A 144,179-nucleotide genomic window follows, 5' to 3' on the forward strand; every position below is an offset into this window, starting at 1 on the left:
AAAGAACATACCCAGTTAACATACGTTTCATGGGATCAGCACTTTATCAGTGATCACAACTAAAGAACATACCCAGTTAACATACGTTTCATGGGATCAGCACTTTATCAGTGATCACAACTAAAGAACATACCCAGTTAACATACGTTTCATGGGATCAGCACTTTATCAGTGATCACAGCTAAAGAACATACCCAGTTAACATACGTTTCATGGGATCAGCACTTTATCAGTGATCACAGCTAAAGAACATACCCAGTTAACATACGTTTCATGGGATCAGCACTTTATCAGTGATCACAACTAAAGAACATACCCAGTTAACATACGTTTCATGGGATCAGCACTTTATCAGTGATCACAGCTAAAGAACATACCCAGTTAACATACGTTTCATGGGATCAGCACTTTATCAGTAATCACAACTAAAGAACATACCCAGTTAACATACGTTTCATGGGATCAGCACTTTATCAGTGATCACTGAATTTTACTCATTTTGAGCAACTGATCACTAATCTATGGTACATAATGTTAATAACTGTGGCATTTTCAAGACATTGAAATACAGCCTTCAGAAATCCCCTATGTACCAACAGTATCATTTTGGCAATATCAGGTGTAACTTTTGCTAAATGCAATAACATGATTGAACACTCACTGTCCCCTCACAAACTGTATCTAGCGTGTATTTGACGTTGAGGACGTCGAGTCATTCTTGCACTTGCTCCAATAGAAGCGTTTGTACTGGATTCTCTCTCACGTATTCTGGTACAACAACCCTGTCTAGGATGCCGACGATGTACCGTTGTCCACATGTTGTCTGATCGTCACAGGATCTAGTTGTTTACAGTCACGTCAGATGCATCCCCGCATCATCAATGAATCGGATCCAGCTGTGTAGTTTGGTTTACGAAAAGTTGATCACTAACACTGGTTGCTCATCTTTTGATCGCAACCCCAGTTAATACACGGTGGGTGCACCCGTAGAGTCAAACTAATCATACAAACAAGCATGATGGTGATGATGATGGTGATGATGATGGTGATGATGATGGTGATGATGATACCTGAACATGAATAACTATGAACATCTTTAATATGTGTTACCATATTTTTATTCAATATACATAGTATGTTAGTTATTCCATTGTGTGAAATGTAATATGAATAGCATGATCATTCATGACGTTGTACGTTTTCTACGATAAGGATTGCATCCATTTTGCTTAAATATCAAATATTATCCCTACTGCGCAGATGGATGCTCTTGCTGTTGGTGACTAGATTTTCTGGTGCAAACTCGATTATTTACAGCCATATAGCTGGAATATCGCTGACTGTGGTGTAAAACTAAACTCACTCACAAACTTGTTTTATATAGATGAGCGCTTGCGTAGGCACTGATTTACTCCGCTGCAACATTCAAGCTATATCATGTACACCCAGTGACTGATAGCATGTTCGAATATATGTCATCATACAAATATTGTTACCAACCAAGCGTAATGTTTTACCTCCATTTCTACAAGCTTTGGGTGCTGGCATATTTTATATTCGTGTTAAGCATTCCATGGGTTTTGGAATAGCTGTGTATTGGAGTCACACAACCTATATGCCTCCTCGGATAGTGATTCTTTGATATACTTTGTGCACACTGACCATATATGCTCTCATCAACAAACTGCCGATATTTGAAACGAAGCATAGCTACCAGAGGTTATCTGATAAAGGTGTGGCCTCGGGTGAAAGGTGAAGGACAAGTGTGGGTCAGATGGGTTCAGCTTAACACTTGCACCCTCCCTTAAACACTACAATCCAGATGATTATGGTCTACGAGGAGCAGTTCCCCACTCAGTAGTGAAGATCCTCACACTTGATGATGAACTTTACTCAAGCATAGAATTTATGTTATGATACTACAACGTATGTTTGGATATCGTCATTCCTTTTGTGCCCAGAATGAACTATGCTTAAGGAATTTTACAACAGATATGAATGCAACGTCTTCTTATGATTTAAACTATGCAGTGAAATAAAAGGTTAAGCGCCACCCATTATATTTTGCTAACATATAGGTTGACACTTAGGAAATCTTTCAGAAAAAAAACGAGCTATCATAATTTGGTTACGTACTTTTAGTTTAATAACAAAACCATAATGGAAGTTATTTTTTACTTCAAACAGGATGCATGAGCTTTTGAAAAACATGCATTTTGTTTTCCTCAAAAAGGTTACCTTCTTTGAAAAGTGAAAATCAGAAATGACTGTTATATGGTCACATGACTGTCAATTTTGACAAATGAAACCTAAATTTAATAGTCTTGTATAAGTCTAACAGTAACAGTTATTTTGGTTTAAAAAGCAGTGTCGTCATATCTGTAACAATATTTCCTTTACTTAGGACAAAATGAGTATGACATCCCTAAAACAGTTACCAGATAAACCTTCTCTAAATATGGATAGTCTCCCAAGTTAGGTCAGCCTAAACTTTCCACAGCTTCACATCTTTGTTTTGAAATAGGCTGGTGCTTAACTTTTGACTTTTTTGTATAGATCATGAACACGTGCTTGTGTGTCACTATTAAATAGTGTTGCTACTAGGTGTGAGCGTAACCACCATTAGCCATTTTGTCAGCCCACTGAAGATTCTTATCACTTCTGTATCAGTTGCAGGTCAGTGGCAGGTAGAAACGCACTCGTATGTGACAATATAAGTATTTGAGATGATCTTCTCCGTCATTTATCGTAAACGCTGGTTGCAAACAGTAACTCTCTGTAACACTGTTATACAATTCACAGTCCTTTCCATCTATTACCGCAAACATAGGTTGTTTTTCATATCGATCGACACTGACTACTATTAAGTCCAGCGTGGAAATGACGGACTGTGTGACTCTAGGTAGTATAAAAGTGAATGTTTACTGTGTATTAGATCATCCTATCGTTGGTGGCTTTCGTCACCATGGACACAGGACCACTGCAACCATGAACGGTTTGAGTCCATGTCAGAAAAAATGAATGTAATTAATTTACATATTTTACTACTTTTGTTCCCATGAATGTCGTGTGTTGCTGCTACCGAAGTGTCGTGAAAGCGGTATGGGGTATGTGTATGTGAGTCACGTGTAGTTACTGGCTATATTTGCCCGCCTTGTACACATCCGGCCTGCATTGGTTCACACCCGTCTGGTTGCGAGATATAGTAGTCATGTGTCTTTCCCTTACAACGTTAATGTCCTCACTCTGACAGATATAATAAATTGTGCATATAGCATGAGTGAAAATATTACAGAATAACATTAAAAAGAAGGTAACTTGAAACTTGTGAATTCAAAGGAATCTTGCTCCTTCGGTATAAAAGCGTATTTGAAGACAGTGGTGATTCACGTTGACCCACCTGTTGAGCGGTTACAGTATGCCGATCGATAGCTACACTTGTGTGCTGCTCCAACAACAAGTTCTGGAATATGTTGTGATTGTTGTGTGGGGAAATAGTTAGAAGGAGCAGAAAGACTAGTTGAAAAATCGTTTCAGTTTACACTGTCATTGTGTGGGTTAATCATTATATAGTAACAGAGTGAGTGAGTGAGTGAGTGAGTGAGTGAGTGATATTTCAAGCGAAATGGGCAGTATTTCTGCCATATATTTACCAGTAACAGAGTGAGGGTAAATGTCTCGATGTAGAGTTGTCAGTGTAGGGCTGCTTCAGTTCAGGCAGTAGAAAATGGGTAACCATTGGGACAGGTCACGTGATATAACCTTCTAGCGCCTTACACTCGGCTTCGGTTATCCGGCATAAAAATAATAATAATCTTTGTGCATGCCTTCACATGGCACGAAATTCAGCGTATTTTAAATTTTTTTTAAATTTATTATTATCGATGTACTTGGAGGAGAGGTTTATGATCCATAGAAACATGAGTATGTCATGCACATTATGCCTGGGAGCAAGGCTTATGCAGGCATTCATTTCTCATGACGAGCCCCATGGCCAATCATTACATCACATGTGTGTTATTAAATTTGTTCACAAAACGGAATAGTCTGCATGTCCTGTTTTACTGATCTGGCCCACTGAAGCGTTATTTTTCAGTATATACCTGACTGAAATACGTATACCCACTCCAAACCGCCCCTGTGTTCACTTTTTGCCGAGCGGCAGACAAGCTGACATACAGCTGAACACCGAAATGATTTGCGTTTAACACCACCTTTCCAATTATTTCGTTGAATTTGGTTTCTCCGAATGAAAACACCATCTGTGCGTGTGTATCTACGAGGGCTACTGTATTCACATCTCACATGTGTATACTCTAAATATCTAGTGATTGTAATTTAATCTCTGATTATTTGTTTCCGTAATTTATTGCTACGCATGACATCGCTTGCATTACCTGGCATCTACACTTAAGCAACACGTGTTGTAACACATTGTGAAGACGTCACAATCCCTGTCTCCCACTGGTATGTGCGTTCTGTCAGAAGTGCAGTACTGTGTATATCCGTAGCTACCTCTACAACCAGCAAACCTCGTCACAAGGTAAATAATGATTATTAATATCTTCCATTCAAAATTGATCGTCTATGTTCTGCTTTAACAATCACAAGGCTGTGATGCAGTCCCCTTCTTTTCACATATTTCCCTGTCAATTATGATTCGTGCGTTTATGATAGTCGTACGTGTTGTAAATCAGCATTAACTGACGACTAGCGTAACACTAAGAGAGTTGAAAAGTCGATGATGGAAAGTGCAACCTTACTAGTATTCCCAGAAATATGAACCAAACGCAGTGCCCTGTGTACAATTCCGTGGTGTTATGACATTGTCGGATCCAGGAGTGGAAGCTGGCTCAGAGGTTCGAACCATACCCCCCCCCCCCCCCCCCCCCACACACACACACCTAACACCACCCCGGCCCACCCCCATCAACCCTTTTGAAAGTTCCTGCATGCATTCCCGCCTATGCATGCACATGCGTCTATAAACAGCCATCAAACAGTATTACTCATGAATGTATTATGCGTTTCGTGAACAACCTCGGATATTCGTAGCAAGCAACGGAGGAGACAAAACTATTGTTCATCTAAAAATATAAATCGGGAACACATATACGAACCGTCATTTAGCCACTGGTTCGTCAAGTTTGAAAATGAACTAACTGCGTCCTCCGTGATATTTTACAAGTCTATCGAGGACGTTAGCTGTTGTCGCCATGATCGGATTGTAACGCCTAATAGCAGTTCAATATGCATAGGCTAGATATGGTCTCAATTACAGCAAACAGTTGTACCATCATTACAACGCATGGGATCGGCTGATTTATCGAATCACTGCACAATGTGGAAGACTGGTGTTAACCAACATAGCTGTCCCTTCAATTACTTTTGATTCTCTTGTTCGTTTCATCGAGACAGGAGATGATTAATACCTGTATTGTTTTGTGGTTTCTTCCAGTAGCACTGCCGTGAAGGAACTTTTGATAAAACGGTATAAATATAACCATGGTGTGATTCTACGCAACTAATGACAGTGGACCAAGTATCGCTCGGTAGTTCCAAGGTGCGGTGCAAGGTTGCATATGTAACACCTGCAGATTGTGTTTAACGCACTTGGTGCGGTCAATGTCTTGTTATCAACATAGTGTGACACGAGTTGTGTTATCACGCCATCTGTAGATAACACACACGGGAACCATGTACAAATAGCACATTCTGTATGTTAAGTAATGAACCACAATCTATGAAGCCTAAGTGGCTACGTTTTAACGCAATAGTTTCAAATTAAGGATTCATTTTTTCATGTGGTTAAAGGTTGTCTATAAATATTAAAGTGACTTTCATGAAACTGTCAGTAGCACTTGGGTCCATTCCTTAGAATCCGGGATGTTTCGTGGATCACGATGCACAATATCGACTTCCTACACGGGGCTGACACCGCCTTGCAGTCATGGAAGAGACTGACACAACAACGTATACCATAGGAATACGCCTATTTTTTTAATATGATATTTCACTTTTTCAGCGAAAATTGTCGTTGCTGCGATTATTTGCTCTTTGCTTTGAGTATTCGCTCGATGCTCCAATTATTTTTCTCTTTCCTTCGAATATTTTCACGTTACCTGAAATAAATTTTTCCTTGCTACAAGTTTTCTTCAACTACTTCTAGTTTTTGAAGGAAATGATATCAGAATATGTTCTAAGAAACGAGAAATGTGGGAGACAAATATCATTGACATAACGAGAAAAGGGGCAGTTTTAGACTATTGACTTTTAGACAGTTTGTCACTTACTCAATAGGCAGATGTAAGCGATACCTGACGCAATGGGTTTGCTTTTCTTAGCGTAATGTTTAAAGGCACTTTCATAACACACTCTACAAATAAATAATGCATTTCTCTCAATAATAACAACTATCAACTCTTAGGGAAGCTATCGTATAATTTATTCCAAGAGGTTCCAATATTTGTTTAAAAGTTGAAATGAATAAATAGAATAAATACCGTATCAAATCGTGCTGTAGAATAATAGTGAGTGAGTGAGTTTAGTTTTAGGGCCTCACTCCGCAGTATTCCAGCTATATGGCGGGGGTCTGTAAATAATCGAGTCTGGACCAGACAATCCAGTGATCGACAACATGAGCATCGATCTGCGCAAATGGAAACCGATGACAAGTCAGCGAGTCTGACCACTCGATCCCGTTAGTCGCCTCTTACGACAAGCATAGGCGCCTTTTATGGCAAGCATGGGTTGCTGAAGGTCTATTCTACCCCGGGACCTTCACGGGTCTCCCGGCAAGCATGGGTTGCTGAAGGTCTATTCTATCCCGGGACCTTCACGGGTCTCCCGGCAAGCATGGGTTGCTGAAGGTCTATTCTATCCCGGGACCTTCACGGGTCTCCCGGCAAGCATGGGTTGCTGAAGGTCTATTCTATCCCGGGACCTTCACGGGTCTCCCGGCAAGCATGGGTTGCTGAAGGTCTATTCTATCCCGGGACCTTCACGGGTCTCCCGGCAAGCATGGGTTGCTGAAGGTCTATTCTATCCCGGGACCTTCACGGGTCTCCCGGCAAGCATGGGTTGCTGAAGGTCTATTCTATCCCGGGACCTTCACGGGTCTCCCGGCAAGCATGGGTTGCTGAAGGTCTATTCTATCCCGGGACCTTCACGGGTCTCCCGGCAAGCATGGGTTGCTGAAGGTCTATTCTACCCCGGGACCTTCACGGGTCTCCCGGCAAGCATGGGTTGCTGAAGGTCTATTCTACCCCGGGACCTTCACGGGTCCATAGAATAATAAGTTATTTATTGCATCAACAGAAAACTAAAGCCAGTGCATACGCCCCAATGTGGATGTGTGTGTGTGTGTGTGTGTGTGTGTGTGTGTGTGTGTGAGTGAGTGAGTGAGTGTGTAGGCCAAAATATTGTCGATAATGCGTAACATTACATAACATACTCATCGAATGCCAAAATGTAGTTGTCCTGTCTGACATGTCACCAATCAAGGACTATAACGCTCGCTAGGAACATGATACTGAGGTCATAATGTGTTTATGGTGATAGGCCAGTATGTTAGAAACCACACCCGAGCAAACTCCATTAAGTTCCATAGAATGCGTGTGAGGTCGGTGCATGCAGAAAAGCGGACGACATTCACAAAGGTGTACCAAGTGGAGATACATTTACTGTCTTCTACAGATGTGTTAGATGACCTTGTGTACCGTCATCTATCACCAGGTCACTGTATCTATATAGTGACAGATGTACGAAATTCATTACTTTTCCATTGTCAGTTGTGTGTCTGTTCACCAAACCAGTAGTATTAAAGTTTGAACCTGTCTGAATACAATGTTGTATGTTTGTATATATAAAACGAACAACAGTACTAGTGATTATGATTTCACCTTTCCAGATTACACGTATCATGTGGTTTATGCTTATAGAATCGACAAGTAATATTTGCAAAGGAAATTTCTGTTCTGAAATATATATGTGATATACTTGTATGTTAGTAATGAACCAATATCTGGCGAGCTGTATCTCAGCATGTACATCCTGGCAACACGAAGAATGCAACATGTGATGGTACCAACTAAGTTTCTGTTGGTGTGTCGTAGACGTTGTTGTGATATATTCCACAGGACATCGAAATATGTCATCGCCCAAAGTGCTCATCTTCTTTTTCAAGAGAGAGTTGGAAAGACTGCTTCAGGAAGAACTGCCTGGTGTCGAGGTGAAACAGTTTACACGAAGGCTATCAGGTGAGCACACCATATTAATTAGATATTAAAGAATCCGTCATGTCACTCAAGTTGTGCTCGTCGGCTAGATACACCGAGTTCTTTTTATAGTCATACAGCATTGTTTTATATCCATACAGCATTGAAAAAAGCTCGACTGTGTAATGCAAAAAAAACTTGAATTACTCACCTTTAAGTTATTGACCATTGCTGTATAACGCGGTACTTCGTTACGCCACATTCACGTGGCCAAGTGAGTTCAGAAGCACACGCAGTAAATATATCGCCATTGAAATGGCCCGCTTGTATCACAGGGACACTGTCCTCGGACTCCGAGAAGTTATCCGTGTGGTAACTCCAGATCTCTCGGGAGTGTGTCAGGGTTCTCCGTCTGACCACCGGGTAGTGCAGGGAACTGCGGCTTTTGAGAGTCTCCGCATTCTCCAACACTTTCTTGGAGGGTTTGACTAATCGGTTCTTCCTGGCAAAAATTCTGGAAGGCAGCATGTACCCAAACGTATCTGAGTTGATGGGGAGCTTAACCAGCCTGACCTTATCAGGGCCTGGCGACCCATCTCTGCCATTTAACTTAATCTGCTAAGAATAAGAATGTTACCTATTAATGAACATTTCTCCAGTTACTGAGGTCAGTTATATCTGCATGATTACGGATTTCCAAGTGATTGGACTTTTGGAGTATTTTCATTGATTGGTTGCGTAAGGTTTTAATCAAACGATTAAGTTCATAAACATGGCGGCTGAAGATAAAAAGAGCACGGTTTTCCTATCCTCATATTTCACCCATATATATATATTTCTGCTTTTAACATGCATGTATTTTATGGGATGTTTGAAGTCAGACTATTGCCATGCAAACTTACTGTATCACCTCAGTTTAGCATACGTTTCTATGTGATATAGCCAACATATGCACAAACAGTGATTGTACTGACATAGCTATTTTGTAGTGGACAAGCTACTGTGTAGAGGACAAGCTACTGTGTAGTGGGCAGATATCACGAACGCACTGCATTCGAGACGGTGTTGTTCTAACACGCGTGCAAACTTGCTCAGTTCGAAACGGGATTCGCGCAATAAGTTCCTGGTAGGCAGAAGAATGGTCGGAGAAATCAGGCTGTCAAGACGACCGCCAGTATGCCTCAGCAAAACCATAGAGCGTGGATACAAACTGTTCCAATGTGCGGGTAATTCAAGCATTGTCTTTTTGTAGAGACTGTGACCTTGCCAGGCAACCCCTCATTACCAGGTGAAACACAAATGATTGTAAATGTAGAACAAATCTGCTGTTAGGCATATTAGTTGATGTCTTGATAGATAGTATTATGTGTACACATCTGACGTCCATATCCGAAACGCATCTGACGCCCCTATCTGGTCAACTATGCGCATCATGTGTGTACACAACCCTCTGTTCTTAAACCTGACAAAACACTCTGGTAAGAACAGGCCAAGGCATTTTGATAATATTCAAAACATAAATCCACAAAATAACAACATAATATTCTAGATGCTGCCTTAGAAGAGAAGTCGGCTTTTCTGTCAGAGGTAGAGGTCATTTTCGGGTCACCATCTTTGATGACAAATGTGATACCACGATGCCCCAACCTCAAGTGGATCCAGTCGGTAACAGCTGGTAACGTTATTTTCTCTCACAAGTGAAAATGTAAATACTTTCCATGTTCACACAAAAAGTAATTGTGTTGTTTATAAAACAGTGCAAATGTTACACAGGCAAAGATAATAATGGATATTTGATCAACCGACTTATCAATATATTATCATAACCCAGTCACTAAAAGAGAGCATATCTGGTAACAGAGAGTCGCTCTGAAAGTGGTCTGAGAGATAGGCGCACCGAGTTTATTGTAGCTGTCTCATCCTAACGAGGTACCCAGTTGACAGCTGGGTGGAATGGGACACACAGTCACGGCACTTTGTCCAAGTTTATTGCTCGCTGCTGTACCCGCAACTAGGTGTATACAAGTGTTCATGTGGCCACCATCTGGTCATTTACCAACGCACCCGTGGGTTCTTCTAAGTGCACAGGGTTGTGTGCTGTACACTAGGGGCTGTGACAACACTGAAAGAGTCTGCACACAAAGTTGACTCCAAGGTTTTCACATCCGGTCCCAGGTGGGCTCGATCCCTAAACCTCAACCTCGCTGGATCATTAGACTGGCGCCTTAGCCAGCTCGCCCCCAAGACCCCCAGATATAGTCTGTGATGAGTGTATGTACTACTTGTGTTACTACAGGCAACTTGCGGATAATTGAGTGAGTAAGTTAAGTTTTACGCCGCTTTTAGCAATATTCCAGCAATATTACGGCGGTCGACACCAGAAAATGGGCTTCACACATTGTACCCATGTGGGGAATCGAACCCGTGTCTTCGGCGTGACGAGCGAACGCCTTAACCACTACGCTACCCCACCGCCCCTTCGGATAATTGAAAAGAAGCAGGGAGATGTTCCAAATGTCAACCATACATTTGGCTTAATGAGCTGGAATAAATCACATCAGATGCAATGAATGTTACATCATAAAGCCTGCTTCATCACCCGCGACGTGCACACGTGGGCAGTGGGTTTTATGATTCAAGTTGACTGCATTACTGCATGTGGACAAAAGGTTAGACCGTGCCCTGGCGTGATGTACGACATTGTAACGAACGTCATTCTCTATTTGTATTCGTGGATAAACCAAGAACGATCAGTCCAGCTGTTCCGAAGACACCTGAACCCACCCGGCAATATTGTTCAGAACCAATGTTAGGAACACCAGCATTTGACGTTATCTACGCCAGAGTAGGTTTGCGTATGAAGGAGTTTGGTAAGCAGGAAAACTACTACGTCAGAGGAAATAGCATCATCAAACGAAGAGGCACCAACTGTAGGATCTCCCATTCTGCCTCCGAAAGTGTGCAGGATTGTTAGCGAAAACAAGTGATAACTCAATTTTTTTTCAGGGAAAATGTGACAAAAAGTAAATCTTATGACATCATATATCTTTGAGATGCAGTCTAAAATTATGATGAAGATATGCAAGTGTAAGGTTCCAAATTGTATGAACGTAACGCAGAGACTATGTAGACTAATACAAGAGTGTAGTTTCTGTAAATTGCAATTATTGTATCATTGATTAAACGATAACTGTTATTTGGATCACAATGTTTAAAGTTTTGAGTGATAATTATGATGGATCACATTTCGTATCATAAATGTTCAGTGTTTTTTTGCACTTTGGCAGCAGGCTTTAATGTAGTGCTTTAGAGTTACCTCCCTTTGAGTGTGTGTTTTGATTAATTGTTGACTTCCGGGCGACTACGCGAAAATTCTACATTAATGGCGATGGTCGCAAAGTGCTCGTATAATCAGGAATCAGTACCTTGGAAATATAGAGACTGGTTATTGTGTTGAAGACACGGACACACACGGATAACTGGAGCACAACATCAACCTGCATGCCTCTGCCAACGCTTGACCTTGTGTTTGCTCAATACAAAACTATTGAAACTTTTAGACTTCTCAGTGTTATGTTTTACTGGTTCTGAGGGGATTTCGTACACCTTTTGTGACGGAAAGTAACAAGACACAAATGCTAGACGAGGTTCCTGCTGAGTTAGTTTTCCGGTAAGAACTGAGCTTGCTAGTGTTTGTAAAACCACAGAATTGGACAAGAGTATTGTGGATATCCTATGGCTAACATTATTAAGTGAAATTGAAGTCATATTGTGTTTACGTTCTTGTTACCCATAGCCCGCGGGAACCTCGCGTGCAGTCGACCCGTGCGTCGGGGATATTTGTATCAACATGATGGTATAATGTGCATTTGCAGCGGTTTTTATTCTCGTTGTGGAGGTCCAATGGATTATATGGAGGGAGTGGACATGTTGAAGTCAAGGTCAGTACTAAATACAATTGATAATCAGTACGGCAACTACTTGATTGATGTTTTATGTGACGTAATGTTTGTATGCTCAACGGAAGTAAACTACCTTCTAGTTCCGTATTGAGTTTTATCATTGTTTACATACTTCAGTGTGTGTCGTATGATTGACGTCGGTAGCACTTGTATCATTCCTGCCCGCGGTGAACACCACTTTAACACAATGGTTAAAGTTTAAACCTTCCAGTATTAGTGTTAAACTGCTTTGAAACAGCAGTACATTCATCAACGGAAAATATGTGATAACCTACTGAGAACGTGCAAGATATCATCTCAACAACTGAAGCAAGGTAAGCGTGTTGACTAGTTTAATAATAATGACGCAAGAGATTTCCGGAAGCAGCTGGGTAAAGCAGGAGTTGCCAGTGATAGAGTCGCCGAGTGCCAATGGAGGTTAAAGATGATGAAAGAATTCTGGAGAAAGATGGAGAGGTGACTGTGAAAATATATACTCTATGAATAATGACACATATGATGATGCTCATCTTCGTGATGTTATGGAATGCCTGGGTGACAACAATGTTTAGTCTGATAGACAAATATCATGTGATTCCCGTAACAGACTTGTTACACACAGAAGTAGAAGAGACATCCATGCATCTAAAATTCAGAATGTATTACGAGGGGTGATGTTCCACATTCTTGGCAACACAACACCATTAACCTTTTTTATATCCAGACTCGGATCCTTATAACTCGTCAACGTAGAGAGGAATCACGCCCATGGCGATCATACGGTCATATAATTAACATTAGGGTCAGTATCTGGTGGGAAAATAATGATATCCTATCCGAAGAACAAAATATAGTTTCAGGCGGAAAAGGAAATGCTCAGAACATATAGTTCAACACGCATTGTTAGAAACAGAAGACATTCTGTTGTTTTATTGATATGCAAAAAGCATTTGACAACGTCAACCGTGACTGTGGTTTAGAAGACTCCAGCCATATGGTATCACCTGTAAACTCTTGGTCGCAGTGAGGCCCTTGTACAGATATGTAAAATACACAGCCATAGTAAATGTTTATCCGTCATCATGGTTTAATGCACTTCAATGGGTAAAACAAGGATGTCTGAATTGTGGCTTTGATATGAATGAAAGAAATTTCAATATTCTCTTGCATGCAGATGATGTTGTTCTAATGGCCCCGGTGAGAAGAAGCTTCAGTGTGTACTAGATCATGTGAACTACTGGTGCCATAAATGGAGACTAAGCGTCAACCCCAAGTAGGCCAAAATCTTGCACTTCAGATCGAAGCCTACAGTGCGTTTACAACAAACATTCGCCATGGGTGATATGAATATTGAATGCAGTGACAATTATAAATATCTTGGACTTTGGTTAAATGAGTTTTTTACATTTTACAGTTGCCATAGATATTCTAGCAAGGTCCTCTATCAGCGGCCATGGGTGTTTATGTTCTAAATATTTAACGCTGGTGGTTTCACCTGTGATATATTTACACGTCTGTATTGTGTTTTTAGCACACGCAATAACTCTATGCTGTAGTGCAATGTAGGGCTATATATGAACAAAATCGTTTAAATATAATTCAAAATAGAGCCTCCAAGTTTCCGGACTTGTTCTATTACTGAGCCGGAACTCCTCTAATATTGCGGCAAAGGATGAAATGGGATGACCCGCCAGTGTAACCGACCAGAAACTAGAAGTATACAGATTTCTGGGATGTCTGAAGGCTACGACAAGTTGTATCTGTGACTAGTCTCTACACAGAAATCCTCGGAAAATGTTTTCAAAATATCTACAAAATCTCAACGTTTCTGGGCACATTAACTTATCTACATTAAACATGACACAACGTCGACGTCAGCTGCATATTATAGATGAATACAGTAGGTTTTATGATCTCTTGAATGACCATGACGGAAGTAAACATCGAACATATCGCCTAACCAAGAAAGACATGAAGCCGCAAGCGTATGGTCTGTGTATCTCTCCCCGATCTTTAAGAAATATATTCGTACTTCTTTTAATTTTCAATTAAACATAGAAAAAAAAACTCGATTACAGTCGTCCCACACTAGAGGGTGTCCCTTCTGTCACATAAAATAGAAAGTGAAATGCATCTCCTTGTAGACGGCACAACGACCTACAATGTAGCATGTTCTCAACAATGTAACAGTCGGATATATCTCCACGCTTCAACAACTCATCTTTAGTTACAACATTTACGCAACTACCAAACATACCAGACATAGTATATCGCCTCTGCGACACTTTGACAACAACCTGTATCTTAATTTTTAAAATGTTAACATTTTACACTTTTACCCTTACATTCATTCATTTGTATGTATGTATGTATGTATGTATGTATGTATGTATGTATGTATGTATGTATGTATGTATGTATGTGTGTGTGTGTGTGTGTGTGTGTGTGTGTGTGTGTGTGTGTGTGTGTGTGTGTGTTTGTGTTTGTGTTTGTGTTTGTGTTTGTGTTTGTGTTTGTGTGTGTGTTTGTGTTTGTGTGTGTTACGTATGTATTTGTTCAGTTAACCTAAATTTCCCTTCGTATGTTTCATTAGTTTGACGGGTATACGTAGTGCCTGTACTTTTAAACTTCACCACAAAGTTTGTATTATATGAACAGAAAATGAGAATAAAATAAGCTTTCTCTCCATTATCTCTCTACTTTCCTGACTGTGGCGTCTAGCCCCAACACAGATGATGAGCCTCAAACCAGGAATTGTAAGACCTCTCAATGCGCTAGAAGGGTACCGGGTACCGATTACATAGATGCACCAACCGAACATTGTCGTGTTGTTGACATGTTACTTTTATCTTAGCATACATGGTGACGCAAACACTGCAAACTGATGCTAACTTTCTGAAGTTGGAATGTCACCACGGTGGTGTCAGTGCGAGGATTGCCCATTCATCTGGAATGTGTTTCTGTTCCAGGTGTGGAATCGGTAATCAAAGAAGTTACAGAACATGAGGTAACACATCAAGTTTTCCATGCACATTGTATTAATTCATCTTGGTACTTAGGAGATAATTATACCGTGTTTGAAAATCAGTGGTGTATAACGAAATTATAACAACTATATCCTTTTTATTTAGAGCTATTAAATTTCGTTACATACATCTGGTGTTCCAAATTCTCATCTCCATTCTACCATAGTCGCTCTATTGTCTCGGGGATTGAAATAACTACATACTGTGTTGTTCATTTAGTGGTATATAATATGATTATATACCTCTGTATGACTTTCATAAGCCAGCCACAATCCAGGATTTACTGCAGTCATGGTAGAATAAGGATCAGCCGAGATCTATCACATTTCACTGTCCTATGTGTTTCTTTAAGCTTCATTGATCTTATTGGAAATGGGATAATCAGAAATGGAGATCAGTATTCAAACATGTCCTTGCAAGCGACATGGATTTTCTGTTTCGAGTCTTTGCCATGAACTTGAAACATAATTGCTGACGGGACAGAGTAATTTCATGCTACGGGGATTTCTTTAAATAGACAATAGTCATCTTTTTTTTCCGGGGAATGAGCGTTTTGTGATGTCACTTGATGGAATCAGTTCATCATATTGGTTTGACGTCGTGACAAATTGAGGTGATCTGCAAGTTTCTGCAACAATGGACCTCAGTGTCATACATGAAGCACCATTGTTGACAGGAAAAGTTATAATTAGATAACGAATTCACCTCTGTGTCCGCTTCTATATATCATCTTCTATCTCCCAGAACACAGATATCATACTGACCCGCAACGGAGAAACATTTGCCCAGCCGATGTCTGAGCACGTCATCACTTTGATACTGGCCTGCAACAAGGGACTCTACAAGTGTCACGACCAGCAGAAGCAGGCGATATTTCAGAGGTGCATTTAGAGTTGAGCTATGGCTACATTATGATAATATATGTATTTACATCACGATGAATCCATATATAATTTTTGCACATAGCGCTACGATATGAAGAACACACACATGATTGAAACACTTTCCAGTGCATGCAAGAATACAGTGGCTTAAGATTTAAAATACGTTTGGTAATATTTTCAGGATTTAACAGGACTGTTTTATACAGTTTCAGTAGATGGAGAACGTCTTTGTTAAATTGGTAGTTTGGAGCTCCATAACTGAAAGATCGAGTTACTGGCTTAAATTAGGCCAGATTCAGAAGACAGTCACACAAGTTGGATGTATTATAACTTCTGATTCAGAAAGTACCCAGGAGAAATACATGACCCTGCCACGTCTGTAAATGTAATCAATGATCGTAACTTACACAGAACAGTGGAACAAAGATTGTAACATATACAGAACAGTGGAACAATTAACCAATGTTATTTCATGTGTTCATTCCAGACGCAACATTCATCCAAAATCACTGGCATTGTCATCAGTCGGAATCTTAGGCCTTGGATGCATTGGTAGAGAGAGTAAGTCTTATAGATATGATTCAGATAATTCATGTACAGTTGCTACGTTGTGAAAGAGACATTCAAACTCTTCACTCTTTCTTTTTCAATAACAGCAGCAAGGATATGCAAGGCCTTTGGTTCGAAGGTGTGGGGCATGACGCGTACTACTGTGTCAGAAGACAGCAAGTGCCCGTATGTAGACCAATATAGGTATGTTAAAGTTATTTATATAATGTAGTGTCCGGCAACTTGGATGTAAGGCTCTTGACAAATGAAGCAAATTCTCAGATATGAACAGAATACAGTCGGCGAGGTCCTCGTGTTCCAGGGGACATTAAGTGCAATATATCCAAACCATGTAAAAGCTTTCAATTTGAAATGCTTCTATTATGTACTCAGATTCAGTCCCACTGTAACGTAGAGTGTGTGACCCATTCTTGTCCCGCTGCCACTGTATTGGTGAAATATGACGGAAATTGGCATCAAACCTCACCTTGACCAATAATTCTCACTAACTGACCTATCTCGTCCCTCATTCAGACCTGGGTTCTTCACCGCTCACTCATAGGGTTTGTATTATTCCCTGGAAATATTTCCACAGGACAATGAGTGACTTACATGAGATCCTATCTGAGTGCGACTATGTCGTGAACATACTTCCGTCAACTGCACAGACACGCGGAATACTGTCAGGAGAAGTGTTTTCCCACTGCAAGAAGGTAAACATATACATGAATTACTCTTGATATACTGACAGCTTTGGTAGAAATGAGCTTACCTCTCCACGAACATGTTTGTGATTCATAAACAAATGTTCATGGTATTCGATCGAAATCTGGCCGGGAATATAAATCATATAAGTATTTCTTATGTTTGTGGAACGGATTGATTGCTTTCTATTGGATATTTTCATGAAACCATTACAAATGCGGCAGCTAATTATAAGATGTGTGCTTCTACTGATCCACTGTACTATTATATTATACTAGGTCTGGGCGTATATCAAGAAAAATATACACCTTTGTGTACAGACACTCATATTCAGAATGTACGCATGAAATGTTTGAAATAAACTGTTCTTCATACTTGATTGAGGATGTATGTGGTAGTTATGTACATTAATGATATTGTTTCCAGGGGGCTACCTTTATTAATGTCGGAAGGGGTGATGTAACGGATGAAGAGAGCGTGATAAAGGCTCTCAGGTAAGAGGACCTCACTCATGAAAGGCGTGCCATGGGTCAAAGTCGATGGTTTAGCTTCAGCTTGTAGTGCCTGGCAACACGGTGATACTCCGTATGCAGGATGTCCTTTGTCTATACGATGCTTGTCTATAATGTGTAGCCGTACAGGATGGGATTCGAAACAGAACTCACTCACTGCCAGCGGCCCGTGCTTGTCATGAGAGACCACTGACGAGATCAGATTGTCCGGCTGACAGAATTAGTTGAAGCACTGAATTAGTAAACCAGTGCGTGTGTGAATGGTCGTAAATGTAATCATACGTTAGGCGTTTCGAGACCGGCATCATATTCAGTTAGTTTAGTTCAGCGTGAGAATCAGGGAAAGTATCCTATCCGGAGCTGCTACTTTCTAAGAACTACATGTAACTTGCTTTATAGGTTTTTCAATCTAAGAGTCTTTACGGACGGTGATACATGCCCAGGTCGTTCGTTCATATACTGCATATATGCCAAGCGCAGGTGAAACAATGAAAAGAGCAAATGCGGTCGGTATTACGGTGATGATATATCACTCGAGAAACCAGTTCTGTATACGAATGCTTCAGATTGGAATGTATGTCAGTATTCGTTTAATATCTCGACGAACCATTACAAGAGTGCTGTGAGAGCCTGTTATCGGATCACTCGCAGACATGCCAGTTCACTGCTAAATATGAACAAATACGCCAGATGTATTCAATCCATTTTAAGTTGACAGCGTTGACTTATGGCGACACCGAACCCATTTAGAGCACGAAGAGTTATCTCCCTTGCCATTTAACCCATCACACCGACACACTCTCTCGGCGATATTCGCTCTTAGCAATATTCCAGCAATATCACAGCGGGGTGACATATCAGGACTCATTGTACCCATATGAGGAATCGAACCCGGGTCTTCAGCGCCACGATCCAACGCTTTGACCTCTACGTTTGTGATCACATGGACTACGTCGTATTCAATCTCTCTCTAGGAACAAGTGGTTACAGTACGCTGCACTGGATGTCCACAACCCCGAGCCGTTGCCTGCCAGTAGTCCCCTGTGGAGCGAGCCAGGGGTCATAATCACACCCCACATATCTGGTGGATATGCAGGGACAGAGAATTACGAGCAATCCGTAAGTGTTCGAATATATATAATGCATCTCAAATTATTTACTTAAATTCATGCAGTCGCGTAGTGGGAATCTTGTGTATGAAACACAACACTCTGTAACAGATGTTGGCTACAAGTCCACAATTCACTAGAGTGTAGTTTTATTTTAATGACGACTGGTACGTTCTTTTTGTAGAGAGCCAAGATGTTTATGGAACAATATCGCCGCTACATTAACAACGAGCCATTGGAATACGTGGTTGATCTGAACAGAGGTTACTGAATCCGGGTCTCATATCCCTTTAACCTGCACCCCGAGAACACATACAACATATATAATATATAGGAGATAATGGATACATGGGAAGATATTCCAACTCTTGAGAAGGTGAAATGTCTGAAACATTCCTCGGTTACCCCCTGGTACCCACAACTAACTTTCTTCTATACGCTGAATTGGTGTGTCCGTCTACAGACCTCGCGTACTCCATACACATAGGGGAAATATTGTCGTCAATCCGTGGAACTTATTGCAATAAATTATCTGTCAAGACATCTGTGGTAAAATATATACTTATGATTCCTTAAGGGAAGCTTCCATTTAAATGTGGTTCCATTGTACATTGTGTAGACAATGTCTGGTCAATAACAAAGTCAATATTCATCCGCCGTTGATGGAACGTACCCGTCTAAAACAATACAATACATAGAGGTAATGCAGATGTATATAAGATAATACTGAATAAACAATGGTACATGCAGGTACATGCATAGATAGGTCAAGTCGTCGTTTATAATAGTCATAAAGATTGTCATATTCGGTTTCAAGGAAGCTATCTTTACGAAATTTTTGCTACTACAATAAATATAATTGTTATCTTTAACACAACTCAGAATTTGATATCATTCAATACTTTGCAATCAGAGAATGTACAAATGATCAAACAATTGCTCCGATATTTTGCTTGTGTGTAAGAAGGAAGGCACTTGGTGTTACTGCATACATTTTGAGAACATTTGGTATCATCACTACTGTGATTCATAAACTCATGTCGTCGTAACAGTGCTAAGTATAGAGTTCACGGTGTGTTTACCTCCGTTGTGAATGTGGACACAGTGAAACAATTTATTGATGTGAAACACGTACTGAAGTTATGCAAAGTCACGACATATACTGGAGACCATTAGCCGTTGACAAATGCATCAGTATCGAGTTGCACTGAAGAGGAAAGCTTTGGCCGAGGTCGACGGACGGGCACAGATGACGTGAAGAAGAGAACGAAAAGTTTCTAATGCGTATAATAACCTTTCACTCCAATTAACTTTTACAAATGAGAATGTTTTGTGTATAGTCGGTGAATTCGTTTCTATAGATCCAAGCAGGACGAAATGAAGAGCGAACCAGGCCAGGGCTCCGTTCCACAAAGAGGTCTTAGTACACAGCTGATCCTAACTCCAACGCTTTAACATGGACTTACACGTAGCACTACCATTGCTTTGATGGACGGGACCCTGGACAGTTGTGAATGTGACAGTGAGCAACTAGGAATTAAATTTGAACATTATTTTGACTTATATAGCAGCACATCCGGTTTTAGTGCGCATAGGCCCGGAAGTAGTACAGGACAGAAAGAGTCACTTTTGGCAATGCTTATAGATATGGTCGGATATAGCTGTCGAGGCTGGATGTAAAAACGCACATTATGATCCTTGGTCTTCTCATCCCATCACTGTCCTCGGTATTTTGACTTCAACAGTCTGTTTAGTGTCATTCTTTTAGAACCACTAAAGACTCCTTATATTACTTCCCTTTCTAGCTACCATACTGCAAGTACGGTTCACGCGTAGCATTAGAAATACTGAAATACACCAGAAATCCACTGTCAATAGATGATATAATGATGAAACTTTGAACAACCGGATCTAAAACTGCTCCGGTAGACACAATCTTGAGAATGTCCCTTCATCTCCAGCCTGACGTATTGACGGTAAATGATACCAACTCCTTATGAAACACGTCAATAGTAGAAGGACGTGGCCACATCTCTGATGATGCCAGGTACCCTAGCTTCTCTGAATCTGTACGTCTTGTAGCAGTAGTAGATGAGACCGCACATGTACAGACACAGCAAGGTTACAGCGACAACACCATCTACAATCTCCATACCTTTCCCAAACGCAGACAATCCACCAAATTTGTCGCTATATTCCATGTTGTCTACAACACCACTACATTTAGATGCTGTGTACTTCAGATCGTGAATACTGTTCAGAAGCGATATCATCGGCAACATCACTAGCAGAGGATACTGGAATTTACAGTTTTTCTTTGGTCCAGTTGACATTTCACAAAACAGTTCCAGTATTTCCTTGAAATGACTTTGGCTCATATCAAAGGACTTTATTTCTCCCAATGACTCTGTAATGGCGCTGTTGTTGTGACGGTGTCGTTCCATGTTGATGATGTAGTTGACAACGCTACTGGCCAGCGAGATGACCGAGCCAGACAGAGTTATGTTCAGGGACTGGGTGTAGCTGACGAAGGTCCACACAAACCCAGTTAATATCAGACCAGATCCGATGACTCCAACCATTAAGCAACCCACCTTGACCAAGTCCAAACAGCGATGCTTCTTATCCAACTCTCTGGCGATGGACCGGAGTCTGTGAACATACTCCACGTTGCCCATGCGCTTCCTGTCTCCAATAGCTTGCATGTCAAGGTCACACATAATGTTGAAGAAGCTAAAAAGAACATCATAATGAATAATTCATAATGCGGTGTGCAATGTGTGATGTATATTTAAGAATGATCTGAAATCGTTATAACTTTGATTTAACTCTGTAATGCATAGGAATCACGTCTCACACCAGGAATCGAGTCTCACACCAGCAGCATTGAAAACTTCGATAAACACATTGCTGGCAAATGGTGGGCATTACCACATTAGAAACGTACAATACCGTGTCAAACACATACACATGTACCTGAAATATAATCAACATCTGTTACAATAATGACATTAACATATAGTTTCAGTATAGACAATGATGTATATGATCATGTTCTAACCAAATTAGGAACATTCATTAGTTGTAGGACATGTATATTATTGCCATTTGAATAAAATCGTACCTGTTATTGCCGATGTGAACGTGAACAGAGCGCTCAAGGCTGTTCATTGGTGAAGCAGGTGTGTTGTATTATCATGAAAGGCATTGAAATATTATCCAAATATGTTTGACCTTCACCGTGTACAATGACATCCTCTTAAGGTCTTATTTCATAGTAACATACATCACAGCAATGTCCCGAGTGTCAGTTGTATCAAATGTATCAAATATGTTCATACATGTCTTTAGCTTCTCATTTCATAACGTTGACTTTGCCGTCGCAGGTGGACCTCCGGAAAAGAGTGCTAGAAATGTATTTTTTCTATCGTGTGTCAAATAGGACAAACCCATCCCGGAGTAGAATAGGCCTTCTTGCTCCATGCTTGCGACAAATGTGACTATGCTCTTCGTAAGAGGCGACTAACGGGATCGGGTGGTCAGGTTCGTTGACTTGGTTCCCAGATGTTCAGATCGATGCTCATGTTGTTGATCACTGGATTGTCTGGTCCAGACTCGATTATTTACAGACCGCCGCCATATAGCTGAGTGCGACGTAAAACTAAACTGACTGACTGACTCACTCACTCAAGTAGGACATGTGCATAGACCCGAGAGGGGGTGCAGGACTGTGTAGCCACGATCCCCACCCAACACACACACACGCATGCACGCACGCACGCACGCACAAATAATTTTGTCCTGAAGGTATATTAAAGGACCATAGAGACTCTCGGCGGGCGAAAACGGCCGGGGTGATTTGATTGTTGTGAGTTTATTAAGATTCTGTGGATGTGTCAAAAGTATTTTGAAAATAGGACAGCATACTATAGCAGTGAAACCAGACGATAAAAAGCTGCTCCGTCTTGAAATGTTGTTTCCTGTAAAAGAAAATGCAGCGAGATTAGTAAACTTTACTGGATTTCGTCACTCAAAAAAAACAAACAAACAAACAAAAAACCCAAAAGCCCCCAGAAATATGAATTGTTAGATGCCAGAATCTTAGCCAAATCAGAAAGTAACATTACGCCAGTTAGAGTTATGAAGGATACAAGTCACTTACATTACACGTATACTTACATTCCTTACATACTGGCAGTAACCATGGTGACTGTGTATCAAGTTTGTCAAAAGAAATGTTGCATTTTTTTATGAAACAACTCCTGTTCAAGATTAAAATGAACCATGGTTATCTACAATTTAGTGTGGTGGTCTTCTGAAAATGAGCGGAATGAAATGACTGATCCATTGGTGAAATAGTCCGATGTTTCTCCTAGAGAATGACATAAGATGTACTGAAATTGATACAGGTGACGGTCATCCCAGGTGCATACCTTGTCATCATTAGCAGTAAGTGAAACACTTGATAGAAAATATGAAAGCACAGGGTATTGTTGATCCTCTTACTAGCCCATGGTCCTCTCCCACTGTAACTGTACACAAAAAGTCAGGCGAAACACGTGACTTTATTGATAAGCATGAATGTTTGCTGTGAAAACGACTGTATGTCAATATCACGTACTGATGATGCTCTTGATAGTTTGCCAGGATGTACTCTCTTTAGCTGAAAGTGTCTCAAGCAACTGTGGAAGTGGATGTAGAGTGACCACAGACCTGACTGGAAGCACGTAGAAGCATTAAAAGCACTGTCGCTTGAATGGAACCTGATAGAGGAGGTAAATAATGTCTTTTACTACAGATGAGAGTCTGGAGAAGAGAGAGGAGAACACTGAAGTTTGGAATTAGTACTTGAAGTGGTGTGACAAGATGCAATGTAACTTTGTCATGATCACCCATTGTCAGGAGACTTTGGCTAGAAAAGAGCCTCGAGGGAATTAGGTGCAGATTCCAATGGGCCAAGAAGAAGCAAAAGGGGGGTGTCTCGGTTGCCTTGAGTGTGTTAAACGGAACTGAACGCATACACAGGAAGGACCGTTACCTGAACCAGAACCATCTGTTGGTGAACCCTATGATTGTGTCCCTATGGACGGTACTGGCCCTCTACCTGCGTCTAGGGGAGGTAATCGCTTTAGTCTGGATATTATGGATTATGTACTATCCAATATCAGATCAGACAGCACAAACAGTATCAAGAAAACTTGTCACTGAATTTGTCAAGAGACATGGTGTGCCTAGAAGTCTATATTTAGATCAAGGTGGTTTACTTTGAGTCAGCCCTCTTTAAAACTATTTGTGGAATATGCTTAGCACAACCAAGACACGTACCATAATCTATCACCCAAAATTCGATGGCATGGTGGAGATGTGCATGAGGACACTAGGTGATATGCTGAGGAAGTTGGTGTCTGAGAATTAGCGAGACTGTGAAGAATAGTCATAGAAGTGTACATATTTCTTCCAAATATACACCAAACGAGTGTACGGAAGAGAAATTACAAATGTCAGTAATTATGTACAGAGTTTACTTTGTCAAGATCGCAGACATCTCATTCAGCCGTGAAGGAAACTCTACAAAGGCCAATACATTATTACGATAGAAAACCACTAGAAGCAGGTGAGCAGGTGTTGCTTGGCTGTCCAGTAATCAGCAGAGACACGTCATGTGACGTCAAGTAACATAATATGGAATGAGATGGACACTTGGAAGCTGTTACCAAACTTTCTGATGTAACATACAAGATCAAGAACTCAATAGAAATCTGCTCTGCACCGGAATCGTTTCAAGTTGTCCATCCACCATTCAATCAGGTATATCTGCTGAAGTCACTAGAGTGTCTACGTCTAACGCAGAAAACGAACAGATTACAAGCAATTCTAGATCTACATATCAGTCTTCAGTGGATAAAAGCAACAAAATCATCATCATATATTCACTGTCTTTCTTGAAGACGAGTTGGGGATTGACGTTATGACTACCAGTCTGCACATAATTCAACACAAGAGGGGGAAGTGTGAGAAGATTACCTTTATGGGTGAATTACTGTGTTTTAAATGTATTTATGAACTGAAAATAAACTCAGTTGATTTCATTCTTCAGTAGATGTTTACAGGAGACTGTTTCTTGATGTGGTGTGAACATAGTGAAGTGGGCTATATATTATGCATTCATAAATGTGCTCCCTTTCAAAGTTATATGATGTCTGAAAGATTTCTTTGAGCTGGAGTTTCCTGATGAATACAAGAAGAGACTGTGTGTATCATTGGTGCATCTTTCTGAGGACATATTATCATCTTATCAGTAAAATGCTGAAATATGCTTAATACGGTATGTACACGTTGTATTATGTATGTACTACAACCATGGTGTTATTTTAATAATAATTGTCTCATGTAAGTCACTTCTCTAAAGGAAGGAGAAGTGTTAGATTGTGGTTTTGAAAGTTTTATACTGCTAGTCTCACGATTTATATCCATCATCTCGTCCCCATAGTAACCAACAAATGCTGAGGCAAGTTAATTTAGTTCTATTTGTGACGTAACAACTATAATCACGTATTGTTATGATGTGTCCACTGTCAGGTATCTAATTAGTTTTCATTGGTCAGTTAGTGTACGTTATTGTAACGGTGTATGCACGTATTTTAGAAATAAACCTGTACAGAATACATAGAAAAAAATGGCATTACAGAATATTGGCTGTCTTCACAGATCTTCCACTCATCTAGGACTTGGAGCACAAATCAGTAAATCTTTGAGGTTTAGATTGCGGTTGACGGGACCAAGTCGAGCCGAACACCTTTGATTGAGGCTATGTTGAGAGTGGAGAGAGAATAGGGCTTAACTTTAACGGTGCATGTGGTATCTTGTCAATTACCATGTGATATCTAGGTAGATGTAAACATATTTCACACTATGGATACATTTCACGATGGACATTTCATGATGGATGGCACGGAGCGCGTGTCCACAAGACTACGGTGTTATTCCAAGACCTCAATACCTGTCCATGGTATTACCACGAGCATCATATCCTCAGCTTCAAGAGGAACCTACATTATTTGCCACAGATGTTCCCGCTAGTATTCATGGAACCATTTAATCGCGTGCCATTGGACATGTGATACATAATTTTAGTGCTAGCTGACATTGAATTCTATACATTTAACAAGTACACCAGCTGAGGAAGTTTCACACAAATCACGTGCCTTGTGAGGCAACCCATGGGTGACTGCCGTGACGAGGATTTCGCATTGTCCATTCGGTCACAGTCTCACAATGAGACGCCGACGATAGCAGGAGTAAATATGCCATCTTGAAATTAACTTTTACTGTGGATCATCTCTATAGAGAAGCAAGTACAGTGAGAGTGCCCCGCCCCACCTTCCCCAAAAAATTATGTACAAAGAAAGTGACCCCTCTCCCCATGTATGCCATGTACAACATCAGTGCCCCATCTACTCCCCTCCCTTCTCTGTGATTTTTAAGCATAAAAGTAACATTACTTGGTGTAAAATGCACACCCTCACCCCTGTTATATGTGTGCTAAACTGATCCCGCCCATCCCCAGAACAAAATGGGTGTCCCGTCCTTAAAATCATTAAGCTGCACGGCGAATTGCTTGTCTCAGAATGCTGGCTCAACTAGTGTCGTCTGCTCAACATATCGAGCACTGTGACATCATCAACTGACTTGTCAACAACTTGTCTTGCTATGTTGCTGTGATGTGTCACGTCTGGACTTTATAGCTCCAAGCAGGTCAGAATCATGTTTCAACAATACTATATCCGTGACGTGTTATCAGTTATCTGATGGTCGCTCATATTCGTACATAGCCGCGACTGTCAGCTGTCACACGTTCCGAGCGTACCACCTCAACACCGTGCCACAAGCGCTTCACACCGTTTAGCAGGCACTTCACACACTAAAGCAGGCGCTAACACAGACACTCCAAGTTCAGGTGTAGGTCACCACGAGGGACAAAGTGACACACGTCAAAGGTTGGTGATCACTTTTAAGGCATTGTTCTACACATGAAACTGCTCACCAGGTGTGTACTGAATACTTACAAGGCAGTGGATGAATCCGTCTTTCCAGGTAAGCACACGTATGTCTGAGCTTTTATAAGGACGGTATGCAGATGACAGGTGTTGGGTGTACTTCCAATCGTTTTATTTATGTCAGTACCTGTCTTGTAGCGATAAAACCCGGATAACGTTCTTGCAACTTTTCATATCAAATGTATCCACACGAGTCGTTTTAGGTAGTAAATCTGATTACTTCTTTTTAAGTAAGAAGGTAACAAAAGACACAACAGTGACAATTCGATTTTCTTCTGGCATGACATCCAAAAAGTGACGATCTTGAGTGACAAATGTTCTAAATCCATAATAGTGCTGAAACATATATCAACTCAAGACATAAACTTAACTCACTCACTCAACACAACTCAAGATGCGTTTCTGCAGCTTTCGGATTTGAAGAAAGCGTGCCACATGTTGTAATATCTCTTTATAATTTCTGTCGACCCGTGAGGATTCGGGATAGAGTAGGTCTTCAGCAACCCATGCTTGCCATAAAAGCTGACTATGTATGTCGTAAAAGGCGACTAACCGGCTCGGGTCGTCAGTCTCGCTGACGTAGTTGACGCATGTGATCGGTTCCCATTTGGGGAGATCACTGGATTGTCTGGTACAGGCTCGAGTATTTACAGACCGCCTCTGTATAGCTGGAATATTGCTGAGTGCGGCACAAAACTAAACTCCTCACCTGACTACTGGCACAGCTGATCATACTTCAGCATTAGACGGTTGTGGATCAGAGAATAGAAACCCTCGTAAAATAGTGACACTTAATGGTCTTTGATGATTGCCCTTCAGCGGTGCAAGTACGGCTAGGGTCGTTAAATACAGTTACCTCTCTTGAGTTTGGCTTGTGTGTGGACAATTACCTCATACGATCCTTTACATCAAAGCAGAGACAATAAATTTCTTGAATCCAGTATATGGTCTCTGATTAAAAGCAAGCTGATGCTGTTGTAGTTGCATCTTACACGAATGTCAATTTGACGTACTTGCAAAATAACCGCACTTCAGAATACTATAGTTCAATGGAAACAGAGCCTATCCTGAAAAAAAGTGAGGCACCTTTCTTGTACGTGCATATTTTGGCACAATGCGCACTTTGGTTGAGTATCTGTTGAAGCATGACAAACACTAGTGTGGTGATAGTCCCTAAGAGCTACATGATGAGACCCATCCGGCAAAGCAAGATCAGTTGAAACAAGCTCTCTTTTTCGACGAGTCGCCGCGGCGTCGTCTGTCGCCATTTTTTTCATAACGATCAAACCTAATAGACCTAAGTAGGTCACGACACATCGCGAGACCCTAGTACTTCCTGTAACAAACAACGTTTTGTACATTTTCGAATGATTTCATGGCTGTCAGTTGACAGGAACCGATAATCCTTTCCAGTCTAATCATCCCCAAATTATCAAGTTGAAACTATTCCAACTGTCAACAGCTCAGACAGCCACGCATGGTTATATATTTGGTCCGGTCTAGTAAAGCCATTTTTGGCGGTGAAGCAATTTGGAACCACAAGTGGTTCTTGAATATGCGTTTGTTACCAGAATCCAGTACCGGAAATAAGCTTATCCCCGTTCCCCATACTGTGTGTGTGATACGTCGGTCACGTATCGCCGTGTACCGGTCACGCATTGGATTGCCAGCAATTTCACTTCATTTAAAGCGAAAATCCATTAGTATGCGTCCTCAAATGTTCATCATATTCACAACACACCTGCGCCATATTGTCAGCAGCCTGTGTAGGTAGGCGATGAGAATGAACAATGATCCAAATAAACAATGATACATTGCATGACGTTGAATGCATGTGCACCATGATATATTTGCTGTAGGTAATATTCCAGACGAAGTGTACCATTGTATCTGCTACAGTTCCAGACGACATGTTCCCGCCAAAGGTTGCCGTGTATAACAACGCCGAAATAGTGGACGTCATTAAACAAGAACTGCCTGATGCTGATATTCAGGTGTTCTCAAGTAAGAGATATTTCACCTATTTTAAATCTCCTACATAAAGTTGTACTCATTTAAGACGCATTGGACTAGTATGGTGAGTACAGTTCGTTTCCTATTTAGTTTGATTGTTGCTCAACACCACACTTAGCAATATTTCAGTTATGTGGAGGCGGTTTGTAAACAATCGAGGCTGGACCAGACAATCTGAGGTCAACAGCATGCGCATCACTCTACACAATATGGATAAGATGTCATGCATCAACCATGTCAGCTAGCCTGACCACCAGATCTCTTCAGTTCCATCTCATGACGAGCATAGGCTTCTCAAGACCGATTCTAACCCTTATCTTTACTGTGTCTCCTCCGTTTTGTAGGCATTTACGAAGTCGGAAAGTATTCGACTGTTTTGATTAATACATATATATTGATTGAACCATTTTTTCCAAGAACGAACTTAAATTCGACACTAAAAAGTATATGTAAATATTTTTATTGTAATGTGCACAAACCATATTAAAGTCATTCGTGAACATTTTAAATGAAAACCTCGAATGATGGTAGTGTGGTATCTGTTCTTCAGTAACCTGGACCAAGTCTCTCAAAGCGATCGTAGAGATACGACAGTCGTAACTCCCATACTTAAACACAGACTTACGACTGTCGTAACTCCCATACTTAAACACAGACTCACGACTGACGTAACTCCCATATGTAAAGACAGCCTTACGACTGTCGTACCTCCAATTCTTATATAATTAAACACAGACCTACGACTGTCGTAGCGCTGCGATCGCTTCGAGGGACGCGGCCGTGGACTCTATGTATGTGCTGGTTGTAGATCCTCCTACGGAAGAGGAGGTGGAGTCGTTCTCTCAGGTCGAGATCATTTTTGGGGCCCCGAGACACCTGACAGATATCATTCCAAGATGTCCCAACCTGAAGTGGATCCAGTCTGTGGCAGCAGGTAATCGACATAATGCCCCAAACGTACCCTGTGTGTTTTGTATTTATAATGCTTCCTACGTACAATTAAGCAATTTAGCTCCAATACGTCTTCAAACGTCATCTCTGGATGACATGTCAAAAACATAATTAAGATATTACCAATAACGTGTCAGTCTGTCTGGTTGTGGCTCTGAAGCATGACACTACGGAATTTTCCGTATTTGCAGGTGTGGACAAGATACTGAAGATTTTATCAAATGAGAAGGTAAAGGTGCGTGTGTGTGTGTGTGTGTGTGTGTGTGTGTTTTCACATATAAAAATCAAATTATGATATATATTGAAACATAATGCGCACGTAAAGTATTGCGTATCACAGTAATTTGTAAACTGTACTGAACAAATATGTATGTTCTACGATTCGTAAGGTCAGTGGTCACAAGCTGGGAACGTACAACACGTTTATACGTTTGCGAAGCTCAGTATTTCAAAACCCTCACAACAGCACTAGCAATTTCTTGAGGGTGGTGTGTTGTTGCACTGGAGAAGATCTGCGTCAACTTCAAGTCACGTGCCTTCGCCATTTCAGCGCTATTTATACACGCTATCAGAATAGAAATAAGAATGGTGACAATATTTTTATGGACATGCAACTTATTTTATTCTGTGACGGCAACGTTTCGTTATCCCTTGCTTCATAGCGTCTATGTCGAAAGGTCACCTTCACAGAGCGAAAGAAGTTGCACATCCATAAAATGTGTCATCTTTCTTCCTCAAATCTGTTAATACGCCTATCAAAGACGAACACAAATGCCCATGTGCAGAACGTCAACACGTCACAACACCAATGCAGAACAGATGGAATCTCCAGTCTACAGCCCGATTTCCAGACCTAGTGACAAATGCCTAGACCATTACAACACCTCAGCGTATGCACGCAATGCATTAACAGCTTACGAGATACGATCACGTCTCCCCACCATACGACCTATCCGCTTTCAAAGGTCGTAGCGAATTCACGTCCGCCAACCCACGGTTGTCTGTCTGATACCTTTGCAGATGATTCGGTGGGAAGGGATGATGGGCGGAATACGTGCACATCAGAGATCCCTGTTAGCTGTCATTCAGGACGGTATGGCTTTAGAGACCAGTGGATCGCACCGTGGACTTTATGCCTCAGGATTGACATTGCAACAGGGTGTGGTCTGTCCTCAAAGTCCTCTAAGTCTGTTGTGTCTTTTCGTCGATAGTACAGCTGTTCAAACAGACGTATCCCAAAAAGAACCACTGCATGTACCATACCCCCAAAATGACGTTTGAAATTGTGTCTGTCTGGAAATAAAAATCCAGATTACTTTCAGAAACTGACATTCCTTAAGTTTCGAAGGAGTTTCAAGGTCAAATCACTAAGTCACGTCTTGACTCTGCGACACTGAACATCGCCATTGAAAGAATCCAAGCTGGGGATTACCAATCTTCTCTTGTCAGGTGTCTGAATGTTAGTTTCAACAAGAAATCGTGGCTTGCTGCTCGTTGCAACCAAACAGTAAACCAAATGGCCGTCACCGTACAGGCAGAGCTCGACTTACCACCGTAGCCCGAGATCGGTACATCCGGGTACTACAGTTGCGTGATCGTACTGCTATAGGTGAGAACACAACAGCCGGTGTACCTGGACTTTATCGGATATCAGGTCAAACTGTACGGAACAGGCTGAAAGAGACTGGTATGTTAACCAGGAAACGCGACGTCGGGGTCGAGCTACGTCGTCACCACCTCGCTCACACCGTTATCTCAAGGTGTCCACTTGGTTGTAGAGGCATTACCTTCTTCTAAACTGGTATAAGTTCCATGCACAGAAGTGTATTTGTGTATGAGTTATACATGTTTGAAAGCACAACATTTTCGCAACAGATTCACCGTCTACGTATTTTTTTCCTTTTTTTTTTTCTTTTTTTTTTTTCGTTCTTTTTCTTTGGGGGTTTTTTTGGTTGTTTGTTTGCTGTTGTTGTTTTTTTGTTTGTTTGTTTTGTTTTTGTCTTTCTTTTTTTGCTTGTTTGTTGGGGGGTTTTTTTGCGGGCGGGGGGGGGGGGGGGGTGCAATTTGTACAACCCAGAGGTTGGTCTAAAAAGTGGAACAAATTCTTACAGATTAATTAATCCATACAAAATTGGTACAGTTAGAGTATTTCTTGTCCAAAGGAATTTACTATCAACCCGTGAAACCGCTCCCTTCTAAAGGGATTGCACTTCTAGAGGCATCGCTGATATTTACCCACCCATCTAACATATTTTCCCAAGAAAACAAAGTTCACGAAAATATTACCTTATTGCCATCATGATGATACAATACACTTCCAAAAGATGCTAGGAGTGAGTGGGCATGATTTTATGCCGCTTCATTATTCCCGCAACACCATGACGGGGACACCAGAAATGGGCGTCCCGCATTGTATCCATGTGGCCAATCGAACCTAGGCCTTCGGCCTCACGCGCAAAATCTTGAACCTCTGGGCTAACCCCCACCCATTCAGAGAACATAGGTCAAAGTAGGTCCATCTTCAGTTTTACTGTTTCTGTGAAGTTTATTCGGTTTTAAGCTGCGTCGAGGACGAGGACAGTGCCTATAAAACTCATCTACGTAATTTCAATGGTATGTGTACCCACACGGATTCATTAATAAGAGTGTTTGAATCATTTAGGTGAACGAAAAGATTATTGTCACTCGCAACGGAGAGACATTCGCTAAGCCACTGGCCGAGCACATCATCTGCCAGATCCTGACCACAAACAAAGGTCACTACAAATGGTATGACCAGCAGAAGAGGGCGGTGTATGAGAGGTATGTTCCTAACAACTGACAACAGTTCCAGTATCTTGCCACAGTCCTGTCTACCGGTTGGCACCCTGAACTGCATCTTGCTTTCGTTCTGTATGTTTCTGGGGCATTCAAAATGTGCAACCACTATAATCTCAATACATCTCGCACATATGTGACAAACCTGATGTTTATTTCACATCTGTATAATGTACCTTTAGCAATATCCCAGCAACATCCCAGCAATATTCCAGCAATATAACGACCATGTACAGGAAAATGGGCTTAGCACAATATACAAATGGGTGACATCAAACCCCAGCGGACGCTTTAATTTCTGAATAACTCAACCACCTCATAAAATATAACATGATGTAGACAGGGAGATTTTTTTAAGAAATGATTGAAACGGAAAGTCCAGTTAGCATTACACACATGAACATGAACATATAAGCTTACTGCACATGAAAACAGTGGCACATGGTGTATTTGGTTCGACATGCCTGCAAAACTAATGCTCGTTTCACATTGCCATTCAGGGAAAGCATTAATTCCAAGCCTCTGTCCCTGACATCAGTTGGGATACTAGGTCTGGGCTATATTGGACGTGAAGGTTGGTATGTGTTAATCATATTGGCACTAGTATAATCATCCTTGGTGTGTACACCAATATCAAACATTGTTCCATTCTGTATGTTTATGTCAGCTGCCAGAACGTGCAAGTTCTTTGGGATGAAGGTGTGGGGCATGACCCGGACTGAAGTACCGGAAGATCAGAAGTCCCCGTATGTTGACGAATACAGGTATATATCTAGATATCACGTTTGGCAGTGTGGACTGACTGTTGTTTTCATGTTTAGCATACTATAAACACTAAGCCAGACATACTTTTATGGCATCCATATATTCTTGTTATATATTAAATAATAACGAAATAATTACGAAATAATTTGGTTTTCTTTCACAGGACAGTGAGTTCATTACATGAAATCCTATCTGAATGTGAATATATTGTCAACATACTACCGTCGACTGAACACACACGAGGCTTGTTGTCGGGAGATGCATTCTCTTACTGCAAAAACAAGGTACAGATGCAAAAATGGACTTCTTAATAATACATATTTTGTGACCTTCTTTTCGCGTTCAACTGTTTGTCTTTAGGCCTTGAATTTTGGTCATCCATTTGTCGTTTTGAATTTATTAACTGACGTGACACTCATCAAATTAAGTACATGTAATTCGTTGTGTATGGAGTACTGTCATAGGTGGTACATATGCTAAATCCGAACCTTGGTGAAAATTGTGAGAGCTGGCTATGAAAACTAAACTGGCATGCAGGCTGTGGAGAGTGGTTCATCAAGAGTGTGTCACAACTCACAAATCACATCTCGTGCACGAGCGTGTCATGGATAGACTAGTTCGTTGTATCAGTTGCACTAGTCCAGAACTATTGGACAAACCGTAAGCGGTCTGAAGACGAAAGTGCAATAGACGGGAATCTTGCAGATCATCCAAGGCTAGAGTGGCATACAAATGGGATCGCGTCATCTCCAGAGCAGATTAGTGACTGTATGCTTTACTAAAACCGAGTTACTGAATTTAGTTTTCCCCTGCTTTTAGCACTATTCGAGCAATATCACGGCTGGGGACACATGAAATGAGCTTCACACGTTGTACCCATGTGGGGAAATGAAACCGGGTCTTCTACGGGACGCGTGAACGCTTTAACCACTAAGCAACCCCATTGCCCCCTTTAACAGAAAACTGATCAGAGTGAGTGTGTCGGCATCGACTATCGTGAACAAGTGTGCACCATTGTGTTCAGAGTTAGACAACTGTACATAGGAAATACACAGTTTCAACGAGTGCAACATTTACAATGGGTCCACAAACGTAGCAGATTCCTCCAATGACAGTATCAGAATTGTCTTCAATGGCGAGACACTCTTCACATGGTTCTTTCCAGGCAGGAAATAGGAGTAAGTTGTGTTCGTGAGGCAGGCCGATTCGGCTGGGAAAGCGTGTTAGCTTTATCGAGAAATAGTTCCAACGGTCTATCTAAACAGAAACCATAATGCCATATTGGGTCTTGGTGTTGGTCTTAGTACTGCCGCCCTTCATGCAACTTCAAATACGCTTCATACTCAGCTGTGTCAGTTGGGTTAAGTATGTATGAGCGCGAACCGCTAGTGTTAACTATTGTTCAATATATACTGGCTCATGTACTCGTGGTAGTCTGCTCACCTGATGCCAGACCATTCTACTCTTGTAGAAGACCACCTTCATCAATGTTGGCCGGGGTGATGTGACGGATGAAGAGAGCATCCTGAAAGCACTCAGGTGAGAACCTTGATGTGTCTTTCATGTGGGATACAGTCAAAACGTCAAATAGTTCTGACCTGAAAAAATGAAAACGTGTCTTATCATATACTAGTATATCTAGCTATGTACACTTGTAGCCATATCTGCTACACCCACGATTTAACCTTGTGAAGCTCGGGAATCGCAAACACGCGTGAGTACGACACCGTTCTATGTATTTAACGTATCCAATGATACAATTAAACATCAACGGTCCCTCCTTTGTCTATATTCGCTTAGCCATGTCAGAAAGTCCTTACCGTTATTCTGGTGACTCTACCCATCCCTAGGAACAAGTGGTTACAGTACGCTGCACTGGATGTCCACAACCCCGAGCCGCTGCCTGCCAGTAGTCCCCTGTGGAGCGAGCCAGGGGTCATAATCACACCCCATATCTCCGGTGGCATCATTCTGTACCCTGGGTACCTCCGTGACGTATGTTATCCTTTAGCAGTATATTCATCACATTTGATACAGTACATTTCTGTAGACACACAGGAACACAAACAATGTTGAGCGACCAACTGTCCCTGACATTCTTGCTTGTATGGTGCATACTTTACCTCGAATTCAAGCTTTCTTTCCATATTAAACTATTAATGCACTATACTCTAAGTGTTACAGTGTGATATTATTGATAATGTGCTATTCATAAAGTTTAAAGTATTTAGAAAGTCTGAGAGTGACGTTTATCGCCTATGTTCACTGGCAGCATATGTTGATTAAGTCATCTGGGTGTGTCGTTGTCATGTTGCAGAGAGCCGAGCTGTTCGTGAAGCAATATCGACGTTATATTAACAACGAACCTTTGGAATACGTGGTTGATTTTGAAAGAGGTTATTGACATCAGAGTGTTGGACGACACTTACAGGACACGAGGAAACAACAAAGCCATGTCATCCGGTTATTGTACTCCTGCATCTGTGGAGTGTATGATAACAACTGTATGATAACAACTGTATGATAACAACTGTATGATAACAAATGCCTGCAGTGAAAAGCGGAGAACTGGCAACACCAAGACAGTGTCCATCATGTCAGATGATGTAAATATACCGGTATATGTGCCAGTAACGTCCCCAATATATCATAAGTACACGACTGCACAATATTCTAGACGCATATGTATCGCAATCAGCCACAAGCATTTTCCCCATGGAGAGTATGGACAGTTATACTTGATGTATTACACACTCAGAACAGCAAACGTGTTAAGACAGGGGACATAGTGTATGGCATGTATATAAAGTCTTTTCAATGTAGTTTCAAGGTATCACAGTGGATAACAATGCAGGGAATACGGGTGATCTACCTAATTCAACGTTCAGAGTTGACCCTCACACACCCACTGGCACACAATACAACTATAAGTTACATGTCCAGCCAGTGCTTTCTATGTCGGAACTAGTTACATGTCTGTTTTATCATCGTTTCTTACACAAGATACAGCAGTACAATAAAAACTGTATCCTTGAACTGCATTTACAAGTCATGCAAATTTGTTGTCATATTACCACATATGAGATGTTGGTTTCCGTTGATTATTAGCATTATTATTGAAGAAACAAAAGCCAATGAAAAGTCAAATATATCATTGGAGAAGGATGTCTCACGCCACAGTTGCATTTTGACATGCAGTCTTATCTTTTTTGACTGCGTCTAAGGGGTTTTCTAAAAAAACACTATGAATCCCAATTGTAGTTACGGATTTCATTTAGTCAATTTTTTTCAAAAAATGAAATGCGTTAAAACGGGATATTTCATATCAAACGTTTTCGTGCATATAAATGAGTCTTTGCCATGGTATTGTCCAAGTCGGGATACAATATTTGTTTCAAACTGTATCTGGCGTTGGTACAGAGTTTACCATGGGGTAACAGATTCGGTTCATCCGTGTGTCCTTGTACGGATGTGATTAATTAGTGGAAACATTCACCGAACTTCAAGAAGATTTTACAGAAATGGCTTTGTGTTTATATCATTTACAATTTTTATGTAAATAAAATATACCTACCTTGGATGTTGATGGTATGTGGCTTTTGGGGAGCAAACACTATGACAAATAGTATTTTTTCTATCTCAAAATAAGTCCATGATATAAAATGATATAAAACATTGAAAAACAGATAACTGAAGTGTACAAAACAGTAAATGATGAAAATTAAAATTGAAAAAAAATATGACATGACGTTTGAGCTTGGATTTCTGCCACTCCAGCACACAGAAAACGAGAAAATTGGAGTTTTCCCCCTTTGTTTTCAAATGATTGAAATAGCTGTATGGGAAGAAAAGTGTCTATCTTTCATTATACTCCAACTAGAAGAGGTAATAGTTAGCTTAATATATATAGGATTAAAATGACAGCTAGTTACTAAATTAAAAGAGATGATGATGAGAACTGATATGATTCAGCTCCCATAATCAGCAAACAGAGCTGCGGTTGTGTAACACTACACGCACAAAGGATATTCTGTATCAAGATTTATCGGAACGTACAAAAACCAGAACAAACAATAGGGAAAATATGATAGCATTATATTTTCCTTGCTGTCGTTTTAAAAACAATTTCCAAAGGACAAGGTATGATAAGGGTGGTTTTTGGCCCACTAACTGTATTGGCTGAAACCATGTTATTTGTTTAGAGACAAGTTAGCTTTGCATAAATATGCTAGATTTTATATCATCTGAGGTGTAATTTCACTGCAGAGGGGCCCAAATGGGTTTTATCAGTTCCCATGAAAAATAACAAGGAGACTGAAATATCAATGTGCCATAATGACTTATTTACAACTGTCATTTTATTTACATACAAATTACAGTAGTTTTACGACAGGTAGTCATATTGAAAAACATGTGAATGTCAATCATAATGTTTTAACCTCAAGGGGCCCAATTAGGGTTGCAAACCATTGCTAATTCAATTACTTGCCAATTGTGTCCCCCCAAACTTAGTTATTCTTTGCAAATGTAATCCATGGGTCCATTGTACAACATGTAAGCATGATAACAATCATGTTGTACTAAGAATCATAGGGACCTGTTTTCGGTAAAGCTACATTTTGGGCACAGCCTCATTTTAACTAGTAAGTGTTACAGGTCAGCATTTACAACCAGTTTTAGCAAATATACAGTTAACATCTCAATCATCAAATGCTATTACAATAACCAATCATGTTGCACTAAAAATCACACTGGGTCTTGACCTCAAAGGGGCCCATTTCGGGGGAAATTTCTTTGGCATCACAGGTTCATATTAACACCATGCAAGTGTTAAAGTCAGTATTCAAAACACTTCACAGAGTAATTATTCACTACTTATTCACTTACATTGTTACGGTTAAGAATTTATCGTGACAACAATTTAAGAAATTCCCTGTGTACCAGCAAAACAGAACAAAGACAAGTCGTTTACGTTCAAATTCTGTATTAATATGCAACGAGAGCAATATAACAATGCTGATTACAAATACATTTCCAGAGAGACAAAATCTAAGTCAATGAGTCACAAAAATATAATATATGAAACTCACCAAAGAAGTCTCAGTACGAGAGGTAATCAACTATGCAGAATGTCAACACAGCGATCGGTGTGACAGCAGATAATGTAAGTCAGGCATTGACGGGTTTTGATGATCAAGTGTGGCAGAGATGTAACTCCAGCAAATATGAATGAATGTGAGTGTCGCCCCCAACACGGGAACCAGCCTTTATATATATCTACTAAGTCATTTCCCGAAAGTTCTGGCACAAACGAACATCGTCAACACTGTAGAATGCCCTCGACTAAGTTTCCCGGAAGTAGACACATCGAAAACTAGGAGCCGATAAATTCCGGAAAACAAGAATTATAAAAGTGTTGACCATTTATTAAAACGAAATGTGACCCATCACACATAATATTCAAAACACTAAATGTTGTGACACAATAATAATTATTACTTAATTAATAACAAAATATACAGAAAATACACACTCGTAACAATCTCCCCCTTTTGGAAAAGAAAATTTTGCAGAAACTTTCTGTCACAATCATAGCAATAATAACATAATAACATGACATGTAATAATATGAGTAATATGCAAACTTCTTGCAAAATTACAATGACAAAATGCAGTTATATACATACAGCATCATCAAGTCATCATACATTTATACCCTGTAAAGTGCATCAGCACAAACATTGTCTTTGCCTTTAATGTGTTTCATCACAAGATTGAACCCTTGCAAGGTCAAACTCCACCTCTTAAGTCTCTGATTCTTGTTCTTCATTTTGTGAAGAAAAATCAAGGGATTTTGATCAGTAAAAACTTCAATTGGCAAAGTGGTGGTACCAAGGTACACTTCAAAATGTTGTAAAGCTAACAAAAGACCTAATGTCTCTTTCTTAATGGTAGAATAATTTCTTTGGTGCTTGTCAACTTTCTTTGAAAAATAACAAACTGGATGTTCAATCCCTGAATCATCCTCTTGAATGAGGACAGCACCTGCACCAACATCACTTGCATAAATTTGCAACTTAAATGCCTTCTCAAACTTTGGTGCCTGCAATACTGGAGAATTCATGAGTATGGCTTTGACTTTTTCAAATGCAGCCTGACAACTTCTATTCCACTGAAATTTTACCTTTTTCCCCAAGAGGTTGGTAAGTGGAAATAGAACATCTGAGAAGTTTTGACAAAACTTTCTGTCATAGCCAGCCATACCCAAGAATCTCATGAGTTCCCTCTTAGTTTGAGGTACCGGAAAATGTACAATTGTTTCAACTTTAGCATGAACTGGTTGTACCTGACCGTGCCCTACAACATGCCCTAAAAATTCCACTTGTGCCTTCCCGAATTCACACTTGTCAAGATTCATGGTTAACTTTGCCCCAGACAGTCTTTCGAAGAATGGACGAGTCCTTTTCAGATGGTCATCCCACGCCATGTGGTAATCAATGACACCATCCATGTAAGCCTCAACACGATCAACGCCTGATGTGACACTGTTGATGAATCTCTGGAACATCGCTGGAGCAACCACGGCATCACCTTGTATTGATACAGTCCATCTGGTGTAGCAAATGCGGATATTTTCTTTGCACGGTCTGTGAGTGGATCTGTCAGAAGCCCTTCAGTAAGTCAAACTTACTTATATACTTGGTTTGACCAATGAAATCAATGCAATCGTCCACTCTCAGAATAGGATACGAATCAGTTCGTGAGAGTGCATTGACAGCTTTCATGTCAGCACAGCAGTGCCAACCATATCCACTCTTCAGCACACGAACACATGGTGAACTCCACGGACTGTCACTGGGTTCAATAATGTCATTGTCAAGTATGTATTTCACCTCCAGCTGTAGAATTTCACGTTTCACTGGATTTATCCGATAAGGGTGTTGCTTTACAGGCACAGCATCACCTACATCTATATCATGACTAACAACATCAGTTCGACCAGGCACATCAGGAAATAAGTGAGAGAACTCATGAAATTAATCTGACATTTGAACGTACTGCTCAGGGGATAAATGTGATAGTTTCTCATCAAGGTGAGCTAACACATAAGAATTTTTCAACTTTGGTGAAACATTATCACTAAGATCAAACTTCATCTTGCTAACACAATCATCAATGTTGTCAACATTTTCACAATTGTCTTTAGTACAATCAGAAACTGGGGAGAGTGTGGCAATACACTTGACATGTTTAGTTTCTAGCCTGTCATGATATTTCTTGATCATCTTCACATAACACAATCTCTTTTGTTTACGACGACCAGGCGTCAGGACAACATAGTCTGTGTCGCTAACCGTTTTGTCAACAGCTTATGGATCTTGATATCTTGCTCTCAGTGGCTGACCAGGAAAGGGAAGCAAAACTAACACTTTCTCACCACAAGTGAAATTTCTCTCTTTTGACTTTTTGTCATAGTTTAGCTTCATTTTTTTTTCATGCGAAACTTTCAAGTTTCTTCTGGCCAACTCACTTGCTTTTGATAGTCTTTCCCTAAATGTAGACACATAGTCTAAGAGATTGATCTCAGGTGTGTCATTGAGCCATTGTTCTTTTAAGTGTTTTAGTGGCCCACGCACACTGTGACCAAACACAAGTTCAAAGGGGCTATACCCTAAACTTTCCTGAACTGACTCTCTGACAGGAAACAACAACAAATGCACACCCTCATGCCTATCATTCTCTGTCTCAAAACAATAAGTCTTGATCATATTCTTGACAGTTTGATGAAACCTCTCTAAAGCTCCGTGTAGCTCTGGATGATAAGCACCAGACTTAACTTGCTTAACACCGAACTGGTACATACCTAGTTGAAACATCTTAGACATAAAATTTGAGTCCTGATCAGACTGAACAACATCTGGCAAACCAACTAAGGTGAAAAACTTAATCAAAGCCTTGACAATCACAGGCGCAACAATCCTACAAGGTGGAATTGCTTCAGGAAATCTGGTAGAAGCACACATAATTGTGAGTAAATACTGATTACCAGACTTAGTCTTAGGTACTGGACCAACACAATCAACAACAACTCTACTGAAAGGTTCCTTGAAAGTCGGTATAGGTTTCAAGGGAGCAGAAGGAATTTTCAGATTTGGTTTTCCAACAATTTGGCATGCATGACATGTCTCAAACTGGGCCAAAAAGAAATGTGCCAATGTTTATCACAAGTTTTGTTTACACCCAAATGACTTGCCATAGAACTTTCATGTACCAATGAAAGTACATGTTTTTGTTTGTGACAAATTTGTTTTCGTAGCAATTATTTTGAAAACGTTAAAAGCATAAGATGGCTACGTCGTGTTATATTTCCTATAAACTTTGCCATGGCCACCTCACTTTCCCTCAAAGCACTCGACGAAAGAATTCGCGACTTGGAGAAGAAAAGTGAATGGATGCGAGAAACTCGGAGTACCTCGGTCGTGTCAGGTAAGACCCACGATTTTTGTTGTCAAATAACGTTTAAAGAATTATTACGTTAAGGACAGAAATCCAGATAGATTATCAAACTTATCTCGCGAATGTTTTTTTTCGCTCGTGTTATTTTCAAAGCTTATGATAAAATTTATGATCCATTTCAATAGATCTACATGGTTAAGAATACGGAAAGCCAGTATTTGTAACTAAATGTCTCAGTACTATTCACAAGTATTTATCTTAAGCTTAAAGGGCAGACTTTTTAACTTTGCAACTCGGCAAACACTTGAACACAAGGGGGATGAATTACGATTTGAATCACAGAGATCCATATGTAATGGTAATGAACACCCATGGGTGTAGAAGACATATTTCAGGAATTCAGAATATTTTAAAGAATGATAAAAAATATGGGCTTTTACAATGACAAGTTTTCCTTGTACATTATTCCATTCAATTTTGGATCATGGATGAAATGAAACTGTTCATCCCCAAATTCGCTGAGAGATCAGATGTATATCTCAACTATTTGAGGCAAACACTACATTCATATCAGAAACCGTTAGCTTTGCGTAGGATACCAAATTGTTTGTATTTTTTTCAGTAATGTAATACATATGTGTTGAACATAATTATATAACATATCTGTTATATTTAATGTATTTGACTTAATCTTTTAGGCTGTTTTGAAACAAATCTTGCCACGACTGGAAAAGATCACCCTTGCCTATTCTAGTGTTTATGATACTAGGTAACACAGACATTTCATTTTGAATATTTCGTTAATCCACTTCCCTACATACATTTTCACAAAATGAAAAATACAATAGTAACATTTGCAAATAGCCGATAAACTAAATCAGCTCAACTTTACACCTGTGTGAAATTGCAACCGAACTGACCCCTTGATTTTACAATGCGTAATTGCTGCAAGGTTATGTCATACAATGTAACTAAACTTCATTTATCAGGATCTTTATGTCAGGCTGTACATTTACCGGTTGTGTAACTTTGGCAAACAGGATGTACATACCACCGCACGAAATAACATTAAGGATGGTTGGTCTGTTTGGAAGTAATTTAACTACAAAATGGTAAACATTAAGAACAATGTATGTATTCAGAGTGATATTGTAGTTTGCTTGGATGTATACTTTCCACTGACGATCTTTTCTTTTAATTAGACGTTGTGTTGAATCAACGTATGAAGTGCAAGGAAAATGCCATTTGTTTTTATTTCAGTAAAGCCGATGACGAGGACTCTATGAATATAGTAGTCAAACAAGCAAGGAGACCACGGATGGTCAGTAGGAACATGTGAAGGTAATGTTTACTCACCTGCCTGTCATTAGGAATAGTTAATGATTTAATAAATAGTGTAAGTATAGGCAGATTTAGACGTAACCAAGTCAGCATGGATTATATGAATAATTTTGCTTAACAAATGAACTAAAAGGTGTGGAATATGTTGTATACTACTTTAATCATTTATTTAACACATTTATTTACAGAAGCACACAGCGTCACACAGAACAGCAGCAAAAGCCAACGAAAGAATAAAATCCATAAGTATATCTATTCGAATAACATGTAACAATTCCTATTCATCACAATGTCTGATGACAGCCTCAACAACCTCCTCCATGTCAACGGAAGAATACAACCCACTGTCAACAACAACGACCCGAAATGTGTTATATATAAATTAAACTGTGATTGTGGACAGAGCTACAATGGTGAGGCATCAGGACCCATCAAAACCCGAGTCAAAGAACATCGCACCTCTGTTACCAACTCGGACAGCAAATCAGCCATCTCGGACCACATCAAAGAAAACCCTAATCATCAAAAAGAGTGGTCTGACATCACAATCCTATCCAACAACCAAACGGACTTCACCAAACGCAAACTCACCGAAGCCATTCACATCAAACGCCACAAGCCCACCATCAACCGTGACCAAGGATATTTCACTCCATCTGCTTACGATGCACTCCTCTACCACGCCCAATCAATTGTATAAACATCTCATCCTCCACTGTAATTCCTTCATTGTAACCCTCTTTATTTGTACATGTCTGGCTTCCATTCACTATCCTTTGTGTACTACTGGTTTCTCCAGCTTTCTGCTTCTCCAATCATTGCTCCGGTTGTCAGTTGTGTTTTCTTTGTACTATGTTATCTCATTGTTTACACACACACACACACACACACACACACACACACACACACACACACACACAATTTTATGCATCTTTCCTTCTTGACAACGGTACAAGAATCTGTACCGAAACGTCGCAATTATGCTATAAAGAAGTTGTTATCCATACAATTTGTCCTATTAGAACCATCGTTATTGCATAATCCCTACAGTCTCTATACACACAATTAGATGAAGATGATTGCGCGATCAATATTAATGTGAACCATAATTAGTAGAAAAGTCAGTTAATGATGATATATAAACATGTTACTACACTTCAGTAACTACATGTCACTTCAGAGCAACAGATTGTGTGTCCATAAGAAAATAGGATAAGAGTGAACTGCATAATTTGTGTTGGGGGTGATTATTCAAGTAAGAAACTTCCTTTTAATAATTTGCAATCCTTCTTGGCATTAAGGTTTGATAGATTTTTGTGTAATATACATTTTCAGAAACGTGCACAGCGTATAAAAAGCCCAGAAACCATTGATGGATCGACCGGATTGAAGGAAAAGGTTTGAACAATGCTCACCTTGGAAATGACTTCACCAGTTGTGAGTGATGAAGAAGATGCCAATTTATTGCTCTCGATCCCATTTACCTGGGAATCCAGTAAAGTCTGGACGTACAAGTCTGCACAGGACTCATCCACAATTTTCAAAGCCACCACCCGAGGCCATCATGAAGACCAGGATGAGGCACCCAAACCAGAATGACAGAGGGATATCCGCCCAACGATGCCCCTGAGTGGGCTATTAAATAGCTAATCGATCACATGAACATATTTCAACAATTCAATTTAATTTATCCTCATTGTAAAACTTTAATAGTTTTGATCTTTGGCAAAATATTCTAATTTTATTTAAATTTTATTAAATCTTAATTTTTGTTTATTTTCAAATAGACCTGTATTTATTTTAAATACACTTTTATTTATTTTGAAAGTTCTTTATTACATTTTACCATTGTATTGTTTTGCAAGCTCTGTGTTATTATATGGTTAGCAATTGTAGTTACTGACTTGGGTGTGTTTGTCTCTGTCAGTGTGGGGATGACTGTCAAGTGAATGTTCGCTATGGCATGTTCTTGGAAATATTTTTGTTATACATATTGATCTGTTACTTAGTAACCACACACAATGACACATAATTGTCCCCTGTGAACCCGAGTAAATGAAATGCTGTGGAAAGTTTTCTGGCAACAGAAACTCTGCGGAAACTATGTATGTCAGTTTGTAACTGAAACTCTGCGGAAACTTGATGAAATTTTGGTAACTGAAATTCAACGGAAACCTGATGGAATCTTGGTAACTGAAACTCAACGGAAACCTGATGGATTCTCGAAGTTAACTGAGACTTTCTGGAAAGTGGGTAACGGATACCGTGCGGAAACCTTTAGAAAGTGGGTAACAGTAAGTTTCCGTTATTGCGGAAACTCCGCGTAAACAAACGGAAACTCACTGGATTCTAAGTGGAAACTTAAGTTTCAGTCCAGTTTCCATCAGGTTTCCGTGTTGCGGAAACCAAGTTAGTTTTGCTGTGAGTTCTTTTAAGTCTCTGGGTAATACAAAGTGTTCTGGCCAAAAGGGCTTTTCCACGGGTAAGACATCAGGACATGCAGGTTACAGTGGTGTTAGAACAGGTTCAAATTCTAGTGGCAAGCAGTCACGTACTTTCAGTCTAAGCCTGAGACTACCAGTGGTTCTGATCCTGTTTGTGCATATTGTAAGAAGCCAGGTCATTTGGTGTCTGCATGTTACACTACCTAATCAGTATTTACTCACTATCATGTGTGCTTCTACCAGATTTCCTGATGCAAATCCGCTTCGTAGGATTTTTGCTCCTGTGATCGTCAAGGCTTTGATCAAGTTTTTCACCTTAGTTGGTTTGCCAGATGTTGTTCAGTCTGATCAGGGCTCAAATTTTATGTCTAAGGTGTTTCAAGAAGCTATGTACCAGTTCGGTATTAAGCAAGTTAAGTCTGGTGCTTATCATCCAGAGTTACACAGAGCTTTAGAGAGGTTTCATCAGACTGTCAAGAATATGATCAAGACTTATTGTTTTGAGACAGAGAATGGGATGAGGGTGTGCATTTGTTGTTGTTTGCTGTCAGAGAGTCAGTTCAGGGACAGGCTATTAAAGGCAAGTGAGTTGGCCAGAAGAAACTTGAAAGTTTCACAAGATAAAGTGAAGCTAAACTATGACAAAAAGTCAAAAGAGAGAAATTTCACTTGTGGTGAGAAAGTGTTAGTTTTTTCTTCCCATACCTGGTCAGCCACTGAGAGCAAGATATCAAGATCCATAAGTTGTTGACAAAAAGGGTAGCGACACAGACTGTGTTGTCCTGACGCCCGGTCGTCGTAAACAAAAGAGATTGTATCATGGCAACATGATTAAGAAATATCATGATAGGTTAGAAACCAAACATGTCAAGTGTATTGCCACACTCTCCCTAGTGACAAATTGTGAAAATGTTGACAACATTGATGATTGTGTTAGCAAGGTGAAGTTTGATGATCTTAGTGATAATGTTTCACCGAAGTTGAAAAATTCTTATGTGTTAGCTCACCTTGATGAGAAACTATCACATTTATCCCCTGAGCAGAAAATTCAAATGTCAGAATTTATTTATGAGTTCTTTCACTTATTTCCTGATGTGCCTGGTCGAACTGATGTTGTTAGTCATGATATAGATGTAAGTGATGCTGTGCCTGTAAAACAACACCCTTATTGGATGAATCCAGTGAAACGTGAAACTCTGCGGAAAGTGGTGAAATATATCCTGGACAATGACATTATTGAACCCAGTGACAGTCCGTGTTCACCATGTGTTCTTGTGCTGAAGAGTGGAGGTGGATTGGTCAAGCCAAGTAGTAAGTTTGACTTACTGAAGGGCTTCTGGCAGATTCCACTTACAGACCGTGCAAAGACAATATCGGCCTTGGCAACACCAGATGGACTGTATCAATACAAGGTGATGACGTTTGGTCTGAAGAATGCTCCAGCGACGTTCCAGAGACTCGTCAACAGTGTCACATCAGGCCTTGATTATGTCATGGAGTTAGATGACCATCTGAAAAGGACTCATGCATTCTTCGAAAGAGGAATGCTCCAGCGACGTTCCAGAGACTCATCAACAGTGTCACATCAGGCCTACATGGATGGTGTCATTGATTACCACATGGCGTGGGATGACCATCTGAAAAGGACTCGTGCATTCTTCGAAAGACTGTCTCAGGCAAGAATCTCGGCAAGTGTGAATTCGGTAAGGCACAAGTGGAATTTTTAGGGCATGTTGTAGGGCATGGCCAGGTACAACCAGTTCATGCTAAAGCTGAGGCAATTGTACATTTTCCGGTACCTCAGTCTAAGAGGGAACTCATGAGATTATTGGGTATGGCTGGCTATGACAGAAAGTTTTGTCAAAACTTCTCAGATGTTCTATTTCCACTTACCAACCTCTTGGGGAAAAAGGTAAAATTTCAGTGGAATAGAAGTTGTCAGGCTGCATTTGAAAAAGTCAAAGCCATACTCATGAATTCTCCAGTATTGCAGGCACCAAAGTTTGAGAAGGCATTTAAGTTGCAAATTTATGCAAGTGATGTTGGTGCAGGTGCTGTCCTCATTCAAGAGGATGATTCAGGGATTGAACATCCAGTTTGTTATTTTTCAAAGAAAGTTGACAAGCACCAAAGAAATTATTCTACCATTAAGAAAGAGACATTAGGTCTTTTGTTAGCTTTACAACATTTTGAAGTGTACCTTGGTACCACCACTTTGCCAATTGAAGTTTTTACTGATCAAAATCCCTTGATTTTTCTTCACAAAATGAAGAACAAGAATCAGAGACTTAAGAGGTGGAGTTTGACCTTGCAAGGGTTCAATCTTGTGATGAAACACATTAAAGGCAAAGACAATGTTTGTGCTGATGCACTTTACAGGGTATAAATGTATGATGACTTGATGATGCTGTATGTATATAACTGCATTTTGTCATTGTAATTTTGCAAGAAGTTTGCATATTACTCATATTATTACATGTCATGTCATTATGTTCTTATTGCTATGATTGTGACAGAAAGTTTCTGTGAAACTTTCTTTTCCTCAAGGCTTACGAGTGTGTATTTTCTGTATATTTTGTTATTAATTAAGTAATAATTATCATTGGGTCACAACATTTAGTGTTTTGAATATTAACTGTGATTGGTCACATTTCGTTTTAATAAATGGTCAACACTTTTATAATTCTGGTTTTCCGGAATTTATCGGCTCCTAGTTTTAGATGTGTTTACTTCCGTACTTTTTCAGCAGTGACCAGCAACCAAAACCCAATGTTTACCTCTCATAAATCAGCCTTGCGAGTGCCTTATCATATTGAAAATTTTAATAAAGATGTTTGATATGTGTATTTTAGAGCACAAAACCATTCAATCTATAATGTATCATGACACAGATGTGTAAATGTGATGGATTGTTTTTAAGATGTTATTTTATGTCAATGTTTATTTTTTGTGATGCTGTATGGGGCAAAACCCCATAAACCGAAAAAATGTACTTTTTTAAAGATTTTGATGTGCGCAAAAGCGTGACCCACCACAATTGTTTAGGTTTGCATTCTAATTTACTCCCTTCATATGTAATGAAAAAATTGGGATGGGTCGCGCTTTTAGTCACACTTTTGTATCACTCTGAAAATCAGAAAATGTAGGTTTTTAGAAGATACTGTAAAACATGTTAACTTTGAGGTCTTCAAAGAGGAAAACTAACAACACTAAAACATAAAAATGCAATTGGAGGTAACTGTAAAATTTTGACAATCATGACATGTTGTGGACCAATAAGGGCCTCTATCATACCTTGTCCTTTATTTGAGGAATGAGCATGTTCTCTTGGATCCTAAACTGGCAACTTATCATGTGAGCAGAATTGTGTGAACCCTCAACTATTTATAGTATAGCCGAAATTCATTTATCTCATATTTGGAATCTCAGCAACTTTAAATAGCGGACTGAATTTTACTTTAAAAATGTATTTTGATTCACATAAACTGGACATATAGAACATATTTTAATGAAAAAAACATACCTTTTTTTTCTTAAAGATGAAAAAAGAATATTTAACTTCAGCTACATAACCAATAGTGTCCTTTTCACTACCATTCACAATAATATCGGTATTTTTTAAAAACTGAACTTAAGGACAAAAGCTTTAGCATTTGCATACTTTAATAGAAGGTGGTGCATGCTTGTTTATCAACCGTATTGAAAGATTGCTCTGACTGACATAAGGCTGACTATATATTTCATGACTATATATTTCATGACTATACATTTCATGACTATACATTTCATGACTATACATTTCATGACTATATATTTCATGACTATACATTTCATGACTATACATTTCATGACTATACATTTCATGACTATATATTTCATGACTATACATTTCATGACTATACATTTCATGACTATACATTTCATGACTATACATTTCATGACTATACATTTCATGACTATACATTTCATGACTATATATTTCATGACTATACATTTCATGACTATATATTTCATGACTATATATTTCATGACTATATATTTCATGACTATACATTTCATGACTATATATTCGATGGTGCTACATGTCGTTAGGAGTAACTGTCATGGAATCATGCCAGTGAGAAACTATTGCAAACACTGTCAAACATCTCAACCTCATCTCAAATATTCAAGCCTGGACACAACCCTTCAAATTCTTGAACTTCCATGAGCTTACAACAGAAACACACTGCTGTGGATTTCAGTCTTCAGCAATACACTGCTCTTTTCGTAAGTATAAACCTAGTGTCATGAACAAATTCCCAGAGAGCAAAGGCACCACTTAGTTTTGTAATTAAAGTCCTTTGGAGATAACCGTTGCACGTGTACTCTCTTGCACAAAGTCAATCGTATTGTTCATGAAGCAATAAGTAGACATTTTAACATCTTAAAATAGCACAGGACCCTTTTTCATAACTTGATTGCTCTCTTTGTTCAAAGTTATGAATGCATATGTCTTCATTAGTTTTAGATATATGGATTGTAATTTCATTTGTCAGAGACTTGCCTTTTGATACCAACAAGCTGTAGACTACACCCAGCTATCCATCATTTATTGGTAGATGTTTGTGTTCTCTTTAAATATATACATAAAAACGTATAAGCACATCTGCATAATGGAAATATCCTTAACGTTTTCTCTTTTCAAAAACATCTGCTATATTTACTGATAATACTAACATGCCCAATCGAACAAATGTGTGTCTAGTATTGCTACATCTTAATACAGACAGATGTAGTTCTGGTTGAATTAAACTCTTCTGTGATCCACACAACTGATCGACCTATGCATGTTGAACCATTGTCTGGGGAGGAATGTCATTCTTGATAATACATGCTAACAGATTGTTCTCGAAATTGTCATGTTCGTGAAAAACGGAACAGATATCTGGACAATTGCTTTCTTAATTGGATATCAACTGTGGAAGATTGGAAAATTTTTGTTTTGCTCCATCCTTTGACTTCTTGCACCATGGAAATCGACGACATTGAATGTGCACTACAATTAAAATAGAATACATTACAGCCAAATACGAAAGGCCACTAAAGGATTCAGATCGCAAACGTATGAGGCATAATTACATTTTCTGCTGGCATGACTCAAATTAGTTGTCATTGTATTTTTTAAGCATGCGGGATAAACGATCCAGCGTCTATCTGATAGTTGCCATGGTGTCACTTCGAGAGGAGATGTCCTCAACAAATGGCAGCCACTTCAATGACAGCAATAAGAAAGTATTTCAGCTACTATCTAGTGCTGATGCTCAGACGTCGCACTGTCTATGCAAAATGAATGAAATCCATTGGATGAAGAAAGTGTCCAAAAGTTATCAAGTGAGATGCAGCCTTTGGGTACGTGGTCAGAAGCAGCAACTAACCTCAAACAACTGACCTCAGTTGCTGCAGAACACCGGGCCAGCACTGTCACAGTTAATATACTGGCCAAAAATAATTAGGGATATATAAAAAAAATAAATTCTGAATAATGACCTATTTGTTCATTGACACATTAATAAAATATCACTTCTGAAAACACCAATATTCCTAACTCATTTTGTCCAGGATATAATGACATGTGAAGTGTGTTTGTTAACTGAACTGCAATTGTAGTAGTGTTAGAATGCAATTCAGTCGGTGTTAGATGAATCACAAAGCCACTGGGATGTGGGGCAGATGGACGTCTATTACAAGGAATGTAATAAAATTATTCAAGCCAGGTTGGTAGAACCTGTTTTTCTGCATCCACCTGGGACACATCTACGTCATGTTCAAGTCATTATCTTTATACGTGAGACACTGTGAGTCCAGATCTCCATGGCCTCGATCCTAATGAATGTGAAACAAATACCACAACCTGTGTGACGATGACCACATAAGAGACTGACAAAGACCTAGATCAAATTGACCTTTAAATACTTTAATGCCTTATACGCTTGGACGAGCATAGAACAATAGAACTTACACACTAGCCTGAGCAAGGGGCATGCTTTAAAAAGGATTGAAAGGAGAAAAGCAGTGCAAATGAGTGTTGTTGAAATAGATTACATTAAGACTGGAACGATGTTTAGAGAGCTAAGGTTATGATATAAAGTGTTGAATACAAACTAATTGATAGGTTTAGGCTACTTAATGATATTGTATATCTCATCAAAATAATATTATGACACACTAATTCAAAATATTCGTATGTTTATTAGGTTTAAAATAATTGCTATATATACAAAGTTGACTCTGCAACACAATTAACTTCCTACAATACACATTCAAGCAAATGAAAAATGGTTTCCCTGAAATCCGACACATGGCAATGTGAACGGTCGTGTCCACCTGCAGTCCTTGTATACCGAGGAATCTAACACTTGCTCCGATCATCCATACACACCGTGCGAGACGCGTGGCAGCAATTATGTAGAGCAGTACTTATGTTAATGTTTCACACTTAACAAATATGTTTATCGACAACTGGAACATGAAATAAAACTTGCGAAAAGACCAACCGAGGTATGTATAATGACTACACAAGACAAACAGGTGTCTTGGTCTGCGACTGCTGAACTGGATATGATTGTCCAGAGCATACAATTAAGAATTAAAAAATGATATCCCGAGCTCAGGATATTAATGAAATGAATGTGTATATTCCTTCAGAAATCATTAATATAACCTAGTCACTCAAACTGGTTCATTCTAATATAGATTGTCCTTTTCTTCCTCTGTACGTCACGTCAACCGCATGGCATCGTCTTACTCCAAACGTGACTGGACAGCGGTTAGTGCATCATAATCTTATCGGGCGTGGAACAAGTCGTCGGATCAACATTCCTCTTGAACAAAGACCCCGCTTAATGGTACGATATCACAGAGGTTCTCAACATAATGCTGCCCTTATACAAAACATCGCAACTGCCCTGTACTGTTTTCTCAAAAGTGGGATCTTTCATCGTCTATTCAGTCCTCCCAGTTAAACAAAATAAAATAAGTGTATTTTCTGGTTCATGAGTCATTTCATCGTTTGTATTGCTGACCGTGTAGCTTAGCGTGATTTCACATCGGATTGTAAATATCTTACTCAAATTGTGAAAATGAACTCACTGGTTACATGTCATGTTTGGTTGATCGGAGGTACTTGCCATGCAGTAGAATACGGAGGTGATTTACACAAATCAAACACGCTCATGTGAAATTTGCCTTCAAAACTAGATTGAGATATAGATGGATACACAACTACCTGAGGTATAGTGTTAGGCGGAATGTCGTTGTCTTCACGAGCTTTCCAATATGCATTTGCCATGGTGCCTGTATTTTACAATAGCTGTGTGTGGTGGCTCGGGTATTGTGTTCGTGAAACAATATCGGCGCTACATTAAGAACGAACCTTTGGAGTACGTGGTTAGTTTTGACAAAGATCATTGACGTCAGAGTTTAGGCGTCTCAGCGCACACGGAAACAACTGGATGTCATGATAAAGTGACTAAACAACAATTCCTCGAGGACACTGGAAACCGCTGCACCATGCGCACTCACACCTAACCAATATGGTTACAAGATCATTGAAACGTATAAGACTAATAAGCATTATATCTGCGTGAAATGAATATTGTGCATTGGTATAATCGTATTCACGTGCCGTTACCACTGAGCCAATTATCACGCGATGTGAAACGTACATTAACAATAATTAAACGACAGCGTTGTTTTTCTTTGGTTTGGGACAAAATGGCACTACATGTCAGCATTGCCTCTCCATTGTGTTCACCCTTAATTCACTTAAATTCTTGAATTCTGATCAGCTAAACTAGTCATATGTTACTGCATTCATTTTCCGATGAATGTAAGGTCGCTGACTGCGCACTACTGAAACCACTACTGGCTGTAGGAGCATCCCAATTACTGCTGGGGAAAGTTTTAAGTTGGACTGTGTCGAATCAGTGAAAGGTAAAGCTAATTCAAAATCAACTGAATTTAAATGTTACTGCAGGCAGGTACATTTATCCAAGTATATACATTTCAATGCATGTACTCCGTGATACCGCATTGATGTTATCTGTGTAGGAGAAACCACGACTACGAGGGTGAGGAGTGATTTGCCCGACTCATACGGGTCACAATCTCTTGTAAAACGGAGTAGGAGTGGTTTCTCCGACTTATCAACATTTTTTGTGTAATATATCTTATTAATAATGTACAACGATCGACATCAATACGGCCTGGTGCCTTATAATTGATTTCCAATGTGTACACGGTATAGTGTGCGTTGACATCTCATTGCTGTAACCTGACCGATGTTCATGAAAGGCTCGTGCATTCCACGCACTAATGCGAGCTCATGTCTAGAAAAAAACAGGCAAGATGTCCGACAGTCAGAGTCAGACAACAAACATTATGAAAAGTCACATTATGGATAAACCACCATCCAGAGGATACGGGTTATCAATCGTTTTAGATATAATCCACCCGAAAAATAAACAAAACTGTTTAATGTGTATGTAGGGGATACATGTGGGCGTCGTCGTTCTTGTTTACTCGCCACGCGATGTCGGTTGTAGGACACCATAGTGAAGGCCTGTTCTACTCCGGATCTTCACGGGTCCGATTCTTCTACACGTTATGGAAAAAAACACGGGTGAGTGAGTGGGCTTAAAGTTGAAGTCACTTAGGCAGTATTTCATCCTCACTGCGCCTAATTCAAAATATATGTTAATGATAATTAAATATTAATTATAAAGATCTGTCAGCGAAAGACAGTAACAGCACCTAGCATATCACAAATATAAATATAAAGCTATTGTGTCAAACTTCAGTATGGATGCTGAAAGTTGGTAGGAGACGATTTGGTAGGAGACGATTTGGTAGGAGACGATTTCACGGGTCTTAGTCTTCATGCGGAAAATGCTGGTATGTCACGTTGTGGTATGTGGTTCAGTTACCATGAACCGGTGTGTTCATGATCAATTAAGCTGAGATCGTGTCTGCTGCTTGGAATGGCGTGTATACGCCTCATTGGAAAGGATAAGGTCCCCCGATCCCATGTGCCTAATCGACACTGAAGTTGTTCTTTTCCATAGAATACAGGATATGACCTCTGAATCGCAACTCAAACGATGGACGAAACTGGCGAAAAGGACGAGGGATACTGGTGTCTCTACATTTGGCGGCGGCATTTGCAGACATACTCAGATTCTAGACACACTCTCCCATAAATAACTTCGTATCCCTCTTAAACAGTGAGCATATTACGACAATATATAAAACTAACTCAGTTGTAATGACTTTCCGAAGTCACGTTATGTGTTTGGAATATTGCTAAAAGCGACTTAAAATTACACTCACCCGCTTGACGTCTAGCAATTATACATACTTACATCCAGGTTAGATCGACCTGGGGGGAGGAAGGTACTGATGGCCTCCCCGTTAACAACGCTGCAGTTCACTGTATAGTGCCAAGGACTGATATTAAGACTCCTCTTTGCAGGTTTATAGTTATGCTTCATGAAATGTGTGTACTATTCCTGTGTTGGTGGGTGTCAGAAAAAGTGTTAATGCATGAAACCTACACATGCCTTCACATAAATATATTGCTTCACAATTGGCGTTACATTAACTCGACCAATGACTCATTCACTCTCTGACATGTAAGAAACTAGTGCAAGTACAAACAATTAGGTCCAGTTAGGTCAGAAAGATGGCGAACGCTTCACTCGAGTGTGCAAACAGCAAGATATACTCATCGTGTCATATGGCCCTCATATATGGGACAAGGCCAGGTCAGTTCAGTGGGGATTACGGCATACGCGAATAGCAAACATAACAGAGATCGCTTTAAAGCATAAAGGGTTAACATAGAGTGACGGACGCTGCCATTCGGAGTAGGTCAAGACCGAGGGGACGCTTATCAAAAGCTGGTGATCCCAACGTCTCAAATTGATAAACAGGCACACAGGCTGACTGGGCAGTAAGAACTATGTTAGATCACGCTCATGAGAAGTAGATGAAGGTAGGCGCTCGATCGTATGTATTAGGTGCAGCTGTTTCTCCGCACGTAGTAGTTAATTTATTCGTCAGGATAGGCGACCTAGGAAGTCGAGTTCACTTCATTTAAAATCACTCATGCTCATTTCACCCCAAGGTATAATGGTGAGAACACAGCAACTCTCCGAGCTTATTCACAATGCAAAAGGTACCCCGTCATCTGACCCTGTATGTTGATTTGCACAGGCTACCACGTATGACAATATAGTGTAGTACAGGATACTCCAGACACATACCTGCCTACAATATAGCACAGGTTGCTGTAGTGACGCATCCTCTCACAATATAGTACAGGGTACTCTAGTGACGTAACCGCCCACTGTTTTTTTTCTACAATAGACACTGTCTTGTGTAGGCAGTCCTCTCCTGTTCTCGTATCCCATATCAAGCCACTATCGTCTAATTGTAGATTTAGAAACTCTGGGTGACCCTCTCTTTCGCACCTCATACCGATGTTGGATGTACGTACTTACTCTTTTCTTAATGAAAGGAAAACTTCTGTCTGGCTCGATGTCCAAATTTTATTTTTCCATCCATGTAGTAACCATCTAAGACCGGCGTCACTTCGGGCCACTACCAGAATGAAGTTTATAAAATCTAGACTTTTGCAATCGGATACTGCGTTTTTATGTTATGGATATCATACATTTCAAATTTAAACGAAATCGGTGAAGAAATGAATATTTTCGAAAATTATACCACTACACTCGTAATGTCCAAACAGTGAATCGAATCTCTCTGATGAAGGTGGCACTTTTATTTTAGTTTTTTTTTCTTCTGTGTTCTGTGGCTACTTCGCCCGCCCGTCCTGAATTTCATACTTTGATTTCTCCGAGGTAGTGGACGTGTTTGTTCCACCACCTTGCTGGGTACACTGATGTCACTTAGCTACAATGTTCCCCGGCCGCCTTTTGACGTACACGTGAGGGGAACACACACAGATCTGATGCTCCGCCTGTGACAATTTGCGGAGAGCTCACTGTACACTTGTCAATCAAATTTCTTTCTCCTAGGATAGGAAGACACAATCCAGTATCCGTGTCCAATGCCATTGTGTGTGATGTTATTGTTGTAGAGGAAATATGAAGTTAGAGAACCTTATTGTAAATGTGCCAACTTGAATGTCCAAGGACAAAGAGTGTTTTGGTGAAATGGTCGTTTACTTCCGCATTGATTTGTTCCATCAAATGTCTTAGGTTTGTTTCAGCAATACCTGAAAGATGCCATTGCCAAAAGTCACCATCTGCTATCCCACCACAGACCTTTTTGAAATAATAAAGAGAGAGCTTCCTGATGTCGATATCCAACTGTTCACTAAGCCGTTGGCAGGTACGAATAATGCAACGATGTCACGTAACTTTAGTTGCTATCGCCTTTTTAAAAGAATGTAAGTCACCGATGTCTCAGGTCTTGTCTCAGGTCCAATCATCAGGTAGCATTTTCCTATTTCGGCAAAGAGCATTTTCGAAAATTATTTTTCAACCAATAGCAGTAACTACTTAATACACATCGATGTAGTTTCTGAACACAGATTATATACACACAGATCACCCCACAAAAGAGGAGGTGGAGGTTTTGTCTCAAACAGAAGTCCTGTTTGGATCGCCTAAAATGATGGGTGGCATCATCCCGCGATGCACCAGTCTCAAGTGGATTCAGTTACCGCAAGCAGGTATGATATGTGAAGTCATAATTACCTCAACTAGCATATTTATGAAACGATTTACACTTCATGTGAGTGAAAGGTACCCACATCATACATATTCGCCAAAATAATAACATTAGAGGTTGATAGTATTCATAATGAAATGGATTGCTGAATATCTGTCATTGACAAAGGCGGTTGATTGCATCAGTGTTAACATCAGTTCATTCTTTAGATTGTCGTGTATGCCATTATCAGTCCACACATCTTTCAGGCTAATGGTCTTTTGAGACCGTTCCTTTTGTTGCAGGTGCGGATAAAATCCTGAACCTTTTGTCAGAAAATAAGGTAATTCGTTAATGAATTTAACACCACACATATTGCTTACACTTTAGCACAGACAGACGTCAAGGCATGCAATAACCCGCCCACACTCCGTAACGTGAATGGGGAGGCATTTTTGACGGATAAACTTCCGTAACTTCATTGCAATTGATGCGACGTTTCTGTATAGATTTTAGATTTATCAAGCAAGTGATTTGCAGGATCTACACAGGATCCACGTTGCTTCTATTGCAATAAAGATGTTGTATATTAATAAAAATGTGTTCATCATCCCAGCCTGTTAAAGAGATTCATGACATATAATATCATCTGAATATACAATTAATGGTATAGTTCTGGTAATCGAAATGAAAAGCGTGTTAGTCTCTTGATCCATGCCAGACTGTTAAAGAAACTCTGTAATGAGATCTGTGATTGTCGTAATTATATAATATTATCTAAATATACAATTATAAGTATATTTCTGGTAATCGAAATGAAAGGCGTGTTAGTCTATTGATCCACGAGAATCTACACTCTGTTTGTGATGTAGGTCAACAAAAGTATAATTGTCACCCGCAATGGAGAGTCATTCGCCAAGCCACTGGCCGAACACATCATGGGCCAGATCCTGACCACAAACAAAGGTTACTACAAATGGTACCACAAGCAAAAGAGGGCAGTGTATGAGAGGTATGTCATTTAATGTCTCCACAGGGAATGGTTGCAGCTGGACGCCTCTTTGTTTCTTAGCATCAATGTTCCTACTATAAAAAGCAGTGAGAACAGTTGTGGTAATTGTGTGATAAATTTGGCTGTTTTTGAATAGTTGAATACTCGAACGCATTGCCGGGTCATTGCTGCGTAGGCAGTGGCCACGCAACCATTCACTGACTTGTCACAATCGATAACACATGGTATTAGCGGGGAGTCAGAAAGAACACTAGTGGCATCTGCGATGTTTACGATTTGAAGGTTGTGATGCTACCTATGAACACGTCTTGTCGTGTCATTCCCAAAAACAGATACGCTGGCCACATGGGGCAGTTAGAAAGAAACATCGTGTTATTCTCATAGCTAAATTATTTAGCGATATTGGAGTAAGAAGTAAATAGAGTTATACACGTGGCCTCCTTCGTGGTTCAGTGGATAGATCGTCGACCATCAATGTCGTGGGATTTTTCATCATTCTGTTACACCATTGGCCATGGATTGTACTTGCTCTTGCCCTGCCTGACGTTGTGAATTGATGTGTCCTGTTGAGTTTTCCACTAAACTTCAGCACAAATCCAGATCAGGACATATAGAAACATTGGCATATAACAAGTGCAAACAGTAATCTCATCAGATAGTCCAGTAACTGTCATATCTAGCAGCGTTTCTTCTAACAGTTGCTTGATGTGTGTGTACATACCTGCAATCAGTGAAACATTCCGTACCATGACAGGTCAGACTATGTTGTTGTTTTTCCCGGGTGCTATAGAAGCGTCCAGATATGTGTTGATCCCCAGTCTATGTATCGGAACCAGTACATCACATCTGATAATCGAATGGGAAAGAACGTAAATCAACCACAGCATCGTGTTCAATGAATAAATCAAGCACATAACTATTGCAATGGATGTGTAATAATATGATGCGCTCTACTTCACATTAGTGTTCGCTTTACAAGCAAGTAAACATGTGTGTATGTGTGTGTGCGTGTGTGTGTGTGTGTGTGTGTGTGTGTGTATGTGTGTATGTGTGTGTGTTTTGTCATTATGTTTTATAGATTAAAGACGCAGCAAAAAGGGTTCAGGTGATCCTCGCACAGTCTAACAGGTAAGGCTCATTGTCAGCTCAGTGTCCTCGCCCCCTCTACACACAGCCCAAACTTCTCCCAGGACACACTGGCTAGTGGAACCCACCAAGAACTTTCCAGAGAATACGGAGGCTCCCCAACACTGCAGCCTTCTGCATTACGCAGATTGCCAGAGGGGCTGTGCTCCCGGTGGAGACCCGGGCACTCTCCTGATCTGCGCCAAGAGTTCAGGAAGTACCAAACCAAGGGCACTGAGAACAATGCGAGCCTGACGACAGTGTACTTGGGATGCAAGCGACATATTTCAAAGGCGAGGTCCGCATATTTATCATGCTTTTCCTGAATCTTGCGAATCACATCACTGTCAAATGTGAGAAGATGAGGTTTGTTGGCAGGACTTTTTCTGAGGCTGTACATGGGCCTATTCCATAGATATTTAAAAGCGTCATTTTCCAGGAATCCCAGGACATGTTCAGGGTCATACCATGGATGGACCTCGGGGTCAAAGTCACAGTCATGGCAGAAACGGTAGTAAAAAGCAGCGAGCCATGCCGCCAAGTCTTTTAAGATATGTTGTTTGTGTCCAGGATGGGCATTCACTGACACGGTGTTGGACAGTCTCTGTAAATCCATTACACAGTCGACATTTAATGTTAACATTTTGATAAAGAATCACATTCTGGCGGTTGCGAGTGGAAAGTGACTGGTCATGAGATGCAAGAACGAAGCTCTCAGTTTCACATTTGAGACCAGTCGACTTGATCCAGACAGTGGAGTCGTTTGAATTGCTGCTCTGTTCCACATATTGCATGTACACACGCTGAAGGACTTCACTCCTATCGCTGTACCGTCCAGCAATACATCATCATCAACAAAATCAACTTCAAATTTTCGATTCTGTCCAAAACCTTTGCACGCTTGAAATTGCTGTGGAATTCCATGCTTTCATCGTGAGTCTTGACATGCATCACCAGAGGATCTTCCAATAAATACATATATGCAAAAGTACATAATAAAATTACATCGCGAAGAGCCTCCTCATTAATCAAACCCACGCCTCCAGACCTGATTGGCATACATAAACGATTAAGAGAGGACCAAGGCTGGCGGACTCTGTTATCAGACATGATCCTTCTGGTCAGGCGGTCTGGGTGTCTTGTTTTGTCAGGTCAACTACTCCGAGGGAATAGGAAGGACTTGCACAGCAAAAACATGCTTGTTTCGAGCATTTAGCTCTGAACTCCAGAATTTCTTTTAACGAGATTTATACTCAGCCCGGGGTATATCTTAAATCGGGGCTTTCTGCAGCTTGTCTCGAACTTGTATTCCAAGATAGGTATAGGCCTGGTCTTCTACAAGATGCTCAATAACTCCCCCCTCTTTGACCAACTCAATCCATAGTCAGTTACCTCGCCACGTTTCAAATGGAGAGTATTACATTTGTCGAGTCCAAACGTTATGCCAATATCATTAGAAAACGACACGACAAGGAGAATCTGTTCATTCAAAATGATGAGTAAGTGGTGTTGGAGATCTGTGCTGAGGAGGTCCAGAATGTTAACCCATTCTTAAAGACAGAAAACAATCAAAGGACTGAAGGAGTCCATCTGAAATATTCCCCTCTGATTGGAACAGATTTCGAAGTCTGCACCTGCCCTTGTGAGTACATCTCACGTTGAGTCGACCTGCAATTCATTAAAGACTTGAGTAAATCAAGTAGTCGCTCAGGGAGGTGAATACACTGAGGAGACTTCAGAATCCATTCGTGAGGGACAGAGCCATATACTTGACAGTAGTCAGTCAAGCACATGGAGAAGTTACGGTTATGCGTTTTTGTCTCTTCTAAAATAATTTTTCTTCAAGGAGCTAATCATTGCACTCCCATTATTATAAAGCAAAAGAGGATATGACTTCATAGTCATCCTGTGATTGCATTTCAGAGAGAACCTTTATTCCAAGCCTCTGTCCCTGACATCAGTTGGAATACTAGGACTGGGCTGTATTGGACGTGAAGGTTGGTATATGTTTATCATATTGGTACTAGTATATGTTCATCCTTGACGTGTATGTCAACATCAAACATTGTTCCATTCTGTATGTTTTTGTCAGCTGCCAGAACGTGCAAGTTCTTTGGGATGAAGGTGTGGGGCATGACCCGAACTGAAGTACCGGAAGATCAGAAGTCCCCGCATGTTGACGAATACAGGTATTTATGTCACAGCGGTGTTCAAATGTCGGATACTTTGCCAAACATCCAACAATTACGAGAATACTCCAAATCATGATTAAGTCTTAATGCGTTATTGGCTGTATTTATTACACAGATGTGCATAATGTTTATTCCACAGGACAGGGAGTTCGTTACATGAAATCCTATCTGAATGTGACTATATCGTCAACATACTACCGTCGACGGAACAAACTCGTGACTTGTTGTCTGGAGATGCCTTTTCCTTCTGTAAAAATAAGGTACGCGTTGTATTTTGGCCACACAAGTTTGGGAAGCTTTCGGACGATGTAGTTAGGATAATGTAAACATGGAACATGTGAGTGACTTGAATGATTATAAACGGATGGAACATTATAGTGACGTCCAGATTGTTTGACTTCACCTCTATGTATCTGCTGCTTCAAATGAAGATGATGTCCAGTTTTTCATTTGCAGAAGACAACCTTCATCAATGTTGGACGGGGAGACGTGACGGATGAAGAAAGTATCTTGAAGGCTCTTAGGCTAGTGTTGTTTGTTTTCTTTACAAGATGTCGTTGCTCCAGCTATAAGTATAAATAGCCTGGAACCCTGACTGACATGTGCACTGATTCGGCCAGAACTTGATTTCGATGATAGATCAGAGAACAGAGTCTGACCTCCCATCCACATCGACACTTATCTATTGTCATACTCCGAGTCGGATTGCTTAGATTATAACTGACATATGGCTGAAGAAGAAGGCGTCACGCATAAATTGATATTGCGGGACGTCATGTGTGACTCAATTGTCTCATGTGTCTGTGCATTCTTTCATAGGAACAAGTGGTTACAGTACGCTGCACTGGATGTCCACAACCCCGAACCACTGCCTGCCAGTAGTCCCCTGTGGAGCGAGCCTGGGGTCATCATCACTCCCCACATTTCCGGCGGTCTGTTTTTGTACCCTGGGCACCAGCAAGATGTAAGATAATGTCTCTACAATACACACTGGTTCACTCGACATCACCAAAACTAACAGCGTCAGATACTCATTACAGAGATTTATCAAAATGGGTTGATGTGAACAGTTTGGAGAAACTCCAATTGATCCTCCAAGGCCCCTCCAAGGCCCCCAACAAACTAGGACTTGGGTAATCCTTGTTACGATCCTCTCTTGGCTGGTTTTAGATCATCTTCAGTATCGACCAAGATGAAATGTAAAGATCATCATAATTAAGAATGAAGTGGGCCAGCTAAAACAACAACTAGCAGTCGGAGAAATGCTCCGGTTCATATTCATATTGTTGGTTTGCACAATACGAGGTATATTACATGCAGCCTGTCGTATAAATGTTTCTGAAATGCATCAGTTATATTTAGCTGAAACAATGTTATGAGGTATGTCCAAAAGAGTTCAATCGGTTTTTGTTCTTTCGAATTCTGAAATGACTTGCCAGTTCTTCACAATACTCACCGATCCTTACCTGTGATCAAAGACGCGTTATTCTGTTACAGAGAGCCGAGTTATTTGTGAAGCAATATCGCCGATATGTTAACAACGAACCACTGGAGTACGTGGTTGATGTAGACAGGGGTTATTGACAGCATGATGGATCCACGTCCTTACCCTACCAGCACGGTTCTGAGTGTATTTATATTTGTTTTAACACGAACGGTCATGTGATTGTACAGTGAACCATATCCACCTTAAGTATACATCTCAGCTCATCAACATGATGTCTACAGACGTTCGTTGTGTTTCTGTTAAATTAGACTCAGTAATCATATGATTTCTAAGGTTACGAATTTCAGTTTACAAATTGTTACTCATGTTATTCAGGGAATAGCGAATATATGCTGAACAAATAGTTTGAGTTTTGTTGTAACGCCGCCTACTCCAGCTGATGAAATCTAGGCCACCTGTTCTGTATTGTCTGTTCCGGATCACTATGTGTGTTAACATCATATACTGTGTAATGTAGTGCAACACATGTACCTTCGTTTGTTGTTAAATGCTGTCAAAGTTATCGCTTGTCAGCTGAATATATTTGATTGCCACCTCTAGGATCCATGCTCCATTGTTGAACCGCCTACCTAGGGAGACTGAAACGTGAACGTATTCTCCCCACCGGCGCTTCCATACCAAATTCATACAACGCGAAGGCAACTATTTCTTCCGAAAAATAAACCTAAGAAAAAAGAGCAACGTGTGTGTTGTAAAAGTGAAAATGGGACTACATTTTGGGGGTAAATGCATTAAATTTAAAATCAAAAACATTGTAGTTCAAAGGAGATAGTTTCCTGGAATACTTTCTGATGCATAGTTTTGGTCATGTCATTCAGTAAGTAGCTATGTATGTTTGTCCTGGGTGGGTCCTGGATGACTATCTCTATGTCATCAACTTGAAGGTGAGGTGAAGTGGGATATATTGTCTTCACAAAAAAATAGCGATAGGACTACGTGTGTGTTGTTACCGTTAATGAATTGACGTGACAAAAGGTATAAGTAATCCCCCTTGAACCAGCAAGATATAACACAGACAAGTCTAAAATATTCAATAATATATTGAGCAAACAAAGAACAAGTTGCAATGCATCACAATACCGATTTCTAGTAAAATACAGTTGGACCACAAGTCTGAGGTAATGAGTCACAAATACCAAATATTAACTCTCCACAGTCGTATCCACAGTGAGGACTGATATACTAAATGAAGCTGCCTTACACTGACAGCAGTCACGTACAAAGTATCAATCTTGAATGTAGACTGTAGGTCAGATGAGTACTGCTCAGTAGTGCTCTCCGAACAACTTAAGAAAGTGGGTGAGTTTAGTTTTACGCCGCTTCCAGCAATATTCCAGCAATATGGCACCGGCCTGTAAATACTCGAGTCTGGACCAGACAATCCAGTGATCAACAACATGAGCATCGATCTGCGCAAATGGGAACTAATGACACGTGTCGACCAAGTCAGCTAGCCTGACCACCCGATACCATTAGTCGCCTCTTACGACAGACACAGACTGAGTGGTCTTTTATGGCAAACATGGGTTAACTCAGGAAAGAAAGGTTATACCTGGTGATCAGGTCAGATAGATACTTTGGAGCTAGGTTACTGTCACACTTGAAAACAAGAAGATTGAGTCACTGAACATATATCATGCAAAATGTGACCCACAATAACTATCACTAATCAATGATTATTCAAATTAGAAAGAAGAAATGTGTCTATGTGCGGAAGCTTGTGTGTGTGTGCGTGCGCGCGCGCGCGTGTGTGTGTGTCTAGGGGTGCGTGTGGGTGTGGTAGTGAGTGTGTGTGTGTTCGTGTGTATACATGATACAGTATTAGTGTAATTGTTTTGTGATATCCATTTCTGTGTGGTGTGTACGCGCATGTGAGTGTGCGTGTGGCTGTAAACGAGTAATATTCATGCCAATACCACTTGATCTCATTCTAGACATAACTGCATCTTTCACGTTTATCAGTCTGATGCCCACCCAGCCACCCTCCTGCAGACAGGATTCCGACTATTGGACCACTGGAGGAAATTGAGGTCGATGTGTTTCATCCTGTGGAGATGGTCTTAATACCTCATATGTTCTATCCAGTGTGTATTTATTATGGAAAGCTAGTGGTCATTATTTAAGAGTGCGTCATACTTGATAACAGATGTGAAATTTGAAATACATGAGATCACAGAAATAAATGTCTTACTTCCGGGTTCTGCTTAGAGTAGAGTTACAACCGCATTACAAAGACGGAAGATTTATCCAACTGTACTCACGCAGACATTCTGATGTTGGTAACACGACCGGTCCTGCACTAGTGCACTGTCCTGTAAGTAAACAACTTTTATACAGTGTGTGTTTATACTTCGTGTAATCTGATAATGTAATAACATATGACTAGGTCAATTTCTGCAGTTCGATAAAACGGAAGCATTCTTTAGATTGTCTGAATCACGTCCAATTTCATCCGTAAAGTAAAGATTCGACATCCAGGACTTTTGCAATTTTATCATATTTGACCAATGATTTCGTAGTTTACTTATTGTTCTGTTTGGCTTGTAGTTTGGCTTCGGAATACGCTCATGTTAGTAATATTGATGTTCTACAGGGAGAAGAAACGACTTGCAAAGTTTAGACACCAGAATAACCATGAAAGACATAAACAGTCATCTTCTTATCAATATTGCTGCCATTCAGTGCACACCCAGATCCCGAAACTGAGCCTACGTCGTGGACTGCCCACCACACTGTTGTAATGAGTAAGCATCACAGCATCAGCTCAGGTAGAGTGTGTCCGTGTCTTGTTGTTAAATGCAGTGTAGGCTCAAGACATCCGGGCACTTGTCTACCCACAAGATTCATGTCCGACCTTGGTATCATAGGTGCCATGTAACTCTGCCTGGCTGTTACGAGCGACGCACAAGAGGCTCTCTCATACTGATGATAATCGCAGTTCGACTTTCATTGACATCTGAAGTTGGATGTTCAGCATATCTGTTTGTTTGTTGTTTAACACCGCACTCAGATTCACATTATAATCTGCATTGTTGTCTGCTACAAGCTGGGTTAAATACGATGATGATTAGGGTACAAACAAGAAGTTGTCTCATTTTATGTAGAGTGTTTTACCTGTGACAGTAGGTGAACACAACGGTTCAGGTCTTTCAAAGGGCCAATTCAGAGAGCAGAGAAGGTCAGATGGAATTGCATTCCATGGATTATAAAATGTCATGATAGAATGTATACTAGATATCATAGTGTATTATGTATGTCATGACATAGTGTATACCAGATATCATACTGTGTTATGTATTTCAAGATAGAATGTATACTAGATATCATAGTGTATTATGTATGTCATGACATAGTGTATACCAGATATCATACTGTGTTATGTATTTCAAGATAGAATGTATACTAGATATCATAGTGTATTATGTATGTCATGACATAGTGTATACCAGATACCATACTGTGTTATGTATTTCAAGATAGAATGTACAGCAGATATTATAGTGTACTACGTACCCCATGATAGAATATAAAACCATGATAGAATGTAAAACAGATATCACACAGTGTATTACGTACATCTGTGATAGAATGTACAATAGATATCATAGTGTACTATGTACGTCATGATAGAATGTAAACTAGATACCATAGTGTACTACGTACGCCATGACTGAATGTATACTAGGTGTCATATTGTACTAAGAACGTCAGTAGGGTTCTTTTCATACAACAGGTCCACGTGTTACATGACGGCGTCATAAAGAAGAAGGCTGAATGGTCGCTCAGATCCCATGTGATCCCCTTCCAAAGTCAACTATCAGATAAAGACAGATATAATCGTATCATAATTTGCTTGCAGACAAAATAAATGCAACCAGTGATGCGTGTGTTTCTAGATTCCGACGAGATCCTGCTTGTGGTATGTGTTTCCATCGCATTCGCTGTTGATGTCATCCTCATTGCCTACTACATCATCAAACGGTACGACATTTTTGTGATGCGGGAAGCTACTCTCCTATGTTACATATTGTTACCAAAGATGAGATAACAGGAATGAAAACCTTTACAGAAATGATATAACAAGCATAGCTATAAAGTGAATTCTTTTACCAGAAAGTAAGGTAAAATTTTGACCAGCTACCGGCACGCCCCCATTACTTAGTTTCAAGATGTTTGAGGAGAAATGTGTATTGTGTGCTACCCTACACACTCTTTCACATGGCCATATGCTGTTCTAGAAGCTTCCAGAATAATTAAACACACTGCCACTCTCGACTTGATCTTGACAGAAACATTGCAGTATAACGGTATACTTCTACAGGCACTACCCACCCTGTAAGGAGGGAGGCTTGTAGACAGGAATCGCATGATAACATGACGTAACACGCCACAGCAACACAAACGGCCTACACTCAGTAGAGAACCAGACATGTTAGCATGTGGGGTTTTTCGTTTGTTTTGTTTTTGTTGTATGATAATTATTATTATTATAATTATTGTGCTATTTTTCGACATGGCCACGTGATTGTGTATCCGGCTTCTTTCTTCTCTGCAGCACCAAACTGCCAGTAAAATGTCCGGCTGTTGTGGAGTATGCTAGACACCAACTGCAGCCTCCAGATCGAAACGACTCTCCACAAGAGAACGAGGAAATCAAAGTCGTTTTCCTCAACAATAGAGCGGAAGTGAACCCCGATCAAAATGACTATGACACACTTTGGAGCGTTGACAGATTACAGCGTGACAATAGGACAACAAGTGTTTACAGTCACGCGATCCGGTCTAGCAATCCATGTGTTACTACGGACCTAAACCATTATGACTCGGCTTCATTGTCTTACCGCGATAGGAGACCCATCAATAATGTGTACGACAGGATGCCTATTTCGGACAATAGTTCTGATGACGAGTAATTGTCTGCTGACCTGCTGCCCGTGGCTGGCAATTTTTCTTTTGGAGAAAGTGAATGCGTATTACTACCCTCCAGACTATCGTTAGGATACTGACATTGACACTACTGCGAGACACATGGAACTCAACACAAGATCTACGTTTGTGATTATATAGCCATATGTGTTATAGCGCACTGAATACATTTCACCTGAGAAAGGTGATAATCTTTGGTTCCCGGTGTTGTGACCCATTCCGTCAAGTTGGAAATGTGTTGTTTGATAGTGGCCTAATCAATATTCACTCACTCACTCACGATGTTAGTTATGACATAGTTGCTTCTGTTATTCGCATACTTACAAATTCGCTCGTCACGAAGAAGGCACATTCCATTCCCACATGGGTACAATGTGTCAATGTGTCAAGCCCATTTCTGGTGTACCAGGCGGTCATTGCCGGAATATTGTTAAAAGCGGAGTAAAACCACATTCACTCAATCATACCTACAGCTGAGAAACCCTATAAGGGACAGTTGGTCCGTTCCGGCGTCACCTAGGTTACTTGTATGCCAGTAGTCTGTTTGCAGTGATAATATACCGATGAATTTCACATTAATCAAGAAGATAAATTGAATAAAGCAAAGTTAAGGTCTCGAATCCTCATAATTTGACCTTGCCAACTGAACATTTAAATCTCAGAATATTATTCAACTTAGGATAAAAGTTGTTTAACAAACGATCGTAGTTTCAAATCGCTTTATTTGTTTTTATCACAAGGGGTTAGCACATGAAGTGAAACACCGGAAACAAGTAGGGTTGGTCTAGGTTACCGCTCATCATGTACTGCACGTGCATTTCTTTAACTGTTCCAACTACTGCACATACCCCCTTGTAATACAAACCGATGATAACATTTTGAAACCATAGTCGTTTGTTAAACAACTTTTATCCTTAGTTGAAACAATGCTGAGACTTAAATTGTCAATTGGCAAGGTAAAATAGGTACGAGGATTCCCTATCTTAATTTCCTTTATTTGATTTATATTTTGGTTTCAAGTGAAATTCATCGGTACGTTAGCATTGCATTGACTATAGGTTCGAACGACAATAACTAACTATCTAGTTGAATTCGGGAATACTGACATAAAAAGAGAATTTTAATACTGATGTAAGTGAATGAATTGAAACATTAACCGTAACCCGAAGTAATGTAATCATTCGCTAGGGTTTGTCAGCGATACTGAACAGACGGCTGTCAATAGCTCCAAGCATGTATAAATGTCGGATAGCTCTTTGTCTCGATACAAGATTACTAGGGTCACTTAGTGTGTGCAAGCTCCGCTCACTGAAATATCGGTATGTAAACATAATGGTGAGAGTGACGAGTAGGATTTGCAATACATAATTACTTGAGACGAGGCAGCTGCATGATCAGATGGGCGTTATATCATGTCTATATCATTAGGATTATACGGCAGTATACATACATCATACATTTACATAGAGACAGACAGACACACAGATATAGATAGATAGATAGAGGGAGGGGTGTGTGTCAGTGTTATATATAGTGTGTATACAACACATAATATGTATTATAATCCCTGTGTGTGTAAATTTGCTTTTCCTAACGCATGACGTATTATTTATATACTCTCAACGTCCGCGTCCCCGTGCGCCAGTTTCTCATTCCACGCCAATTACAGCCTTCATTACCCGGAAAGTGAACCACTACCTTCTCATGATAAATGCAGCAGTCACAAAATACACGTAAATACAATTTTCATGTACCATGGGTATGAACCACTGGTTACTCGACATTCATAGAAACTGACGGTAAGTTATAGTGAACATACAGTGTAATGTTTAAACGTTTGCCTTCCAAAACCGCGTTCCACAGGAGATATCGCTTGTGTGAGATCAAACGGTATCTCCTAGGAGATATCGTTTAGGCAGTAGATTTTGACCATGCCCTGACAATGCACATGGCGACGTCACGATGCTGTGACATCGCTGCACTGTAAGCCTAATGGTAGTACAGTGTTGAGAGATGTACACTTTTCATTGAAAACTAACAAAGAATTGTTTTTGTTAAATAGATATCTCACTCTCGTGTCTACTGATATCAATTTTATCAACGCTCGTTAACAAAATTAAAGATATCCTCGGCAAGCCTCGGATATTTGTAACTTTATCAATTCTTGTTGAAATAATTGACACTTGAGACACTTGGTGAGACTCTCTATGTGTTTATCATACCTACCTAAACATGGTTAACATAACATTAAACGAAAATGGTACAGTATAGAGGAACCCCAATGTTTCATGAAGGCACTGGAGCAGGTAGGTGGTGGCTGAGGGGGTGGGGGAATGTGGTGGGTAAGCAGGACTATGGTCCCACTGGATTTTTACAAGCCACGTACTAGTGGGCCAGTGGTTGTTTCGCAGCCGGGCGATTATGTAACAAGGTCACATTACAAATATCCACACTGGGGTGCACTGATGCAAATTCCGCCCCATGACACATCCATGACTCAAAAAAGTCACGACTCATCCATTGCTCATAGTTAGATCCCAGCGTGATCCGGAGATGTTTGCATGAATCTCAGTGTGTCGTTATTTGCAAGTCCAGTGAATACTGATGTGAGTTTCATGTGATAAAGATATAAAAGCTAACGTTTAGTTTGCCTGGTTGTAAGAGGACAAAATACACTCATTCAGAGAGTGAAACTGACGGCGGGTCGCATGTTGCTGTAATAATCTCCTGCACATTGTACATACCGTGAATTTGATCTGTTACAATATTTTCCATCAGATGTCTTTTTTGCGACATGAACGTGTAGGCGCTATGCATTCGTACATATTCTGCTCTGTGTAATATTATGCAGGGAATTGTGCTGCAAAAACATGGTGAAGTTTGAAATGTGTGAATACTGGGATCAAACTGTCGCAGTAGTTGTGACATTGCATTGACATTCAGTGTTAAGATATTAATGACAGCCACAGATGGCGTCACCAAAACATACCTTAAGAATAACCTAAACTTAAGTAATTCTTAATTATGTAAAATTAAGACAACCATTACACACCAATGGTATCCCACTATATTCCACAGGGTGGACTACAGGTGTTGATCTCTGGTTCCAACATGGGGTACTGCAGGTGCTGATCACTATGTTCCACAGGGTGAACTACAGGTGTTGATCTTTGTGTTCCACAGGCTGTACCACAGGTGTTGATGTTCCAAAGGGTGGAGTACAGTTGTTGATCTCTATGTTCCAAAGGGTGTACTACAGATGTTCATTTCTTTGTTCCACAGGTTGGACTACAGGTGTTGACTAGTAGTTACAGGTGTACAGGTGTTGGTCTCTATGTTCCAGAGGATGGACTACAGGTATAGATATTTCTGTTCCACAAGACGAATTACAGGTTTAGATCTCTGTGTTCTACAGGGTGGACTACAGATGTTGATCTCTCTGTTCCACAGGATAGACTACAGATATAGATCTCTATGTTGCAGAGGGTGGACTGCAGTTGTTGATCTGTGTGTTTCCCAGGTTGGACAACAGGTATTCATCTTTGTGTTCCACAGGGGGCACTACAGTTGTTGATCTCTATGTTCCAAAGGGTGTACTACAGATGTTCATTTCTTTGTTCCACAGGTTGGACTACAGGTGTTGACTAGTAGTTACAGGTGTACAGGTGTTGGTCTCTATGTTCCAGAGGATGGACTACAGGTATAGATATTTCTGTTCCACAAGACGAATTACAGGTTTAGATCCCTGTGTTCTACAGGGTGGACTACAGATGTTGATCTCTGTGTTCCACAGGATAGACTACAGATATAGATCTCTATGTTGCAGAGGGTGGACTGCAGTTGTTGATCTGTGTGTTTCCCAGGTTGGACAACAGGTATTCATCTTTGTGTTCCACAGGGGGCACTACAGTTGTTGATCTCCACGTTCCACAGCGTGCACTACAGGTGTTGACTAGTAGTGTAGGTACAGGTGTACAGATGTAGACCTCTCTGTTCCACAGCGTGCACTACAGGTGTTGACTAGTAGTGTAGGTACAGGTGTACAGATGTAGACCTCTCTGTTCCACAGCGTGCACTACAGGTGTTGACTAGTAGTGTATATACAGGTGTACAGATGTAGACCTCTCTGTTCCACAGCGTGCACTACAGGTGTTGACTAGTAGTGTAGGTACAGGTGTACAGATGTAGACCTCTCTGTTCCACAGCGTGCACTACAGGTGTTGACTAGTAGTGTAGGTACAGGCGTACAGATGTAGACCTCTCTGTTCCACAGCGTGCACTACAGGTGTTGACTAGTAGTGTATATACAGGTGTACAGATGTAGACCTCTCTGTTCCACAGCGTGCACTACAGGTGTTGACTAGTAGTGTATATACAGGTGTACAGATGTAGACCTCTCTGTTCCACAGCGTGCACTACAGGTGTTGACTAGTAGTGTAGGTACAGGTGTACAGATGTAGACCTCTCTGTTCCACAGCGTGCACTACAGGTGTTGACTAGTAGTGTAGGTACAGGTGTACAGATGTAGACCTCTCTGTTCCAGAGGGTGGACTACAGGTATAGATCTCTGTTCCCCAGGTTAGGTTACAGGTGGAGATCTCTTTTTTCCACGGGGTGGACTGCAGGTGTAGATCTCTAAGTTCAATATGGTGTCCCTCTCTATGTTCCACATGGTGTTCTACTGTATGTTCCACAGGTTGTCGCACTCCATGTTCGATCACCTGCTCTTTATTTCACAGGTGTCAAGAGAGTATGCTCCTCTGTTCCACATAGTGTACTGCTGCATATCATACTGATTGTCATACAGCGTGTCTAACAATATGTTCCATGGAATGACCTACAAAATGTTGTTGTTGTTGTTGTTGTTGTTGTATGGAATGCAACACTGTACGAAACTACATACTTATTTATTATATTATATAGTGCGTCCTACAAGGTGTGTTATACTCTAGGTTCCACAGTATGTCCTACAGGACATAGCTTTGAGGTAATCTGTGGTGTGTATAAGGGTGTGCGTAGTAAATTCTGTATTTCTCATCGCGTGACTGTTCAAAGAATGGGGCGTGCATGGAAAAATAAAAAAAAGGCAAAAAGAAATAATAAAATAATGATAATAAATAATATCCAATACTCCAATATATATTCAGTACACTCACCATATGCACTGGCAAAGACAATATAGTTTGACTCTAAATTTCTTATCAGCGTGTATGTTCACTGGCAGGGAGCTTGGTTACGGTGAGGGTGGAGTCTTTGTGATTTTTGCCACAGAAACTGTAATTTGTTTGTAACTTGCCACAGTCTCTGCAAAGACATGTGTTATAATAAAATGAAATTGTAATTATAGCTTTAGTTTGTCGTATCTAACACTATACTTTTTCGAATCTACCCATGATATCATCTTGCAACTTTATAACATACGTATGTAGCAATTGCATAGACATAAATTTGATCATAATTTGCAATGAAAGTCATTTTGATGATATAGATGAGTAAAACATCAAGATTAGCAACCCTCGAAAAACAAAATAATAATAACGAAATATTTCAGTCGTCCAGATGAACTAGTAACACGACTAGATGATTTAGTTATTAAAGGGAACTTTTGTGTACATCATGTACGTTCTGTAGTCTTTAAACATGTTAACGAGTACTCGCCAGTGATCAAAAGTCACAAAACCATTACCTTCGAAACTGAACACATACAAATAGATATTGCAAAGCGTCTTTCATACTGGCATTATGCTTATCCCACATAGTCTGTACAAAGCTAGTATTTTCAGAAGAAGACACTGAAGTAAATGTTCATGATGATTTTGATGATGATTGTGATCTACACATTGTTATAGATAACAATTATTAAAGTGCTTTATGTTATAGTTAGACTTCAAATGTAGAGTGTTGTCTCATGTAACACATTATGTGAATACACTCTACAGGCTTGAGGAGCAGACTGTAGTGTTACATCCCTGTTCAAGTGGCGACTCGTGACTATATTAATTCCATACGTGGATTCATTACATTGTTTTTACTGTATGCATTTCCGGAATATTGAGGTAAATCTAAGCATGGAGAAAATTATGCGAAAAGGAAAGGTATGACAGGTCTGCCTTACAGAAATATTTATACCAGGTGATTTTCAACCAGAGTCAACCGATCCTGCACAATCCCATTATGAATAATTCACTCTATATTCATTCGCTTCAGTCTCACCTTAACTATGTTCCATACCAGTGATACACGATACTGTTTCGTTGACCGCAATACTAGTATATGGGCGTGAAAATCGCGAACTCCTAACATTGTCGGGTTGTAAATAATAGTGGATGGTAATCTTGCCGTGACAAGGAGTAAAGATGTAAGAGTTCCTTCAGGCTGAGGATTCGTTTCTCGTTGTCGTTTTTCAAAGAAATTTAAAACATTTTGAGCTCATTGTTTTCTTATAGTGAGGCTTGCTTTTTTCAACGGGCGGTCTCCACTGAGAATGGGCGGCACAAAGTGTAAAAATAAGAACTATATTTATTCTGTATGGGCAGAAGGGATTTTTACGGGACGGCAGGAGATGAGAAACACAGAATTAGTTACGGACACCCTGATGGTGTTCTACTCTGTGTTCTACGTGGTGTTCTAACTGGTATAGAACATGATGGCGTCACCATGACAATGGATTATTGCTAAAGGTCTTAAACCCATCTTCGGGTCTATAAATATGTACAAGAAACACGATTAATGAGGTAATGACATATAGACTTACGGGCACGTTTACGGTACCCTCTCGTTTTCCTGGTGGGCATTCGGAAGTATATCATGCTTATATTCGTGTTAGGAAGGTTGGAAGTAATATATTTCGGAAAGACACAAACATGATAAACGAACATGTTAGAACGAACCTATAGGGCCGATGTCTAACACGTGCAGTGGGACGCGAGTCTTCCTTGTACGAGGTAGGAAATGCACTTACTGCACACATTGTTGTCTCTACACTTACTTCAGAACAAACAGGAATGCAGCATAGACGATGGAGCATAAAGTAGAACACAATGTCAGTCAACATGTTGAGGGCACCCAGTAGGACACCCTGTGGAACACAGAGTCGGATACCCGCGCCGGTATCACCCGATGGAACATATAGGTGGACACCCTGCTGACACTTAGTGAACAAATGAATATGTAGTAATTTACACATCTAGGGCCTCACGAAAGACACTTCATATGATTTTAATGTCAAAGATAGCCCAGCGATTCCTTTGCTACAAAATATGGCTGACAAGGTCAAATATTAGTTGGAATATCGGTACATACGTGGGCACAATGTTGATAAACAACTTTTGTAAAAAGTATGTTTTAGTAACAATCGTGCACAACATACCGTTACGGTTGAAACTGCCGTGGCAAAGGGTGTACGAAATCCCTTCAGAACCATCAAATACAACACTGGGAAGTCTGATATTATCAATATTTTTCTATTAAGCAAAATCAGCAAGACACAAAGGTACACAATAGAGGTTTCATGTATAATACAACTGAATCAATTCTAAATTAATGGGTCGCCAACATATTGTCAACTCACCCAAGTCTTGGTGTGAGAGTGAGAAACAGTTTTACTGAATGCAACACAGCGAGCAGTCAGGCAGCGGTTATGCAGGTCAAGCGTTGACATGGGCAGGTTGATATACTCCAGATAAATGTGTGCGTGTCGGTGTAAACACGACAACCAGCCTTTATATACAAAATCATCAGTTCTTGAATTTCCGAGCACATACCATAATTCTCCAGTAGTCTTCCGGAGGTACACAATTAATCAAGGGAAGCAGCTCTAGAGCACTTCCGTAAAGGCCTGCAGCCAAAATACTAAAAGCACTGAACATATACGATACGAAATTTGACCTATAATAATTATCACTCAAAATGTTAACACATTGTGACCCAAATAATAATTATTACCTAATCAATAACACAATTTACAGAAAATACACTCTCGTAACAATATATTGGACGAGTGTATTCTGTCGACATATTTAGTATTTTCACATGTAATCATTTACACGTTTGATTCCATGTCAGATACTAATTACAGGTAGCCCTGCATGCTTGAACTGCATCAGCTGAGCCACCATGTCAAATGTTCCAGGAACGGTCACTGACTGGAAAGACGAAGGTACACACATTAAATTTCTTTTTCCAGTAGGTATTATAGCTGTCTTCAACAGACAATGCCTGTTAGAAAGTGCTCAAATGTATCATATGTTATGCTTGGGATCACACGGTTTTTAGAGAAGTACAGATTCTAGTCATTGTGTTGGTTTCAGTTCCATCCGAGATTCGAATCCACACCAACAGTCAGGCACCTACCCGACAGCACGCAAAGTCACTTTGTCGGCAAACTTTGTGTACCGCCGTGATGTGTAAAGTATTGTAATGTATTGTAAAGTATTGCAGCAGTAACGTAAGCTAGGATCTGGCCTATGTTGTCTCGAGGCGCATTGTGATTTCTCCATGTGTGGCGCATAGCTTAATCAACCCTCCACAACAAAGTTGTGACCATGTGTATTTGTATATAGTATCACATGACATCCTGAAAGATTATACATGAAACCATATGGCGACACTAACAGCTGTTTCACAAATCCTTTATATTCCAGAGACCACAACAATACGTTTTCCAGCTGATGAGTCACCAGGTAGTAGTTTTGATATAGCTTATCACCTGAGTCTGAGTGTGCTACATAACCTCTAGTGTCCACCTTTAATCTGTGTGAGATTTTCAAGATGAATGATGGAAACAAATGTATACCTCAAAATAGTCTAATACTGATTTGATTCCGCACAGAACAGTCTCCGCATACCTCTAAGGTATAAATTGTGGATTTGAATTTGCTATGAATCCAACTGTGGTGCTACTGAAAGTATCCCAGCAGTGATTTTAAACATTGACTGAATTTCAGATGGTATCCCCGCCACTGCCATCGCCATGGTGTGCGTCGTTGTAGCAGCTGTAACAGCAACTGCTGTTATTTGTACTGTCATCGTTAAGTGGTGAGGATTTTGTTATATCATGTCGTCATCACTTCCGGTACCTTTACTTGCTAGCCACTGTACAGATGAAGTAGACAGCTGTAAACGACGCCTATCTGAGATCCAGTACGTCGTAACAAATCGTCGCATGTACAGGTTATTTTCTATGCTCTGTCCACTTTCCTCATGGTTGCATTAATCCCATTACCTAGAAGAATACACAGTGAAATTGTGATCATGTATTGTCGTTCTGTATATTTTCAGCCGAAAGAGTTCCCGTGTATGTCTATCCAGGGCCTCCTCTGCATCATATACTTGTGATAACCTGCAGCCTGAGACACCATCATCCCTGCAAGCAGCCATACCTAGGGAAGTCGTTATTGAAGCTGCTGGACAAATACACAGCGATCACACTGCAAGGGCAGAAGCCACGAACATGGACTTGAAACAACCACATTCGTCATCTGACATCACTTTACGCATCCGCAGCACTACAAATATCCATGTTCCCAGTGGACATTTAACTGATCGCTACATATTTAGAGAATCAGGCAGAGCGTTTTCATTGATATCGAACAGGTTATATGATTTCAACAGTGCACTTCGTAATGATTCGTGTTGGGACGGTAGACCTGGGCGCCAATCAGACCAGTGTCCACCTGGTTTGTTCTCAGAGGTGCAACATAATGTAATGGTACCATATATCTGCTCACCCTATGAAGCGGGATTTGCTCGCACAGATCACTATACCTACCTAAATGCATTATATCGTGCCTCAGAAGCACTGTCTTCACTTGCGAGAGAAAGCGTCATATATGATATTGCCATGTGTCCTGGGCGGGCAAGTTATGCTGCTACTCAACCAGACCATTATACTTATTTAGATGTACTACATTGTCCGGTGAGACCAGGATCTATAGGTGTCGCAGAAAGTGTCATATATGACATTATCAACGATCTGGAAGGTAGCGCTGGTGGGACGGCAGGCCAGTATACGCACATATATAATGTACGTCGTTACTCGGAACTTCATACCAGACCTCTGTTTCCCAGTGGAGAGTACGCCATCCCATTTGAGACCACGACGAGGCATTCATTCGGGATTGACTTCCTTGACGCCGCAAGCCACATGTATCCGGATGAGGCGTCTTCATTGGCTCGTTATTCGTCCGAGACTAACTATTACGACACGCCAAGTGACATGCATCCTGGTGAGGCGTCTTCATTGGCTCGTTATTCGTCCGAGACTAACTATTACGACACGCCAAGTGACATGCATCCTGGTGAGGCGTCTTCATTGGCCCGTTATTCGTCCGAGACTAACTATTACGACACGCCAAGTGACATGCATCCTGGTGAGGCGTCTTTATTGGCACGTTATTCATCCGAGATCTGCCATGGCGATATGCCAACACACCAGTGAATCGAATCAAGACAAGTAGCTCTTGCAAGGCCAAACGAAGACAGACAGGCCATCCGTATTCACTGTAAACCCGACTGGCCATTTCTTCCTTAGCCGGTTCGTCATGATATTACTGCAACGGTGCAGATGTGTCGTTAATTATTAACTCACTCACTTATTAACACTACTCACTCCAAAGTAGTTTTAATGTGGGGCACATGGAACAGCATCGGACCTGCTGCCAAACTGTCATGAGTTTCTTATAAATTGGATTCGGGCGCACAACTTGATATCTTTGCTCAGTGTGTGAGTTGCTAGTGGTTAATTAGGAGATAAACATCATGTGTTGGCCAATTTCCGGGTGTTTGTTGAGTATTTGAAGCACGGAAATGCATTTGGAACCGACTTTACACAAAAGTAAACCAAATGGTTTTACTGTCTGAACTCGTTTACATCGAGTACGGGTATAGCAGTGAAGTGCTATCAGCATGCCGTTTCAGCTGGTTCCCATGTGCTGCTTATTTGTGACGTCATTCTAACTTTACATCACAATGTGATTTAAATGACGTCACCATTGTTGATGACACAGCAAAACAATTGTTTACGTATCAATACGCAGTGAATAGTCTTGCAGGTTCCGGGAATCTAATACCATTTGATCATGTTTTTCAACCAATCAGATTACAGTGACTTTTGGTTTACAACATGTCAAAACTTCATGCAGAGAGTCCAGGTTCAGTTCCCAAGGTGGTTACAATATGTGAAGGATATTACTGGTTAAGGCTGTTGGTAGAATATCCCCTAAAACACTCACTCACCCACCCGCTCCGTGCGTCGCACAGATGTTTCGTTGCGAAGCATCGTAACTGTTGACGATGTGCATCGAATGCTTTTTTTTATCAGAAGTTAAGTGATCTCGCACTGGTCAATTGTTAAAGTGGCTGCTGCGACGGGTCACTGACAGATGTACCCAAATTCATGCATCTACAATGTATACTCACAAAGACGGAAATTACACCCATATGTTGGGAAGGAACATCCACTTACTGCATGCCCTAAGCATCCGTGACTACAATATAAGTTTAATACGCAATAAAAGACAAAAACCGAAGTCACGAGATTATGATCATGTCTATTCACCATACGCTGAAAGTACTGGTGGTCAGCTCCTCTCACGGAGTAAAGGATATCACCGACCACAGTTTGAGGAATACTAGACCTCTCTGTTTTTATGTGTCTATGCAGTCCTTGGATGCAGGATTGCAGTGTTGTAAGCAGCGATCCAAGCCGTCAAATGTGTATACTCACGGTTGTGTTTGGTGAACATTCAGTGCCTTTGGATTAGGTGATCGCCGTGATGGATCACGTTAGCATTAATTTTCCATTTGAACTGATGCATTTCCTACATCACTGCTCTCCCATCATTACACATGTAGATCTATCGGATGCAGATGGCGGTAAATGCACATCTTACCTCTGGAGGTACCTGGAGGTACTATATAACAGACATCTTCAAACTGAAACACTCAGAACCTTTGACAGGCTATTATCATGAAATCGATAAATAGAAATGTACATTTATAGAAGAAAAAGAATGGTATCATAAGGAAATCAAATATCTTTCGGGTTCCACTTCTTGATTTGGCACACATCCAATTGCAAGCCCAGTGTGTCAGCTAACAGAGCAAGGTGAAATAGCGTTTTTATCGTCGGGTTAACGACTATTTCGCGCATGAAGCCAAGTGTGGCTGTATATATCTATGGGTGTATTGCTTTGAAAGAATTAAAAACGAAATAACGCCCTTCACTGAACTCTGTTTTCACTGACATTACACTTTATCAAATACCAAGATATTGACTATATATCCAAACGTTTCGCAACAGTTACTGTGACAAAGATGACGCAACCTTTGACAAACACGAACCATTCATAGAGGTCTTTTCTCGAGTTTTACAAGCGATTACTCCCAATCCGACAACCCTTTGAAAAATATAAATAAATGAAATATCTAACAATAGTTCATACGGGCTATAGGAAGTTTCATCCGTTACAGACTTTATCCAGCGGCAGCTCGTATCTTCCGTCTAGAACACCAGGTGTCAACATTATCCAGGGATCATGACTGAAAGGCACATTTCGGCTACTACTTTCCTGATCTGCTCACGTGAAGATTTAGTTTCGTAGCCCTAAGACTTCTTAACTTTGATCTTAGCCAGTGTTGTATAAATGGGCTTTGGACGTCTGTATGTTTCGTGAACAGCTAGCCTATTGTATAGCTTCGAACGTTTCGTGAATAGCTAGCCTGGTCATGTGATGTTTAGTTGGTCGGGTGAAGGTCGTTCTGTCGTTGTGTGGTAGAGGAAGTAAGGCAACAGTGTATTGTGAAATCAAGCATAAACATATAAAGCCACCGCTGTACGGATGTGTACACCGATTGAGTTAACGACACACACATGCAATAACAATTCAACTAATCACAATTTCCAGATTAGCCAATATCGACTGAGCATGCATTATATCCACACATGACTCGTGTAAATGAATACCTTTTCTGATTGAATTTGACAATTCACTAGTATGTGAAGGGTATCACAGTTTACAAACAGCTGTGTCTGACTCTCTTAAAAGAGCAATAAACCTGCCTTCCTCGATAGACATGCATGTAACTGAAAATAAGGGTTGCGTATACATCCGGTATTACAGGCGAAGCTGCAGGGCAAGCGGCGTGTAATGTCCCTAAAAGTAGCCTCGTGAATGTCGCTAGTCTGCTGCGTTCAAAACAGTCTTAATAACTGAAGAGGTGGTCACAGCTTGAACTGCTCCCAAGAATACCAGCGTTCCGCCTCCAGGCATACATTGGATTTATTGGATACAGAAGTGACTGGTGTATCTACAGCCAACATGGGAAACTCGGCTGGGTCAAAGCAGGGAAAACGGAAATCAAGAAATGAAAGTAAGTATTGTGTTACACATTTCGCGTGTAAATTGTCAAATCGACAAGCCTATAATGCAGTGGTTTAATATGATCATTTTAACATCCAGTAAAATTAATCAGTGAGTAGCCTATGGTTAGGTTACATGTGACTACGTGTAAGTGTTCTGATAACATTATGGTACTCTTAATACAAGCAACACACAGTATCAAATTGTTGTCTTTCTACATATTTGTGCTTCATTGCGTGCACACAGAAAATATAAGTCGGTCTGGTGTAGAAGGGCTATACCCTATGACGTATCTTTTAAGTGTGTTCAGTGTTACCCAAATAGATAGCCTGCAGGTGTACTCCTCCACATCCACAGGAGTCAGTACATCTCAAAACTTGCACTTTCCAGATCACAAACCATCTAGAAATGAAATAACTACAGGAGCGATTTAGTAAACAAGCTGTAGCGGCAAAGATTATCAGACATGAAGAAGGATGCATTACCTTGCTAAAAAGTATGAAACGCCACTGTCGTAACGAATGATTTGGTTACAGGTCAACATGACACGACATTCCTTTATGAAAAGCATTTATTTTATCAAAAACCAAACACAAACAAAGCCAAAACCTACATTGTTTTGGGTTTTTTTTTTGTTTTTTTTTTTTTTTGTCACATGTGTGCCCATCTCATCTATCGTTCAAGTTGCGCGAACGTTTGGTAAGAGTGAGATTCTTCAAAGGCATTTAGATGTAGTATAGTAATACAAAACAAATCTTATGGATACCAACTTCTTGATTTATTTTTCACAACGTTTGTGGGCTAGTTCGTGCTTCTTCATCAGGTGGATGATGTCAGGTAGATAATGAAGGGAGCCCACAAACGTTGTGAAAAATTAATCAAGATGTTGTTATCCATAAGATTTGTATGATATTTTATAAGAGTAATGAACACGACTAACATGAGTTATGCAATCTGTGTTCCAGACTCAATCCTCCAGTGTGGGGACAGACTCTGCAGCCTGACAACCATCACCAGACGCTGCTATGACCGTCAGGTAAATGTAGCGTTGAGGCTGACTCAATTAGCGGATGAGCTGGACGAAGTGAAGAGGGATATGAACAAGGCTAAGGTAGGACTGTCGGCAGTAGGAGCAGCTGTGGCCGTCACTGGCTTCGGCCTATCCTTTTTCACCTTTGGATCTTCGCTTGTGCTGACAGTCATGGGCGCGACAGTATCGGCGGCGAGCGCAGCAGGTGCCATTGCAACGACCTTGGCAGAGAAAGCCATCAAAAACAAGACGGTCAAAGCAGCCAACGAAGCTGTGCTGTCTTATACAGAGGCAATAACGGAATTTGCACCCGTGTTGGAATACTTTTGTGCTGGTCTGTCATCTGACGAGGAAAGACAGAGAATGCGTGATGTTCTCACTGATGCGTCCACACCATCAGATACTGTCCGCTTCATCGGGATAGGTAGCGACCCTGACCTGTGTGAAACATGTGCCAAGGGTCACAAGATTGTTGCAACAGCTCTGCGTGTTCAGGAAGCGCTTGGGATGCAAGGACTGAACAAGAGGAGAACTGGTGCAGGTGTAGATGTCACGAGGTGGACACTAGGTATGCTGACTGATGCTTCATCGTTCGGGGCAGAGGCGTTTAAAACATTTAACTCGGCCGCAAAGGTTATCAAAATTGGCGGGGCAGCCTTGGTTGGAGTCGGTCTAATTATCGATGTAGGATCTATCATATACTACAGCATCAAAGTCCATAAGAAGAAGCCTTCAGAGGTTGCCCATTTGTTTCGTATCCTAGCTGACGCGTTCCAACAATAGGCAGTTATGCCATTTCGAAATATTCGAGTACTGACAACATGTAGAATACCTGACAGCTCTACCAGTTGCTACGGACGCTTGAAAATGGATCTATGTACATCACCGAGCGTGTGCACTCTCAGATCGGTATGTCTGAAGATCCACAGCAGGATAATAAGACTTACGAAATGTGTAAAATCATTTCAATAAACATTATTTGATAAACTGAAAGTGGTTCTAAGACAGTTTGCGTTTAAAGTTGCATAAACAATAGCAGCCTTTTCCTCCCAGGGCAGATTATAGTTGATATATTGCAGTGAATATTGTTCAGTGGGAACAGAGCCTCAAACGCGGTGTACCCTTTGCTATACCTGACTACTCGTTTGTTTGTTAAAACAAAGGAAAACGACACCCTAAGAATGGTTATCGCTCCTGTAAAACTCCAACAAACTAATACCGTGATAGACCGTCAGCGTTCAGGTCGACCACGAGTGGATACGGTCACGTGAATGGAACCTGAACGTCGGACACCGTCAGCGAGGGGCACTGCGAGGGACGTTATTGCGCTGGGATGAGGCTACACCAGATTGCACATGGTTATTTATGGAACTCGAGTACTTTCATAAGGATTGTATGTCAGGATATTATAGTAGGCGCAGGTGATAACGCCATACGGTCACAATTAAGAGCACTGCAAAATGACTCAATCCTCTTCAATGTTTTCATCTTTGAACAAATTAGATTGTTTCTTTTTGTTTTCTCTTTTTGTTGCGATTACGTTACCAGACAATTAATTCCTTGGAGATCAGTTTTTCGATTGTAAAGCTTAGTTGACATTTGGAATCGTTCCATTACTATGGATGATGTTAACATATTGATACAAACAGACCTTTTCTAAGTGTATACACATTCAGTTGCGATACATTTATTTGGTCCCTAATCATAATGCTATTCAGAAATCTCGGTGAACAGAAGTTGCGACAGGTTTAAGGGCTAGTGTTTCTGTTTAGTTGCATTGGTGTACCGACGTCGTCTATAGTTCATGAGTAAGCTGGTTCATGGACCGTGGTGTAGTATCGCTGTTACCGTTGAAGAAATACATAATTGAAGAATACATCTCGAATATCCACCAGCAATAGGTCGGGATCTCGGAAACGCTTACTTTTCTGGGAGAGACTAGGCCCGAGTGTATTCAAACAGATACATATGAGCTTGGACCTGTGTCAGGTTCGTCAATCACATGCACATGCACCTGAGGGCAACACTGCACTTTGATCGATGGATAATAGCTTGCGGCCCCATTCCTCTTGTGGTCGGGGCGGCTTGACATGCGCGGAAGAGGTGTGGGTGAATATAGTTGATGACTGTATCTTCTTGACGTCTTTTATAAACTGCTTCAGTTTATGATTTCGCTCCACACCCGTCTGTGTCACGTGGGTCATGAACGAAAGATAATTTATACAGGTCAAATATCAGATTTTATATCAGCACACATCGCCTGTGGGGGGCACACGCTAAAGACTGTATAGAGTGAATGAAATTATATAACGATCAGACAGTTACCTGTATCCCTGTTGTGGAAGTAGCTCACATATGTCGGTTTGATGTATCATGTTTGTGTGTGTAAAAGGGTATAGGAACCTGCTAACACCAGCATGTCTGGGTGTGGTGCTTGTGTCCTGCCTATCCCAGTGCTATCACTTGGGGAATGTTGCAGAAATCGGAAGTAACACAAGACACATACTCTTGATATTTCCAGTGACTTCCGTCAATACGTTCAGGATGTAAATGTGCTTTCCGACTGATTCAGTAACGCCTGGTAGGGAAACACATAATGTCAACAAATACAACTTTCTGCAAGAGTTACTGATATGTCTGTAAGCTCCATAGTTACATGTGAGTGAGTGAGTTTGGTTTGGCACCGCTTTTACCATCCAGAGTTAAAATATGAGTGAGTAAGACGGTTTTACACCTCTTTTACCATCCATAGTTACAACATGAGTGAGTAAGACGATTTTAACCGCTTTTACCATCCATCGTTACAATATGAGTGAGTTTGGTTTTACAGCGCTTTTACCACCCACAGTTACAATATGAGTGAGTTTGGTTTTACACCGCTTTTACCATCCATCGTTACAATATGAGTCAGTAAGATGGTTTTACACCTCTTTTACCATCCATCGTTACAATATGAGTGAGTAAGATAGTTTTACACCGCTTTTACCATCCATCGTTACAATATGAGTTAGTAAGATGGTTTTGCACCTCTTTTACCATCCATAGTTACAAAATGAGTGTGTAAGATGGTTTTAAACCTCTTTTACCATCCATAGTTACAATATGAGTAAGATGGTTTTACACCTCTTTTACCATCCATAGTTACAATATGAGTAAGACGGTTTTACACCACTTTTACCATCCATAGTTGCAAAATGAGTGACTAAGATGGTTTTACACCTCTTTTAGCATCCATAGTTACAATATGAGTGAGTAAGGCGGTTTTACACCGTTTTTACCATTCATAGTTAAAATAACATGCAAATGCATGGGCTATTACTTTGGAAAAATCACGTCATATGTTATTTATTTCAACGTGTTTAATGTCTAGCAGATGAACCTCATTTAATGTGTTTGAAATGAATAGACGTTCGTGATGGGGAGCAAGTACTGCTCGCTGGTGATCATATAGCCTCAGTAATGTAGTAATTAGAATCTCTGGCATAGTTCGACAATTTGTAGAACAACAACTGGGTAGAAACATCACAACACCGGCTATGGCTACTTTAAAAGAAAAAAAAATTTCTCACCATAACTCGCAGAAGGTTTCAAGATCTGTGTCTATGTCAGTCTCTATACCAATGCTAAATATATGTGATTGTACAGCGGTTGTTATCATGAAGACAGAATAGGCCTTCAGCAACCCATGCTTGCCATAAACGGGGACTATGCTTGTCGTAAGAGGCGACTGACTTGATCGGGTGGTCAGGTTCGCTGACTTGGTTGACACGTCATCGGTTTCCAATTGCGCAGATCCCTTGATGCTCATCACTGGATTGTCTGGTCCAGGCTCGATTATTTACTCACCGCCGCCATATAACTGGATTATTGCTGAGTGCGGCGTTAAACCAAATTCACTTACTCACTCACTCATTCGCAGATGACTCCAATTTAATGAGTTAAAGAAGACTAAACAAAGGTGTATGAGCACTGTAAGAAATTATCATGCAAGTTGGTAAGAACATCAGTCGTTATGAAAACCCATGAGTGCTGTCGTACTCTCACCAGCTGCACCGTCGTTGACGCGGCTGTGACTACTGTCTGGGGAACGCTAAGGCTTCGAGGCCAGCGCGTGCTCACATGACCTTGTTTGGATTTCCGGGACATTCGTTTGCTATGGCAACTTCTTATTCAATACCGTTTGATCTCGGGGCGCAAAGATGTGAACTGTCGATAAATAACGACAGATTGGCAAACAGTTGTCATATGTACCGTCGACACTGTACACACAGTGATCACAGCTACTAGGGAGCAGGAGACAAAGTCGGTAATAACTTACTTTGACTGTTTAGTTTTCAAATAAACTTAAGTTGTAATGGATAACTGATATTGCTTTGAAATTCCGTGTAACGTCACCTAACAATGCCGTGTAAGTATGTGTTGTCGCAAGGTTTTAATTCAAGTTTCCGTTTAATGTTGCTCAACCAAACCTAACTCATAAGTAATAATGAAAGTCAAGAAACAAACATATCCTGGCAGACAAAGGCTTTGTCTCTGAATATCTATAATTTTGATAGAAACAATCAAACCCATTCTAATTAGAAAGGAGCCCCAGGGAGATCAGAGATTCAGAACCTGAGGAATTGTAGACTTGTTTTATTCAGAACCTTAGAACTGCAGGGAGGACTAGACTGTAGGGAAAATAATGTGGTTTTAGGGACTGTGAGACAGGCTAACATCCTGGTAACACAGAACCTGTGTCGTAAGTGCACAGATTGAAGAAGGCGAGACCATTTTCAAATGTAGTGTTCTTCGTCTATAGCACTTTGACGACTGATGCCTTTAGTTTCAAATTGAATTATTAATTCATTTTATTTATTTAACATTATTAGCTGTTTTGCATTCTTAAATTTCGAATGTTTGATGTAAAACTTTTCATTAACACATCTGATTTTAAATCGTTTATATGAAACTAGACTGCCGCACATTTCAGGACTTAGTGTGATTAACCCGCACTAAACTAAAAGGAAACAAACACAATGTTTTGGGTATTTTTTGAAGCAACATAGTGTTAATTGCAGAATTACGGACACATTAAAGTGATTACATCAATAGGGGAGGTAAAAAAGTGACCTTTTTATGTCAGCGACAAACATGGAAGGGAACTCGGTGTCTGGTTCGTGCCCTTGCCATCCTGCAGCCAGGCAACAATAGAGAACATGATCGCAGAAATGTCACATTGTCTCCGGCCATATAGCCCCGGCTTGCTCTCTGTATGCAGGGATCAAACATGGATGTTTACCGGTACAGTGTTTAAATTCCCCTACAATCTGCCAGTGAGCACCGATTTAGCTCGACACAGAGACTCAGACACAATATGGCGACTTGTGAAAGACCCGTTGTGGCCGGATGAAGACAGTGTGATACAACAATAATATTTCCAGGAGATATTGTGATCTGCGGAAATATATATCACAGAGAGTAAACGGGGAATCCCAGTATGGGGAACGCATCGGGCAAATCACATGGAAGTACAGGTAAATTGCTTGACTTAGTTTGACTGCGTGACACATCGCCCATTAAAGAGGTTTTCATTTTGTGCACAGTGAAGTCAGTGATAAACATTCACACATCGTCCTGTTGGTAATCTCTACTGTCATGCAGTATTCCGGAGGAATGTTTTTGCATATGTTTAAAATACATTCTCATGATGTGACTCAAGTGAAGCCTCTTGTCAATAGCAGTATCACCGTCTACCGCTTATGTTTCGACTGCCCCAGTTGCCCTTATATAAAACGCGAATCGATTCGATCAAAGACTACCAGACAAAAATGAAAAACACAATCGTTGTCATACTCAAACTAATATCAGTGCTTGGAATTATATAGACTGTATTTATCAGTTGAAACCGAAACTTGAATAACATCAAAATAAAATTCGTTTCCACCTGTGCATGTTTTGTTCTGCAAAACTAACATCGGCATAAATGTGACTAATTCACTGCAGCTGATAGTCCGGACACTCGTCAATGGCGCAATACAACATTTCGGGAACGTTTAATGTGTTATAAGCAAACCGAAACCTAATGTTTCAACTCAGAGCTTGGTTCTCCAGCTGGTGATGACTGAAATGCGATTATACTCCGCCTGTGTGGAAAGTGTGTAGGCAAGTCAGTAAAGTCTTTTAAATACACAAACATATCTTTGACAGAAAGAGAGAAAGAGTATGAATTGAACGATGTAAAATTTCCACTTATAACAAACTTATCCTGTAATGTAGATACCGATCTTTTTATGTTCGGGGGTGTTGGATGGGTTTGATATTTTATACAGAGTAGCCTCCCGACAGTACCTGAAGTATGGCGTGTGAACGGGATTTTCCTGTTCTCATTATCTGATATATGGAATGTCAGGTGAACCAGTTTTTACTGATACACACGGAAGTATCAAATATGCTTTCATATATCATGTGATTGACAGATGTATCTGGACTTCGGACTAGTGACTCACCTGTCATTACAGGTATGCTGAGACAAGCACTATAGAGATGCACTGGTGCATGAGTCAGTCTGTGGGTTGTAGCTGACCTGCACTTGGATACACGGGACGGGGTGGGGATGTCTGCGTCATGTGATTGTGAAGAACGACGGACGACAGACAAACCGACAGACAATCCTACCTCCGAGACAATGCTGATCCTGGGTAAAGCTAATTAGTTTCCGCACGGCGATTACTCTTCTGTGATTCGGGTTAAAGGTCCCAAACGAACATTTGATACCTGTGTGGGATATTCGGAAAGCATACACCGACAACAGTAACACTGTTAAAAGCACAAGAGGATGAATGAGCATTATTGTTTATATTTGGTTGGCACTGTTGACCATGAGCTTCAAACAAAGAATGCTGTCATTTCTTAATAATTCTTAAACCGACAGAAACTGTTCCAGTCACAACAAAGGATGTAAGCCCTGTGCCACTTTACGACGCTATGATACCGTCATTTGAAATGTTCCTTTAGGTCTAAAATGAATAGGTTTTACAACCTGGGGGTGTGCATGGCATGACGTCATGTCATTCCAGAGACAGATGCTTGGGACGCTGGAACACGGGGAACATGACACGCTGCATCATAGATTACTCCCGGTGTCAGCAACGTAAAGACAACTCTCAATACATTCCCTGAGTTGCTGTCCGAATGTTTTTCTAGTTTACACTATTGCCACGCTTGCCTTTGAAAAAGACACGCAACACAATATTTAACAAATTTCGTACGCAGCACAGAGAGCAAAAAGAGTCGTCCGATCGTGTCTGAAATGGAATGCTGTGACATTTGCTTATATCTGGTTGTTGAACTGACTCATTGTCTGACGTAGTTTCTGTCGTCGTGTTATCCAAGGTAATGTCGTCACACGTCAACGTTTAGGTCACAAAGCTGACTATTTACAGTAAACAGTGTGACAGTGGATGTGGTAAAGTGGTAGGTAGTCTGAACTGCATTTTATGTAAACATGTGTTTATTTAGTTTGTATATATGTATAATAGGGGTGATGCTTTAATAAATAATCTGTCTATCTGCATTAGTTCCTCGTCTGTTTAGCCCTTTCTTCAATGCTGCGTACTGGATGAAGCAAGTCTAGACTGCCCCAGGTTCACAAACCCGCTGGTCATCAACACGCCTGGTGCGTGTTATAGCTTCTGTTACGTTATTTAAAACGGAGTTTGTTTGGTTCCTATCAAAACTCATAAATATTCAGAGGTTTAGCGATAGTCTAAATGGTAGGTTACCACTGGCCAAAACACAAGGCTCGCTTCCGTAAGGCTAGTCGATTTAGGAATGACAACCTGATGTAAAAGTATTGTGCCTTTGAATTTTCAAGTTTCGCGTTCTGTTCCAAAATGGCATTGGGGCAGTAAAACATAATGAATAATTAGTCCTACATACCAAGTAAAATGTTTTGTTCCAGTTCAATTCAAATTTTCGGATTAAGAAGTATGAGAGACTTTACAAGTTGATCATCGATAACGATGTGTCATATCTATACCACGACCTTCTAGAATGACACTCAATTAAAATATATTCCACTTGCTCCTTTCTACTCAGGAACAAAATAAACCTTTTTGTTGTTGAGTGAATGTGTTAAAGCTAATTAACTTGTTAATGTTTTACGTGTTAGGTGACATGAGCTAGAATTACTGTTGAAGATTTGAAGAGAAACCACACACACATATTGTATTCAGAAGGAATCCAAACAGTAAAAAACATTAACTTTAATTTTGTCAGTCGTTAGTACATTTCTAGATACCTTTGCTAGGTTCTACATTCTTACAATGGAATTCCACAAAATAAAATCAACATAGTTCCGAGTTGAAAGCTGAATACATGGAAATGTATAATCTTCTCGATGCGGTTTTGCTCTATACTTTCCCTACATCTTTGTCATCTTCAATAGCGTTTGCTTGACAACTGGAATTCTGTGGCCAGGCTCGATTACGATGTGAGAAAATACGGAAAAGGGATGAAAATACTGCAGTCAAATATTCAATTATATTATCTTTAAATTATGATCTCGCTTCGTATAACATAATCTATGTTTTGGGAGTTTCCCATTTTAGTTTGCTTGATAGCTCATTTAAGTTCTCTGCACGATCTGAAAATCTAAAATTCAAATCCGTATGGCAGTGTATGTGAAATCCATAATGGGGAGATCTAAATCCTGCAGTGAATATTTGAGATAAAAATGTAATTTCCATATTCCTAAATGTTGTTGTAGAAGGGAATCATTACAACTACCAATCTACGCCTCTGTCTTGCGTTGATATAGTAATCAATCAGTCAAACACACTGTCATAAACTATACCAAAATATATGTAATAAGTTGAACAACTTACCGAACACCTAAATGTTAATTTTGAACTTTTAGAAACGACCTTCAACCAACCTGAACGTTGTAAATCTCCCTTCCATCGATTTGCATTGGCACAACTTCGGAAATTTCCGTGCATCATGTGTGATTCAATGTTATTCGGGAAAAGGAATTACTACCACGAAGAGCCAAATGACTTGACATTGGCAGTGGGGTACATTGCAATACACATCGCTTGTAAGTGGAGTACATTCAAAATAATGGAAGAGCGCTTAGCCAATCAGAAAGCGACATTTACGTGTGAGGTAAGGTAATACAGATAGATATGGGATATTTATACAACGCACATATCCACGCACTAGTGCATGCTCAAGGTGCTGGTATGTTTCCCACGATCACCGGATGTCAATCTCAGCAGCACATCGTATTTCAATCTCAACTCACCGAGGAGTATACAACTCTTGCTGCCACTTGGCGTACCGAGTTTACTGAGGCTCTCTCATCGTAACGAGGAATCCATTAACAGCTGGGTGGACCGGGACACATAGTCACAATACTTTGTCCGAGTTCACTGCACGTTGTTTTACCAGCATCTAGGTCTTTGCACGTATTCGTGTGGCCACCATCTGGTCATATACCAACGGTTAATACATATTGTGAAATGATTTGAATTTAAGGGGGATACGGACGTCTTTTCCAAGTTAGTTGGAGACAGAAATGAAATAACCTGTCCACCCCTTGACAAATAAACCTATTGCTTGGACAATTAAATGGAGGATATACAACTAAGGCAGTTGCTAATATACATACAAATGACTTGAACAGATGAAACTGAAACTCTGTGTCTGACATCTATCCAGACAATGTCATGCATCACATTTAGTCGCAAATAGGTGGTACAAACATTCTTGTGATGATCATTTTCCGACTCAGGGAGAGTTGAATGATTTGTGTCTCTTGTTGGAATGTGTTTGCGAACGATTTGGCAAGAGTGTTGGACGAGTTATCTCCCTTGACATTGACAAGATTTTAGTTCTGTTTTAGTTTGTTATATCTCCAATCGACCATTTGGACAGCTGATGTCACGAGGTGGTGATTATCAGAACTGATACTGGAAGGTACGCCCCTTACAATGGTGAAACAGCAACTAGTTTCAGTCAGTGGCCAAACTCTTAAGAGAAACTTGTGCGTGATCCCCAACATTTTATACGAGTTTTGGCAGACACAGTAAGGTGACAAAAATAGTGTTTCTTCATCACTCAACCCAGACGAAATCCAAACTATAAATATGCATTGGTGATTGTGAAAAACACACACAAATAAACAGAATTACAAGCGTATAGTCGCAAATCAAAAGTGGTACTTGGGTTAACCTCCCTCGAAACGAAGCAGCTGCGTTACCAAACCCAGTCAATACCGCTGGATGTGCAGTCAGGTGCCACTGGTTCATTTGCCGATACGCTTAGCCAGCTGTTTGTTTATGGCTTGTAAGCCCGATAGGAGTTACTTTCAAATTGTAAATGGCCTGTAATTGAGGTTGTGTGTTGCATGTTGTCATCGGCAGACAGAAATATAGGTGTCAATAAACCAGACATTGAGTTTTCTCTCTGACAGAGTCTGCTTACCACAATCAAAATGGCTTTTTCATGTAACGACTAGATTATTTACTTGTTTACTTAAACAGCCAAGATTAGACTATTAATCACGACCCCATACTAGGGGCAGGCATTCTGGGTCAAGCTCGGCGAACCTACTCTATGTTCATGCGTCATGAGCGCAGCGCAGCATAAATGTTGAAACCATTTTTTCCCTAGCGCTGGGAGGAAATTAGTGAATCGTTTGAACTCCGAACAAGTTATAGGTTGAATTGACATTTTTCGACGAATTGTTTAGGTAAGTGCATACCGAAGGGTATCGGAATCTGTAAAGTTGTGTGTTAGTTTGCATGTGACCTCTAAGCAAAACATATACGAAACTTTGTGTGAGACATTGGAAACAATCCGTGAAACCTTGAAACAGGTGAAAATATGAAGAATTCCGAACGTCAGGATGTGGACTAGTACTACCCTGGCGCTTTTAACCAAATGTCAGGATGTGGACTAGTACTACCCTGGCGCTTTTAACCAAATGTCAGGATGTGGACTAGTACTACCCTGGCGCTTTTAACCAAATGTCAGAATGTGGACTAGTACTACCCTGGCGCTTTTAACCAAATGTCAGGATGTGGACTAGTACTACCCTGGCGCTTTTAACCAAATGTCAGGATGTGGACTAGTACTACCCTGGCGCTTTTAACCAAATGTCAGGATGTGGACTAGTACTACCCTGGCGCTTTTAACCAAAAGTCAGGCTGTCGACTAGTGTTACCCTGGCGCTTTTAACCAAATGTCAGGATGTCGACTAGTACTACCCTGGCGCTTTTAACCAAATGTCAGGATGTGGACTAGTACTACCCTGGCGCTTTTAACCAAATGTCAGGATGTGGACTAGTACTACCCTGGCGCTTCTAACCAAATGTCAGGATGTGGACTAGTACTACCCTGGCGCTTTTAACCAAATGTCAGGATGTGGACTAGTACTACCCTGGCGCTTTTAACCAAATGTCAGGATGTCGACTAGTACTACCCTGGCGCTTTTAACCAAAAGTCAGGATGTCGACTAGTACTACCCTGGCACTTTTAACCAAATGTCAGGATGTCGACTACTACTACCCTGGCGCTTTTAACCAAATGTCAGGATGTGGACTAGTACTACCCTGGCGCTTTTAACCAAATGTCAGGATGTGGACTAGTACTACCCTGGCGCTTTTAACCAAATGTCAGGATGTGGACTAGTACTACCCTGGCGCTTTTAACCAAATGTCAGGATGCGGACTAGTACTACCCTGGCGCTTTTAACCAAAAGTCAGGCTGTCGACTAGTGTTACCCTGGCGCTTTTAACCAAATGTCAGGATGTCGACTAGTACTACCCTGGCGCTTTTAACCAAATGTCAGGATGTGGACTAGTACTACCCTGGCGCTTTTAACCAAATGTCAGGATGTGGACTAGTACTACCCTGGCGCTTCTAACCAAATGTCAGGATGTGGACTAGTATTACCCTGGCGCTTTTAACCAAATGTCAGGATGTCGACTAGTACTACCCTGGCGCTTTTAACCAAAAGTCAGGATGTCGACTAGTACTACCCTGGCGCTTTTAACCAAATGTCAGGATGTCGACTACTACTACCCTGGCGCTTTTAACCAAATGACAGGATGTGGACTAGTACTACCCTGGCGCTTTTAACCAAATGTCAGGATGTGGACTAGTACTACCCTGGCGCTTTTAACCAAATGTCAGGATGTCGACTAGTACTACCCTGGCGCTTTTAACCAAATGTCAGGATGTGGACTAGTACTACCCTGGCGCTTTTAACCAAATGTCAGGATGTGGACTAGTACTACCCTGGCGCTTTTAACCAAATGTCAGGATGTGGACTAGTACTACCCTGGCGCTTTTAACCAAATGTCAGGATGTCGACTAGTACTACCCTGGCGCTTTTAACCAAATGTCAGGATGTGGACTAGTACTACCCTGGCGCTTTTAACCAAAAGTCAGGATGTCGACTAGTACTACCCTGGCGCTTTTAACCAAATGTCAGGATGTCGACTAGTACTACCCTGGCGCTTTTAACCAAAAGTCAGGATGTCGACTAGTACTACCCTGGCGCTTTTAACCAAATGTCAGGAAGTCGACTACTACTACCCTGGCGCTTTTAACCAAATGTCAGGATGTGGACTAGTACTACCCTGGCGCTTTTAACCAAATGTCAGGATGTGGACTAGTACTACCCTGGCGCTTTTAACCAAATGTCAGGATGTGGACTAGTACTACCCTGGCGCTTTTAACCAAATGTCAGGATGTGGACTAGTACTACCCTGGCGCTTTTAACCAAAAGTCAGGCTGTCGACTAGTGTTACCCTGGCGCTTTTAACCAAATGTCAGGATGTCGACTAGTACTACCCTGGCGCTTTTAACCAAATGTCAGGATGTGGACTAGTACTACCCTGGCGCTTTTAACCAAATGTCAGGATGTGGACTAGTACTACCCTGGCGCTTCTAACCAAATGTCAGGATGTGGACTAGAACTACCCTGGCGCTTTTAACCAAATGTCAGGATGTCGACTAGTACTACCCTGGCGCTTTTAACCAAAAGTCAGGATGTCGACTAGTACTACCCTGGCGCTTTTAACCAAATGTCAGGATGTCGACTACTACTACCCTGGCGCTTTTAACCAAATGTCAGGATGTGGACTAGTACTACCCTGGCGCTTTTAACCAAATGTCAGGATGTGGACTAGTACTACCCTGGCGCTTTTAACCAAATGTCAGGATGTGGACTAGTACTACCCTGGCGCTTTTAACCAAATGTCAGGATGTGGACTAGTACTACCCTGGCGCTTTTAACCAAATGTCAGGATGTGGACTAGTACTACCCTGGCGCTTTTAACCAAATGTCAGGATGTGGACTAGTACTACCCTGGCGCTTTTAACCAAATGTCAGGATGTCGACTAGTACTACCCTGGCGCTTTTAACCAAATGTCAGGATGTGGACTAGTACTACCCTGGCGCTTTTAACCAAAAGTCAGGATGTCGACTAGTACTACCCTGGCGCTTTTAACCAAATGTCAGGATGTGGACTAGTACTACCCTGGCGCTTTTAACCAAATGTCAGGATGTGGACTAGTACTACCCTGGCGCTTTTAACCAAATGTCAGGATGTGGACTAGTACTAAACTGGCGCTTTTAACCAAATGTCAGGATGTTGACTAGTACTACCCTGGCGCTTTTAACCAAATGTCAGGATGTCGACTAGTACTACCCTGGCGCTTTTAACCAAATGTCAGGATGTGGACTAGTACTACCCTGGCGCTTTTAACCAAATGTCAGGATGTCGACTAGTACTACCCTGGCGCTTTTAACCAAATGTCAGGATGTGGACTAGTACTACCCTGGCGCTTTTAACCAAATGTCAGCATGTCGACTAGTACTACCCTGGCGCTTTTAACCAAAAGTCAGGATGTGGACTAGTACTACCCTGGCGCTTTTAACCAAAAGTCAGGATGTCGACAAGTACTACCCTTTTGCTTTTAACCAAATGTCAGGATGTCGACTATAGTACTACCCTGGCGCTTTTAACCAAAAGTCAGGATGTCGACTAGTACTACCCTGGCGCTTTTAACCAAATGTCAGAATGTCGACTATAGTACTACCCTGGCGCTTTTAACCAAAAGTCAGGATGTCGACAAGTACTACCCTTTTGCTTTTAACCAAATGTCAGGATGTCGACTATAGTACTACCCTGGCGCTTTTAACCAAATGTCAGGATGTCGACTATAGTACTACCCTGGCGCTTTTAACCAAAAGTCAGGATGTCGACAAGTACTACCCTTTTGCTTTTAACCAAATGTCAGGATGTCGACTATAGTACTACCCTGGCGCTTTTAACCAAAAGTCAGGATGTCGACTAGTACTACCCTGGCGCTTTTAACCAAAAGTCAGGATGTCGACTAGTACTACCCTGGCGCTTTTAACCAAAAGTCAGGATGTCGACTAGTACTACCCTGGCGCTTTTAACCAAATGTCAGGATGTCGACTATAGTACTACCCTGGCGCTTTTAACCAAAAGTCAGGATGTCGACTAGTACTACCCTGGCACTTTTAACTAAAAGTCAGGATGTCGACTAGTACTACCCTGGCGCTTTTAACCAAAAGTCAGGATGTCGACTAGTACTACCCTTTTGCTTTTAACCAAATGTCAGGATGTCGACTATAGTACTACCCTGGCGCTTTTAACCAAATGTCAGGATGTCGACTATAGTACTACCCTGGCGCTTTTAACCAAAAGTCAGGATGTCGACAAGTACTACCCTTTTGCTTTTAACCAAATGTCAGGATGTCGACTATAGTACTACCCTGGCGCTTTTAACCAAAAGTCAGGATGTCGACTAGTACTACCCTGGCGCTTTTAACCAAATGTCAGGATGTCGACTATAGTACTACCCTGGCGCTTTTAACCAAAAGTCAGGATGTCGACAAGTACTACCCTTTTGCTTTTAACCAAATGTCAGGATGTCGACTATAGTACTACCCTGGCGCTTTTAACCAAATGTCAGGATGTCGACTATAGTACTACCCTGGCGCTTTTAACCAAAAGTCAGGATGTCGACAAGTACTACCCTTTTGCTTTTAACCAAATGTCAGGATGTCGACTATAGTACTACCCTGGCGCTTTTAACCAAAAGTCAGGATGTCGACTAGTACTACCCTGGCGCTTTTAACCAAATGTCAGGATGTCGACTATAGTATTACCCTGGCGCTTTTAACCAAAAGTCAGGATGTCGACTAGTACTACCCTGGCGCTTTTAACCAAAAGTCAGGATGTCGACTAGTACTACCCTGGCGCTTTTAACCAAAAGTCAGGATGTCGACAAGTACTACCCTTTTGCTTTTAACCAAATGTCAGGATGTTGACTATAGTACTACCCTGGCGCTTTTAACCAAAAGTCAGGATGTCGACTAGTACTACCCTTTTGCTTTTAACCAAATGTCAGGATGTCGACTATAGTACTACCCTAGCGCTTTTAACCAAATGTCAGGATGTCGACTAGTACTACCCTGGCGCTTTTAACCAAAAGTCAGGATGTCGACTAGTACTACCCTGGCGCTTTTAACCAAAAGTCAGGATGTCGACTAGTACTACCCTGGCGCTTTTAACCAAAAGTCAGGATGTCGACTAGTACTACCCTGGCGCTTTTAACCAAAAGTCAGGATGTCGACAAGTACTATCCTTTTGCTTTTAACCAAATGTCAGGATGTCGACTATAGTACTACCCTGGCGCTTTTAACCAAAAGTCAGGATGTCGACTAGAACTACCCTGGCGCTTTTAACCAAAAGTCAGGATGTCGACTAGTACTACCCTTTTGCTTTTAACCAAATGTCAGGATGTCGACTATAGTACTACCCTGGCGCTTTTAACCAAATGTCAGGATGTCGACTATAGTACTACCCTGGCGCTTTTAACCAAAAGTCAGGATGTCGACAAGTACTACCCTTTTGCTTTTAACCAAATGTCAGGATGTCGACTATAGTACTACCCTGGCGCTTTTAACCAAAAGTCAGGATGTCGACTAGTACTACCCTGGCGCTTTTAACCAAATGTCAGGATGTCGACTATAGTACTACCCTGGCGCTTTTAACCAAAAGTCAGGATGTCGACAAGTACTACCCTTTTGCTTTTAACCAAATGTCAGGATGTCGACTATAGTACTACCCTGGCGCTTTTAACCAAATGTCAGGATGTCGACTATAGTACTACCCTGGCGCTTTTAACCAAAAGTCAGGATGTCGACAAGTACTACCCTTTTGCTTTTAACCAAATGTCAGGATGTCGACTATAGTACTACCCTGGCGCTTTTAACCAAAAGTCAGGATGTCGACTAGTACTACCCTGGCGCTTTTAACCAAATGTCAGGATGTCGACTATAGTATTACCCTGGCGCTTTTAACCAAAAGTCAGGATGTCGACTAGTACTACCCTGGCGCTTTTAACCAAAAGTCAGGATGTCGACTAGTACTACCCTGGCGCTTTTAACCAAAAGTCAGGATGTCGACAAGTACTACCCTTTTGCTTTTAACCAAATGTCAGGATGTTGACTATAGTACTACCCTGGCGCTTTTAACCAAAAGTCAGGATGTCGACTAGTACTACCCTTTTGCTTTTAATCAAATGTCAGGATGTCGACTATAGTACTACCCTAGCGCTTTTAACCAAATGTCAGGATGTCGACTAGTACTACCCTGGCGCTTTTAACCAAAAGTCAGGATGTCGACTAGTACTACCCTGGCGCTTTTAACCAAAAGTCAGGATGTCGACTAGTACTACCCTGGCGCTTTTAACCAAAAGTCAGGATGTCGACTAGTACTACCCTGGCGCTTTTAACCAAAAGTCAGGATGTCGACTAGTACTACCCTGGCGCTTTTAACCAAAAGTCAGGATGTCGACAAGTACTATCCTGGCGCTTTTAACCAAATGTCAGGATGTCGACTATAGTACTACCCTGGCGCTTTTAACCAAATGTCAGGATGTCGACTATAGTACTACCCTGGCGCTTTTAACCAAAAGTCAGGATGTCGACAAGTACTACCCTGGCGCTTTTAACCAAAAGTCAGGATGTCGACTAGTACTACCCTGGCGCTTTTAACCAAATGTCAGGATGTCGACTATAGTACTACCCTGGCGCTTTTAACCAAAAGTCAGGATGTCGACAAGTACTACCCTTTTGCTTTTAACCAAATGTCAGGATGTCGACTATAGTACTACCCTGGCGCTTTTAACCAAATGTCAGGATGTCGACTATAGTACTACCCTGGCGCTTTTAACCAAAAGTCAGGATGTCGACAAGTACTACCCTTTTGCTTTTAACCAAATGTCAGGATGTCGACTATAGTACTACCCTGGCACTTTTAACCAAAAGTCAGGATGTCGACTAGTACTACCCTGGCGCTTTTAACCAAATGTCAGGATGTCGACTATAGTATTACCCTGGCGCTTTTAACCAAAAGTCAGGATGTCGACTAGTACTACCCTGGCGCTTTTAACCAAAAGTCAGGATTTCGACTAGTACTACCCTGGCGCTTTTAACCAAAAGTCAGGATGTCGACAAGTACTACCCTTTTGCTTTTAACCAAATGTCAGGATGTTGACTATAGTACTACCCTGGCGCTTTTAACCAAAAGTCAGGATGTCGACTAGTACTACCCTTTTGCTTTTAACCAAATGTCAGGATGTCGACTATAGTACTACCCTAGCGCTTTTAACCAAATGTCAGGATGTCGACTAGTACTACCCTGGCGCTTTTAACCAAAAGTCAGGATGTCGACTAGTACTACCCTGGCGCTTTTAACCAAAAGTCAGGATGTCGACTAGTACTACCCTGGCACTTTTAACCAAAAGTCAGGATGTCGACTAGTACTACCCTGGCGCTTTTAACCAAAAGTCAGGATGTCGACAAGTACTATCCTTTTGCTTTTAACCAAATGTCAGGATGTCGACTATAGTACTACCCTGGCGCTTTTAACCAAAAGTCAGGATGTCGACTAGAACTACAATTTTGCTTTTAACCAAATGTCAGGATGTCGACTATAGTACTACCCTGGTGCTTTTAACCAAAAGTCAGGATGTCGACTAGTACTACCCTGGCGCTTTTAACCAAATGTCAGGATGTCGACTAGTACTACCCTGGCGCTTTTAACCAAATGTCAGGATGTCGACTATAGTACTACCCTTTGGCTTTTAACCAAATGTCAGGATGTCGACTATAGTACTACCCTGGCGCTTTTAACCAAAAGTCAGGATGTCGACTAGTACTACCCTGGCGCTTTTAACCAAATGTCAGGATGTCGACTATAGTACTACCCTGGCGCTTTTAACCAAAAGTCAGGATGTCGACAAGTACTACCCTTTTGCTTTTAACCAAATGTCAGGATGTCGACTATAGTACTACCCTGGCGCTTTTAACCAAATGTCAGGATGTCGACTATAGTACTACCCTGGCGCTTTTAACCAAAAGTCAGGATGTCGACAAGTACTACCCTTTTGCTTTTAACCAAATGTCAGGATGTCGACTATAGTACTACCCTGGCGCTTTTAACCAAAAGTCAGGATGTCGACTAGTACTACCCTGGCGCTTTTAACCAAATGTCAGGATGTCGACTATAGTATTACCCTGGCGCTTTTAACCAAAAGTCAGGATGTCGACTAGTACTACCCTGGCGCTTTTAACCAAAAGTCAGGATGTCGACTAGTACTACCCTGGCGCTTTTAACCAAAAGTCAGGATGTCGACAAGTACTACCCTTTTGCTTTTAACCAAATGTCAGGATGTTGACTATAGTACTACCCTGGCGCTTTTAACCAAAAGTCAGGATGTCGACTAGTACTACCCTTTTGCTTTTAATCAAATGTCAGGATGTCGACTATAGTACTACCCTAGCGCTTTTAACCAAATGTCAGGATGTCGACTAGTACTACCCTGGCGCTTTTAACCAAAAGTCAGGATGTCGACTAGTACTACCCTGGCGCTTTTAACCAAAAGTCAGGATGTCGACTAGTACTACCCTGGCGCTTTTAACCAAAAGTCAGGATGTCGACTAGTACTACCCTGGCGCTTTTAACCAAAAGTCAGGATGTCGACTAGTACTACCCTGGCGCTTTTAACCAAAAGTCAGGATGTCGACAAGTACTATCCTGGCGCTTTTAACCAAATGTCAGGATGTCGACTATAGTACTACCCTGGCGCTTTTAACCAAATGTCAGGATGTCGACTATAGTACTACCCTGGCGCTTTTAACCAAAAGTCAGGATGTCGACAAGTACTACCCTGGCGCTTTTAACCAAAAGTCAGGATGTCGACTAGTACTACCCTGGCGCTTTTAACCAAATGTCAGGATGTCGACTATAGTACTACCCTGGCGCTTTTAACCAAAAGTCAGGATGTCGACAAGTACTACCCTTTTGCTTTTAACCAAATGTCAGGATGTCGACTATAGTACTACCCTGGCGCTTTTAACCAAATGTCAGGATGTCGACTATAGTACTACCCTGGCGCTTTTAACCAAAAGTCAGGATGTCGACAAGTACTACCCTTTTGCTTTTAACCAAATGTCAGGATGTCGACTATAGTACTACCCTGGCACTTTTAACCAAAAGTCAGGATGTCGACTAGTACTACCCTGGCGCTTTTAACCAAATGTCAGGATGTCGACTATAGTATTACCCTGGCGCTTTTAACCAAAAGTCAGGATGTCGACTAGTACTACCCTGGCGCTTTTAACCAAAAGTCAGGATTTCGACTAGTACTACCCTGGCGCTTTTAACCAAAAGTCAGGATGTCGACAAGTACTACCCTTTTGCTTTTAACCAAATGTCAGGATGTTGACTATAGTACTACCCTGGCGCTTTTAACCAAAAGTCAGGATGTCGACTAGTACTACCCTTTTGCTTTTAACCAAATGTCAGGATGTCGACTATAGTACTACCCTAGCGCTTTTAACCAAATGTCAGGATGTCGACTAGTACTACCCTGGCGCTTTTAACCAAAAGTCAGGATGTCGACTAGTACTACCCTGGCGCTTTTAACCAAAAGTCAGGATGTCGACTAGTACTACCCTGGCGCTTTTAACCAAAAGTCAGGATGTCGACTAGTACTACCCTGGCGCTTTTAACCAAAAGTCAGGATGTCGACAAGTACTATCCTTTTGCTTTTAACCAAATGTCAGGATGTCGACTATAGTACTACCCTGGCGCTTTTAACCAAAAGTCAGGATGTCGACTAGAACTACAATTTTGCTTTTAACCAAATGTCAGGATGTCGACTATAGTACTACCCTGGTGCTTTTAACCAAAAGTCAGGATGTCGACTAGTACTACCCTGGCGCTTTTAACCAAATGTCAGGATGTCGACTAGTACTACCCTGGCGCTTTTAACCAAATGTCAGGATGTCGACTATAGTACTACCCTTTGGCTTTTAACCAAATGTCAGGATGTCGACTATAGTACTACCCTGGCGCTTTTAACCAAATGTCAGGATGTCGACTATAGTACTACCCTGGCGCTTTTAACCAAAAGTCAGGATGTCGACTAGTACTACTCTGGCGCTTTTAACCAAATGTCAGGATGTCGACTATAGTACTACCCTGGCGCTTTTAACCAAATGTCAGGATGTCGACTATAGTACTACCCTGGCGCTTTTAACCAAAAGTCAGGATGTCGACTAGTACTACCCTTTTGCTTTTAACCAAATGTCAGGATGTCGACTATAGTACTACCCTGGCGCTTTTAACCAAAAGTCAGGATGTCGACTAGTACTACCCTGGCGCTTTTAACCAAAAGTCAGGATGTCGACAAGTACTACCCTTTTGCTTTTAACCAAATGTCAGGATGTCGACTAGTACTACCCTGGCGCTTTTAACCAAAAGTCAGGATGTCGACAAGTACTACCCTTTTGCTTTTAACCAAATGTCAGGATGTCGACTATAGTACTACCCTGGCGCTTTTAACCAAATGTCAGGATGTCGACTAGTACTACCCTGGCGCTTTTAACCAAATGTCAGGATGTCGACTATAGTACTACCCTGGCGCTTTTAACCAAAAGTCAGGATGTCGACTAGTACTACCCTGGCGCTTTTAACCAAAAGTCAGGATGTCGACTAGTACTACCCTGGCGCTTTTAACCAAAAGTCGGATGTCGACAAGTACTACCCTTTTGCTTTTAACCAAATGTCAGGATGTCGACTATAGTACTACGATGGAGCTTTTAACCAAAAGTCAGGATGTCGACTAGTACTACCCTTTTGCTTTTAACCAAATGTCAGGATGTCGACTATAGTACTACCCTGGCGCTTTTAACCAAAAGTCAGGATGTCGACTAGTACTACCCTTTTGCTTTTAACCAAATGTCAAGATGTCGACTATAGTACTACCCTGGCGCTTTTAACCAAAAGTCAGGATGTCGACTAGTACTACCCTGGCGCTTTTAACCAAAAGTCAGGATGTCGACTAGTACTACCCTGGCGCTTTCAACCAAAAGTCAGGATGTCGACTAGTACTACCCTGGCGCTTTTAACCAAAAGTCAGGATGTCGACTAGTACTACCCTGGCGCTTTTAACCAAAAGTCAGGATGTCGACTAGTACTACCCTGGCGCTTTTAACCAAAAGTCAGGATGTCGACTAGTACTACCCTGGCACTCTAACCAAAAGTCAGGATGTCGACTAGTACTACCCTTTTGCTTTTAACCAAATGTCAGGATGTCGACTATAGTACTACCCTGGCGCTTTTAACCAAAAGTCAGGATGTCGACTAGTACTACCCTGGCGCTTTTAACCAAAAGTCAGGATGTCGACTAGTACTACCCTGGCGCTTTTAACCAAAAGTCAGGATGTCGACTAGTACTACCCTGGCGCTTTTAACCAAATGTCAGGATGTCGACTATAGTACTACCCTGGCGCTTTTAACCAAAAGTCAGGATGTCGACTAGTACTACCCTGGCGCTTTCAACCAAAAGTCAGGATGTCGACTAGTACTACCCTGGCGCTTTTAACCAAAAGTCAGGATGTCGACTAGTACTACCCTGGCGCTTTTAACCAAAAGTCAGGATGTCGACTAGTACTACCCTGGCGCTTTTAACCAAAAGTCAGGATGTCGACTAGTACTACCCTGGCACTTCTAACCAAAAGTCAGGATGTCGACTAGTACTACCCTTTTGCTTTTAACCAAATGTCAGGATGTCGACCATAGTACTACCCTGGCGCTTTTAACCAAAAGTCAGGATGTCGACTAGTACTACCCTGGCGCTTTTAACCAAAAGTCAGGATGTCGACTAGTACTACCCTGGCGCTTTTAACCAAAAGTCAGGATGTCGACTAGTACTACCCTGGCGCTTTTAACCAAATGTCAGGATGTCGACTATAGTACTACCCTGGCGCTTTTAACCAAAAGTCAGGATGTCGACTAGTACTACCCTGGCACTTTTAACTAAAAGTCAGAATGTCGACTAGTACTACCCTGGCGCTTTTAACCAAAAGTCAGGATGTCGACAAGTACTACCCTTTTGCTTTTAACCAAATGTCAGGATGTCGACTATAGTACTACCCTGGTGCTTTTAACCAAAAGTCAGGATGTCGACTAGTACTACCCTTTTGCTTTTAACCAAATGTCAGGATGTCGACTATAGTACTACCCTGGCGCTTTTAACCAAAAGTCAGGATGTCGACTAGTACTACCCTTTTGCTTTTAACCAAATGTCAAGATGTCGACTATAGTACTACCCTGGCGCTTTTAACCAAAAGTCAGGATGTCGACTAGTACTACCCTGGCGCTTTTAACCAAAAGTCAGGATGTCGACTAGTACTACCCTGGCGCTTTCAACCAAAAGTCAGGATGTCGACTAGTACTACCCTGGCGCTTTTAACCAAAAGTCAGGATGTCGACTAGTACTACCCTGGCGCTTTTAACCAAAAGTCAGGATGTCGACTAGTACTACCCTGGCGCTTTTAACCAAAAGTCAGGATGTCGACTAGTACTACCCTTTTGCTTTTAACCAAATGTCAAGATGTCGATTATAGTACTACCCTGGCGCTTTTAACCAAAAGTCAGGATGTCGACTAGTACTACCCTGGCGCTTTTAACCAAATGTCAGGATGTCGACTATAGTACTACCCTGGCGCTTTTAACCAAAAGTCAGGATGTCGACTAGTACTACCCTGGCGCTTTTAACCAAAAGTCAGGATGTCGACTAGTACTACCCTGGCGCTTTTAACCAAAAGTCAGGATGTCGACTAGTACTACCCTGGCGCTTTTAACCAAAAGTCGGGATGTCGACTAGTACTACCCTGGCGCTTTTAACCAAAAGTCAGGATGTCGACAAGTACTATCCTTTTGCTTTTAACCAAATGTCAGGATGTCGACTATAGTACTACCCTGGCGCTTTTAACCAAAAGTCAGGATGTCGACTAGTACTACCCTTTTGCTTTTAAACAAATGTCAGGATGTCGACTATAGTACTACCCTGGCGCTTTTAACCAAAAGTCAGGATGTCGACTAGTACTACCCTGGCGCTTTTAACCAAATGTCAGGATGTCGACTAGTACTACCCTGGCGCTTTTAACCAAATGTCAGGATGTCGACTAGTACTACCCTGGCGCTTTTAACCAAATGTCAGGATGTCGACTATAGTACTACCCTGGCGCTTTTAACCAAAAGTCAGGATGTCGACTAGTACTACCCTTTTGCTTTTAAACAAATGTCAGGATGTCGACTATAGTACTACCCTGGCGCTTTTAACCAAAAGTCAGGATGTCGACTAGTACTACCCTGGCGCTTTTAACCAAATGTCAGGATGTCGACTAGTACTACCCTGGCGCTTTTAACCAAAAGTCAGGATGTCGACTAGTACTACCCTGGCGCTTTTAACCAAATGTCAGGATGTCGACTATAGTACTACCCTGGCGCTTTTAACCAAAAGTCAGGATGTCGACTAGTACTACCCTGGCGCTTTTAACCAAAAGTCAGGATGTCGACTAGTACTACCCTGGCGCTTTTAACCAAAAGTCAGGATGTGGACTAGTACTACCCTGGCGCTTTTAACTAAAAGTCAGGATGTCGACTAGTACTACCCTGGCGCTTTTAACCAAAAGTCAGGATGTCGACAAGTACTACCCTTTTGCTTTTAACCAAATGTCAGGATGTCGACTATAGTACTACCCTGGCGCTTTTAACCAAAAGTCAGGATGTCGACTAGTACTACCCTTTTGCTTTTAACCAAATGTCAGGATGTCGACTATAGTACTACCCTGGTGCTTTTAACCAAAAGTCAGGATGTCGACTAGTACTACCCTGGCGCTTTTAACCAAATGTCAGGATGTGGACTAGTACTACCCTGGCGCTTTTAACCAAATGTCAGGATGTCGACTATAGTACTACCCTGGCGCTTTTAACCAAATGTGAGGATGTCGACTATAGTACTACCCTTTTGCTTTTAACCAAATGTCAGGATGTCGACTAGTACTACCCTGGCGCTTTTAACCAAAAGTCAGGATGTCGACTAGTACTACCCTGGCGCTTTTAACCAAATGTCAGGATGTCGACTATAGTACTACCCTGGCGCTTTTAACCAAAAGTCAGGATGTCGACTAGTACTACCCTGGCGCTTTTAACCAAATGTCAGGATGTCGACTATAGTACTACCCTGGCGCTTTTAACCAAATGTCAGGATGTCGACTATAGTACTACCCTGGCGCTTTTAACCAAAAGTCAGGATGTCGACTATAGTACTACCCTGGCGCTTTTAACCAAAAGTCAGGATGTCGACTAGTACTACCCTTTTGCTTTTAACCAAATGTCAGGATGTCGACTATAGTACTACCCTGGCGCTTTTAACCAAATGTCAGGATGTCGACTATAGTACTACCCTGGCGCTTTTAACCAAAAGTCAGGATGTCAACAAGTACTACCCTTTTGCTTTTAACCAAATGTCAGGATGTCGACTATAGTACTACCCTTTTGCTTTTAACCAAAAGTCAGGATGTCGACTAGTACTACCCTGGCGCTTTTAACCAAATGTCAGGATGTGGACTAGTACTACCCTGGCGCTTTTAACCAAATGTCAGGATGTCGACTATAGTACTACCCTGGCGCTTTTAACCAAATGTCAGGATGTCGACTATAGTACTACCCTTTTTCTTTTAACCAAATGTCAGGATGTGGACTAGTACTACCCTGGCGCTTTTAACCAAAAGTCAGGATGTCGACTAGTACTACCCTGGCGCTTTTAACCAAATGTCAGGATGTCGACTATAGTACTACCCTGGCGCTTTTAACCAAATGTCAGGATGTCGACTATAGTACTACCCTGGCGCTTTTAACCAAAAGTCAGGATGTCAACTAGTACTACCCTGGCGCTTTTAACCAAATGTCAGGATGTCGACTATAGTACTACCCTGGCGCTTTTAACCAAAAGTCAGGATGTCGACAAGTACTACCCTGGCGCTTTTAACCAAAAGTCAGGATGTCGACTAGTACTACCCTGGCGCTTTTAACCAAAAGTCAGGATGTCGACAAGTACTATCCTTTTGCTTTTAACCAAATGTCAGGATGTCGACTATAGTACTACCCTGGCGCTTTTAACCAAATGTCAGGATGTCGACTATAGTACTACCCTGGCGCTTTTAACCAAAAGTCAGGATGTCGACAAGTACTACCCTTTTGCTTTTAACCAAATGTCAGGATGTCGACTATAGTACTACCCTTTTGCTTTTAACCAAAAGTCAGGATGTCGACTAGTACTACCCTGGCGCTTTTAACCAAATGTCAGGATGTGGACTAGTACTACCCTGGCGCTTTTAACCAAATGTCAGGATGTCGACTATAGTACTACCCTGGCGCTTTTAACCAAAAGTCAGGATGTCGACTAGTACTACCCTGGCGCTTTTAACCAAAAGTCAGGATGTCGACTAGTACTACCCTGGCGCTTTTAACCAAAAGTCAGGATGTCGACTAGTACTACCCTGGCGCTTTTAACCAAAAGTCAGGATGTCGACTAGTACTACCCTGGCGCTTTTAACCAAAAGTCAGGATGTCGACTAGTACTACCCTGGCGCTTTTAACCAAAAGTCAGGATGTCGACAAGTACTATCCTTTTGCTTTTAACCAAATGTCAGGATGTCGACTATAGTACTACCCTGGCGCTTTTAACCAAAAGTCAGGATGTCGACTAGTACTACCCTTTTGCTTTTAAACAAATGTCAGGATGTCGACTATAGTACTACCCTGGCGCTTTTAACCAAAAGTCAGGATGTCGACTAGTACTACCCTGGCGCTTTTAACCAAATGTCAGGATGTCGACTAGTACTACCCTGGCGCTTTTAACCAAATGTCAGGATGTCGACTAGTACTACCCTGGCGCTTTTAACCAAATGTCAGGATGTCGACTATAGTACTACCCTGGCGCTTTTAACCAAAAGTCAGGATGTCGACTAGTACTACCCTGGCGCTTTTAACCAAAAGTCAGGATGTCGACTAGTACTACCCTGGCGCTTTTAACCAAATGTCAGGATGTCGACTATAGTACTACCCTGGCGCTTTTAACCAAAAGTCAGGATGTCGACTAGTACTACCCTGGCGCTTTTAACCAAAAGTCAGGATGTCGACTAGTACTACCCTGGCGCTTTTAACCAAAAGTCAGGATGTGGACTAGTACTACCCTGGCGCTTTTAACTAAAAGTCAGGATGTCGACTAGTACTACCCTGGCGCTTTTAACCAAAAGTCAGGATGTCGACAAGTACTACCCTTTTGCTTTTAACCAAATGTCAGGATGTCGACTATAGTACTACCCTGGCGCTTTTAACCAAAAGTCAGGATGTCGACTAGTACTACCCTTTTGCTTTTAACCAAATGTCAGGATGTCGACTATAGTACTACCCTGGTGCTTTTAACCAAAAGTCAGGATGTCGACTAGTACTACCCTGGCGCTTTTAACCAAATGTCAGGATGTGGACTAGTACTACCCTGGCGCTTTTAACCAAATGTGAGGATGTCGACTATAGTACTACCCTGGCGCTTTTAACCAAAAGTCAGGATGTCGACTAGTACTACCCTGGCGCTTTTAACCAAATGTCAGGATGTCGACTATAGTACTACCCTGGCGCTTTTAACCAAATGTCAGGATGTCGACTATAGTACTACCCTGGCGCTTTTAACCAAAAGTCAGGATGTCGACTATAGTACTACCCTGGCGCTTTTAACCAAAAGTCAGGATGTCGACTAGTACTACCCTTTTGCTTTTAACCAAATGTCAGGATGTCGACTATAGTACTACCCTGGCGCTTTTAACCAAATGTCAGGATGTCGACTATAGTACTACCCTGGCGCTTTTAACCAAAAGTCAGGATGTCGACAAGTACTACCCTTTTGCTTTTAACCAAATGTCAGGATGTCGACTATAGTACTACCCTTTTGCTTTTAACCAAAAGTCAGGATGTCGACTAGTACTACCCTGGCGCTTTTAACCAAATGTCAGGATGTGGACTAGTACTACCCTGGCGCTTTTAACCAAATGTCAGGATGTCGACTATAGTACTACCCTGGCGCTTTTAACCAAAAGTCAGGATGTCGACTAGTACTACCCTGGCGCTTTTAACCAAAAGTCAGGATGTCGACTAGTACTACCCTGGCGCTTTTAACCAAAAGTCAGGATGTCGACTAGTACTACCCTGGCGCTTTTAACCAAAAGTCAGGATGTCGACTAGTACTACCCTGGCGCTTTTAACCAAAAGTCAGGATGTCGACAAGTACTATCCTTTTGCTTTTAACCAAATGTCAGGATGTCGACTATAGTACTACCCTGGCGCTTTTAACCAAAAGTCAGGATGTCGACTAGTACTACCCTTTTGCTTTTAAACAAATGTCAGGATGTCGACTATAGTACTACCCTGGCGCTTTTAACCAAAAGTCAGGATGTCGACTAGTACTACCCTGGCGCTTTTAACCAAATGTCAGGATGTCGACTAGTACTACCCTGGCGCTTTTAACCAAATGTCAGGATGTCGACTAGTACTACCCTGGCGCTTTTAACCAAATGTCAGGATGTCGACTATAGTACTACCCTTGCGCTTTTAACCAAAAGTCAGGATGTCGACTAGTACTACCCTTTTGCTTTTAAACAAATGTCAGGATGTCGACTATAGTACTACCCTGGCGCTTTTAACCAAAAGTCAGGATGTCGACTAGTACTACCCTGGCGCTTTTAACCAAATGTCAGGATGTCGACTAGTACTACCCTGGCGCTTTTAACCAAAAGTCAGGATGTCGACTAGTACTACCCTGGCGCTTTTAACCAAATGTCAGGATGTCGACTATAGTACTACCCTGGCGCTTTTAACCAAAAGTCAGGATGTCGACTAGTACTACCCTGGCGCTTTTAACCAAAAGTCAGGATGTCGACTAGTACTACCCTGGCGCTTTTAACCAAAAGTCAGGATGTGGACTAGTACTACCCTGGCGCTTTTAACTAAAAGTCAGGATGTCGACTAGTACTACCCTGGCGCTTTTAACCAAAAGTCAGGATGTCGACAAGTACTACCCTTTTGCTTTTAACCAAATGTCAGGATGTCGACTATAGTACTACCCTGGCGCTTTTAACCAAAAGTCAGGATGTCGACTAGTACTACCCTTTTGCTTTTAACCAAATGTCAGGATGTCGACTATAGTACTACCCTGGTGCTTTTAACCAAAAGTCAGGATGTCGACTAGTACTACCCTGGCGCTTTTAACCAAATGTCAGGATGTCGACAAGTACTACCCTTTTGCTTTTAACCAAATGTCAGGATGTCGACTATAGTACTACGATGGAGCTTTTAACCAAAAGTCAGGATGTCGACTAGTACTACCCTTTTGCTTTTAACCAAATGTCAGGATGTCGACTATAGTACTACCCTGGCGCTTTTAACCAAAAGTCAGGATGTCGACTAGTACTACCCTTTTGCTTTTAACCAAATGTCAAGATGTCGATTATAGTACTACCCTGGCGCTTTTAACCAAAAGTCAGGATGTCGACTAGTACTACCCTGGCGCTTTTAACCAAAAGTCAGGATGTCGACAAGTACTACCCTTTTGCTTTTAACCAAATGTCAGGATGTCGACTATAGTACTACGATGGAGCTTTTAACCAAAAGTCAGGATGTCGACTAGTACTACCCTTTTGCTTTTAACCAAATGTCAGGATGTCGACTATAGTACTACCCTGGCGCTTTTAACCAAATGTCAGGATGTCGACTAGTACAACCCTGGCGCTTTTAACCAAATGTCAGGATGTCGACTATAGTACTACCCTGGCGCTTTTAACCAAAAGTCAGGATGTCGACTAGTACTACCCTGGCGCTTTTAACCAAAAGTCAGGATGTCGACAAGTACTACCCTTTTGCTTTTAACCAAATGTCAGGATGTCGACTATAGTACTACGATGGAGCTTTTAACCAAAAGTCAGGATGTCGACTAGTACTACCCTTTTGCTTTTAACCAAATGTCAGGATGTCGACTATAGTACTACCCTGGCGCTTTTAACCAAAAGTCAGGATGTCGACTAGTACTACCCTTTTGCTTTTAACCAAATGTCAAGATGTCGATTATAGTACTACCCTGGCGCTTTTAACCAAAAGTCAGGATGTCGACTAGTACTACCCTGGCGCTTTTAACCAAATGTCAGGATGTCGACTATAGTACTACCCTGGCGCTTTTAACCAAAAGTCAGGATGTCGACTAGTACTACCCTGGCGCTTTTAACCAAAAGTCAGGATGTCGACTAGTACTACCCTGGCGCTTTTAACCAAAAGTCAGGATGTCGACTAGTACTACCCTGGCGCTTTTAACCAAAAGTCAGGATGTCGACTAGTACTACCCTGGCGCTTTTAACCAAAAGTCAGGATGTCGACAAGTACTATCCTTTTGCTTTTAACCAAATGTCAGGATGTCGACTATAGTACTACCCTGGCGCTTTTAACCAAAAGTCAGGATGTCGACTAGTACTACCCTTTTGCTTTTAAACAAATGTCAGGATGTCGACTATAGTACTACCCTGGCGCTTTTAACCAAAAGTCAGGATGTCGACTAGTACTACCCTGGCGCTTTTAACCAAATGTCAGGATGTCGACTAGTACTACCCTGGCGCTTTTAACCAAATGTCAGGATGTCGACTAGTACTACCCTGGCGCTTTTAACCAAATGTCAGGATGTCGACTATAGTACTACCCTGGCGCTTTTAACCAAAAGTCAGGATGTCGACTAGTACTACCCTTTTGCTTTTAAACAAATGTCAGGATGTCGACTATAGTACTACCCTGGCGCTTTTAACCAAAAGTCAGGATGTCGACTAGTACTACCCTGGCGCTTTTAACCAAATGTCAGGATGTCGACTAGTACTACCCTGGCGCTTTTAACCAAAAGTCAGGATGTCGACTAGTACTACCCTGGCGCTTTTAACCAAATGTCAGGATGTCGACTATAGTACTACCCTGGCGCTTTTAACCAAAAGTCAGGATGTCGACTAGTACTACCCTGGCGCTTTTAACCAAAAGTCAGGATGTCGACTAGTACTACCCTGGCGCTTTTAACCAAAAGTCAGGATGTGGACTAGTACTACCCTGGCGCTTTTAACTAAAAGTCAGGATGTCGACTAGTACTACCCTGGCGCTTTTAACCAAAAGTCAGGATGTCGACAAGTACTACCCTTTTGCTTTTAACCAAAAGTCAGGATGTCGACTAGTACTACCCTTTTGCTTTTAACCAAATGTCAGGATGTCGACTATAGTACTACCCTGGTGCTTTTAACCAAAAGTCAGGATGTCGACTAGTACTACCCTGGCGCTTTTAACCAAATGTCAGGATGTGGACTAGTACTACCCTGGCGCTTTTAACCAAATGTCAGGATGTCGACTATAGTACTACCCTGGCGCTTTTAACCAAATGTGAGGATGTCGACTATAGTACTACCCTTTTGCTTTTAACCAAATGTCAGGATGTCGACTAGTACTACCCTGGCGCTTTTAACCAAAAGTCAGGATGTCGACTAGTACTACCCTGGCGCTTTTAACCAAATGTCAGGATGTCGACTATAGTACTACCCTGGCGCTTTTAACCAAAAGTCAGGATGTCGACAAGTACTACCCTTTTGCTTTTAACCAAATGTCAGGATGTCGACTATAGTACTACGATGGAGCTTTTAACCAAAAGTCAGGATGTCAACTAGTACTACCCTTTTGCTTTTAACCAAATGTCAGGATGTCGACTATAGTACTACCCTGGCGCTTTTAACCAAAAGTCAGGATGTCGACTAGTACTACCCTTTTGCTTTTAACCAAATGTCAGGATGTCGACTATAGTACTACCCTGGCGCTTTTAACCAAATGTCAGGATGTCGACTAGTACTACCCTGGCGCTTTTAACCAAATGTCAGGATGTCGACTAGTACTACCCTGGCGCTTTTAACCAAATGTCAGGATGTCGACTATAGTACTACCCTGGCGCTTTTAACCAAAAGTCAGGATGTCGACTAGTACTACCCTTTTGCTTTTAAACAAATGTCAGGATGTCGACTATAGTACTACCCTGGCGCTTTTAACCAAAAGTCAGGATGTCGACTAGTACTACCCTGGCGCTTTTAACCAAATGTCAGGATGTCGACTAGTACTACCCTGGCGCTTTTAACCAAAAGTCAGGATGTCGACTAGTACTACCCTGGCGCTTTTAACCAAATGTCAGGATGTCGACTATAGTACTACCCTGGCGCTTTTAACCAAAAGTCAGGATGTCGACTAGTACTACCCTGGCGCTTTTAACCAAAAGTCAGGATGTCGACTAGTACTACCCTGGCGCTTTTAACCAAAAGTCAGGATGTGGACTAGTACTACCCTGGCGCTTTTAACTAAAAGTCAGGATGTCGACTAGTACTACCCTGGCGCTTTTAACCAAAAGTCAGGATGTCGACAAGTACTACCCTTTTGCTTTTAACCAAATGTCAGGATGTCGACTATAGTACTACCCTGGCGCTTTTAACCAAAAGTCAGGATGTCGACTAGTACTACCCTTTTGCTTTTAACCAAATGTCAGGATGTCGACTATAGTACTACCCTGGTGCTTTTAACCAAAAGTCAGGATGTCGACTAGTACTACCCTGGCGCTTTTAACCAAATGTCAGGATGTGGACTAGTACTACCCTGGCGCTTTTAACCAAATGTCAGGATGTCGACTATAGTACTACCCTGGCGCTTTTAACCAAATGTGAGGATGTCGACTATAGTACTACCCTTTTGCTTTTAACCAAATGTCAGGATGTCGACTAGTACTACCCTGGCGCTTTTAACCAAAAGTCAGGATGTCGACTAGTACTACCCTGGCGCTTTTAACCAAATGTCAGGATGTCGACTATAGTACTACCCTGGCGCTTTTAACCAAAAGTCAGGATGTCGACAAGTACTACCCTTTTGCTTTTAACCAAATGTCAGGATGTCGACTATAGTACTACGATGGAGCTTTTAACCAAAAGTCAGGATGTCGACTAGTACTACCCTTTTGCTTTTAACCAAATGTCAGGATGTCGACTATAGTACTACCCTGGCGCTTTTAACCAAAAGTCAGGATGTCGACTAGTACTACCCTTTTGCTTTTAACCAAATGTCAAGATGTCGATTATAGTACTACCCTGGCGCTTTTAACCAAAAGTCAGGATGTCGACTAGTACTACCCTGGCGCTTTTAACCAAATGTCAGGATGTCGACTATAGTACTACCCTGGCGCTTTTAACCAAAAGTCAGGATGTCGACTAGTACTACCCTGGCGCTTTTAACCAAAAGTCAGGATGTCGACTAGTACTACCCTGGCGCTTTTAACCAAAAGTCAGGATGTCGACTAGTACTACCCTGGCGCTTTTAACCAAAAGTCAGGATGTCGACTAGTACTACCCTGGCGCTTTTAACCAAAAGTCAGGATGTCGACAAGTACTATCCTTTTGCTTTTAACCAAATGTCAGGATGTCGACTATAGTACTACCCTGGCGCTTTTAACCAAAAGTCAGGATGTCGACTAGTACTACCCTTTTGCTTTTAAACAAATGTCAGGATGTCGACTATAGTACTACCCTGGCGCTTTTAACCAAAAGTCAGGATGTCGACTAGTACTACCCTGGCGCTTTTAACCAAATGTCAGGATGTCGACTAGTACTACCCTGGCGCTTTTAACCAAATGTCAGGATGTCGACTAGTACTACCCTGGCGCTTTTAACCAAATGTCAGGATGTCGACTATAGTACTACCCTGGCGCTTTTAACCAAAAGTCAGGATGTCGACTAGTACTACCCTTTTGCTTTTAAACAAATGTCAGGATGTCGACTATAGTACTACCCTGGCGCTTTTAACCAAAAGTCAGGATGTCGACTAGTACTACCCTGGCGCTTTTAACCAAATGTCAGGATGTCGACTAGTACTACCCTGGCGCTTTTAACCAAAAGTCAGGATGTCGACTAGTACTACCCTGGCGCTTTTAACCAAATGTCAGGATGTCGACTATAGTACTACCCTGGCGCTTTTAACCAAAAGTCAGGATGTCGACTAGTACTACCCTGGCGCTTTTAACCAAAAGTCAGGATGTCGACTAGTACTACCCTGGCGCTTTTAACCAAAAGTCAGGATGTGGACTAGTACTACCCTGGCGCTTTTAACCAAAAGTCAGGATGTCGACTAGTACTACCCTGGCGCTTTTAACCAAATGTCAGGATGTCGACTATAGTACTACCCTGGCGCTTTTAACCAAAAGTCAGGATGTCGACTAGTACTACCCTGGCGCTTTTAACCAAAAGTCAGGATGTCGACTAGTACTACCCTGGCGCTTTTAACCAAAAGTCAGGATGTCGACTAGTACTACCCTGGCGCTTTTAACCAAAAGTCAGGATGTCGACTAGTACTACCCTGGCGCTTTTAACCAAAAGTCAGGATGTCGACAAGTACTATCCTTTTGCTTTTAACCAAATGTCAGGATGTCGACTATAGTACTACCCTGGCGCTTTTAACCAAAAGTCAGGATGTCGACTAGTACTACCCTTTTGCTTTTAAACAAATGTCAGGATGTCGACTATAGTACTACCCTGGCGCTTTTAACCAAAAGTCAGGATGTCGACTAGTACTACCCTGGCGCTTTTAACCAAATGTCAGGATGTCGACTAGTACTACCCTGGCGCTTTTAACCAAATGTCAGGATGTCGACTAGTACTACCCTGGCGCTTTTAACCAAATGTCAGGATGTCGACTATAGTACTACCCTGGCGCTTTTAACCAAAAGTCAGGATGTCGACTAGTACTACCCTTTTGCTTTTAAACAAATGTCAGGATGTCGACTATAGTACTACCCTGGCGCTTTTAACCAAAAGTCAGGATGTCGACTAGTACTACCCTGGCGCTTTTAACCAAATGTCAGGATGTCGACTAGTACTACCCTGGCGCTTTTAACCAAAAGTCAGGATGTCGACTAGTACTACCCTGGCGCTTTTAACCAAATGTCAGGATGTCGACTATAGTACTACGATGGAGCTTTTAACCAAAAGTCAGGATGTCGACTAGTACTACCCTTTTGCTTTTAACCAAATGTCAGGATGTCGACTATAGTACTACCCTGGCGCTTTTAACCAAAAGTCAGGATGTCGACTAGTACTACCCTTTTGCTTTTAACCAAATGTCAAGATGTCGATTATAGTACTACCCTGGCGCTTTTAACCAAAAGTCAGGATGTCGACTAGTACTACCCTGGCGCTTTTAACCAAATGTCAGGATGTCGACTATAGTACTACCCTGGCGCTTTTAACCAAAAGTCAGGATGTCGACTAGTACTACCCTGGCGCTTTTAACCAAAAGTCAGGATGTCGACTAGTACTACCCTGGCGCTTTTAACCAAAAGTCAGGATGTCGACTAGTACTACCCTGGCGCTTTTAACCAAAAGTCAGGATGTCGACTAGTACTACCCTGGCGCTTTTAACCAAAAGTCAGGATGTCGACAAGTACTATCCTTTTGCTTTTAACCAAATGTCAGGATGTCGACTATAGTACTACCCTGGCGCTTTTAACCAAAAGTCAGGATGTCGACTAGTACTACCCTTTTGCTTTTAAACAAATGTCAGGATGTCGACTATAGTACTACCCTGGCGCTTTTAACCAAAAGTCAGGATGTCGACTAGTACTACCCTGGCGCTTTTAACCAAATGTCAGGATGTCGACTAGTACTACCCTGGCGCTTTTAACCAAATGTCAGGATGTCGACTAGTACTACCCTGGCGCTTTTAACCAAATGTCAGGATGTCGACTATAGTACTACCCTGGCGCTTTTAACCAAAAGTCAGGATGTCGACTAGTACTACCCTTTTGCTTTTAAACAAATGTCAGGATGTCGACTATAGTACTACCCTGGCGCTTTTAACCAAAAGTCAGGATGTCGACTAGTACTACCCTGGCGCTTTTAACCAAATGTCAGGATGTCGACTAGTACTACCCTGGCGCTTTTAACCAAAAGTCAGGATGTCGACTAGTACTACCCTGGCGCTTTTAACCAAATGTCAGGATGTCGACTATAGTACTACCCTGGCGCTTTTAACCAAAAGTCAGGATGTCGACTAGTACTACCCTGGCGCTTTTAACCAAAAGTCAGGATGTCGACTAGTACTACCCTGGCGCTTTTAACCAAAAGTCAGGATGTGGACTAGTACTACCCTGGCGCTTTTAACTAAAAGTCAGGATGTCGACTAGTACTACCCTGGCGCTTTTAACCAAAAGTCAGGATGTCGACAAGTACTACCCTTTTGCTTTTAACCAAAAGTCAGGATGTCGACTAGTACTACCCTTTTGCTTTTAACCAAATGTCAGGATGTCGACTATAGTACTACCCTGGTGCTTTTAACCAAAAGTCAGGATGTCGACTAGTACTACCCTGGCGCTTTTAACCAAATGTCAGGATGTGGACTAGTACTACCCTGGCGCTTTTAACCAAATGTCAGGATGTCGACTATAGTACTACCCTGGCGCTTTTAACCAAATGTGAGGATGTCGACTATAGTACTACCCTTTTGCTTTTAACCAAATGTCAGGATGTCGACTAGTACTACCCTGGCGCTTTTAACCAAAAGTCAGGATGTCGACTAGTACTACCCTGGCGCTTTTAACCAAATGTCAGGATGTCGACTATAGTACTACCCTGGCGCTTTTAACCAAAAGTCAGGATGTCGACAAGTACTACCCTTTTGCTTTTAACCAAATGTCAGGATGTCGACTATAGTACTACGATGGAGCTTTTAACCAAAAGTCAGGATGTCGACTAGTACTACCCTTTTGCTTTTAACCAAATGTCAGGATGTCGACTATAGTACTACCCTGGCGCTTTTAACCAAAAGTCAGGATGTCGACTAGTACTACCCTTTTGCTTTTAACCAAATGTCAGGATGTCGACTATAGTACTACCCTGGTGCTTTTAACCAAAAGTCAGGATGTCGACTAGTACTACCCTGGCGCTTTTAACCAAATGTCAGGATGTGGACTAGTACTACCCTGGCGCTTATAACCAAATGTCAGGATGTCGACTATAGTACTACCCTGGCGCTTTTAACCAAATGTGAGGATGTCGACTATAGTACTACCCTTTTGCTTTTAACCAAATGTCAGGATGTCGACTAGTACTACCCTGGCGCTTTTAACCAAAAGTCAGGATGTCGACTAGTACTACCCTGGCGCTTTTAACCAAATGTCAGGATGTCGACTATAGTACTACCCTGGCGCTTTTAACCAAAAGTCAGGATGTCGACTAGTACTACCCTGGCGCTTTTAACCAAATGTCAGGATGTCGACTATAGTACTACCCTGGCGCTTTTAACCAAAAGTCAGGATGTCGACAAGTACTACCCTTTTGCTTTTAACCAAATGTCAGGATGTCGACTATAGTACTACGATGGAGCTTTTAACCAAAAGTCAGGATGTCGACTAGTACTACCCTTTTGCTTTTAACCAAATGTCAGGATGTCGACTATAGTACTACCCTGGCGCTTTTAACCAAAAGTCAGGATGTCGACTAGTACTACCCTTTTGCTTTTAACCAAATGTCAAGATGTCGATTATAGTACTACCCTGGCGCTTTTAACCAAAAGTCAGGATGTCGACTAGTACTACCCTGGCGCTTTTAACCAAATGTCAGGATGTCGACTATAGTACTACCCTGGCGCTTTTAACCAAAAGTCAGGATGTCGACTAGTACTACCCTGGCGCTTTTAACCAAAAGTCAGGATGTCGACTAGTACTACCCTGGCGCTTTTAACCAAAAGTCAGGATGTCGACTAGTACTACCCTGGCGCTTTTAACCAAAAGTCAGGATGTCGACTAGTACTACCCTGGCGCTTTTAACCAAAAGTCAGGATGTCGACAAGTACTATCCTTTTGCTTTTAACCAAATGTCAGGATGTCGACTATAGTACTACCCTGGCGCTTTTAACCAAAAGTCAGGATGTCGACTAGTACTACCCTTTTGCTTTTAAACAAATGTCAGGATGTCGACTATAGTACTACCCTGGCGCTTTTAACCAAAAGTCAGGATGTCGACTAGTACTACCCTGGCGCTTTTAACCAAATGTCAGGATGTCGACTAGTACTACCCTGGCGCTTTTAACCAAATGTCAGGATGTCGACTAGTACTACCCTGGCGCTTTTAACCAAATGTCAGGATGTCGACTATAGTACTACCCTGGCGCTTTTAACCAAAAGTCAGGATGTCGACTAGTACTACCCTTTTGCTTTTAAACAAATGTCAGGATGTCGACTATAGTACTACCCTGGCGCTTTTAACCAAAAGTCAGGATGTCGACTAGTACTACCCTGGCGCTTTTAACCAAATGTCAGGATGTCGACTAGTACTACCCTGGCGCTTTTAACCAAAAGTCAGGATGTCGACTAGTACTACCCTGGCGCTTTTAACCAAATGTCAGGATGTCGACTATAGTACTACCCTGGCGCTTTTAACCAAAAGTCAGGATGTCGACTAGTACTACCCTGGCGCTTTTAACCAAAAGTCAGGATGTCGACTAGTACTACCCTGGCGCTTTTAACCAAATGTCAGGATGTCGACTAGTACTACCCTGGCGCTTTTAACCAAAAGTCAGGATGTCGACTAGTACTACCCTGGCGCTTTTAACCAAATGTCAGGATGTCGACTATAGTACTACCCTGGCGCTTTTAACCAAAAGTCAGGATGTCGACTAGTACTACCCTGGCGCTTTTAACCAAAAGTCAGGATGTCGACTAGTACTACCCTGGCGCTTTTAACCAAAAGTCAGGATGTGGACTAGTACTACCCTGGCGCTTTTAACTAAAAGTCAGGATGTCGACTAGTACTACCCTGGCGCTTTTAACCAAAAGTCAGGATGTCGACAAGTACTACCCTTTTGCTTTTAACCAAATGTCAGGATGTCGACTATAGTACTACCCTGGCGCTTTTAACCAAAAGTCAGGATGTCGACTAGTACTACCCTTTTGCTTTTAACCAAATGTCAGGATGTCGACTATAGTACTACCCTGGTGCTTTTAACCAAAAGTCAGGATGTGGACTAGTACTACCCTGGCGCTTTTAACTAAAAGTCAGGATGTCGACTAGTACTACCCTGGCGCTTTTAACCAAAAGTCAGGATGTCGACAAGTACTACCCTTTTGCTTTTAACCAAAAGTCAGGATGTGGACTAGTACTACCCTGGCGCTTTTAACCAAATGTCAGGATGTCGACTATAGTACTACCCTGGCGCTTTTAACCAAATGTGAGGATGTCGACTATAGTACTACCCTTTTGCTTTTAACCAAATGTCAGGATGTCGACTAGTACTACCCTGGCGCTTTTAACCAAAAGTCAGGATGTCGACTAGTACTACCCTGGCGCTTTTAACCAAATGTCAGGATGTCGACTATAGTACTACCCTGGCGCTTTTAACCAAAAGTCAGGATGTCGACAAGTACTACCCTTTTGCTTTTAACCAAATGTCAGGATGTCGACTATAGTACTACGATGGAGCTTTTAACCAAAAGTCAGGATGTCGACTAGTACTACCCTTTTGCTTTTAACCAAATGTCAGGATGTCGACTATAGTACTACCCTGGCGCTTTTAACCAAAAGTCAGGATGTCGACTAGTACTACCCTTTTGCTTTTAACCAAATGTCAGGATGTCGACTATAGTACTACCCTGGTGCTTTTAACCAAAAGTCAGGATGTCGACTAGTACTACCCTGGCGCTTTTAACCAAATGTCAGGATGTGGACTAGTACTACCCTGGCGCTTTTAACCAAATGTCAGGATGTCGACTATAGTACTACCCTGGCGCTTTTAACCAAATGTGAGGATGTCGACTATAGTACTACCCTTTTGCTTTTAACCAAATGTCAGGATGTCGACTAGTACTACCCTGGCGCTTTTAACCAAAAGTCAGGATGTCGACTAGTACTACCCTGGCGCTTTTAACCAAATGTCAGGATGTCGACTATAGTACTACCCTGGCGCTTTTAACCAAAAGTCAGGATGTCGACTAGTACTACCCTGGCGCTTTTAACCAAATGTCAGGATGTCGACTATAGTACTACCCTGGCGCTTTTAACCAAAAGTCAGGATGTCGACAAGTACTACCCTTTTGCTTTTAACCAAATGTCAGGATGTCGACTATAGTACTACGATGGAGCTTTTAACCAAAAGTCAGGATGTCGACTAGTACTACCCTTTTGCTTTTAACCAAATGTCAGGATGTCGACTATAGTACTACCCTGGCGCTTTTAACCAAAAGTCAGGATGTCGACTAGTACTACCCTTTTGCTTTTAACCAAATGTCAAGATGTCGATTATAGTACTACCCTGGCGCTTTTAACCAAAAGTCAGGATGTCGACTAGTACTACCCTGGCGCTTTTAACCAAATGTCAGGATGTCGACTATAGTACTACCCTGGCGCTTTTAACCAAAAGTCAGGATGTCGACTAGTACTACCCTGGCGCTTTTAACCAAAAGTCAGGATGTCGACTAGTACTACCCTGGCGCTTTTAACCAAAAGTCAGGATGTCGACTAGTACTACCCTGGCGCTTTTAACCAAAAGTCAGGATGTCGACTAGTACTACCCTGGCGCTTTTAACCAAAAGTCAGGATGTCGACAAGTACTATCCTTTTGCTTTTAACCAAATGTCAGGATGTCGACTATAGTACTACCCTGGCGCTTTTAACCAAAAGTCAGGATGTCGACTAGTACTACCCTTTTGCTTTTAAACAAATGTCAGGATGTCGACTATAGTACTACCCTGGCGCTTTTAACCAAAAGTCAGGATGTCGACTAGTACTACCCTGGCGCTTTTAACCAAATGTCAGGATGTCGACTAGTACTACCCTGGCGCTTTTAACCAAATGTCAGGATGTCGACTAGTACTACCCTGGCGCTTTTAACCAAATGTCAGGATGTCGACTATAGTACTACCCTGGCGCTTTTAACCAAAAGTCAGGATGTCGACTAGTACTACCCTTTTGCTTTTAAACAAATGTCAGGATGTCGACTATAGTACTACCCTGGCGCTTTTAACCAAAAGTCAGGATGTCGACTAGTACTACCCTGGCGCTTTTAACCAAATGTCAGGATGTCGACTAGTACTACCCTGGCGCTTTTAACCAAAAGTCAGGATGTCGACTAGTACTACCCTGGCGCTTTTAACCAAATGTCAGGATGTCGACTATAGTACTACCCTGGCGCTTTTAACCAAAAGTCAGGATGTCGACTAGTACTACCCTGGCGCTTTTAACCAAAAGTCAGGATGTCGACTAGTACTACCCTGGCGCTTTTAACCAAATGTCAGGATGTCGACTAGTACTACCCTGGCGCTTTTAACCAAAAGTCAGGATGTCGACTAGTACTACCCTGGCGCTTTTAACCAAATGTCAGGATGTCGACTATAGTACTACCCTGGCGCTTTTAACCAAAAGTCAGGATGTCGACTAGTACTACCCTGGCGCTTTTAACCAAAAGTCAGGATGTCGACTAGTACTACCCTGGCGCTTTTAACCAAAAGTCAGGATGTGGACTAGTACTACCCTGGCGCTTTTAACTAAAAGTCAGGATGTCGACTAGTACTACCCTGGCGCTTTTAACCAAAAGTCAGGATGTCGACAAGTACTACCCTTTTGCTTTTAACCAAATGTCAGGATGTCGACTATAGTACTACCCTGGCGCTTTTAACCAAAAGTCAGGATGTCGACTAGTACTACCCTTTTGCTTTTAACCAAATGTCAGGATGTCGACTATAGTACTACCCTGGTGCTTTTAACCAAAAGTCAGGATGTCGACTAGTACTACCCTGGCGCTTTTAACCAAATGTCAGGATGTGGACTAGTACTACCCTGGCGCTTTTAACCAAATGTCAGGATGTCGACTATAGTACTACCCTGGCGCTTTTAACCAAATGTGAGGATGTCGACTATAGTACTACCCTTTTGCTTTTAACCAAATGTCAGGATGTCGACTAGTACTACCCTGGCGCTTTTAACCAAAAGTCAGGATGTCGACTAGTACTACCCTGGCGCTTTTAACCAAATGTCAGGATGTCGACTATAGTACTACCCTGGCGCTTTTAACCAAAAGTCAGGATGTCGACAAGTACTACCCTTTTGCTTTTAACCAAATGTCAGGATGTCGACTATAGTACTACGATGGAGCTTTTAACCAAAAGTCAGGATGTCGACTAGTACTACCCTTTTGCTTTTAACCAAATGTCAGGATGTCGACTATAGTACTACCCTGGCGCTTTTAACCAAAAGTCAGGATGTCGACTAGTACTACCCTTTTGCTTTTAACCAAATGTCAAGATGTCGATTATAGTACTACCCTGGCGCTTTTAACCAAAAGTCAGGATGTCGACTAGTACTACCCTGGCGCTTTTAACCAAATGTCAGGATGTCGACTATAGTACTACCCTGGCGCTTTTAACCAAAAGTCAGGATGTCGACTAGTACTACCCTGGCGCTTTTAACCAAATGTCAGGATGTCGACAAGTACTACCCTTTTGCTTTTAACCAAATGTCAGGATGTCGACTATAGTACTACGATGGAGCTTTTAACCAAAAGTCAGGATGTCGACTAGTACTACCCTTTTGCTTTTAACCAAATGTCAGGATGTCGACTATAGTACTACCCTGGCGCTTTTAACCAAAAGTCAGGATGTCGACTAGTACTACCCTTTTGCTTTTAACCAAATGTCAAGATGTCGATTATAGTACTACCCTGGCGCTTTTAACCAAAAGTCAGGATGTCGACTAGTACTACCCTGGCGCTTTTAACCAAAAGTCAGGATGTCGACAAGTACTACCCTTTTGCTTTTAACCAAATGTCAGGATGTCGACTATAGTACTACGATGGAGCTTTTAACCAAAAGTCAGGATGTCGACTAGTACTACCCTTTTGCTTTTAACCAAATGTCAGGATGTCGACTATAGTACTACCCTGGCGCTTTTAACCAAATGTCAGGATGTCGACTAGTACAACCCTGGCGCTTTTAACCAAATGTCAGGATGTCGACTATAGTACTACCCTGGCGCTTTTAACCAAAAGTCAGGATGTCGACTAGTACTACCCTGGCGCTTTTAACCAAAAGTCAGGATGTCGACAAGTACTACCCTTTTGCTTTTAACCAAATGTCAGGATGTCGACTATAGTACTACGATGGAGCTTTTAACCAAAAGTCAGGATGTCGACTAGTACTACCCTTTTGCTTTTAACCAAATGTCAGGATGTCGACTATAGTACTACCCTGGCGCTTTTAACCAAAAGTCAGGATGTCGACTAGTACTACCCTTTTGCTTTTAACCAAATGTCAAGATGTCGATTATAGTACTACCCTGGCGCTTTTAACCAAAAGTCAGGATGTCGACTAGTACTACCCTGGCGCTTTTAACCAAATGTCAGGATGTCGACTATAGTACTACCCTGGCGCTTTTAACCAAAAGTCAGGATGTCGACTAGTACTACCCTGGCGCTTTTAACCAAAAGTCAGGATGTCGACTAGTACTACCCTGGCGCTTTTAACCAAAAGTCAGGATGTCGACTAGTACTACCCTGGCGCTTTTAACCAAAAGTCAGGATGTCGACTAGTACTACCCTGGCGCTTTTAACCAAAAGTCAGGATGTCGACAAGTACTATCCTTTTGCTTTTAACCAAATGTCAGGATGTCGACTATAGTACTACCCTGGCGCTTTTAACCAAAAGTCAGGATGTCGACTATAGTACTACCCTGGCGCTTTTAACCAAAAGTCAGGATGTCGACTAGTACTACCCTGGCGCTTTTAACCAAATGTCAGGATGTCGACTAGTACTACCCTGGCGCTTTTAACCAAAAGTCAGGATGTCGACTAGTACTACCCTGGCGCTTTTAACCAAATGTCAGGATGTCGACTATAGTACTACCCTGGCGCTTTTAACCAAAAGTCAGGATGTCGACTAGTACTACCCTGGCGCTTTTAACCAAAAGTCAGGATGTCGACTAGTACTACCCTGGCGCTTTTAACCAAAAGTCAGGATGTGGACTAGTACTACCCTGGCGCTTTTAACTAAAAGTCAGGATGTCGACTAGTACTACCCTGGCGCTTTTAACCAAAAGTCAGGATGTCGACAAGTACTACCCTTTTGCTTTTAACCAAATGTCAGGATGTCGACTATAGTACTACCCTGGCGCTTTTAACCAAAAGTCAGGATGTCGACTAGTACTACCCTTTTGCTTTTAACCAAATGTCAGGATGTCGACTATAGTACTACCCTGGTGCTTTTAACCAAAAGTCAGGATGTCGACTAGTACTACCCTGGCGCTTTTAACCAAATGTCAGGATGTGGACTAGTACTACCCTGGCGCTTTTAACCAAATGTCAGGATGTCGACTATAGTACTACCCTGGCGCTTTTAACCAAATGTGAGGATGTCGACTATAGTACTACCCTTTTGCTTTTAACCAAATGTCAGGATGTCGACTAGTACTACCCTGGCGCTTTTAACCAAAAGTCAGGATGTCGACTAGTACTACCCTGGCGCTTTTAACCAAATGTCAGGATGTCGACTATAGTACTACCCTGGCGCTTTTAACCAAAAGTCAGGATGTCGACTAGTACTACCCTGGCGCTTTTAACCAAATGTCAGGATGTCGACTATAGTACTACCCTGGCGCTTTTAACCAAATGTCAGGATGTCGACTATAGTACTACCCTGGCGCTTTTAACCAAAAGTCAGGATGTCGACTATAGTACTACCCTGGCGCTTTTAACCAAAAGTCAGGATGTCGACTAGTACTACCCTTTTGCTTTTAACCAAATGTCAGGATGTCGACTATAGTACTACCCTGGCGCTTTTAACCAAATGTCAGGATGTCGACTATAGTACTACCCTGGCGCTTTTAACCAAAAGTCAGGATGTCGACAAGTACTACCCTTTTGCTTTTAACCAAATGTCAGGATGTCGACTATAGTACTACCCTTTTGCTTTTAACCAAAAGTCAGGATGTCGACTAGTACTACCCTGGCGCTTTTAACCAAATGTCAGGATGTGGACTAGTACTACCCTGGCGCTTTTAACCAAATGTCAGGATGTCGACTATAGTACTACCCTGGCGCTTTTAACCAAATGTCAGGATGTCGACTATAGTACTACCCTTTTTCTTTTAACCAAATGTCAGGATGTGGACTAGTACTACCCTGGCGCTTTTAACCAAAAGTCAGGATGTCGACTAGTACTACCCTGGCGCTTTTAACCAAATGTCAGGATGTCGACTATAGTACTACCCTGGCGCTTTTAACCAAAAGTCAGGATGTCGACTATAGTACTACCCTGGCGCTTTTAACCAAATGTCAGGATGTCGACTATAGTACTACCCTGGCGCTTTTAACCAAATGTCAGGATGTCGACTATAGTACTACCCTGGCGCTTTTAACCAAATGTCAGGATGTCGACTATAGTACTACCCTGGCGCTTTTAACCAAAAGTCAGGATGTCGACTATAGTACTACCCTGGCGCTTTTAACCAAAAGTCAGGATGTCGACTAGTACTACCCTTTTGCTTTTAACCAAATGTCAGGATGTCGACTATAGTACTACCCTGGCGCTTTTAACCAAATGTCAGGATGTCGACTATAGTACTACCCTGGCCCTTTTAACCATAAGTCAGGATGTCGACAAGTACTACCCTTTTGCTTTTAACCAAATGTCAGGATGTCGACTATAGTACTACCCTGGCGCTTTTAACCAAAAGTTAGGATGTCGACTAGTACTACCCTGGCGCTTTTAACCAAATGTCAGGATGTGGACTAGTACTACCCTGGCGCTTTTAACCAAATGTCAGGATGTCGACTATAGTACTACCCTGGCGCTTTTAACCAAATGTCAGGATGTCGACTATAGTACTACCCTTTTTCTTTTAACCAAATGTCAGGATGTGGACTAGTACTACCCTGGCGCTTTTAACCAAAAGTCAGGATGTCGACTAGTACTACCCTGGCGCTTTTAACCAAATGTCAGGATGTCGACTATAGTACTACCCTGGCGCTTTTAACCAAAAGTCAGGATGTCGACTATAGTACTACCCTGGCGCTTTTAACCAAATGTCAGGATGTCGACTATAGTACTACCCTGGCGCTTTTAACCAAATGTCAGGATGTCGACTATAGTACTACCCTGGCGCTTTTAACCAAATGTCAGGATGTCGACTATAGTACTACCCTGGCGCTTTTAACCAAAAGTCAGGATGTCGACTATAGTACTACCCTTTTGCTTTTAACCAAAAGTCAGGATGTCGACTAGTACTACCCTTTTGCTTTTAACCAAATGTCAGGATGTCGACTATAGTACTACCCTGGCGCTTTTAACCAAATGTCAGGATGTCGACTATAGTACTACCCTGGTGCTTTTAACCAAAAGTCAGGATGTCGACAAGTACTACCCTTTTGCTTTTAACCAAATGTCAGGATGTTGACTATAGTACTACCCTGGTGCTTTTAACCAAAAGTCAGGATGTCGACTAGTACTACCCTTTTGCTTTTAACCAAATGTCAGGATGTCGACTATAGTACTACCCTTTTGCTTCTATCCAAAAGTCAGGATGTCGACTAGTACTACCCTGGCGCTTTTAACCAAATGTCAGGATGTCGACTAGTACTACCCTGGCGCTTTTAACCAAAAGTCAGGATGTCGACTAGTACTACCCTGGCGCTTTTAACCAAATGTCAGGATGTCGACTAGTACTACCCTGGCGCTTTTAACCAAAAGTCAGGATGTCGACTAGTACTACCCTGGCGCTTTTAACCAAATGTCAGGATGTCGACTATAGTACTACCCTGGCGCTTTTAACCAAATGTCAGGATGTCGACTATAGTACTACCCTGGCGCTTTTAACCAAAAGTCAGGATGTCAACTAGTACTACCCTGGCGCTTTTAACCAAATGTCAGGATGTCGACTATAGTACTACCCTGGCGCTTTTAACCAAATGTCAGGATGTCGACTATAGTACTACCCTGGCGCTTTTAACCAAAAGTCAGGATGTCGACTATAGTACTACCCTGGCGCTTTTAACCAAAAGTCAGGATGTCGACTAGTACTACCCTTTTGCTTTTAACCAAATGTCAGGATGTCGACTATAGTACTACCCTGGCGCTTTTAACCAAAAGTCAGGATGTCGACTAGTACTACCCTGGCGCTTTTAACCAAATGTCAGGATGTCGACTAGTACTACCCTGGCGCTTTTAACCAAATGTCAGGATGTCGACTATAGTACTACCCTGGCGCTTTTAACCAAATGTCAGGATGTCGACTATAGTACTACCCTGGCGCTTTTAACCAAATGTCAGGATGTCGACTAGTACTACCCTGGCGCTTTTAACCAAAAGTCAGGATGTCGACTATAGTACTACCCTGGCGCTTTTAACCAAATGTCAGGATGTCGACTATAGTACTACCCTGGCGCTTTTAACCAAAAGTCAGGATGTCGACTAGTACTACCCTGGCGCTTTTAACCAAAAGTCAGGATGTCGACTAGTACTACCCTGGCACTTTTAACCAAAAGTCAGGATGTCGACTAGTACTACCCTGGCGCTTTTAACCAAAAGTCAGGATGTCGACTAGTACTACCCTGGCGCTTTTAACCAAAAGTCAGGATGTCGACTAGTACTATCCTTTTGCTTTTAACCAAATGTCAGGATGTCGACTATAGTACTACCCTGGCACTTTTAACCAAAAGTCAGGATGTCGACTAGTACTACCCTTTTGCTTTTAACCAAATGTCAGGATGTCGACTATAGTACTACCCTGGCGCTTTTAACCAAAAGTCAGGATGTCGACTAGTACTACCCTGGTGCTTTTAACCAAATGTCAGGATGTCGACTAGTACTACCCTGGCGCTTTTAACCAAATGTCAGGATGTCAACTATAGTACTACCCTGGCGCTTTTAACCAAATGTCAGGATGTCGACTATAGTACTACCCTGGCGCTTTTAACCAAATGTCAGGATGTCGACTAGTACTACCCTGGCGCTTTTAACCAAAAGTCAGGATGTCGACTATAGTACTACCCTGGCGCTTTTAACCAAATGTCAGGATGTCGACTATAGTACTACCCTGGCGCTTTTAACCAAAAGTCAGGATGTCGACTAGTACTACCCTGGCCCTTTTAACCAAATGTCAGGATGTCGACTACAGTACTACCCTGGCGCTTTTAACCAAATGTCAGGATGTCGACTATAGTACTACCCTGGCGCTTTTAACCAAAAGTCAGGATGTCAATTAGTACTACCCTGGCGCTTTTAACCAAATGTCAGGATGTCGACTATAGTACTACCCTTTTGCTTTTAACCAAATGTCAGGATGTCGACTATAGTACTACCCTGGCGCTTTTAACCAAAAGTCAGGATGTCGACTATAGTACTACCCTGGCGCTTTTAACCAAAAGTCAGGATGTCGACTAGTACTACCCTGGCGCTTTTAACCAAAAGTCAGGATGTCGACTAGTACTACCCTGGCGCTTTTAACCAAAAGTCAGGATGTCGACTAGTACTACCCTGGCGCTTTTAACCAAAAGTCAGGATGTCGACTAGTACTACCCTGGCGCTTTTAACCAAAAGTCAGGATGTCGACAAGTACTATCCTTTTGCTTTTAACCAAATGTCAGGATGTCGACTATAGTACTACCCTGGCGCTTTTAACCAAAAGTCAGGATGTCGACTAGTACTACCCTGGCGCTTTTAACCAAATGTCAGGATGTCGACTATAGTACTACCCTGGCGCTTTTAACCAAAAGTCAGGATGTCGACTAGTACTACCCTGGCGCTTTTAACCAAATGTCAGGATGTCGACTAGTACTACCCTGGCGCTTTTAACCAAATGTCAGGATGTCGACTATAGTACTACCCTGGCGCTTTTAACCAAATGTCAGGATGTCGACTATAGTACTACCCTGGCGCTTTTAACCAAATGTCAGGATGTCGACTAGTACTACCCTGGCGCTTTTAACCAAAAGTCAGGATGTCGACTATAGTACTACCCTGGCGCTTTTAACCAAATGTCAGGATGTCGACTATAGTACTACCCTGGCGCTTTTAACCAAAAGTCAGGATGTCGACTAGTACTACCCTGGCGCTTTTAACCAAATGTCAGGATGTCGACTGTAGTACTACCCTGGCTCTTTTAACCAAATGTCAGGATGTCGACTATAGTACTACCCTGGCGCTTTTAACCAAAAGTCAGGATGTCAACTAGTACTACCCTGGCGCTTTTAACCAAATGTCAGGATGTCGACTATAGTACTACCCTGGCGCTTTTAACCAAATGTCAGGATGTCGACTATAGTACTACCCTGGCGCTTTTAACCAAAAGTCAGGATGTCGACTATAGTACTACCCTGGCGCTTTTAACCAAAAGTCAGGATGTCGACTAGTACTACCCTTTTGCTTTTAACCAAATGTCAGGATGTCGACTATAGTACTACCCTGGCGCTTTTAACCAAAAGTCAGGATGTCGACAAGTACTATCCTTTTGCTTTTAACCAAATGTCAGGATGTCGACTATAGTACTACCCTGGCGCTTTTAACCAAAAGTCAGGATGTCGACAAGTACTATCCTTTTGCTTTTAACCAAATGTCAGGATGTCGACTATAGTACTACCCTGGCGCTTTTAACCAAAAGTCAGGATGTCGACTAGTACTACCCTTTTGCTTTTAACCAAATGTCAGGATGTCGACTATAGTACTACCCTGGCGCTTTTAACCAAAAGTCAGGATGTCGACTATAGTACTACCCTTTGGCTTTTAACCAAATGTCAGGATGTCGACTATAGTACTACCCTGGCGCTTTTAACCAAAAGTCAGGATGTCGACTAGTACTACCCTGGAGCTTTTAACCAAATGTCAGGATGTCGACTATAGTACTACCCTGGCGCTTTTAACCAAAAGTCAGGATGTCGACTAGTACTACCCTGGAGCTTTTAACCAAATGTCAGGATGTCGACTATAGTACTACCCTGGCGCTTTTAACCAAATGTCAGGATGTCGACTATAGTACTACCCTGGCGCTTTTAACCAAATGTCAGGATGTCGACTATAGTACTACCCTGGCGCTTTTAACCAAATGTCAGGATGTCGACTATAGTACTACCCTGGCGCTTTTAACCAAATGTCAGGATGTCGACTAGTACTACCCTGGCGCTTTTAACCAAAAGTCAGGATGTCGACTATAGTACTACCCTGGCGCTTTTAACCAAATGTCAGGATGTCGACTATAGTACTACCCTGGCGCTTTTAACCAAAAGTCAGGATGTCGACTAGTACTACCCTGGCCCTTTTAACCAAATGTCAGGATGTCGACTACAGTACTACCCTGGCGCTTTTAACCAAATGTCAGGATGTCGACTATAGTACTACCCTGGCGCTTTTAACCAAAAGTCAGGATGTCAATTAGTACTACCCTGGCGCTTTTAACCAAATGTCAGGATGTCGACTATAGTACTACCCTGGCGCTTTTAACCAAATGTCAGGATGTCGACTATAGTACTACCCTGGCGCTTTTAACCAAAAGTCAGGATGTCGACTATAGTACTACCCTGGCGCTTTTAACCAAATGTCAGGATGTCGACTAGTACTACCCTGGCGCTTTTAACCAAAAGTCAGGATGTCGACTAGTACTACCCTGGCGCTTTTAACCAAAAGTCAGGATGTCGACTAGTACTACCCTGGCGCTTTTAACCAAAAGTCAGGATGTCGACTAGTACTACCCTGGCGCTTTTAACCAAAAGTCAGGATGTCGACAAGTACTATCCTTTTGCTTTTAACCAAATGTCAGGATGTCGACTATAGTACTACCCTGGCGCTTTTAACCAAAAGTCAGGATGTCGACTAGTACTACCCTGGCGCTTTTAACCAAATGTCAGGATGTCGACTAGTACTACCCTGGCGCTTTTAACCAAATGTCAGGATGTCGACTATAGTACTACCCTGGCGCTTTTAACCAAATGTCAGGATGTCGACTATAGTACTACCCTGGCGCTTTTAACCAAATGTCAGGATGTCGACTAGTACTACCCTGGCGCTTTTAACCAAAAGTCAGGATGTCGACTATAGTACTACCCTGGCGCTTTTAACCAAATGTCAGGATGTCGACTATAGTACTACCCTGGCGCTTTTAACCAAAAGTCAGGATGTCGACTAGTACTACCCTGGCGCTTTTAACCAAAAGTCAGGATGTCGACTAGTACTACCCTGGCGCTTTTAACCAAAAGTCAGGATGTCGACTACTACTACCCTGGCGCTTTTAACCAAAAGTCAGGATGTCGACTAGTACTACCCTGGCGCTTTTAACCAAAAGTCAGGATGTCGACTATAGTACTACCCTGGCGCTTTTAACCAAAAGTCAGGATGTCGACTAGTACTACCCTTTTGCTTTTAACCAAATGTCAGGATGTCGACTATAGTACTACCCTGGCGCTTTTAACCAAAAGTCAGGATGTCGACAAGTACTATCCTTTTGCTTTTAACCAAATGTCAGGATGTCGACTATAGTACTACCCTGGCGCTTTTAACCAAAAGTCAGGATGTCGACAAGTACTATCCTTTTGCTTTTAACCAAATGTCAGGATGTCGACTATAGTACTACCCTGGCGCTTTTAACCAAAAGTCAGGATGTCGACTAGTACTACCCTTTTGCTTTTAACCAAATGTCAGGATGTCGACTATAGTACTACCCTGGCGCTTTTAACCAAAAGTCAGGATGTCGACTATAGTACTACCCTTTGGCTTTTAACCAAATGTCAGGATGTCGACTATAGTACTACCCTGGCGCTTTTAACCAAAAGTCAGGATGTCGACTAGTACTACCCTGGAGCTTTTAACCAAATGTCAGGATGTCGACTATAGTACTACCCTGGCGCTTTTAACCAAATGTCAGGATGTCGACTATAGTACTACCCTGGCGCTTTTAACCAAATGTCAGGATGTCGACTATAGTACTACCCTGGCGCTTTTAACCAAATGTCAGGATGTCGACTATAGTACTACCCTGGCGCTTTTAACCAAATGTCAGGATGTCGACTAGTACTACCCTGGCGCTTTTAACCAAAAGTCAGGATGTCGACTATAGTACTACCCTGGCGCTTTTAACCAAATGTCAGGATGTCGACTATAGTACTACCCTGGCGCTTTTAACCAAAAGTCAGGATGTCGACTAGTACTACCCTGGCCCTTTTAACCAAATGTCAGGATGTCGACTACAGTACTACCCTGGCGCTTTTAACCAAATGTCAGGATGTCGACTATAGTACTACCCTGGCGCTTTTAACCAAAAGTCAGGATGTCAATTAGTACTACCCTGGCGCTTTTAACCAAATGTCAGGATGTCGACTATAGTACTACCCTGGCGCTTTTAACCAAATGTCAGGATGTCGACTATAGTACTACCCTGGCGCTTTTAACCAAAAGTCAGGATGTCGACTATAGTACTACCCTGGCGCTTTTAACCAAATGTCAGGATGTCGACTAGTACTACCCTGGCGCTTTTAACCAAAAGTCAGGATGTCGACTAGTACTACCCTGGCGCTTTTAACCAAAAGTCAGGATGTCGACTAGTACTACCCTGGCGCTTTTAACCAAAAGTCAGGATGTCGACTAGTACTACCCTGGCGCTTTTAACCAAAAGTCAGGATGTCGACAAGTACTATCCTTTTGCTTTTAACCAAATGTCAGGATGTCGACTATAGTACTACCCTGGCGCTTTTAACCAAAAGTCAGGATGTCGACTAGTACTACCCTGGCGCTTTTAACCAAATGTCAGGATGTCGACTAGTACTACCCTGGCGCTTTTAACCAAATGTCAGGATGTCGACTATAGTACTACCCTGGCGCTTTTAACCAAATGTCAGGATGTCGACTATAGTACTACCCTGGCGCTTTTAACCAAATGTCAGGATGTCGACTAGTACTACCCTGGCGCTTTTAACCAAAAGTCAGGATGTCGACTATAGTACTACCCTGGCGCTTTTAACCAAATGTCAGGATGTCGACTATAGTACTACCCTGGCGCTTTTAACCAAAAGTCAGGATGTCGACTAGTACTACCCTGGCGCTTTTAACCAAAAGTTAGGATGTCGACTAGTACTACCCTGGCGCTTTTAACCAAAAGTCAGGATGTCGACTACTACTACCCTGGCGCTTTTAACCAAAAGTCAGGATGTCGACTAGTACTACCCTGGCGCTTTTAACCAAAAGTCAGGATGTCGACTAGTACTATCCTTTTGCTTTTAACCAAATGTCAGGATGTCGACTATAGTACTACCCTGGCACTTTTAACCAAAAGTCAGGATGTCGACTAGTACTACCCTTGCGCTTTTAACCAAAAGTCAGGATGTCGACTAGTACTACCCTGGCGCTTTTAACCAAAAGTCAGGATGTCGACTAGTACTATCCTTTTGCTTTTAACCAAATGTCAGGATGTCGACTATAGTACTACCCTGGCGCTTTTAACCAAATGTCAGGATGTCGACTATAGTACTACCCTGGCGCTTTTAACCAAAAGTCAGGATGTCGACTAGTACTACCCTGGCCCTTTTAACCAAATGTCAGGATGTCGACTACAGTACTACCCTGGCGCTTTTAACCAAATGTCAGGATGTCGACTATAGTACTACCCTGGCGCTTTTAACCAAAAGTCAGGATGTCAATTAGTACTACCCTGGCGCTTTTAACCAAATGTCAGGATGTCGACTATAGTACTACCCTTTTGCTTTTAACCAAATGTCAGGATGTCCACTATAGTACTACCCTGGCGCTTTTAACCAAAAGTCAGGATGTCGACTATAGTACTACCCTGGCGCTTTTAACCAAAAGTCAGGATGTCGACTAGTACTACCCTGGCGCTTTTAACCAAAAGTCAGGATGTCGACTATAGTACTACCCTGGCGCTTTTAACCAAAAGTCAGGATGTCGACTAGTACTACCCTGGCGCTTTTAACCAAAAGTCAGGATGTCGACTAGTACTACCCTGGCGCTTTTAACCAAATGTCAGGATGTCGACAAGTACTATCCTTTTGCTTTTAACCAAATGTCAGGATGTCGACTATAGTACTACCCTGGCGCTTTTAACCAAAAGTCAGGATGTCGACTAGTACTACCCTGGCGCTTTTAACCAAATGTCAGGATGTCGACTATAGTACTACCCTGGCGCTTTTAACCAAAAGTCAGGATGTCGACTAGTACTACCCTGGCGCTTTTAACCAAATGTCAGGATGTCGACTAGTACTACCCTGGCGCTTTTAACCAAATGTCAGGATGTCGACTATAGTACTACCCTGGCGCTTTTAACCAAATGTCAGGATGTCGACTATAGTACTACCCTGGCGCTTTTAACCAAATGTCAGGATGTCGACTAGTACTACCCTGGCGCTTTTAACCAAAAGTCAGGATGTCGACTATAGTACTACCCTGGCGCTTTTAACCAAATGTCAGGATGTCGACTATAGTACTACCCTGGCGCTTTTAACCAAAAGTCAGGATGTCGACTAGTACTACCCTGGCGCTTTTAACCAAATGTCAGGATGTCGACTGTAGTACTACCCTGGCGCTTTTAACCAAAAGTCAGGATGTCGACTATAGTACTACCCTGGCGCTTTTAACCAAAAGTCAGGATGTCAACTAGTACTACCCTGGCGCTTTTAACCAAATGTCAGGATGTCGACTATAGTACTACCCTGGCGCTTTTAACCAAATGTCAGGATGTCGACTATAGTACTACCCTGGCGCTTTTAACCAAAAGTCAGGATGTCGACTATAGTACTACCCTGGCGCTTTTAACCAAAAGTCAGGATGTCGACTAGTACTACCCTTTTGCTTTTAACCAAATGTCAGGATGTCGACTATAGTACTACCCTGGCGCTTTTAACCAAATGTCAGGATGTCGACTATAGTACTACCCTGGCGCTTTTAACCAAAAGTCAGGATGTCGACAAGTACTACCCTTTTGCTTTTAACCAAATGTCAGAATGTCGACTATAGTACTACCCTGGCGCTTTTAACCAAAAGTCAGGATGTCGACTAGTACTACCCTGGCGCTTTTAACCAAATGTCAGGATGTCGACTATAGTACTACCCTGGCGCTTTTAACCAAAGAAGTCAGGATGTCGACTATAGTACTACCCTGGCGCTTTTAACCAAATGTCAGGATGTCGACTATAGTACTACCCTGGCGCTTTTAACCAAAAGTCAGGATGTCGACTAGTACTACCCTGGCGCTTTTAACCAAAAGTCAGGATGTCGACTAGTACTACCCTGGCGCTTTTAACCAAAAGTCAGGATGTGGACTAGTACTACCCTGGCGCTTTTAACCAAAAGTCAGGATGTCGACTAGTACTACCCTGGCGCTTTTAACCAAAAGTCAGGATGTCGACAAGTACTATCCTTTTGCTTTTAACCAAATGTCAGGATGTCGACTATAGTACTACCCTGGCGCTTTTAACCAAAAGTCAGGATGTCGACTAGTACTACCCTGGCGCTTTTAACCAAATGTCAGGATTTCGACTAGTACTACCCTGGCGCTTTTAACCAAATGTCAGGATGTCGACTATAGTACTACCCTGGCGCTTTTAACCAAATGTCAGGATGTCGACTATAGTACTACCCTGGCGCTTTTAACCAAATGTCAGGATGTCGACTAGTACTACCCTGGCGCTTTTAACCAAATGTCAGGATGTCGACTATAGTACTACCCTGGCGCTTTTAACCAAATGTCAGGATGTCGACTATAGTACTACCCTGGCGCTTTTAACCAAAAGTCAGGATGTCGACTAGTACTACCCTGGCGCTTTTAACCAAATGTCAGGATGTCGACTATAGTACTACCCTGGCGCTTTTAACCAAATGTCAGGATGTCGACTATAGTACTACCCTGGCGCTTTTAACCAAAAGTCAGGATGTCAACTAGTACTACCCTTTTGCTTTTAACCAAATGTCAGGATGTCGACTATAGTACTACCCTGGCGCTTTTAACCAAATGTCAGGATGTCGACTATAGTACTACCCTGGAACTTTTAACCAAAAGTCAGGATGTCGACTATAGTACTACCCTGGCGCTTTTAACCAAAAGTCAGGATGTCGACTAGTACTACCCTTTTGCTTTTAACCAAATGTCAGGATGTCGACTATAGTACTACCCTGGCGCTTTTAACCAAATGTCAGGATGTCGACTATAGTACTACCCTGGCGCTTTTAACCAAAAGTCAGGATGTCGACAAGTACTACCCTTTTGCTTTTAACCAAATGTCAGGATGTCGACTATAGTACTACCCTGGCGCTTTTAACCAAAAGTCAGGATGTCGACTAGTACTACCCTGGCGCTTTTAACCAAAAGTCAGGATGTCGACTAGTACTACCCTGGCGCTTTTAACCAAAAGTCAGGATGTCGACAAGTACTACCCTTTTGCTTTTAACCAAATGTCAGGATGTCGACTATAGTACTACCCTGGCGCTTTTAACCAAATGTCAGGATGTCGACTATAGTACTACCCTGGCGCTTTTAACCAAAAGTCAGGATGTCGACAAGTACTACCCTTTTGCTTTTAACCAAATGTCAGGATGTCGACTATAGTACTACCCTGGCGCTTTTAACCAAATGTCAGGATGTCGACTAGTACAACCCTGGCGCTTTTAACCAAATGTCAGGATGTCGACTATAGTACTACCCTGGCGCTTTTAACCAAAAGTCAGGATGTCGACTAGTACTACCCTGGCGCTTTTAACCAAAAGTCAGGATGTCGACAAGTACTACCCTTTTGCTTTTAACCAAATGTCAGGATGTCGACTATAGTACTACGATGGAGCTTTTAACCAAAAGTCAGGATGTCGACTAGTACTACCCTTTTGCTTTTAACCAAATGTCAGGATGTCGACTATAGTACTACCCTGGCGCTTTTAACCAAAAGTCAGGATGTCGACTAGTACTACCCTTTTGCTTTTAACCAAATGTCAAGATGTCGGCTATAGTACTACCCTGGCGCTTTTAACCAAAAGTCAGGATGTCGACTAGTACTACCCTGGCGCTTTTAACCAAATGTCAGGATGTCGACTATAGTACTACCCTGGCGCTTTTAACCAAAAGTCAGGATGTCGACTAGTACTACCCTGGCGCTTTTAACCAAAAGTCAGGATGTCGACTAGTACTACCCTGGCGCTTTTAACCAAAAGTCAGGATGTCGACTAGTACTACCCTGGCGCTTTTAACCAAAAGTCAGGATGTCGACTAGTACTACCCTGGCGCTTTTAACCAAAAGTCAGGATGTCGACAAGTACTATCCTTTTGTTTTTAACCAAATGTTAGGATGTCGACTATAGTACTACCCTGGCGCTTTTAACCAAAAGTCAGGATGTCGACTAGTACTACCCTTTTGCTTTTAACCAAATGTCAGGATGTCGACTATAGTACTACCCTGGCGCTTTTAACCAAAAGTCAGGATGTCGACTATAGTACTACCCTGGCGCTTTTAACCAAATGTCAGGATGTCGACTAGTACTACCCTGGCGCTTTTAACCAAATGTCAGGATGTCGACTATAGTACTACCCTGGCGCTTTTAACCAAATGTCAGGATGTCGACTATAGTACTACCCTGGCGCTTTTAACCAAATGTCAGGATGTCGACTAGTACTACCCTGGCGCTTTTAACCAAAAGTCAGGATGTCGACTATAGTACTACCCTGGCGCTTTTAACCAAATGTCAGGATGTCGACTATAGTACTACCCTGGTGCTTTTAACCAAAAGTCAGGATGTCGACTAGTACTACCCTGGCGCTTTTAACCAAATGTCAGGATGTCGACTATAGTACTACCCTGGCGCTTTTAACCAAATGTCAGGATGTCGACTATAGTATTACCCTGGCGCTTTTAACCAAAAGTCAGGATGTCAACTAGTACTACCCTGGCGCTTTTAACCAAATGTCAGGATGTCGACTATAGTACTACCCTGGCGCTTTTAACCAAATGTCAGGATGTCGACTATAGTACTACCCTGGCGCTTTTAACCAAAAGTCAGGATGTCGACTAGTACTACCCTTGCGCTTTTAACCAAAAGTCAGGATGTCGACTAGTACTACCCTGGCGCTTTTAACCAAAAGTCAGGATGTCGACTAGTACTATCCTTTTGCTTTTAACCAAATGTCAGGATGTCGACTATAGTACTACCCTGGCACTTTTAACCAAAAGTCAGGATGTCGACTAGTACTACCCTTGCGCTTTTAACCAAAAGTCAGGATGTCGACTAGTACTACCCTGGCGCTTTTAACCAAAAGTCAGGATGTCGACTAGTACTATCCTTTTGCTTTTAACCAAATGTCAGGATGTCGACTATAGTACTACCCTGGCGCTTTTAACCAAATGTCAGGATGTCGACTATAGTACTACCCTGGCGCTTTTAACCAAAAGTCAGGATGTCGACTAGTACTACCCTGGCCCTTTTAACCAAATGTCAGGATGTCGACTACAGTACTACCCTGGCGCTTTTAACCAAATGTCAGGATGTCGACTATAGTACTACCCTGGCGCTTTTAACCAAAAGTCAGGATGTCAATTAGTACTACCCTGGCGCTTTTAACCAAATGTCAGGATGTCGACTATAGTACTACCCTTTTGCTTTTAACCAAATGTCAGGATGTCCACTATAGTACTACCCTGGCGCTTTTAACCAAAAGTCAGGATGTCGACTATAGTACTACCCTGGCGCTTTTAACCAAAAGTCAGGATGTCGACTAGTACTACCCTGGCGCTTTTAACCAAAAGTCAGGATGTCGACTATAGTACTACCCTGGCGCTTTTAACCAAAAGTCAGGATGTCGACTAGTACTACCCTGGCGCTTTTAACCAAAAGTCAGGATGTCGACTAGTACTACCCTGGCGCTTTTAACCAAATGTCAGGATGTCGACAAGTACTATCCTTTTGCTTTTAACCAAATGTCAGGATGTCGACTATAGTACTACCCTGGCGCTTTTAACCAAAAGTCAGGATGTCGACTAGTACTACCCTGGCGCTTTTAACCAAATGTCAGGATGTCGACTATAGTACTACCCTGGCGCTTTTAACCAAAAGTCAGGATGTCGACTAGTACTACCCTGGCGCTTTTAACCAAATGTCAGGATGTCGACTAGTACTACCCTGGCGCTTTTAACCAAATGTCAGGATGTCGACTATAGTACTACCCTGGCGCTTTTAACCAAATGTCAGGATGTCGACTATAGTACTACCCTGGCGCTTTTAACCAAATGTCAGGATGTCGACTAGTACTACCCTGGCGCTTTTAACCAAAAGTCAGGATGTCGACTATAGTACTACCCTGGCGCTTTTAACCAAATGTCAGGATGTCGACTATAGTACTACCCTGGCGCTTTTAACCAAAAGTCAGGATGTCGACTAGTACTACCCTGGCGCTTTTAACCAAATGTCAGGATGTCGACTGTAGTACTACCCTGGCGCTTTTAACCAAAAGTCAGGATGTCGACTATAGTACTACCCTGGCGCTTTTAACCAAAAGTCAGGATGTCAACTAGTACTACCCTGGCGCTTTTAACCAAATGTCAGGATGTCGACTATAGTACTACCCTGGCGCTTTTAACCAAATGTCAGGATGTCGACTATAGTACTACCCTGGCGCTTTTAACCAAAAGTCAGGATGTCGACTATAGTACTACCCTGGCGCTTTTAACCAAAAGTCAGGATGTCGACTAGTACTACCCTTTTGCTTTTAACCAAATGTCAGGATGTCGACTATAGTACTACCCTGGCGCTTTTAACCAAATGTCAGGATGTCGACTATAGTACTACCCTGGCGCTTTTAACCAAAAGTCAGGATGTCGACAAGTACTACCCTTTTGCTTTTAACCAAATGTCAGAATGTCGACTATAGTACTACCCTGGCGCTTTTAACCAAAAGTCAGGATGTCGACTAGTACTACCCTGGCGCTTTTAACCAAATGTCAGGATGTCGACTATAGTACTACCCTGGCGCTTTTAACCAAAGAAGTCAGGATGTCGACTATAGTACTACCCTGGCGCTTTTAACCAAATGTCAGGATGTCGACTATAGTACTACCCTGGCGCTTTTAACCAAAAGTCAGGATGTCGACTAGTACTACCCTGGCGCTTTTAACCAAAAGTCAGGATGTCGACTAGTACTACCCTGGCGCTTTTAACCAAAAGTCAGGATGTGGACTAGTACTACCCTGGCGCTTTTAACCAAAAGTCAGGATGTCGACTAGTACTACCCTGGCGCTTTTAACCAAAAGTCAGGATGTCGACAAGTACTATCCTTTTGCTTTTAACCAAATGTCAGGATGTCGACTATAGTACTACCCTGGCGCTTTTAACCAAAAGTCAGGATGTCGACTAGTACTACCCTGGCGCTTTTAACCAAATGTCAGGATTTCGACTAGTACTACCCTGGCGCTTTTAACCAAATGTCAGGATGTCGACTATAGTACTACCCTGGCGCTTTTAACCAAATGTCAGGATGTCGACTATAGTACTACCCTGGCGCTTTTAACCAAATGTCAGGATGTCGACTAGTACTACCCTGGCGCTTTTAACCAAATGTCAGGATGTCGACTATAGTACTACCCTGGCGCTTTTAACCAAATGTCAGGATGTCGACTATAGTACTACCCTGGCGCTTTTAACCAAAAGTCAGGATGTCGACTAGTACTACCCTGGCGCTTTTAACCAAATGTCAGGATGTCGACTATAGTACTACCCTGGCGCTTTTAACCAAATGTCAGGATGTCGACTATAGTACTACCCTGGCGCTTTTAACCAAAAGTCAGGATGTCAACTAGTACTACCCTTTTGCTTTTAACCAAATGTCAGGATGTCGACTATAGTACTACCCTGGCGCTTTTAACCAAATGTCAGGATGTCGACTATAGTACTACCCTGGAACTTTTAACCAAAAGTCAGGATGTCGACTATAGTACTACCCTGGCGCTTTTAACCAAAAGTCAGGATGTCGACTAGTACTACCCTTTTGCTTTTAACCAAATGTCAGGATGTCGACTATAGTACTACCCTGGCGCTTTTAACCAAATGTCAGGATGTCGACTATAGTACTACCCTGGCGCTTTTAACCAAAAGTCAGGATGTCGACAAGTACTACCCTTTTGCTTTTAACCAAATGTCAGGATGTCGACTATAGTACTACCCTGGCGCTTTTAACCAAAAGTCAGGATGTCGACTAGTACTACCCTGGCGCTTTTAACCAAAAGTCAGGATGTCGACTAGTACTACCCTGGCGCTTTTAACCAAAAGTCAGGATGTCGACAAGTACTACCCTTTTGCTTTTAACCAAATGTCAGGATGTCGACTATAGTACTACCCTGGCGCTTTTAACCAAATGTCAGGATGTCGACTATAGTACTACCCTGGCGCTTTTAACCAAAAGTCAGGATGTCGACAAGTACTACCCTTTTGCTTTTAACCAAATGTCAGGATGTCGACTATAGTACTACCCTGGCGCTTTTAACCAAATGTCAGGATGTCGACTAGTACAACCCTGGCGCTTTTAACCAAATGTCAGGATGTCGACTATAGTACTACCCTGGCGCTTTTAACCAAAAGTCAGGATGTCGACTAGTACTACCCTGGCGCTTTTAACCAAAAGTCAGGATGTCGACAAGTACTACCCTTTTGCTTTTAACCAAATGTCAGGATGTCGACTATAGTACTACGATGGAGCTTTTAACCAAAAGTCAGGATGTCGACTAGTACTACCCTTTTGCTTTTAACCAAATGTCAGGATGTCGACTATAGTACTACCCTGGCGCTTTTAACCAAAAGTCAGGATGTCGACTAGTACTACCCTTTTGCTTTTAACCAAATGTCAAGATGTCGGCTATAGTACTACCCTGGCGCTTTTAACCAAAAGTCAGGATGTCGACTAGTACTACCCTGGCGCTTTTAACCAAATGTCAGGATGTCGACTATAGTACTACCCTGGCGCTTTTAACCAAAAGTCAGGAT

At 41.6% G+C, this 144,179-nt stretch overlaps 6 protein-coding genes across 9 annotated transcripts; 5 read left to right on the plus strand and 1 right to left on the minus strand.

Moving 5' to 3' along the window:
• The first annotated feature begins 8,149 nt into the window (after positions 1-8,149).
• Positions 8,150-19,485, plus strand: LOC137298853 (glyoxylate/hydroxypyruvate reductase A-like). The gene is made up of 10 exons (XM_067831185.1): positions 8,150-8,258; positions 9,766-9,891; positions 15,127-15,164; positions 15,928-16,064; positions 16,555-16,628; positions 16,724-16,820; positions 17,212-17,329; positions 17,748-17,815; positions 18,808-18,952; positions 19,127-19,485. Exons 1-10 carry the CDS (start codon positions 8,150-8,152, stop codon positions 19,211-19,213), a joined length of 999 nt encoding a protein of 332 aa, XP_067687286.1. The 3' UTR covers positions 19,214-19,485.
• A 1,463-nt stretch (positions 19,486-20,948) lies between these two features.
• Positions 20,949-21,662, minus strand: LOC137298854 (uncharacterized). The gene has a single exon (XM_067831186.1). The coding sequence runs from the start codon at positions 21,660-21,662 to the stop codon at positions 20,949-20,951; it is 714 nt and encodes a 237-aa protein (XP_067687287.1).
• Positions 21,663-26,760: 5,098 nt separating this feature from the next.
• On the plus strand, positions 26,761-37,125 carry LOC137297874 (glyoxylate/hydroxypyruvate reductase B-like). 3 transcript variants are annotated; one of them, XM_067829844.1, is made up of 11 exons: positions 26,761-27,036; positions 28,899-29,003; positions 29,821-29,946; positions 30,155-30,192; positions 32,626-32,765; positions 33,281-33,354; positions 33,448-33,544; positions 33,709-33,829; positions 35,017-35,084; positions 35,396-35,540; positions 35,863-37,125. In XM_067829844.1, the coding sequence occupies exons 1-11, from the start codon at positions 26,973-26,975 to the stop codon at positions 35,947-35,949; spliced, it is 1,065 nt and encodes a 354-aa protein (XP_067685945.1). In that variant the 5' UTR covers positions 26,761-26,972; the 3' UTR covers positions 35,950-37,125. The 3 variants fall into 3 exon arrangements, with proteins under 3 accessions (XP_067685945.1, XP_067685946.1, XP_067685947.1); XM_067829845.1 differs by having other exon boundaries at positions 26,767-26,939; positions 30,155-30,198; XM_067829846.1 differs by having other exon boundaries at positions 26,767-26,939.
• An 18,522-nt stretch (positions 37,126-55,647) lies between these two features.
• Positions 55,648-63,809, plus strand: LOC137297875 (glyoxylate/hydroxypyruvate reductase B-like). Of its 2 annotated transcripts, none has more exons than XM_067829847.1 (11): positions 55,648-55,820; positions 57,063-57,184; positions 57,402-57,527; positions 57,811-57,848; positions 58,378-58,517; positions 61,566-61,639; positions 61,735-61,831; positions 61,974-62,094; positions 62,291-62,358; positions 62,654-62,798; positions 63,332-63,809. In XM_067829847.1, the coding sequence occupies exons 2-11, from the start codon at positions 57,076-57,078 to the stop codon at positions 63,416-63,418; spliced, it is 1,005 nt and encodes a 334-aa protein (XP_067685948.1). In that variant the 5' UTR covers positions 55,648-55,820; positions 57,063-57,075; the 3' UTR covers positions 63,419-63,809. The 2 variants fall into 2 exon arrangements, with proteins under 2 accessions (XP_067685948.1, XP_067685949.1); XM_067829848.1 differs by having other exon boundaries at positions 55,668-55,820; positions 57,052-57,184.
• Positions 63,810-76,344: 12,535 nt separating this feature from the next.
• LOC137299200 (uncharacterized) lies at positions 76,345-79,040 on the plus strand. The gene is made up of 4 exons (XM_067831784.1): positions 76,345-76,425; positions 76,910-76,948; positions 77,213-77,303; positions 77,547-79,040. The coding sequence occupies exons 1-4, from the start codon at positions 76,383-76,385 to the stop codon at positions 78,703-78,705; spliced, it is 1,332 nt and encodes a 443-aa protein (XP_067687885.1). The 5' UTR covers positions 76,345-76,382; the 3' UTR covers positions 78,706-79,040.
• A 2,330-nt stretch (positions 79,041-81,370) lies between these two features.
• LOC137298400 (apolipoprotein L3-like) lies at positions 81,371-84,167 on the plus strand. The gene is made up of 2 exons (XM_067830658.1): positions 81,371-81,638; positions 82,594-84,167. The coding sequence occupies exons 1-2, from the start codon at positions 81,587-81,589 to the stop codon at positions 83,439-83,441; spliced, it is 900 nt and encodes a 299-aa protein (XP_067686759.1). The 5' UTR covers positions 81,371-81,586; the 3' UTR covers positions 83,442-84,167.
• Positions 84,168-144,179: the final 60,012 nt, after the last annotated feature.

The sequence above is a fragment of the Haliotis asinina genome, chromosome 10 (genome assembly GCF_037392515.1).
Source record: "Haliotis asinina isolate JCU_RB_2024 chromosome 10, JCU_Hal_asi_v2, whole genome shotgun sequence".
In the NCBI taxonomy this organism is placed as follows: Eukaryota; Metazoa; Mollusca; class Gastropoda; order Lepetellida; family Haliotidae; genus Haliotis; species Haliotis asinina.

What these genes read in the sequence shown, in the direction of transcription:
- LOC137298853 (XM_067831185.1), top strand. Translation starts at nt 8,150, where the DNA reads ATGTCATCGCCCAAAGTGCTCATCTTCTTTTTCAAGAGAGAGTTGGAA. An exon ending in AAGCAGGCGATATTTCAGAG is followed by an intron (nt 16,065 to 16,554) that starts GTGCATTTAGAG and finishes TGTTCATTCCAG; the next exon opens with ACGCAACATTCATCCAAAAT. An exon ending in CAGAGAATTACGAGCAATCC is followed by an intron (nt 18,953 to 19,126) that starts GTAAGTGTTCGA and finishes TTCTTTTTGTAG; the next exon opens with AGAGCCAAGATGTTTATGGA.
- LOC137298854 (XM_067831186.1), bottom strand. Translation starts at nt 21,662, where the DNA reads ATGTGTGACCTTGACATGCAAGCTATTGGAGACAGGAAGCGCATGGGC.
- LOC137297874 (XM_067829844.1), top strand. Translation starts at nt 26,973, where the DNA reads ATGAAACTGCTCACCAGGTGTGTACTGAATACTTACAAGGCAGTGGAT. An exon ending in AGATTTTATCAAATGAGAAG is followed by an intron (nt 30,193 to 32,625) that starts GTAAAGGTGCGT and finishes TGAATCATTTAG; the next exon opens with GTGAACGAAAAGATTATTGT. An exon ending in GGGCTATATTGGACGTGAAG is followed by an intron (nt 33,355 to 33,447) that starts GTTGGTATGTGT and finishes TGTTTATGTCAG; the next exon opens with CTGCCAGAACGTGCAAGTTC.
- LOC137297875 (XM_067829847.1), top strand. Translation starts at nt 57,076, where the DNA reads ATGCCATTGCCAAAAGTCACCATCTGCTATCCCACCACAGACCTTTTT. An exon ending in CCGCATGTTGACGAATACAG is followed by an intron (nt 61,832 to 61,973) that starts GTATTTATGTCA and finishes TTTATTCCACAG; the next exon opens with GACAGGGAGTTCGTTACATG. An exon ending in ACCCTGGGCACCAGCAAGAT is followed by an intron (nt 62,799 to 63,331) that starts GTAAGATAATGT and finishes ATTCTGTTACAG; the next exon opens with AGAGCCGAGTTATTTGTGAA.
- LOC137299200 (XM_067831784.1), top strand. Translation starts at nt 76,383, where the DNA reads ATGTCAAATGTTCCAGGAACGGTCACTGACTGGAAAGACGAAG. An exon ending in CACTGACTGGAAAGACGAAG is followed by an intron (nt 76,426 to 76,909) that starts GTACACACATTA and finishes TTTATATTCCAG; the next exon opens with AGACCACAACAATACGTTTT. An exon ending in TCCAGCTGATGAGTCACCAG is followed by an intron (nt 76,949 to 77,212) that starts GTAGTAGTTTTG and finishes ACTGAATTTCAG; the next exon opens with ATGGTATCCCCGCCACTGCC.
- LOC137298400 (XM_067830658.1), top strand. Translation starts at nt 81,587, where the DNA reads ATGGGAAACTCGGCTGGGTCAAAGCAGGGAAAACGGAAATCAAGAAAT. An exon ending in ACGGAAATCAAGAAATGAAA is followed by an intron (nt 81,639 to 82,593) that starts GTAAGTATTGTG and finishes TCTGTGTTCCAG; the next exon opens with ACTCAATCCTCCAGTGTGGG.